General features: G+C 42.7%; 1 protein-coding gene and 1 long non-coding RNA gene across 2 annotated transcripts; one reads left to right on the top strand and one right to left on the bottom strand.

Annotated features, from left to right (window-relative positions):
- Window positions 1-26858: 26858 nt before the first annotated feature.
- Window positions 26859-129579, bottom strand: LOC311520384. The gene is made up of 3 exons (XR_014711572.1): window positions 129540-129579; window positions 51222-51336; window positions 26859-27122 (listed from the first exon to the last, which is right to left on the bottom strand). It is a non-coding gene; the product is annotated as an uncharacterized lncRNA (long non-coding RNA).
- Window positions 129580-139734: 10155 nt separating this feature from the next.
- Window positions 139735-141257, top strand: ACTBL2 (actin beta like 2). The gene is given in 5 exon segments (XM_084629564.1): window positions 139735-139913; window positions 139916-140114; window positions 140117-140204; window positions 140206-140358; window positions 140360-141257. Coding segments are annotated over 5 exon segments (1173 nt in total). The 5' UTR covers window positions 139735-139781; the 3' UTR covers window positions 140961-141257.
- The last annotated feature ends 2922 nt before the right edge of the window (window positions 141258-144179 follow it).

Here is a 144179-nt window from a genome sequence, read left to right as displayed (position 1 = left end):
ACGGCCCTTTTGGGCTCGGGAAACAAGCACTGAGTGGTGGGATCCCATCGTCATGCAAGTCTGGGATGACAAGCAGCGGCTGCTGAACTTTTGGATAAGAAAAAGCCACTTTCATGGGACTGTGTGAGGAACTCACCCCCACCCTGTGGTGCAAGGACACAAGATTGAGAGCTGCCCTGATGGTGGCGAAGCGGGTGGCTATTGCAATCTGGAAGCTGGCAACTCCAGAGAGTTACTGATCAGTCGCTAACCAGTGGGGAAGTCGACTGTTGGAATCGTGTTGATGCAAGTCTGCAGGGCCATTAATCGCATCCTGCTCCGAAGAACCGTGACTCCAGGTAACGTGCATGACATTATGGCTGGCTTGCACAAATGGGTTTCCCTAACTCTAGAGGGGTGATAGATGGGACGCATATTCCAATTCTGGCACCAGACCACCTAGCCTCCAAATACGTTAATCGGAAATGGTATTTCTCTATGGTTCTCCAGGTGTTTGTGGATCACTGACATTAATGCAGGCTGGCCCGGAAAGGTGCATGATGCACTCATGTTTTGGAACACTGGCCTGTTCAGGAAGCTGCAAGCCGGGACTTTTTTCCCAGACCAGAAGATCACCGTAGGGGAAGTCGAAATGCCCATTGTGATCCTTGGAGACCCCGCTTACCCTTTAATGCCATGGCTCCTGAAACCCTACATTGGGAGCCTTGAGAGTAGCAAGGAGTGGTTCAACAACAGGCTTAGCCAGTGTAGAATGACTGTGGAGTGTGCTTTTGGCCATTTAAAGGGCCTCTGGTGCTCTCTGTATGGGAAGTTGGACCTGGCTGATGACAGCATCCCCGCGGTTATATCCGCATGCTGTACCCTCTGTTAGGATATAGATATTCAGGCCTGTCTGTAAAGGCCTATACGCTAAGAATTTAGGTGTATTCTTATCACTTAGCTAGTTATAGAGGTATAAAAGAAAGAATCTAAATCACTGTCTGCCAGTGTAAGGGCCTTCTCTTACTGTGACAGTCTGAGGCCCTGTTCTTAGGCTAAGGCCTTTGGCTAAACAGTAGAGACAGCCATAAGCTGGGAAGCAAATGCTAGTCACATTGAAATAAGGTGCTATTGGGGTGTTAGGGATACAATCCTGTCCTGATAATGCCTGTCATCTCCAGAGAAAGGGAAGTGCCTAGAAAATGTAAAAGGAAACTTAGTTTGATAGCATCCTGTCTGGCGAACTCACTTATCAATAGCTGGAATGTGAAATCCTCATTTCTGTGTTTGTTCTATCATTGTAGTCCCCATTTCCCTATTGTTTGTCTGTATAATCTCTGTCTGGTTCTGTGATTGTTTCTATCTGCTGTATAATTAATTTTGCTGGGTGTAAACTAATTAAGGTGGTGGGATATAATTGGTTAAATAATCAAGTTATAGCATGATTAGGATTGGTTGGTTAAATTTCAGGAAAATGATTGGTTAAGGTATAGCTGAGCAGAACTCAAGTTTTACTATATAGTCTGCAGGCAATCAGGAAGTAGGGTGGGGGGAATGGGAACAGGGAATGGGGGTGGGGAAATTGGAATCATGTTTTGCTAAGTTGGGGGGAATGGAAATAGGGACACAGGTAAGGCTCTGTGGTGTCAGAGCTGGGAAGGGGGACACTTAGGAAGGAAACTGGAATCATGCTTGCTGGAAGTTCACCCCAATAAACATCGAATTGTTTGCACCTCTGAACTTCGGGTATTGTTGCTCTCTGTTCATGCGAGAAGGACCAGGGAAGTAGGCGGGTGAAGGAATAAGTCCCCTAACACCCTCCACAACGTTTGTGAAGGGAAGGGTGAAAGATTCACTCAGGCATGGAACTCAGAGGTTCAACACCTGGAGGCTGAATTTGAACAGCCAGAGAGCAGGGCTATTAGAGGGGCCCAGCGCAGGGCTGCAAGGATTAGGGATGCCTTGAGAGAGCAATTTGAGGCTGAAAGCCACCTGTAATGTCTGGTGCCCCGCATGGGAGTGAAGTGCGGTAGTTCCAATGTTAGTAGGAATCTGTGTTTGTTACGTATGATACACTGATTTGCAGTGCCTGTTGCTTTCCTGGGCTAAGGTATCTTTTATGTTATGCAATAATAAAGAATGTTTTCAAAGCAAAAAAAATCCATTTAATGAAAATAAAATGCATTTATTGAAAAGAAACACAACTGCTTGGGAAACAGAAAGGGCAAGGGGGTGGGGTGGGGAACGGTACAATCACAGGTTTGCATATGTCCTGTTATCATGCTCAGCATTCCTGTTTGGAGTGCTGTGCAATGAGTGCTGCACTTCAGGATGGCTATGCTGCATGGTGATTGGGGTTGAGTGCAGTGGGTAAGGGTCGTAGTTTTCAGGGCTGGGTGGTGAAGCTACAGGTGTTGGAGGCAGCTGGTGACGATAAGAACCTGGATGTTGGGGAAAGTGAGTTGGAGGTGACATGGGGGCACAAGGGAAAGAGTTTTGGGACAAGGGCTGCAACGGGGGCGGTAGTACTCCGCCTGCATGGTTACAAGCGCCTGGATGGAGTCCACTTGGCACTCCATGATGCTTATCAGCCGCTCTGTGCTTGGGTGCCGGCGATCCACATTCTGCTGGTGGACCCTCCTTTCACACTCCCACCACTCCTGAACTTTTTGATTTTCATTAAGGGAGCGCTGTGTGACTTCATGCATCATGTCCGCTTTACTTCTACGTGGCCTCTTCCTGATTCTTTGCAGCCTCTCGGCTGGTGATAACATTAACGGCTGAGATCTCAAGGTTGCATCTGTAAAGGCAAAATGCAACACTTAACAGAGGCAGCATTGTTCACACCAGACAGAGCAATGATTCTCCATACTTAAGGAGGGCAAGCACAGTCTACACAGTAGTATAATTTGCCCGTCTCAAAGCGAGCACACAACGCCCAGGAGCCCCAAAATGGAGAGTAAGCACAGGATCAAGGGTGACTGATTCTTTCATGGCTGTACGGTCCTTTCATGGCTGTACTGTCCTCTGTGCCTTGGGGAGAGCCAACAGCTGCAGGGGGCCCCTATACTGAACACTCTCCCCACATTTTCCACAGGAGTTTTTCCTGGAAGATATCTCACTGCTGTGGGTGACCTGGGAAGCAAGGGAGGGTCTTCTACTACAATGGCTTCTGCCTTGGCCCATACGCAGCTTGCCTATGTGCAGCAATTGTCCCCCTACCCCTCGTGGCACAGTGACGCGGACATGTTAGCCTGACTGGAACAAGGACCACAGTGGCTCTCCCACAAAACCTGAGCAAGTGCATTGCTCAACTTCTGGACGAGACCTTTGAAGAGATCACTGAGGCCGCCATTACCACGGTGTGAGAGAGCACATTAACGCCCTATTCCGCATCTAGGCATGCATGCAGCCCTAACCCTCCTTGCCCCAAGAGTCTGCACCGAATAACTTCCTTTCCAAAATAAAAGCCACTTACCGGGAACCTCCTCTGGTCTTTGTCCTTCCCCAAGCACCAGCTGCCGTGACTGGCTACCTTCCTCCTGGCTTGAGAACAGCTCCTGGCTGCATGAATCTTCCTCTGCCTCAGCACCCTCGCTCCCGCTTTGCTTCTCCTCCTCTTCCTCCTGCCTTGTTGAACTGGGCTCTGAAGTGTCCATGGTGGTACTCGGAGTGGAGATGGGGTCGCCCCCAAGTATTGCGTCCAGCTCTTTGTAAAAACGGCAGGTCGCGGGGGCAGCACCGGAGTGGCTGTTTGCCTAACGGGCTTTGCGGTAGGCATTCCGCAGCTCCTTCACTTTAACCCTGCACTGCTGTGAGTCCCGGTCATGGCTCCTTTCCATCATGTCCCTTGATATCTGTCCGAAGGTATCGTAATTCCTATGGCTGGAGCGCAGCTGGGACTGGACAGCTTCCTCCCCCCAAATACTGATGAGATCCAGCACCTCATCATTGCTCCATACTGGGGATCACCTGGCATGTGGAGACATGGTCAGCTGGAAAGATTCGCTGAGAGCACTCCACACCTGGCTGAGCAAACAGGAAGGGGATTTTCAAAATTCCCAGAGAATTTAAAGGGCGGGTTTGACAGTTGGTCACCTGAGGGCAGGGCAGTAGTGTTCAAAGTGATGACCAGAGTGGCTAGAACAGGCATTGCGGGACACTTCTGGAGGCCGATCAGAGCGCCCTAACAGACCAGGACGTCCACACTGGCACTGCAGCGCTCCAGCAGGGGTGCATCAAACGTTATTCCACTCACCGAGGTGAAGTACCAGGAGCACTCTAGCCGCGGAGTCAGAGCGCTCTGCGTGCCTTGCCAGTGTGGACATGTCGTGAGTTAGAGCACACTGGGCTGCTTTAATGCGCTCTAACTCGCAAGTGTAGCCATGCCCTGAGTACCTCCCAGACCTGAAGAAGAGCTCCGTGTAGCTTGAAAGCTTGTCTTTCTCTCACCAACAGAAGTTGGCCCAGTAAAATACATTACCTCACTGTGACGGGTTCGATCACGGAAACCCCCTTGGGACTGTCACCTGATGTGCTGACACTACCTCTGAGCCCATTTTCTCTGTCAGTTTGGGCCTCCAGAACCCTGCCTATAATGTTTTGTTCAGAGTTACGAATGACCTCCATTCCCGAGGTGTTTGTAACTGAAGTTCTACTGTATATTTAAAACTGATTGTGTGCTTTATTCCTCTTCCCTACCCCGCTTAGATTATGAGCTCTCCTTCCTCATCATCTTAGATTATGAGCTCTTTGGAACAGTCTTCCTACGTGTTTGGACAGCATATTGTAAATGCTATCATAATCAAAAAAATAATTGGGATGTGAAGGCCATAAAATTGGATAACTTTCTGTAAAACTTAACATTCAAGCAGAGTTCCAAGAGCTGCCTAAATCATTGTTCATTTCACAGCACAGCAGGGAAGAGAACGAACAGGCAAACTAAATTATTGCAATTAAGCAGAAGGAAAGGAAGAGTGGAGATAGAAATAAATCAGGGAAAGGGCAGCAGTGACCAATGCTAAAACATGATCATGATTTTGCCAATTGGGATGGGAAGCAGACTGCTATCAAAATAAAAAAAAATAAATGGGAGTCTTCAGCTTTTATAGCTTGCCTCCAATCTTTCAGTTAACGTATTTGAAAATTTTAAAAGAATATACAGTTCTGCTGCATGAACTGAAACATTTAACTCTCGGCATTAGAGCCGGGCAAATAACTGATTTTTTGGTTCACTGTCAGTTCCTTTAAAAGAAATGAAAAAATTATGTTGAGTCAAAACAGAGCATTTTTGGAATTTTCAATGAATTAAAAAGTTGGAAAAATTTTGTTTTAGGTCAAATAAAATATTTTGTTTTGGGCATTTTTAACAAAAAGCAAAGGAAATGAAAGTCTAGATTCACAAAACAAGGAGGAGGAGGAGGAGATGGTGGTGCCCCTAATAATCTGTAGCCCACTGGTTAGGACACTCACCCAGGATGGAAAAGACAGGTTAAAATTCCCCCTTTGCCGGACTTTTTCAGGCTGCACAGTTCCCTGACTACACTGTGCTATGTCCAGCAACCCAGGCTGCCTAAAGAGGCCAGTGTCTGTGCTTTGCACTCTCTGAAAAGGCTATGAACAGCTGTAATTGCCAGCAGTCACAAGTCATCACACTGCTCTTTATAAGCAAGCTCATTTATTTTTAAGGTGAAAGCATTACCAAAAAAAAAGCATATAAAAACAATGGGAGTTCCTATACACATGCTAAAAACCACCAGTTTTATGAGTCTCAGTAGTCCAAAGACCTTCCAATCCTTCCCAGAAAGGATTGGAGCTCCCCTTAGATAGAAGGTCCTGTCCATTTGATGGATCAGAAGGAAGATCCTGAGTCAGTTTAAACTCAGGATATTTATCCAATGTTCTTTCTTTATCTGATGGTCTCTGGAGAATCTTGTCATGGTACTTCTCTGGAGGTGTTACAACCTGAGTGAATTTGCCTAATCAGCCCCCACTGTTCTTAGTTCCTGGAGTAGCTGTGGTCACCTTCCCTCATGAAATTTGATGCAATCCCTGGCCCACAGCGATACAGTAAGAGCTCCCAAAGATATTGCAGGAAATTGTCATATCTGTCACAAAGTGTGTTCCTCTTTCGTGTCTTGCTTAAAAACCTCAGTTTCTCAAACCTGCAAATTTACATGGCAATAATAAAACTTTATTAAAAGATGTGAATAAACTCTCAGTCTCTGAGGATGCCCAGTCCACAAATTATACAATTCACAGAGCCAGAAGACTTCTGTCCACCAGGCTCTGCAATGCTGGGACCCTCCGGTTCCAGGGCTTGGAGCAGTGGCTTCACTATCTGCATCCAAACAGCTGGCAAAGGATTTTTTAAAAAATGCATTTGTTGTAATAAAAACACAGATATTTCATTATTTTTGTCTGTTAAGCCACAGAGCCTGTGCAAAGAGGCTCTGCAGCAGTAGCAGTTCCCAGGAGAATGATGACAGACTCTGATGGAATTTTTTATTGGTGATCAGAAGAGGCACATTGCAGCAGCCATCTTTACATTGGTGCAATGCATGCACCTATGCTGGCTCAAATGGTGTGGAAGGGGTTCTGGACCAGGGAAACCCTCCCATTTTTCAGGACTCTGGCACCAGCTGTCCTAGATCCTCCCAGTCCTTGAGCCCAAGGTTGGACTTTAAAGGGTACACGGGGGAAGGCCCTATGTGTCCTCTGCCCCTGCTTGCTTAGATGCACAGGGTCAGCCATAATCTGGCTCTTTTTGTTAGCAAGTGAGCTGTGAAAACTGTGCTTGTTACCTTTCTATTTTCAGACTTGTTTTTAAATGCCTTTTTTGCCCACCTTTTGTTTGACATCACTGCTGCGCTTTCTCAATCTCTCTACTGACAACAACACCATGCTAGAGCCACCATGCAATGTACAGGTATCTTTCAAAGATTTCCCTTCTGATAAATACATGATATTGTGAAGGTAAATACATCATGTGAACCACCTCACACAGTCTTGGTGCCACAATGGTGCCATGTGGCCGGCTGGGAGCTATAGAGGTGCCACAAGCTGAGATGCATTACTTAGACTTCCATCTCTTGCCTTTTAGGTTAAAGCACCCCTAAAGCCAGTGCTTTTACACTTGGTTTCCCAACATCTCCGCTCTGTAAGACAAGTTCTGATGTCTATGGCTTTTTGTGATCTGCACTATGCTTCCTGGCTGAGAACAACAAAACAGCTACCAGGCCCCCACACTGCCTCTTTAAAGTAGAATAATCAAGATAATTGTAATACATTCCTAGTAAAAATGCAATCTCTAACTTATGCTGCTTTAAATATAAAATAACTTATTTGTGCTTTGTGGGGAGAGTGAAGGCGGGGGGAAAACATGGGCCCCAGTCTCATGCAGTCAGGTCAAACATGCAGCTTAGCTTAGAAAGAACCAAACCATCTAGTCTTAAAATGGAACTGGATACATTTACAAACAGGATTATATGATAAGGTTGCCTGCAATAGCAGGGAACTGGACTTGATGACCCAGAAGGTACCTTCCTATGGTTCTAACCACAAAGACGACTTTAGTGTAGGACATTGCACAGAGCACTATAATTTCTAAGTGCTACTTTAAAACATAAATTGGTAATCTTTGCATTTGAAGAAAAACAGGAACTTATTTCCAGTTAAACTAAATTAAAGCCTTAGAAATATCTGTTCAGTCTTTGGTCTTTATTTGGGAGGGTTAAGGGAGAGCTTTAGGGTGGGCTTTAGAATAAGCTGATGAGGAAAGGCTTAGCTCTACAGTGCATTGTTTTGTTTTGTTTTTAAAATAGTGTTCCTCATCAGCTTGCAAGTCTCCATAAGAATGAGTTCATCTCCCTAAGGACTATTTTTTTACAAACTTAGAACTGGTATGAATAGTATAAACCAGTCTTTTGTATCCAAAGTGCAAAATAGAATTTGTAAATCAACATTTTATTAAGGTTTTATTGGTGTGATTTATAATTCGTTCAAGGGGGACATACAGTAGAAAATTACCTAACAACAAATCCAAAGCAGCAAACGCAGACAGAAATGCAAAACAACCCTACATCAGTAACCAGAGCAGTATTTTATTAAGGAAGTGATGCTGTGGTGGAGTCACCGGATGACACTGTTACACATAGTATTATAAATACTTATTCAAAGACTGAACACTGCTCACATGCTAAGAAGAAATATGGTATTGTTGTCCACTTTATGATTAACTCCTTTTGGGGGGAAACAGTGGCAAGCAGCAAGAAAGTTTGTTCTCTGCCTTAATCTCTCTAACTAAAGTCAATTTTTGAGGCAGAGTTGTTTCTTGGAGACTGGGCTTTGTTTTTGGGGTTGAGATTCCTGAAATAGGGAATTACCTGCATGCCATCTGTGACCACCTCTGCTTAATGAATGGTGCGTGTAATATAAACAAGTTGCACTATGAACATACCTAACTCCAAGTAATTGATGTCTTCTCCCCCAAGAAGCCCACCTGCAAACACCCTGACATCTGCTATCAGTTTACAGAAGGGAAACAATAATATGCTTATTGTTCTGTAGTAGGTTTCAGAGTAACAGCCGCTTTAGTCTGTATTCGCAAAAAGAAAAGGAGTTCTTGCGGCACCTTAGAGACTAACCAATTTATTTGAGCATAAGCTTTCGTGAGCTACAGCTCACTTCATCGGATGCATACTGTGGACAGTGTGCATCCGATGAAGTGAGCTGTAGCTCACGAAAGCTTATGCTCAAATAAATTGGTTAGTCTCTAAGGTGCCACAAGTACTCCTTTTCTTTGTTCTGTAATATACATTGCTGAAATAATACAATATTTATTCTTCCCTAAAATTTATTAGGCAGGCCCCAATCCTGAAAATACTTATGTTAATTTTATGCTTAATTTTATGAGAGCAGGCCCATATAGCTCAATGGGACTATGCATGTGTTTCCATGGTTTGTAGTTCATATGGATACATAAACAAAATCTACCTTGTGGCACAACATAAAGCCTTGCAGTTATCCTCAAGCCCAAGCTTTGTTTCATTCAGAATAGTCCCGTCTTCATGCAATTCTTTTTTATTTAAATCACCTTCACATACATTACTAAGAAAAGACAGTCTCTTAACCTTGCTAATGCTCGAACCTTGATATATATATCGAGCACCAACTGGCTTTGATTATTGTAGTGCTCTTCACGCAAACCATTCTGCAAGTGCTTGGCCTGCAGTTTCTTGGAGTTTTACCCTTGACTCAAATAGGAGTGAAATTAGGCAAATACTGAGCTCTTTTGAAAAGATGTGTCTGCCAGGCTCTCAGTTATAGCAAAGGCCAGGTCTACATTTAAAATTTAGCTTGACATAGCTATGGCATTTAGGGTATGAAAAATCCATACCCCTGAGTGCTGTATATATGTCAACCTAACACCCAGTGTAGACAGTTAGGTCAAAGGAAAAATGCTTCCATTGCTACCATCACTCAGGAAGGTGGAGTTCCTACATTGACAAACTCCTTCCATTTTTGTAGTCTGCATCTATACCATGTGCTAACAGTGGCATAGGGTAGACATAGCCTAAATCATATAATCATGCTATTAGAATCATAGAACCATAGGTTTAAAAGGGATGGCAAGGGCCATCTAGTTTGACCCCCTGCCAAGAGGCAGGATTTGTTGTTTTTAAACCATCCAAGAGAAGATGATCCAGCCTTCTTTTGAAAACCTCCAGTGAAGGAGCTTTCATGACCTTGCGAGGCAGTCTGTTCCATAGTCCTACTGTTCTTACAGTTAGGAAGTTTTTTCTGAGATTTAATCTAAATCTGATATGCTATAGTTTGAACCCATTGCATCTTGTCCTGCCCTCTGTGGCAAGAGAGAACAACTTCTCTCCATCTTTTTTATGGCAGTCTTTCAAGTATTTGAAGACCACTATCAAGTCCCCCCTTAATCTCCTTGTTTCCAAACTAAACATACCCAATTCCTTCAACCTTTGCTCATATGACTTGCATTCCATCCCTTTAATCATCTTTGTTGCTCACTTCTGGATCATTTCCAGTTTCTCTATATCCTTTCTATACATTGGTGACCAAAACTGGATATAGTACTCCAGCTGAGGCCTAACCAGCACCGAATACGGTGATACTATCATCTCCTGTGACTTGCATGCTATGCCTCTTTGAATGCCACCTAAAATTGCATTTCCTTTTTTTGCAACAGCATCACACTGTTGATGAATGTTGAGGTTGTGATTCACCACAATTCCCAGATCCTTCTAGCAGTGCTGTTGACAAGTCAGTTATCTTCCATTCTGTACTTGTGCGTTTGTTTTTTCTTTCCTAAATATAGCACCTTATAGTTGTCTTTGTTGAATTTCATTTTGTTGTCTATAGCTCAGTTCTCCAAGTTATCAAGATCTCTTTAGATTTCAGCTCTATCCTCCAAAGGGTTTGAAACCCCTCCAGCTTTGTGTCATCTGCAGATCTGACCAATATGCTCTCTATTCCTACATCCAGGTCATCAATAAAGATGTTAAAATCACCGGACCCAGAACAGATCCCTGTGGAACCCCACTTGAGACTGCCTTCCAATCAGACATCATTCCATTAATAGCTACTCGTTGTTTGTGATTGTTTAACCAATTATGTATGTTCTTCCTGGCTTTAGTCTCTACACTGACCCCCAACTCATGAATGCATCAGTGTTGATCCTTATCAACAACAGCATGTCACAATTTTACACATTTTCTCTCTGATGTCTTCTATCCCTTTTATTCCTCTATGCAAGGCAGGCTTCCAGCTCTAGATTCTCTGTTCTAAATTCCACCTTTTGTTGTGCTAGAATTTACCTGCCAATGCATTCAGCTTGTCCTGGTTACTTCCCCCCATCACTCCCAGCACCACCAATTTTTCAAACAGTGCTAGCTCAGTACACGGTTGGAGGGTCCCAGAGCTCAGGCTCTGGCCCAAGCCCAAACATCTATACAGCAATTTTTAGCCCCACAGCCTGAGCCCTGCCCTCTGTAGACGTACCCTAAGAGTACTGTTGGATTCCTTTTTGATGCTGAGCTATCACATTACAGCATCTGTGACTAACTTTCTACCATCTCTGGTTGGCTAGGAAACATTGTACCACCCTGATGGATGAAGACCTGGCCTAAGTCATTCATGCCTTCAACACTTCTTAGCTGGATTACAGAAATGTAGTATTCCTGGGCATGAAGCCTTCAGCATTTAGGAAACTCCAACCAGTACAGAATGCTGTAGCACTTCTCAGCAACACAGGCTACCGCAAACATATCAGACCCGTCTTCTGCTCTCTACACTGGCTTCCCATGGAATTTTGAATCAAGTTCAAGGTCTTAGTCCTTATCTGCAAAGTGCTCCATGACCTGGGCTTAGGCTATCTAAAAGATTGTCTAAAGCTCAGTGACAAAGACCATGCTTGACAACTGTGGCATAATGGAATGCTCAACAATAAGAGTAATTCTTGTGTGTGTAGGAAACAGAACCTCCTCTGGTTCTGTATACCCCTACATACTACCAAAACAAAAGACACCACTGCACACACTTGCTCCTCTGGGAAGAGCATGAGAGAACAAATAATATGAGACAGATGTGTAGTCACATTGCTTAATGCACTTGTGATAAATGAAGTGGGGGGTAGCTTCCTTTTATGGACACCCAGCCAGTCAGTTAGCTATAAAATCCCTCTTGGTAGCTGTTCTCTACTTGCTTTACCTATACAGGGTTAAAAAAGCCCATACGTAAAAAGAAGGGAGTGGGCACCTGGCGAAAAGAGCCAATGGGAGGGCTAGAATTTTTTAAAATTGGGAAAAAACTTTCTCCGGAGAACAACAACAGACAAAGGGAGAGGAGACGCAGAGCAGGAACCAGGCTGAACTATGACGTAGGAAGCTTTAAGCCAGGTATGAAAAACCATCAGACCATCAGAGATTGCTTATCTGAAACCCCAGATACTAAGTAAGTCAGGGAAGATCTAGGAATACATTATTTGGGGGGGGGGGTTATTTCTTATTGGCTTGTGGACTCCTCTGTGCTAACTCCAGGTGCTTTTGTTTTGCTTGTAACCTTTAAGCTGAATCTCAAGAGAGCTATCTTGATGCTTAATTTTTGTAAAAAAAAATTTTGGTCTAGCAAAAAGCCTAAAGTTCCAGATGTATTTTCTTTGTTTTTTAATAAAATTTCCTTTTTTAAGAACAGGATTGGAATTTTGTGACCCTAAGAGGTTTGTGCACATGTTGTTTAATTAGCTGGTGGCAACAGCTGATTTTCTTTGTTTTTCTTTCTCAGCTTTTCCCTGGGGGGTGAAAGGGCTTGAGGGTACCCCACAGGAAGGAATTCCCAAGTGTGCCTTTCTGGGTTCTCAAAAGGGTTGGGTTTTTGGGGGTTGGGGGTTTTTTTTGTTTTTTTTTTTGCGCATTTGGATGGTGGCAGCATCTACCCATCCAAGGTCAGAGAGAAGCTGTAACCTTGGGAGTTTAATACAAGCCTGGAGTGGCCAGTATTAATTTTTAGAATCCTTGTGGGCCCCCCACTTCTGCACTCAAATTGCCAGAGTGGGGAATCAGCCTTGACAGCACTACTGGAAGGTGCTCAGATACTACAGTAATGAGCATGCTATAAAAACCTGAATAGTATGCTCAGCAAGTTGTAGGCGTGTGAATTTATGATGGTTGCTCTAATACCTTTATGTCAGCAGTTCCCATACTGTGGGTCGTGACCTGCCATCAACATATAGGGTTGCAGGTCCAGTGGGCCAGATTCAGCCAGCGAGATGATGCCAACTGCCCCCCAACATGTCAGGACCTGCTTCATAAATGCCCTGCCAGAAGACTGCCATTTTGATCACAAAGTGGTGGCCTCCATGTAGCATGACCTCACACAGAGGCCACCATTCTGTACGTCAAAATGGTGGCGGCCTCACAGAATGAACTTGCACATATGGTGTGTGTGAGGCCGCGTTATGCAGAGGCAGCCATTTTGTAAAATGGTGGCCTCCTGGCAAGGCATTTGGAGTAGGTCCAGACATGGCTGTGTGGAGGTGACAGTGCAGACGCCATGCCATTTGTACTATCTGGCTATGCAAGCATCCACCTGAGAGATTTGAATCCAAAAGATCCTTATCTGTGGGCAGCAGCCTTATCAACAGAGCATCCTCTCTGCTTGAGCTGGTAGGAGCCTGTGCTAGACTTTTCTGAAATGGGAATCTGCAATGGCTTGTAAGTGCCTTAAGGCAGGGCCCATATCTTTTTATGCCACCTTGAGTACCCTATTGGCAACTTGATAATCATTGTAAGTGACTGTCTTTGTGCTGCCCTCGTATCACCTAATATCCTAAGTCCTGGTTTCATTTGCTTAACAGTGAATTCTTCTGATTTGTGATAAGAGGCACAATGGACACACCTGTCATGGATGGTCTAAATAATACTTAGTCCTGCCTAGAGTGCAGGGGACTGGACTAGAAGACCTCTCAAAATCCCTTCCAGTCCTATGATTCTTACACAGAGTATCTGCTTCAACCTCCAGCAATGAGTCTAGTGATGCAGTTATGAACGAAAAACAAGAGTGCAAGAAAGGTGTTTGCATATATGACAAGGCTTTCTTTGAGTATGGCTTCACCAGTGTTTTTGTTAAAAATGAAGAAAGGCCAAAACGCTACTATGTCACACAGTGTTATCTAACGAAAGCATGAAGCCTAATAAACTTAAATAGCACTTAGAAACTCTTCATGGGGAACACATAAGAAAACCAAGGTCATTTTTCCAGCACCAGAAAGAAGACCTTTTGTGTCAATAAGTGCAATTCAAGAAAGCCAAGTCAGTCTCTGGCCACACTCAAAAGGCATCATTTCAGGTGAGTCAACACATCACACGGGCGAAGAAGCCTGCACAATTGGAGAGACGTTGATTTATCTTCACCATATCAAGTGCATCTGGCAAACATGTGGGGAAAATAAGCAAACAAACTCAAGCCATATCATCCTCCAGCAACAGAGTGAAGTAAAGGATTGAGGCAACATCAGCAGATCAGGAACACACTTTGGTGGAGCATCTGAAAAATATGGACGCTTTTGCTCTTCAAGTTCATGTGAGCACTGAGCACTGTGATGCACATTTCTTGGCTTTTGTGAAATACACATGGAGGGTGCAGTTGTCAAAGACATTCTGTTCGGTCTTCCTCCTTCTGGAAACGAGACAGCACAAGCAATGTTCAATGTGCTACATGACTACACGCAAGACAAAAATACCGTGTGTGATAGCATAGTGGGCTTTTGCACAGATGGAGCTCTGTCTATGGCAGGCCACAAAGCAGGTCTTGGTAAAGAAAATTGCTCCATCTTGTGTGTGGACTCACTGTGTGATTCACAGAGAACAACTGGCATCTAAAGTTGAGTCCAGAGCCTGGTGAAGTTTTGTGAAATACATCAAAATTCAGTCTCTTCACGCACGTCCGTTTGGAAAACCGTGTGAAGACGTGGGATCCAAGCATGATGTGTTGTTCCACACTGAAACTCATTGACTCTTGAGAGGAAAAGTACTGGGATGATTTTTTGAAGTGAGAGCTGAGCTGCATGCCTATGCAATAGACTGGAAAAAGAGTGAATCTAGTGATTTTCTATGTGACCAAAGGACGTTGTGCCTTCTTGCTTATGTCACACAGACATATTTGGAAAACTGAATGAATTGAATACAGGCCTGCAAGGAAAGAACACCCAAATCCTTCAGCTGAGGGACTAAATTACAGGATTCATGAAGAAAAAAAATTTCTGGAAGAATAATCTATTGAAGACAAACGATGAATCCTTCCTGCAGTATTGCAAGTTCCTGGCTGACAATGAAATTATTCACCCTCCCACACAGAGGATGGCTGAACATCTCAGCCAGATGGAGGAACTGTTTGCATCCTTTTCCCCTGATTTGGACATGACAAAAGTATGATGGGGTGCAAAACCCCTTTCAGTGCAAGCCTTCTGTCATGGATTTGCCAAGCAGCTGAAATTGAACAGCTTATTGAAATTTCCTGAGATCGATTCTTGTGAGGAACATGTGCCCAGTGTTCTCTCTTGTAGTTCTGATTCGCTGTCCTGAATGAATATCTTGCATTCTTAACATGTGTCTTGAAACAGATGGTGCCGTGAGCAAGCATGTATTTCTATGAAGCTGAATTCAGCACACTTGTGTCATAGAATCATAGAATATTAGGTTGGAGGAGACCTCAGGAGGTCATCTAGTTGAACCCCCTGCTCAAAGCAGGACCAACACCAACTAAATCATCCCAGCCAGGGCTTTGTCAAGCCGGGCCTTAAAAACCTCTAAGGATGGAGATTCCACCACCTCCCTAGGTAACCTATTCCAGCGTTTCACCACCCTCCTAGTTAAATAGTGTTTCCTAATATCCAACCTAGACCTCCCCCACTGCAACTTGAGACCATTACTCCTTGTTCTGTCATCTGCCGCCACTGAGAACAGCCAAGCTCCATCATCTTTGGAACCCCCCTTCAGGTAGTTGAAGGCTGCTATCAAATCCCCCCCTCACTCTTCTCTTCTGCAGACTAAATCATCCCAGTTCCCTCAGCCTCTCCTCGTAAGTAATGTGCCCCAGCCCCCTGATCATGTTCATTGCGCTGGGACTCTCTCCAATTTGTCCATATCCTTTCTGTAGTGGGGGGCCCAAAACTAGATGCAATACTCCAGATGTAGCCTCACCAGTGCTGAATAGAGGGGAATAATCACTTCCCTTGACCTGCTTTCAATGCTCCTACTAATGCAGCCCAATATGCTGTTAGCCTTCTTGGCAACAAGGGCACACTGCTGACTCATATCCAGCTTCTCATCCACTGTAATCCCCAAGTCCTTTCCTGCAGAACTGCTGCTTAGCCAGTCGGTCCCCAGCCTGTAGCGGGGCATGACTTGCCCTTGGTGAATCCATGTTGTCCATCAATTCTCCATATTGATCTGTTGCTGATGTCACATCGGAAATTAGATGTACAATTTCTACTACGACTTCAAGAAGCTGGGTTGCAACACGCAAGCCCACATGTGAGCCCATCGGAAATTAGATGTACAATTTCTACTACGACTTCAATTTCTACTACGACTTCAAGAAGCTGGGTTGCAACACACAAGCCCACATGTCACAGTAGAAGGCATTAAATAAAATACTTAATGTGTAAATTCCTTGGATTCTTTTGTCACTATGTTGCTATATAGGGTCACAGGAAACAGTAAGTCTGAAAGGGGGGTCATGCAGGCAAAAAATTGAGGAACCCCTGCTCAAGCCAACACCATCCATATCCAACAACAGCTCTCTCAGTAGCTTCTGGGAGCACTGGTACTAAACAAGTGACTTCTGCCTCATGCTAGTCTTCAATTACTTCATTGCCTGGAGGTATAGAATGAGGAGAAGCACACACCAAGGGTGGTCACCTGAAATGTAACATACTGTGCAGTCACGAGTGCCAAATAAAACTTTTCCATGAGCTCCTCCATTATTTGGAGATTTTCTTTGGCTCTATTCAAAACCACACATTTAATTGTACTTTAAAATCCATGTTCAAAAGCAGATCCTGAATGTAAGTAAGTTTTCCCAGTTCATTTTGTAAAAGGAGATAGGATTTTTGCCATATGGCTACAGCACGAACGTAGTTGCTGTTAGCAATCCACAAGACCGTGTTTGTTGTTTTCTCTTGAATTATATGCTCTGTATGTGTTTGGCAGTAATTTATTCTGAAAACCAGTTACTTGATGCCTTTAAAAGAGTAAATAATTGAACATGTTCATATGTCATAGCAAAAATAACCTAGTTATCTGAAACTGTATGCACATGGTTATGCAATGTGTTATATTTTATCGAATTCTGCATATTGTTTTATACATTTGAACAGAAAACCCAGCAGGCTCGGTGAATTTGTCCCCAGATCCCTAATCTCTCAGATTACAATCTACCCATATTAAAAAATAAATTAAAGGAAGTGATCTACTTGAAATACATTGGAATAAGAGTCATGAGAAACCCAGAATCCTTCCACTCATATGGAGCACATTAGCAAATTGAATCAACAGCTTTAAAGAAAGAGATGGGTGACTCTTGAAGAATAGTATTTTAGGTTCTGTTGTGGAATGCATAAATCAGTAAAAAAATACTTCAGCCTACCTCCGCATAGATAAACTGTGAGGAAAATAAAAAGGTCTCCAATAAAAACACTAAAAGCGAAAGTATGGTATTTTTCCTACAAATTTTAAAAAACACAAACCTGCCTTACCTCTCAAACTAAAAAGTTCCAAATTTGTAAGGATTTCGGATTTTCCCTCAAAGTTTTTCTGTGTGTTTTTCTGTGAACTGAGTCATAGAAATGGAGGGTTAAGAGGGACCTCGAGAGGTCATGTAGTCCATCCCGCACTCCCTCCCCAGCCTCCCCCCACACTGAGGCAAGATTAGGTATACCAACACTATCCCTGACAGGCATAGGTGCCAACTCCATGGGTGCTCCAGGGTTGGGGGCAGGGCATGGGGCAGAGCAGGGGGAGCCGAGCACCCCGTGGGTAGAGAGGAAGTTGGTGCCTATGCTGACAGGTGTTTCTCTCTCCCCTTTTAATCTTTCAGGACATATTTTAAAATCTACAGGTTAAAACTGCCAGATTTTAATTGAACTTCCTGTTAAAATGTATGCATAAAATATGCAACCTTCTGAAATTTTGTTTAACCATTTCCCCCAGAGAGACTATTTACTTTCAGGCTTTGATAAGATCTCATCACTGTGTTTGTTGAGCATCTTACAAACATTAATGAATTTAGCCTTAAATGCTAGGTATGGAAGCATTAATTTACAAATGGGGAAATGAGGCAGAGGGAGATAAAATTTTCACCCAGAATTCCAGTTGAAATCACTGGGACTTGAGGGTACCCATAACCTTTTAAAATTGGCCTAATGTGATTTGCCTACCATGACATAGGCAGTCTGTGGCAGAGGGTGGAAGAGAACCCATTCCAGTCTTTTCATACATCCTTCTCCACACTTTTAATCTCCTGTCCTTCTATTCATTATTTTCACGTATGCCATCTTGATTTCTATATCAGGGCTGAGAGCTATAACTGAAGGTGCCTTCTGCAATAAAGATCTGTGAGCTGGGAACAGAGTAAAGAACGGATGAATAAGGAGAAAGAAAAAGAAAGATACTGATATCTTCATGCAATCCATTGACTGCACCAGTTTAATTGAAAACAGAATTTTACTTCCTTGCTTATAACAACATAATCTTATCTTATAAGCAGTATCTTATAGTGCTGTAAGATACTAGGTGATATAGAGAGAAACAATCCACAGAATTTCAGCCTCAACTAATATTTTCACTATAATTTGTGAACATGAAGCAACAAGATTCGATATAATCAAGGAGGACTAAAATCTATAAATGGTAATGTGTTAGGGGTTAAAAGTCTTTTAAAAAAAGAAACGTCTAAACCTGATAAATACTAGTTCTGAGACAATGGGGTATTGAATCAAAGACCTTTGAAATCATCAGGAATTTTTCTATTGATTTTATAGGATCATAGAAATGTGGAGCTTGAAGAGACATCAAGAGCTTTAGTCCAGCACCTTGCACTGAGGCAGGACCAAATATCCCTAGACCATTCCTGACAGTGTTTTTCTAACCTGGTCTTAAAAACCTCCAGTGATGGGGATTCCATAACCTCCCTTGGAAGACTCATTCAGAGCTTAACTATCCTTATTGTTAGAAAGTTTTTCCTGCTATCAAACCTAAATCTCCCTTGCTCCAAATTAATCCCATTACTTCTTGCCCTACCTTCCATGGACATGGAGAACAATTGTTCTCTGTCCTCTTTATAGCAGCCTTTAACATATTTGAAGACCACTGTCTGGTCACCCCTCAGTCTTTTTTCCTCAAGATTAAACATTCCTTTTTTTTTTAAAGCTTTTCCTCACAGGCCAGGTTTTCTAAATCTTGTATCATTTTTGTTGCTCTCCTCTGGCCTCTTTCCAATTTGTCAACATCTTTCCTAAACTGTGGTGCCCAGAACTGAATACAGTACTCCAGCTGAAACCTCACCAGTGCCGAGTAGAGTGGGACAATTGCCTCCCATGACTTACATACTACACTCCTGTTAATACATCCTAGAATGATATAAACCGTTTTTGCACCTGCATCATATTGTTGACTCATATTCAATTGTGATCCACTACAACCCCCAGATCCTTTTCACCAGTATCACCACCTAGCTATTTATTCCCCATTTTATAGTTGTCTGTTTGATTTTTCCTTCCTAAGTGAAATACTCTGCACTTGTCCTTATTGAATTTAATCGTGTTGATTACAGAGCAGTTCTTCAATTTGTGAAGGTTATTTCGAATTCTAATCCTGTCCTCCAAAGTCCTAACAACTCCTTTCAATTCGGTGTCATCTGCAAATTTCATGAGCATACTCTCTGTCAAGCTGTATGGAGTGGCTCACAACCATGAGTGCCAACCTCAGGGCAAAAATGAGGAGTTCTTGTGGCACCTAAGAGACTAACAAATTTATTTGGGCATAAGCTTTCGTGGGCTATAACCCACTTCATCAGATGCTTTTGCTGATACAGATTAACGCGGCTACCCCTCTGAAACCTCAGGGCAGACTGTCATGTCAAGAAGCAGGGCACAAACCCCAAACTGGTTGTGTGTTCTATAATTAGATTTCACTAACCAAGTATCAAGAATCAACTACTCAAGCACTACAATAGCCTTAACATGGAGTCACAGACAGTCCTCTTGGGTATTCCTGTTTATCTTGACAAATTTGCCTGTGTGAGAGACCATCCCTTACACCAAAAATCACAACAATTTCAGGTTACTTCCAATCCCAAAGGAACAGTCACTTACCCCAGGTCAATGGTACTTCAGATCTCAAACCAAAGACAAAACTTGTAGTTAATCCTATCACACTAACTAACAATACATTAAGAAAAAGAAATGAGAGTTATTTACAAAGTTAAAGCAGGTGAACAGTCTTAGGTGTCAAAAGGTAATAGTAGCTGCTATAATGTGCAAGCTTTATATGTCCTTTAGGGACATATAAACCAAGCAGCTTGGTAATCCCTTGCTTATACTTAGAAATATTGCTTTCTCTCTGAATTCCGAGCAGCATAGTGATACAGTTCCTTTTGGTCAGAGATGGTGATTCCCTTCCCTTAGAGTTCAAACTAAAGGAATAAGTGTGGTACCTGTCTCCTCTTCATGGGTGTATGTGGGAGGGAGAGGTGGCAGGCAATCAACAAAGACTTTGTCCTTTGATGTTTCACAATGCCTCATTTGGTTTCAAGGGACCTTCTTGTCGCAAAACCAGCACTTTACACTAATTAATGCTTCTTTCCTGTTTGGTGAGTTACACAATTACAAAGGTTTATAATGCTAACACTCAATCTAACTTTATACCATGGGCTACAGATATAATAAGTGAGATCAATACATGCAGCATCCTACAACCATTTCATCAAATCTAAACACTAACCACATTCTTAACATCTTAACATCTATTTTAACAATGCTAAAACACAGGTGAGTTGTATTGGTTTCCACCTATGCATTTCTCAGTGTTCAGTGGGCTTTGGCATGAGCTAGCACCTGGTCCGCCAGCATCATACGCTTCACTCCATTATCCAAGTAATTAATGCAAATATTGAGTAGTACTGGACCCTTTGGGATTCCACTAGATTCACCCTCCCAGCTTGAAAGTGAAACATTGATAACTTTTTGAGGACAGTCTTTCAATCAGTTGTGCACCCACCTTACAGTAATTTAATCTAAACCACATTCCCCTAATTTGCTTCTGAGAACCTCACGTGGGACAGATTTCAACAGGCATTTGGATCAGATTTTTAAGCAGTTCTTGGCAACTCAGCAAGTAGTACTTTAGAATCATTTTCTTCATAAATTTCATGGTAACTAGCCACATAAAAGATAAAATACATTAAGGATGGTATCTGTTCTTACCCCTACTGTTTGGTACTGTACTGTATGGGGAAAGTGTCTACAGTAAGGGACAAGGAGAAGGGACTGAGATTCTGCGATGGACTCACTATGAGATTTTCCCACGCTAACATAACACAGAAAATTAAGTCTCCCAATTTGGAAAATACGGATAATGACACTGACACATATTTGTGCTGTGCTTTCAGAGCAACAGATGAAGAGAGCTATATAATCCCAAGTATTTTTCTTGTCTACATGTCCAATGTTGAACAGATATAAAAGTAGGGTTATTCTTCTCAGTGCAGCTCCAGGTACCATATTCTGCAATGAACATACTTGAATAATTAAAGTGGCCAGAAAACAGAATTGCCTTCCTGTAAAAAAATTTTGGGGGAAAAAAAAGTCCCAAATTGGGATAAAAAGTCAAAAATGTGAATTTTTTCATGGGATGGAAAGTCTCAGATAATTTCAGTTGGCAGAATGATTCAGATTCCTCCCCAGGCTGCCTGATTCCCTAGGGAAAGCCACCTGCCCAAGAGGCTGGGCAGCCTGGGAGTTGGAGAGCCAGTTGCCCAGGCAGTTGGTAACCCATGGAGCGGATTCTCAGGGGAATGGGACAACTGGCTGCCCAGGTGTCATGGATTCACAGGTTTGGTGCTCTTGAACAGCTCTGGAATGACCCTTTTAGTATGTCAACCCACTTAGGGTCACATTCTGTTGCTGGAGTAAGCCCCTTGGCTTCACCGCCTCCTGGGACTGAACTTCAGGGCCTTGATCACCCCTGCTTCAGCCAGTGAGTGCACCTGGACTGGATACCTGGGGAGACTTATTCACCCAAAGGGAGCAATGCAATCCCGACTTCCTGGCTCTGGAGTGACTCTGCCAGTGTTGTGAAAACAGAAGGATTTATTAGATGTCTGGAACACAACATAGAAAGTCCTTCTGTTAACAGAGAAAGGAAAATTACAGCAGTGTCTATCTGGGTCAGTCCCAGAGGTCTCTCTGACCCCCTCTTTAGCCCCAGTCCAGAAGTGTCTCTTGCTTCCAGCAGCCCACATTTAACAACTCCCAGGGGCCCCTCCTTAGTCCTTTGTTCTTGTTCCCAGGAAACAGTCACCTGGCCATCTTCCTTAGTCTTTTGTTCTCCAGCTGCTCTCATTTGGGACACAGCCAAATTCTGTCCATCCAGCCTACAAAATTCTAGTTCATTCAACAAGGCTGTGCATGTTATAAGAGTACAAATAGCTCCTTTTTTTACATTCTTATCAATGGTATGACAGTAGCACTAACAGTCCCCAACCTCTATATGTTTATGTAGTGAGATCCCACCCTTGTCCTATGAACTTACATTTTAAATAGACAAGATAGACAAAGGATGGGAGAAAGGAGGTATTATCTTCCCTTGCTTACAGATGGGATCTAACTCCAGCAAGATAGAGGGCATGTCTAAATTTGAGCTGAAAGGTGTGATTCCCAGATCACGCAGATGTACCCACATTAATGCCTAAAAATAGCAGCGTGTCCATGTTGGCATAGGTGGCAGGTCAGACTAGTTGTCTGAGTACGTACCCAATGGGTCGAGTGGGAATGTAATTGGGGCAGCTCGCCCAAGCTGCCATTGACACACTGCTATTTTTAGGCACTACCTTGAGTAGAGCTAGCATGGGTATGTCTACATGAGCTCAAAAAAATCACACCTCTCAGCTCAAATGTAGACGTATCCTAAATGACATGTCCAAGTTTACACAGGATACCTGGTGTAGTACCTTAACCACAAACCACCCTCCTCCTCAGTCATGGCACCCAGTGGTGCATTGCAGCTGCAAAAGAGCAGGATCTGGCCTTCCTTCTTGCTTGCACTCTTGTCAACCTTCTAAAGCAGATACTGGTGCCCATTACCTACTGCTCATCTCTGGAACTGCTGTAAGGCTACGTTTTCCTGCAGTTGTGTGGTTCAGAATGTGCAAGAAAGGGGAATGAATCTGCCACTGGGGAACATGATTCACTTAACTGCTGGCTCTGCTGTGTAAAAGAGAGCACAGAATTCTTTAAAAAGAAAAGGAGTACTTGTGGCACCTTAGAGACTAACCAATTTATTAGAGCATGAGCTACAGCTCACTTCATCAGATGCATATCGTGGAAACTGCAGCAGACTTTATATATACACAGAGAATATGAAACAATACCTCCTCCCACCCCACTGTCCTGCTGGTAATAGCTTATCTAAAGTGATCATCAGGTGGGCCATTTCCAGCACAAATCCAGGTTTTCTCACCCTCCACCCCCCCACACAAATTCACTCTCCTGCTGGTGATAGCCCATGATCCATGTGGATCCACCAATGTGATATATGCCATCATGTGCCAGCAATGCCCCTCTGCCATGTACATTGGTCAAACTGGACAGTCTCTACGTAAAAGAATAAATGGACACAAATCAGATGTCAAGAATTATAACATTCATAAACCAGTCGGAGAACACTTCAATCTCTCTGGTCACGCAATCACAGACATGAAGGTTGCTATCTTAAAACAAAAAAACTTCAAATCCAGACTCCAGCGAGAAACTGCTGAATTGGAATTCATTTGCAAATTGGATACTATTAATTTAGGCTTAAATAGAGACTGGGAGTGGCTAAGTCATTATGCAAGGTAGCCTGTTTCCTCTTGTTTTTTCCTACCCCCCCCCCCAGATGTTCTGGTTTAACTTGGATTTAAACTTGAAGAGTGGTCAGTTTGGATGAGCTATTACCAGCAGGAGAGTGAGTTTGTGTGTGTATGGGGGTGGGGGGGATGTGAGAAAACCTGGATTTGTGCAGGAAATAGCCCAACTTGATTGTCATGCACATTGTGTAAAGAGTTGTCACTTTGGATGGGCTATCACCAGCAGGAGAGTGAATTTGTGTGGGGGGGTGGAGGGTGAGAAAACCTGGATTTGTGCTGGAAATGGCCCACCTGATGATCACTTTAGATAAGCTATTACCAGCAGGACAGTGGGGTGGGAGGAGGTATTGTTTCATATTCTCTGTGTATATATAAAGTCTGCTGCAGTTTCCACGATATGCATCTGATGAAGTGAGCTGTAGCTCACAAAAGCTTATGCTCTAATAAATTGGTTAGTCTCTAAGGTGCCACAAGTACTCCTTTTCTTTTTGCGAATACAGACTAACACGGCTGTTACTATGAAACCTGTCAGAATTCTTTATGTCCCTAGAAGTGGTACTTACACATGTGAGTACCCAAGGACTTCTTCCTCTGTGGATGGTCCTTCATAGGCCCAAAAACATAATCAAGTCACAAATGCTTTTGTTTAAAAGGAGAATGGTAATTATTAGAAACATTCAGCGGAGAGGATGCTGCTACTGAAAATGTAGAGACTGTATCTTTGTATGTGTTTATTCTGTGCCTAGCCAAGGGAACCAAATTCCTGCATCAAATCACTCAGCACTACTGCCATATTGAATAAATATGATCATTCAGAACATAAGAACAAAAGGATACCAATGGTCCATCTAGCCCCAAATCCTGTCATCCAACAGTAGCCAGAGCCAGTTGCTTCAGAGGGAATGAACAGAACAGGGCAATTATTCAGTGATCCATTCCACATTGTCCAATCCCAGCTTCTGGCACTCAGAGGCTCAGGGACACCCAGAGCATCAGGTTGCATCCCTGACCATCTTGGCTAATAGCCATTGATGGACCTATCTGCCACAAACTTATCTAGTTCTTTTTTTTGAACCCTGTTATATTTTTCGCCTTCACAACATCCTCTGGCAATGAGTTCCACATGTTGACTGTGCACTGTGTGAAGAAATACTTCCTTATGTTTGTTTTAAACATGCTTCTTATTAATTTAATTGGGTGACTCCTGGCTCTCAAGTTACATGAAGGAGTAAATAACACTTCCCTATTCACTTTCTTTACACCAGTCATGATTTTATAGACCTCTCTCATATCCCCCCTTAGTTTTCTCTTTTGTAAACTGAACAGTCCCTGTCTTTTTAATCTCTCCTCATGTGGAAATTGTTCCATACCCCTAATCAATTCTGTTGCCCGTCTCTGTATCTTTTCCAACTCTAATATATTTCTTAAGGTGGGACAACCAGAACAACACACAGTGTTCCAGGTGTGGGTGTACCATGGATGTATATAGTGGCATTGTGATACTTTGTGTCTTATTTGTCCCTTTCCTAAAGGTTCCTAATATTCTGTTAGCCTTTTTTATGCCACTGCACACTAAGCGGATTTTTCAGAGAACCATCCACAATGACTCCAAGATCTCTTTCTTGCGTGGTCCCATCATTTTGTATGTTGAGTTGGGGTTATTTTTTTTCCAAATGTGCAGTACTTTGCACTTATCAGCATTGAATTTCCTGTGCTATTTTGTTGCCCAGGCAACCCAGTTTTGTGAGATCCCTTTGTAATTCTTCGTCGTCAGCTTTGGACTTAACTGTCTTGAGTAATTCAGTATTGTCTGCAACCTTTGCCACCTCACTGTTCACCCCCTTTTCCAGCTCATTTATGAATATGTTGAACACCACAGGTCCTAGTACAGATCCCTGATGGACACAGTTATTTACTTCGCTCCATTCTGAAAACTGACCATTGTTTCCTACTCTTTGTTTCCTGTCTTTTAACCAGTTACTGATCCATGAGAGGACCTTTCTTCTTATCCAATAACCGCTTACCTTACTCAAGAGCCTTTATGTGAGACCTTATTAAAGGCTTTCTGGAAGTCCAAGCATGACTGGATCACCCTTGTCCACCTGCTTGATGATACCCTCAAAGAATTCTAATAGGTTGGTGAGGCATGATTTCCCTTTACAAAAGTTGTGTTGACTCTTCTCGAAAATATCATGTTCATCTAGGAGTCTGATAATTCTGTTATTTACTATAGTTGCCACCAATTTGCCTACTACTGAAGTCAGACTTACTGGCCTGTAATTGCAAGGATCACCTCTGAGCCTGTTTTTAAAAATTGGTGTTACATTACCTATCCTCCAGCTATCTGGTACAGAGGCTGATTTAAGTGATAGGTTACATCATTGTCACATCAAACACTCATTCCCAGTGGCACTGAAAAGGCACCTCGTTGTGTTCAAGATGGTAAAAGACGGTTAGTCTCTGGCAACAGAAAAGGAGTCAGACCGGAGGCCTGTGCAAACAGGTTCCTGCTGCCAGAAGCCATGATTCAGGAAAACAGTTATCACATGCTAAGCACGTGATCAAGTACCATTGACTTCAATTGGCGCTTTCAGTTGCAAATGGGGGCCAGTGGGGAAAGAGGTATCAGTAGCCTCTTAGGAAGAGTAAGTTGACATGACCCTTTGCCCTGTAGAGCCATACCATGAGGAGGAAAGTGCTACTAATGTCTACCCTCATATTCTGAGAGAGAAGAGCCTGATGACATAAGCCAGTTTTTCACCCTGAGAAATGTTATAGAATGAAAGCCTAATGACATAAGCCAGCTGCCTAGTGGTTTTTTACCCTAAGAAATGTTATAGAATGAAAGCCTGGTGCCTGTAGCCCTGGAGTAGCTGGCAGCTGCGCTTTCATGGAGTTGTGTGCAACCCCAATGGTAGCGGCACTAGCAGGTGCAATTTTAATTAAAGTGAAATTATGCTAACATTCCTTAATAATGATTAAACAGGGCATGGTGTGACTGAGGAGGAGGAAGTCACTTTCATGTTTATACATGATTATGGTAAAAGGTTCATTTGTTGGGTTAAAAGACTAAGTTTCGTACTTTACATGTAACTAGATTCTTTATATTATATTGCCAAGTGCACTATTTACTGCTAATGAGCTTGTGAAGGATGAGAAGTTTGTTCTTGCTTTCACAGTAGTGGATTTTAAAGAAATTTCTCGTTCAAACAAAGAGGAAAATGCTCTAGGCTCCAGCACATCACTCTGATTGATCGGTCCTTCAGCCCTCATATAGATTGTGCGGAACATAACACATCTTCCAACACAACATGCCAGGACGGAAACAGTGAAATCACTTAACATTTTGGACAGATTACATCAGCACTTAAATTAAGTCACATTCAGGTCACCCAGCTCCTCTCCAGCTTGTTTCCTTTTGTTGCTGTTGCTGTTTTAGGTGTCATGGGGTATCAACACTGATTGTGATTCTTGCTTTACTTCAGCTGCTGGTGCTGTTGGAGACAAGACAAGAAGGAACAAAACATCAGAAGGATAGGATGGCTGACTGAGTAGCCATATGCAGCCTGACACAGCTACCTTTTGTTCTCAGCATGTAGACCAAATGATCGATATGTAATTTATTTTAACAAAAAGTTGAAAATCATATATTGAAGGAGGTAATCCTGGATGAATTCGAATGATTTTCCAGTCAACAAACTCATCCCTGCCAAAGTCACATGGAAAGGAAATGTTATTTAAGAGTTGTCTGTAGCAGGTGTGATGTTGCAAAGGATGTTACAGCAAGAGATAGAACACTGCACGAGGTGTTAGAGAGAAGTGAGAATCTGTAGGGGGTTAGTGAACTCATTCCAATTTCCACACAATTTCTACACAATTATATTGACATTAGGGAAGAAAACTACATAAAGAATCCAGAGACTTCACTGTATTTAAATCACAAATTTACTGAAGCATATCATCAGACTGTCTTTTACTAAGAGGTGCAATTTGGGAACATAGAGGATGTCGGTGGCAAAGATTCTGTTTTCCTCCTGAGCTAACGGATGAAGCATTGTTTATTGGAACATAATTGGAAGTTAATAACTGATAAACCTTTGCAGCCTCTTCTGGTTTGTCCTGTTATTGAAAGGTACAGCAAATGAATTTGGCATAGCAATAACTTGCACCAAGGGTGTGCCAAAAGTCTGCAAAGGTCTTCAAACCCCTACAAAGGGCACCAATATCTTAGTATTTTGGGCTATTGTTATGAGACAACAGCTCCTTGATTATAAATTTCATTTTCCCAAAATAATGTTGTTGCAGGGTGACTGGCCCCTTTAAGAGGAAGCGGGGGGTCCAGTGCAATTGTGACCAATTACCTTTTTCCGTTTTTTCTGATTATCTGCTGCCCAGTTGGACTTAAGGTAAGGCACCTGTCCCTTATAAAGACGGAGACAGCAGTGGATTGAAGCTGCAGAGTTAGAAGGGCTGCTGCAAGCTACAGAAGAATCTCAGATTTCCGGGACCAAAAGACTCCGGCCAGGCAGGGCTAGGAGTGGCCTGTGAAAAGCAAGGGAAGACTCCATGCAGGAGGGGAGAGAAGGATTATCTTCTGCGAGAAGCCCCCACACTGAGTATTGTGAATTGTATGTAAATGAATAAGATGCAGAAGGGAATTGTTTTAAGGACTCTGGACTGGTGAAGATTATTTAAAAAACCCTGAAAGGGTCAAGGGAGGGGGAGACAGATTGTGGCAGGGTGCTGCAGAGCTACCTCTGGCCAGCAGGGGGTGCTACTGGGCAGGTGTGCCCTTTTACAAGTGTCTTAAAAGCCACTTTTAGTTCTGTGAGGGGTAGAAGCGCATGCATTGTGCCTATAAGGACCAGATGCCCAAGAGTTCTGAAGGAACTCAAATGTGAAATTGCAGAACTACTAACTGATGTAACCTATAATTTAAATCAGCTTCTGTACCAAATGAGTGGAGGATAGCTAATGTGACGCCAATTTTGAATAAGGGCTCCAGAGGTGATCCTAGCAATTACAGGCTAGTAAGCTTGACTTCAGTACTGGGCAAAGTGGTTGAAACTATGGTAAAGAACAAAATTGTCAGACACATAGATGAACATAATTTGTTGGGGAAGAGTCAACATATTTTTTGTAAAGGGAAATCATGCCTCATCAATCTGCTAGAATTCTTTGGGGGGGTCAACAAGCATGTGGACAAGGGGAATCCAATGAATACAGTGTACTTAGATTGTTAATTATTAGATTTTCAGAAAGCCTTTGACAAGGTCCCTCACCAAAGGCTCTTAAGCAAAGTAAGCTGTCATGGGATAAGAGGAAAGGTCCTCTCATGGATTGGTAACTGGTTAAAGGATAGGAAACAAAGGATACAAATAAATGGTCAGTTTTCAGAATGGAGAGAGGTAAATAGTGGTGTTCCTTAGGGGACCAGTCCTATTCAACACATTCATAAATGATCTGGGAAAAGGGTTAAACAATGAGGTGGCAAAATTTTCAGATGATACAAAACTATTCAAGATAGTTAAGTCCCAGGCAGAAAACGAAGTGCTACAAAAGGATCTCTTAAAACAGGGTGACTGGGCAACAAAATGGCAGATGAAATTCAATGTTGATAAATGCAAAGTAATGCACATTGGAAAACATAATCCCAACTATACATATAAAATGATGGAGTCTAAATTAGCTGTTACCATTCAAGAAAGTCATTGTGTGGAGTCATTGTGGATAGTTCTCTGAAAACATCCATTCAATGTGCAGCGGCAGTCAAAAAGGTGAACAGAATGTTGGGAAACATTAAGAAAGGGATGGATAATAAGACAGAAAATATCATATTGCCTCTATATAAATCCATGGTACGCCCACATCTTGAATACTGCATTCCGATGTGGTCACCCCATCTCAAAAAAGATATATTGGAATTGGAAAAAGTTCAGAAAAAGGCAACAAAAATTATTAGGGGTATGGAACGACTTCCATATGAGGAGCGATTAATAAGACTGGGACTTTTCAGCTTGGAAAAGAGATGACTAAGGGGGGATATGATTGAGGTCAATAAAATCATGACTGGTATGGAGAAAGTAAATAAGGAAGTGTTATTTACTCCTCATAACACAAGAACTAGAGGTCATCAAATGAAATTAACTGGCAGCAGGATTAAAACAAACAAAAGGAAGTATTTCTTCACACAATGCACAGTCAGCCTGTGGAACTCTTTGCCAGACGATGTTGTGAAGGCCAAGACTATAACAGGGTTCAAAAAAGAACTAGATAAATTCATGGAGGATAGGTCCATCAATGGCTATTAGCCAGGATGGGCACGGATAGTGTTCCTAGCCTCTGTTTTCCAGGAGCTGGGAATGGGCAACAGGACATGCATCACTTGATGATTACCTGTTCTGTTCATTCCCTCTGGGACACCTGACATTAGCCACTGTCAGAGGACAGGATACTGGGCTAGATGGACCTTTGGTCTGACCCAGTCTGGCCGCTCTTTTGTTTTTTCCACTAGGGAAAGTGCTTTGTAATGAACTAATGGAAAGATTAAATAAAGAACAGCAACAGCTTTTCCTCATATCTAACCTACATCTCCCTTGATGGAGCTTACATACTTTCATCCAAGGAGCTCAAAGCATTGAAGAGACGTCAATGAACGGAGCATCAAAATGCTCTTGTGTGGCAAGGAATAATTACCACCCCAGTTTTAAATAAGGGGAAATAGAAACATAGGGAGGTCATACGACTTAGCCAGAGTCACACAGCAGGTCTGCGAGAGAGAAGAAAACAGAATCCCGCTCTCTTAGTCCCAGGCTTCCCACCAGGTCCCATTCAGAATTTTCATAAAACTCTTAAAGTAAGAGCACCAATCATCCGTTGCACATCACTGCCCCCAGAGATACCTAGATTGCAATGCACTTACCCCTCTGAGCACTGAGGTATCTGGTATAAAGATAGGTTGATTTATTTTTATAGGTATTTGAACAGGTGGACATCTCCCCTTAGAGGAATATTAGTCAGACAGGGGCTAGGAAGAGCCTGGCAACGGAATCATTTTTCATGAGAAAAAACATGTAACGGAGGCCCTTGGTAAGTGTTTTGGCCTCATACACACACATTCTCTCTCTCTGCCCCCAGCTGGCCATCCTTACTTTGTTATTCCAATGAAACTATAAGGAAAGCCATATGGGGAAACTATTGACAATTATATGGCACTTAATGTGACCACACAAGTGTTTCATTCTCTGCAATGAAACAATCACATTTTATTTAATGTGAATATAGTGGTGCCTTTGGGTTCATTTTTAACTGCTTCACTGCAGGCTAACTTACAGGTAAATTAAGACATGCTAAATCTCTCCTTTCGGGCTCCTAAGTGTACCAGGTACGTCCTGGTGTCTCACTAGGATTTCCAGTGAAACAGCAAATAAACATGGCAGCAGCACAGAAGCTGGAGCAGAGAGGCCACTAGAAAAGCAATGGAGTAACATACAGTAGATATGTTTAAGCAATAAATCCCTCCTTGCTATTTGCTAGACTCTGACCTTTCACAAACTTTGCACTTGCTGCCTTGCTGGGTCACTAGGTTATCTCTGCAGCAAGTTAGAGGGGAAGCAACTGTCCCAGCTGGAAATATACGGCTACATTATGGCCAAGCAGGGGTCCCAGGAGGAACAGCAGAGAATTCCTGCCTCCCTAGTACCTGCTGGGACAGGGGTGCATATTTTGTCAGCTATGAGCAGGCTGATCCTCCTCTGCAGATCACAACACTGCCCTGGCATGATATGCCCCCCCCCCTTCTCTACACCCTGTTTTGCCCACCTGGCTCCCCACAGGTCAGGAGCACTACACTCCCCTTTATGCAGGGGCTGCACTGCTGTTGTAAGCTGCCCTTTGGCACCTGAGAGGTGTGTGTAGGGGGAAGGGTTGGAGTGTAAGGGTTCTTGTGCTTCCCCCCCACCTGGTCAAACAAGATCAGTATGCACTCTGCCCTATTAGTGTGCTTGCATCTTTGCATGTTCAACTTAATGACATAATATTTCTGGACAACACCAACAACCCAGAGCCGTGACACTTGTAAACGCATCAAGCTTGGTGCGAGGTACACATCTGTGCTGATCAAACTTCCTCCTAATGTTTGTAAACTAAGCCCAGGCAGTAAGAGGTCAGCCAGGTTTCAGCCTGGTCCCATGGATCTGATTTACAGCTATCTGCACTAATGGAGACAATTGCTAGAGAAAGTCGGAATAATTTCCTAATCAGTGTATTAAGCTTGTGTCTCTGTTTCCTATTAAAGAGAGACAAATTAGTAGGTTACTACAATGCCCAGGAATAAACAACACCAGAATTAATGGAATAACATGATTAGCAGAGATCTGTAAACAGGATGCATCCCAAAATATATTCTGCCAGGGGCTTCATTAGTTAAATGTGAATTATTTCATGAGAATGGTGCATCTGCTGTGGCAGTTACATAATCACATGCACAAGGAATTATATATTCAGGGCCCAAGTGTGCAACCCTTATTCATATTCACTCCCAGGGCAGAGGGCTAGTATAAGGGCCTCTGCATCACTTAAGATCTGCATAGGGGCTGTACAGGGGGTCAGCTGCCTGAGCAGCCATGCAGCGGTCCCTCACACCATAGAGCTGGTCTCCACACCAGCCTTCATGGGACTAGTAGAAAAGGTTAGTTTGGGTGTGGGCACAAGGTGGGACAACAGCAGGTCTGGCAAGATTGCATTTGCATCTAGGCATGTTCAGTGACCCCCATGCCCACACAAGTACTGGGGGCGCTGTGGACCAGCCCTGCATCCTGACGCCACATTGTAGAGTGTGGATGTTACCTCCCCAGTCTGCCCTCCAGCTTAAATGCTCTGGCTTTATGCAGATGACATAAGTTTCACTCAAGGATGAGCACTTCCTCACACAAGTAGTCTGATTGAAGTCAAGGGAACTATTTGCATTTATGCAAAAAGGAGTGCACAATAGGGTCACGTATCTCTGTGATATTGTATGTTTGTACATCCTGGCTGTGCTACTCAACGTATACATACAAAGCAGAAGTAGCTAGAAGGTAGCCCACAGGCTAGCAGACAGAATCTGACAAGATGGCCCTGGCAGCTGCTGCATCCCTCATCTTGAATATGGAGCTGCAGCTGACAGACTAAAAGTCTTAGCTTGATATTATCCATCTTGATTCAACTGGTTTCTACTCATAGGAGGTCATGAGACCCAGAGAGCTCAGATGTGGCAGTTGCAACATACAAAGATTACACAGACATGATTTCCATAAAAGTTGAAGCTGGCCAGGACAATTAGTCCGGGTGGCTTCAGGCCAAGACTCAGTCAGCTTGACCAGGATCCCTGTGAAGTATGAGTGCTTCTGTACATCACCAAAATTCCATAATTAACCACCTTATGCTGGGATTCACACACTCAAAAGAAACTGTCTTTGGACTGGGATACATCAAGCACCAGATGTCCAGTGCCAAGAGAACTACTCACCACAACCCAGGTCTTCCCTAGACTGACTGAGTGCTGTGGACTGGTAAGATCAGGGGACTGGGTATAAGGAACCCTGGCTTCTATTCCCACTTTGCTCCTGTGACCAAGGCAAGTTACATTTCTGTTCCCCAACCCCACTATCTGTAAAAGAGGTATAATCATTAATGATGTTAGTAATATCTCCATCACCATAGACCACTCCACCCGCCTGCCTCTCCACAGTTCCTTGTACTGCAGGGTCATCATTTCTTCTGTCCACACATCCAACCTGTTGCTAAATATTTTACAATAGCTATAAACCCATCCTTTCCCCTCTAGACCCACCACTAAGGCCCTTGTCAATGCCCCAGTCCTCTCACTTTGATTACTGCAGCCTTCTACCCTCTGGCCTTCCCCCGTTCCCTCTCCTACCACTCTATGTGATTCTCCCACTTTGACTCCCTGTGCTGGAATTCTTTCACCTTTGCTTATAGGCTTGAATAGTGTTCACAGCCTCTCCATGCCAGCTGCACAGAAAAATAGGACCTGTAGATCCACGTACACGTGGATCTGTGGCCCCACCCCCAGTGCACCACAGACCCTTCCAGGCCTGCCCCCAAAGTGGCCTTCCATGCCAGACTACACCAGGCCATGCAGAGACTACTTCCATGGTGATCAGGGGGAATGGGGAGGGGTCAGGCATTCCAATGCAGCCACCCATTTGCTCCTATGCGGGCCTTCATTGGAGCAAAGGGCTTGGCAAGGAAGAGACAGAGAATATGTGGGCAACTGGGCTCTTCCAAGCACTTTGGAGTAACGTAGTCATCAAGGAAGGGAACAGAATTTTCCAAAGGAGAAAAAACAAGCAAAACATATTACAACCAAATGAAAACAAAAGTACAACTTTGTGTCTTTTAAAATAATTAGTAGTTTGATACCTTGGAGCATCCATCCTCATTAGCATTTCCTTGCTCATATATATTACGTTCATCAATGACATGAGATGTATATCCTATGGAAGAGTGCTAAATAGCTTAACTGGGATAAAGGTTGTATACAAATGTATTATGATTCTGTACAAGTTACTCTAAAACCTTGAAGGAACAAATAGAGAGAATGACTTTTGTATGTTTTGAACCATCCTATAGAATTCTGTGACAGGGAATACAGTTCTTTATGACATTTTACAGAATAATTTTAAACATTTCTATGCCATTTTCTCTAAGGGCAGGATGTGCTACGGGTTGTCCTTTTAAATAATATCTTTATACTAAATACATTTTTGGGGTGGAAGTGGATCATTGTCTGAGAATTCTGGTTCTGTTGGGCGTATTCAGACATGCAAGGCCACATTGTCTAATGCCAGTGCTTACATTGCACCTGCAACAAATGCACATGTATCCATTACACAAGCAAAACCTATGTTTAGGCACACAAATAGTTATCTATGTATTTTGGGGGTAGTTGTATACACTATTATCCTATACGCATGTGTAAGTGTGAGGCTTTCACACACATTGGTAGCCACCATTTAGAAACTGTAGCATTTGAAAATTTGGTCGACATTGTCTATGAAATATTAAAGTGAAGAGCACAGCTCAGTGGGGATTAGAAAGCACAGTTATCTGCATTCCATTTGTGCACTGGGCAGACATTTCTCTTTCATCTAACAATACGCTGCTTGATTCCACAGAGTGCCAAAATATCCACAGCACAGTTAAAGAGCAGATCCTGACAGCACAATGCAGACTTTTTCCACACACTATATAGGTCAAATTACCTTCTTACCTTCAGGTATTTTGGTGCTACCCACAAGTGTGTCACGTAATCCCGGCCCAGAATTTTTAGCAGATACAAAGGCAACACTCTCTGTCAGCGTATTGAATAAAAGTCTGTAAAAACAGGCAAGTAATGAGGTGCATGCTCATTCTTGCTGTGAAAAAAAAAATTAGATTCTTGCCTTGAGTTCTAAAGAATGATTTAAAAGTAGTGCGCATTGTACAGTCCATCAATGGCAAGTCTGACTAATAGCTGGCCAAGTATTAGGACTCTGCCCACAGATGGGGAAAGGATGCTAGCAGACAGAGTCATGTGACGTAATGTGATGACAATGTTACCCCAGAATGTGACATTCTTGTATGTACCCCAGATAGATTTTCATAGAATATCAGGGTTGGAAGGGACCTCAGGTCATCTTGTCCAACCCCCTGCTCAAAGCAGGACCAATCCCCAATTTTTGCCCTAGACCCCTAAATGGCCCCCTCACGGTTTGAACTCACAACGCTGGGTTTAACAGGCCAATGCTCAAACCACTAAGATAGACAGGGTGACCATATTTCCCAAAGGGAAAATGGGACACCATGTGGGGCTCACCCAAACTCCCCCACACCCCTGCGGATGACCTGAGGCGCTTACACACACATGCAGGACTGACCTAAGGCCCCTTCCTCTCCCCCATGCACATGCAGGGCTGACCCAAGCGCTCACCTGAGTCCCACCCCTACCCCCCCCCACACACGCCCGCGCTCCCTCCCCCATCTGGAGCTGGCCAGAGCCACTCACCTGAGCCCCCTCCCGTGCACGGGGCTGGCCTTAGGAAGCCCCCCATCCAGTGTGCGGGGCTGGTCCAAGCCCCCTCACATCACTGACACTGCTACTTACTCCTCCACAAACATTCCTCCGCACCCCATTTAGGGAGCATGCCCCACTTTTTGGCAAAACTGGGCATTTATCCTATTTGCTCTCGCCAACTGATGGTTAGTCAGCAACAACAAACAGCACAAATGCCCAGTTTTTCCAAAAAATCATCAGGACGCCCAGGACAGGGCTTAAAAGAGGGACTGTCCGGGCCAAAATGGGACGTATGATTAATCACACCAGAATCTGGCAGTACTGCAGTCAGCAATTTTGTATGTTCAACCACTGCCTGCTGAAAACCAAACATCACATAGCTAGGACAATTTTAGGCCTTGAGAGGCAAGGCCAAATAACTGCATGTTTGCAGTTTTGCTGTCAGAATGGGAGGATGGGATAAGAAGGGAATGTATTGTGAGAACAGAAGAAATGTTTGGACGGCTGATCTTGGTCTTGAATGCCTCTGACACCTCTGATATGAGAGTTTTACTGTTGTTATGACTAGAAATATTGTGATAAGATATGAGTAGTTTTGCTGAAATTAGGAGAATTGGTGACCCATTAGGGGTTACAATGATGACCCACTAGGAATCACTACAAGTTATGTGCTTTGTTTGAAGTTAGCCATATAAGATTAGGCAAAAGAATTTGCTTTGGAGCAATCTGAGGGAGCTTTCTTTGGGCAAGGATCTGATAACTAAGTTCCCCAGCGGTTAGATAGAAAGTGGGGGCCCCTGAAGCCTGGCCGCTGAACCTTAAGACCATTCTTAACTTTAGGTAAATATAAATGTTTTTAAATGCTTTAAACCTACTGCGACAGCATGTGTGCGTGTGTGTGCACGCTGAAGATCCAATTAAAAAGTAGTGAGGTGAAAGCATTCTGGTTTGTATCAATCAATTATATATCAGACAGATGAACTGTGCCTCCATTGACTTATTCCTGATACTGCCTGGAGAGAAACAGCTAAGTTACCACAGCTTTGGGTTCTGAAAACCCTGGGTAACATCAAAACCAGGAAGTTAGGGAATTTATTTTGCTTTGTCTTTATGGATCAAATTTCTAGAAACTGTTTTTAACTAGTACAGATCATTGTGCATACAAATAATCTGAATGTGGAACATTACACCCACAATTCGTATCTGAAAAAGATAAAGAGGAAAATTCAGCCCTGCCGCAAGTGGATGTAACTATAGAATTATGGCGGTTTATATCAGATATGAATTTGGCCCCCACTACATGCTTAATTCTCAGTAGCATTATGAAGAATTCCATGTGTGCATCAAAGCAGGGGCAGCCTTCAAACACAAGCAATGCAAGTGACTACTTGGGGCCAGCCCCTTGCAGATGTCTATGCTTATGGGTCAGCCACATTACTTATCACTTCAGAACTGGGACTGCAGGAGCAGACAGTTCATCGCCTAATTAGAGCTGACAGACCAAACTGAAAAGCTATCTGGTTCAATTCATACTGAAACCATTGTTTCACCTCCAAAATTTCTTCTCAAATGGAAAAAAAAATCATTTCAAATTGACCTATTCAAAAGAAGTTTTTTGTTTTGTTTTTAAATGTTTCAGTCAACTCAAAAATATATTGTTTGGTTGGTTTTCATTTTGATTTGGCTGATTTGGGGTGTTTAGCACCCTTTTATGTGTTTGGCCAAAATTTGAATTCAACGTGCAGAAATCAAAACAAAATATTTTGAAACAAAATAGTTGAAATGAAACATTTCATAACAAAATATTTGCACTTTCTTTAAGTCCCCCCACCACAGATTTTTCTACTACTTTTTTTCCTAAAACTATTAATCAAATTTGACGCAAATTCACAAATAGTTTCAGAGTCCCAAAAATGCATTTTTGATTAAAAAATCTGGTGAAAAAATTTCTTCATCAAGTTCTACATTTGATCTCCCACTCTGGAAGACAGACCAAAGTCAGAGACAAACTTTGCCCACCATCAGGCTGGGTCCCAATTCTTGCTCACATAGGCACCGACTCCGTGGATGCTCCGGGGCTGGGAAAAAACACCTCATGGATCAGCTCCTTCCCCTAACTCCCAGTGCCTCCCACCCGCTGTGATCAGCTGTTCAGCGGCATTCAGGAGGCGCTGGGGGAGAGGAGGAGGAGTGAGGACAGGAAGAGGCAGGGAAGGGGGAAGGAAGGAGCAGGGCAGGGGTGGAGTGGGAGGCGGGGCCTGGGGCAGAGCAGGGGCGTTGAGCATCTGGGGCAGAGCGGGGGCGTTGAGCATCTCCCGGGAACTGGGGAAGTCAGTGCCTATGCTTGCTCGGCACCCCACAAATTCTCAAGGCGCTCCTGCACTGAAGGAAGATGAGACAACCATGGATTGCTTTGCGCACAGTGCTTCCCTCTTACTAAGGGCAACATGGAAGTCTTTCTTTTTAGCAAATACCATTCTGTTCCTGTTCCAAGCTGTGCTATGCAAGCTAAACAAAGGTACAAAGGTCTGGCTTGGCCTGCCAAAAGAGGATTTTCACAAAGGATAATACACAGATGGCAATTAAACATCACGGCAGGTTCTGCACCTGGCAAAATTACAGCACTGAAAGTGACTGAATGTGTTGCTTTGTAGCCTGTGCTTTCCCTATTCCATGTTAGTCAGCATAGTCTAGTTGAACTTTAACTAGGGCAGATCACTTGTTCCTAAATATACACAAACCTTCAGTAAAGAAATATACCACTGCTCTGGAAACCTGACAATGTTTTCAAGATAGAAACATTAGTCTGTGGAAGCTTTTTAGCTTCATGGTTTTGGGTATTAAGAGAAGAGCTGCCAAAGGAGATAAAACACTAGTTCAGCAGTTAAGATATTTTAGTTGTAGGCATCTGTTTGGCATAAAATCTGCTGTGAAATATGATTCCATGGCAAGAAGTTGTCTATAATAGATTGCCTGGCTGGAATAACACGGTAGCCTAATGGAGAACATTTAATTCTCTTTCATTAAAGAGGATTCAGAAATGAAAATAGAAAAATATTATACAGGGAAATCAGCCATGAAAAAGAATGTACATTAGCTTTTGAAAATACCATCTGGAAGATGAAGAAAAAAATTTCAACATAGGATTTGTAAGAATGAAATTAACAATAAATGATTACACTAGAACTGTTTTTAATGAGCACTTCACATAGTGTAAAAATCTTGTCTGCATGTTAAACAAACATGGGCCCCAATTCTGCAGATAGATTAATTCAAGCAGACTCCTGCATCCACACAGATCCCTGTTAAACTTAACGGGGATGAGGCTGCAGACTTCTCTTTGCAGGATCAGGGACATGGTTTTCTCTAGCTTTTCAATGCCATGGGCCAGATCCTGATCTCAGTTATAACAGTGTAAATGTGGTGTCAATTCAGTGCAGCTGAGGCCCACTTACACGTGTAAGCAACTTTATGCAGGCGAATAGTCTCACTGAATATAATGAGACTATTTATGAGGGTAGAGTTACCACTGTGCATAAGTATTTGCAGGATCAGTCTGGCTCTTAGAGTGTCCAGCAATTAACCCCATCAATGTATCATCTTCCATCTCATGGACCAGCTTTCACACAATGCATCTTAGAACATAAAGATCATCTGAGTTCTGAGAGAGGAAGCAAAGCAAATGTAAGTTGCTGGTCTGATTCAGGTTGCCTACATACAAAGCAATTCAAAACTGTGGGGGAGAAAATATTCTCCATCCTCTTTAAAGGAGACTCTGAAATGCTACATAAAATAAAATAAAAGTTATCCAGCTGTCACAGGCTTCTTTAAAAATATTTTAAGAAAAACATTTTTTCACCTATGCAGCAGCGGTAAACACTTTAAACATTAAAAACAATTCTATTCATAAAGCATTCGTTATTTCCCTCTCCAACCCAAAAGCAAGATTTCATTGATGCCGGCCAACTCTTATTTTAATCAGCTCGTTCATATTCAAGGAGGAGGCACAGACAGCCAAGATCAGTGTTCTTAGCGTAATGGTAGCAACGCCATTTCGGTCTATCGCTCAGCTTGTTTATGCAACAAAAATAATTACTCTACAATCCTGCCAGTGGTTTGGCAGCTATAGTGTTGGTTTATGGTAATGTGCAGCACGAAAGGCTGAAAAGGAGGGAGTTTAATGCAGAACTGAGTCAGACCAGCATTAGACACGTTAAGGTGGAATTGATTTTCCTCATATTTGAGTTATTAGATTTTATATAGGAATAAGGCAATCTGCTGTGAGCACTGAACTGGAGACACACAAAGTTGAACAAGAAAGACCTTCACACAGCCATAAGTACTCTGAGAAACAAGCAGGATTCCTGCCCTCCAACCCTTTGTCACCTCACAATGCAAATAGATTAAGGCAAAAAATCAACATCTACCTACATGCACATGCCCACTAGTGATTGTTGGGTTCCTAGGCCTTAGGAGAATACAAACCATAAAATAATAATAAATAATAGATCAGGCAGACATCTTAGTTTAGAGAGGTGACAATAAATAATAGGTGATCTATGACAGAGAGGCATATGCTACTATAAAGTAAGATAGAAACGGTCAGTGAGGTGCTCCCATTTACTGTCTCTCCTAGTATAAGAACAAGGTTACACGTGATGACATTAGATAGCAATACTTCTAAAACTAATAAAAAATACTTTAAACAAAGCATAACTGAACTAGAGAGATTCATTACAACACATTATAGAATCACAGAATCATAGGACTGGAAGGGACCTTGAGAGGTCATCTAGTCCAGTCTCCTGCACTCATGGCAGGACTAAGTACTATCGAGACCATCTCTGACAGGTGTTTGTCTAACCTGCTCTTAAAATCTCCAATGATGGAGATTCCACAACCTCCCTAGGCAATTTATTCCAGTGCTTAACCACTCTGACAGTTAGGAAGTTTCTCCTAATGTCCAATCTAAACCTCCCTTGCTGCAGTTTAAGCCCATTGCTTCTTCTCCTATCCTCAGAGGTTAAGAAGAACAATTCTTCTCACTCCTGCTTGTAACAACCTTTTATGTACTCGAAAACTGTTATCATGTCCCCTCTCAGTCTTCTCTTTTCCAGACTAAAGATACCCAATTTTTTCAATTTTCCCTCATAGAACATGTTTTCTAGACCTTTAATCATTTTTTTTGCTCTTCTTTGAGCTTTCTCTAATTTGTCCACATCTTTCCTGAAATGTGGTGCCCAGAACTAGACACAATACTCTAGTTGAGGCCTAATCAGTGGAAAAGAGCGAAGCGGGATTTTAAAAAGGAGTTATTTAGGTGAACAACAATATAATTTACAGATACAATAGCTAAGAGAAACATTTATAAAGGATATCAATCCATGATCTTCAGGACACAACCTGCATAGGGCTAGGAAGAAATTTAGGCCATTCATTTGTTATTATACAGCAAGCATGGACTTTTAAGACTGCCTCTGAAAAATCCAGTCCTGGCCACTGTTGGAGGCAGACAACCTAACTAGATTGGCCATTGGTTTGCTCTTGTATGGCAATTCCTATGCTCCTCATTCTCATTTTTTCCCTGGATAAGATATTAAGAAAGTCCTTTTTTCCCCTTTTTGTAGCTATACACGATTAGCCATGTACGCTCTTCCTGAAGGCTATATTAGAGAGCAACTGTCTGAACAGAGCCAGGGAGTAATTTTAGCAGTGCAATTGCCACAGAAGAAAATCATCCCTTTCTTCTACTATTCGGGATTGGGAGGTGATTACAAGGAGACTGAGGTAGGAAGCAAGAGTTCATTTAAAGCCAGAAGGCAGATGCATCAGTTAGTCAGTAGCCCCAGGATTTTTAAGAGCTGGTCAGCAAGGCAGCAAACAATTAAGTTTCATTTGTCCAGGCCAATATTTTGCAGTCCTGAGCTGCCAGACAAATAAGATTTTGCCTCAGTTGGCAAGAAAATGTATTCTTGCACACATAACGGAAATGCTCACCTAACTGAAAAGACACAACAGGTGGGTAGCCAGTTTACCAGCTGCCATCTGACATTAGTGCTTTCTTTTGAAGCTAGCTACATATCATCCCCCCTCCCCAAACCACCGATAGATAGGAAAAATCTGCCCAGGAAAAGAGAAATAGCAAGTATGTAAGAAGGGATGAATTAGGCCACTATAAAGAGAACGGTGTAACTTTCCTGAACACTGCAGAAAAGGAAAAAACACAGCAAGGACAAGTAGCTTCCTTTGCAATTTTCAATTATATTTAAGCTGGATTTACAGCTGGAGATTTGTTCTAGCCTGGAACAATAATTTCTACAGTAATACTTAATGTGAGCTACTGGTTTGTCTTCAGTGAAAAAAAAAGGTGGATTTTTTACAGTGAGATAACTAATGGGTGATAGGTTCTACTGTAAAATCTTCAATGGAGACAAGACATCCATAGTTTTTACCATGATCAACTAAGTGGGGTCAGCAGCACTAATCCTCCTGCCTGTGGTTGGCCTTTTCTTAGTTAATCTCATGGTAAAACTACAGTGCCTCGTCTCTACTACATTTTTATAGTGTGATAGCTAACGTGCATTAGTTATCCCCCACAGTTTAAAAAAAAAAACAAAAAACCCCACCTTTAATCGGTGAAAACAAAAAGGTATGTCTACGCTACAGCAACACAGCTGCAGCTACACCACTGTAGCACCATGACATAGATGTTCCCTACATCAATGGAAGGATTTTTTCAGTTGATGTAGTTAACCCCTCTCTCCGAGAAGTCAATGGAAAACTCCTTCATCAACCTAGCCACATCTCCACCAGGGGTTAGGGCAACCTAACTACAGTGCTCAGGGCACAGAACTTTTCACAGGCCTGAATGATGCAGCTAGGTCAATCTCAGTTTTAGGTGTAGAGCATGCCAAAGCCTTAGGGTGAGATGGGGTGGGAAAGACAGGTCTAAGGAACTGAGAAACCAGATAAACAACATAGGCTCACATCAAAAGATGAATCTGTCATTTATTCATTATGTAAATGACACTGTCTGAAAGAGAAAAAATGTCAAGATCAAAGCAAAATGTGCAAGGGAAAATGAATGCTTGCACTGTACATGATTAATTATAAATCCTCCTGAAGTCTGGTGATGTGACCCATGTGCTGACCCAAGTAATTAAATCAAGTTTTTTCCTGACTAGAAGGGAAACTGAGAATAAAACTTACTGTTTCAACCACAAAAATATGTTGCTACATCACAGGGAGAGTTGGATTAAAACCCTGAGCTTCTACCTTCAACTAGGATGAAATTCACCCGAGTGCAGAGGGTTTCTCCACCAGTAAGATGCCACTCAAGCCTAATCTTAAGGACACGTGTGGGGCTGATGGCTTAGCATAGGCCTGCAAAAGTAGGATGAATTTCAGCCCCACAGTGAGACATCAAGGAGTGACAAAAGGAGGTTGTATTTTTCACTCCTTTCCTACCCAGCTTGAATGAAGAAACACTGTCCTGAGAGAAGGAGTGTGCTGATGACAGGGTGTACTTGACTAACTTTATCATTCAGATTTTGGTTTCTCAACTATCTAAGAATAGTCATTCTTTAAAGACGAGGGAAACACACACATGTATGCAATCAAACCTGTTTGTTTTTACCGGTTTTCAGGTGTATGGTATTTAGAATATACACACATGAGAAAAAGCAGGGCACACAACTGACTGAGCAGTCATGAGACAAATCTGCACATTTTCTTCTCAGAAGTCAATACCTAGGCCTATAGCAACATTAACAAATCAGAGCGTATGTGCAACGAACTTCAGCTGAGTGCAAGATCCTCACCCTTCCAGCTCTGCACATTGTCCCAACCTGCATTGCTGCTCACTTCCTCATGCCTGATGCTCTATTTAGTCATAAATTCCACTTTTATATCCGTCACTCACTCTCAAGTGAATTCATCATTCTCCTCAGGTGAGCCTTCTCCAAGGCCCCCAAAGTTTGGGGCCATGTTCCCTATTCTAGGAGCCAAGTGACCACTCTTCTCTCTTTCTCCAGCTGCCACCAATTCCCCCACCTCCATTACCACTGTTATCCTCAATCCACCTCTATCTTGGGGAACATACAAAGTTTAAAACAATCACATACAGTAAATTGGCTAAATAGTCTAACCAATAAACAGGACGACTTCCCACCGTGTACCTACTCCTCCATCACCTACCACCGAGTAACCTCCACTGTTACTAAAGTGCCAGGCTGAACAGCTGCATCTTGCATCATGTACTAAAGATCATCAAAATCCAGCTGTGGTGAATCATCAGAGGGAATGAATTCTTTCTCCCCCATTACAAAAAAAAAAAAAAAAAATTACTCCTGCTCACTAAAAAAAAAAAATCACACCGCCCTGCACAGTGGCAGGCCAGTGAACTTCAGCAAGCCAGCGAGAGGATTCCTAAGGCACTCCAACATTAAACTATGAAAAACAGGTGGTGAGGGATCTTCATATTACGCCCAGGTGTCTGCTGCTGATGTGGAGCCCAGCTGCTAGTGCTGGACACCATGCATAGTCACCAATATTTAGAAAACTTTGACAAGATGTCCCCAAATAAACTGGAATCTGGGGAACCACCAGAAAACTGTATGTGCTGAATGTTAAAACTCCTGTTCTATAGCAGAATTTATAAGCATGAAGCAAGTCTCACAACCCCTGTTGTGAGGTCAGTATTATTTCAGATATGGAGCCTAAAATTCAGAGATTAAAGAGCTTTTCTAAAGCCACAGAGAGTCAGTGTCAGAGGTGGAATCAGAACAAGTCCCATGAGCTCACTCTTGTATTTAGCCCACCAGACGAGGCTGCCACAGGGGTGAAGGAATGCCCGTGCACATTTTGTGTAGTATTTGGTGGTAATTTATAGTTGGAGCAGGGCAAAGTTAGAGAAAAGGCACCAGCTGAATAGAGACGGGAAAAGTAAACATGGCTGAGCAAAAGTACACATCGTGAGAAAGCTTTACATTGTAATGACTCCAGAACAGACAGGGAAAGAAAGACCCAGTCCTTAGACTTCACTGCCCAAAAATCTATGTTAGTGGCTATGAATTTCAATGCATAGAGGGAATCAAAGCTGTGGCTCCCTGCACAAATGAAGGATGAGAAGTCATGAAGTCCTCTTTTGTTATTGTGCATGTGCTGTTATATTTCACACAGTTTCCACATATCTTGGCTTAAATGTGCAATCTGGCTGAGTTATGTTTGCTCCTCCATCACTTTGCATTTGTGTCATTCCCCCTCCCCACCAGTGTTCTCAGTTAAGCCAGAAAACGAAGCTATCAGGTCAAACCATCAGTGAATGTTCATACTTTAAAAAACTATACGGAGTCAAATGCCTCACTAGTGAAATCAATAGAGTAACACCAGGGACATAATGTGGCCCGATTTGTGCATTTAGGTCTTTGTATTCCAGTCCATGTGCTCCTGAAACATTTGGCCTATAAAGTTAAGGCACTGAAAGGTTGGCTCAGAACTGCAGGGACATAGTTGACTTAAGTCAGGAGAAGAAGGCTCCCCTCTCTGTGTCTGTCTGCCCTCCTTTTCTTCCCTTCTTCTCACCCAAAGTCACTCCAGGTCTGTGATCTGGATTTCTTTCCTGTATTAGCTCCTGGTCCTCATCATGCCTTTGGAGTGTTTGATCTCTTAACCTTAACACGGCATTTAATTTCCGCGGTGAAATTTAAGGAGCGCAGTGGGGGATCTGGAGGTAATCAGCTTGTGCAGCTGGTACTCAGCATACAGACCCAGCAAGTAGAGGGTCATGGAAATTTCAGGGTGTCTGGGAAACCTCTTCAATAGGACAGGATGCATTTCAGTGAAATATGAATAAACACTTTATAACAGGGAAAGAGAGGCAGGTCCCTTGTGTTTTCCCAAAACAGTCAGAGGAGACAATTCAGGAGATGAGGGAGGTTATGAAACAGAAGCAGAAATTGATGGTCTGCAGAATAGCAGGAGAGTGAACTCTAGCAGTGGGAGGCTGGCAGTGCAGGTGGCAGAAAAAAATCTTTCAGTTCTTGCAGCCCTACGTGCAATACAACTCCGTAGAAAGATAAGGTGAAACATGAGACAGGTGTCAAAGCCTGAAGGTCACCCCATCCTCAAATAACTCACTGCTCAAATTAGGAGCAAGTTCAAAACTGCTAGTTTATTTAAAAAATCACTCCCTGGACTTGGTTAATCCTACCGCTACTTCCCACCCCCTGATGTTGAAATAGGCACAGCCCCATCCCTCCATACAATTCTGTCTGATGTCAGAGCCTTCTCTTCTGCATCGCCTGTCAACATAGCCTTCTCTTCTTGCATCTCTGTGTATCACTGCCATTCTGTCCCCTTTCACATCTTGGCTGAAAATGTACCTTTTCTCCTTCACCTACACTTCCTAATTTTCATCCTTTCTGCTATAAAAGTTTAGCTGTACAAAACTCCTTGCTTAATGTTGTAGTTATGTTCCTAAAAAAATGTGACTTTAAGTGAAACGATGTTAAGCGAATCCAATTTCACCATAAGAATTAAATGTAAATGGGGGACGTTAGGTTCCAGGGAAATTTTTTTCACCAGACAAAATATATTATATATATACACACACATATATATACACACACACACACACACATACAGTATATGCAACGTTTTAAACAAACAATTTAATACTGTACAAGCAATGATGATTGTGAAGCTTGGCTGAGGTGGTGAAGTCAAAGGGTGGGATATTTCCCAGGGAATGCCTTACTGCTAAATGATGAACTAGCAATTGGCTGAGCCCTCAAGGGTTAACTCGTTGTTAATGTAGCCTCACACTCTACAAGGCAGCACAAATGGAGGGAGGGGAGACAGCATGGTAGACAGAGACAAAGACACACACCGTGTGTGTATGAGAGAGATATGTCCATTGCTCCTTTAAGTACTCTGACCCCACTCTAAGTACACTGCCTTTTTAAGTAGATCAGCAAGCTGAGATGGCAGCTGCTTCCAGGAAGCTCCCTCCGTCCTGAGCCCTGTCGTGTGTCCCCCTGCTCTATGAAGATGGGAGTAAGCAGGGTGCAAGGGAACGGGGAGGGGAACACCGTGCCATTAGTCCCCCTTTTCCCCACCCCCACCCCACACAGCAAGCAGGAGGCTCTGGGGAGCAGCTCCAAGAGGGCAGGAGCAGCACATGGCAGTGGGGGGAGGGACAGCTGAACTGCCAGCGGGCAATTGATAGCCTGCTGGGCAGCTGCCACACAGGAAACTTAGGGGAATGGGGAGCTGATAGAGGGACTGCCGGTCCACCCTGGTTCCAAGCTCCCACCAGCTAGCTGCAACGGGCTGCTCTTCCTGCAAACAGTGGACAAAGCAGGCGGCTGCCAAATGATGTTATAAGGGAGCATTGCGCAACTTTAAAACGAGCATGTTCTCTAATTGATTAGCAACGTAACAACGAAACGTTAACCAGGATGACTTTAAGTGAGGGGTTACTGTATTATTGTTGAGATATAGTTTGTATGAAACTGCACACAAAAAATATTACATCTTATTCTTGTCCAAAAAAAGGGTTGGGCTCATGCTAGATGTTAAATCGACACATCTGCTCTCAGTTATGCAGTATTATTTGCAACTGACACTAGTGTAATCTAGTCCCATTTCAACTCCTGACAATGCCAGTGCTAGAGGGAGATGCACCTCTTTGGAACAGGATGACACTAGCTAGTCAATTCCACTGAAAGAGCAGGTTAATACAAATGGATAAGTTCAGCAGGGAAATTGACCAATCATTTCTAATGAACAGTTATTAGTTCTGCTTAAAGAAGTCCCCTCCTCCCTGAACTTAATACCCAGGGCCTCAACAGGTTCCCTCAATAGTATCACTAAAGTGCACCCCTTGTTGTGTGTCCAAATGGCAACCCATGGTTTATGGCTTGGTCCTCTCCCTCCTTGGTTATTGCAACCTCCTCCCTGACCTCATCAGCTCCCACTGCTTTCCTCCTTTCCCCTAACTCTACTCAAATGTAAAATATGCCTTAACCACAGCTCCCAACATCTCTCTCTCATACACATACTCCTCTGTATCCTTAAATCCCATCAGTCTCTCTCTCACTTTCCACAGAACATTCAAGCTCCTTGCTCTTGCCTTCAAAACTGTGCACAGCTCTGCTCCAGTCTACATCTCCATCCTTGTTTCCATATACTCACAGTTCTAGGGCTCTGAGCTCTGTCAAGTCTCCTTTTCCCTGAGATTCTTTGTCACCTATCCCACCTACCTCTTCAGTTTTATTCATGCTGCTGGCTACATTTGTAGCAGCTTCCATCTGTCTTTGTACCAAACTTCCTCCCTCTCCTCCAAATTGGTCCTTAAAACCACTTCTCGTTTCACCCTCCATCACTGATTTGCTATGTTCATCTCTCCGTCCCATTCTTTGGGCTGTATGTATTGCACCTAGTCAATTTAGACAAAGATCATTAGGGTGCAGGCCTATCTAAGCTGTCTCTCTCTCTCTCTCTCTGGGTTTGGTTTTAATAGGAGAGAGGGGAATTGTAGAATTTATTTTGAAAGATGATTTTTATGCTTACAAAATATTTCACCATAATTTGACATAAAAATCAACTTGTTTAAAATGACTAATACCAGACAGGGCCAAGCACAGCATCACCAAATACAGAAGCCATGCATAGGGTAATGTGGAATATTTATGACAATATAGTCAAGAGAGATGGATATGGGATATCTTTGCCAGTATTATAATCCATGTGCTTTTGGAAGGTGCTTATCAACCTTTGTCAATATATACAAGACACATTCAGGAACAGAATTACAGGTGGGATGGTGCATTTCCAAAATTGCCTGCTTGTATATCTGTGCAATGAACTATGTCCATAATTATCTTCACTCTGAACAATGCACCAGGATTAAGATTTTTTAAAAATGAGCCCAACTTTAGGCTTCTGTCCATTCCTCCAATTGGCTGTCCAACCTCTTGACAGATGCAAGGAGACACAACAAAGTCAGTCCATCAGTGGTGCTTAGCAATGGTATGGGAAAAGAGCCTGATGTGAAAGTAGCAAGCTTTCCCACAGTGGCCACAGGTCCGCTCACCAGATAGAGGCTGAAGCACACACTGCTTCCTGGCTCACCTACGGGCCTCAGTCTGGGCTCTCTGATGTCTCTCCATGGTGACTGCACTGGTCTTAACCCAGCTTCTCCAAATTGAGCGACTGTGGGCAGGATTTTCCCAGTTGTCAGTGGGAACGATGAATTTCTTGACACTTTGCTTGACCTTTTCGCTGTACTGGAGCTTTGGCCTTCCTCCGCGTCATGGGCAGTTCTTGAGTTGGCCACAGAGAATCATAGAATCATAGAATATCAGGGTTGGAAGGGACCCCAGAAGGTCATCTAGTCCAACCCCCTGCTCAAAGCAGGACCAATTCCCAGTTAAATCATCCCAGCCAGGGCTTTGTCAAGCCTGACCTTAAAAACCTCTAAGGAAGGAGATTCTACCACCTCCCTAGGTAACGCATTCCAGTGTTTCACCACCCTCTTAGTGAAAAAGTTTTTCCTAATATCCAATCTAAACCTCCCCCACTGCAACTTGAGACCATTACTCCTCGTTCTGTCATCTGCTACCATTGAGAACAGTCTAGAGCCATCCTCTTTGGAACCCCCTTTCAGGTAGTTGAAAGCAGCTATCAAATCCCCCCTCATTCTTCTCTTCTGCAGGCTAAACAATCCCAGCTCCCTCAGCCTCTCCTCATAACTCATGTCTTCCAGTCCCCTAATCATTTTTGTTGCCCTTCGCTGGACTCTCTCCAATTTATCCACATCCTTCTTGAAGTGTGGGGCCCAAAACTGGACACAGTACTCCAGATGAGGCCTCACCAATGTCGAATAGAGGGGAACGATCACGTCCCTCGATCTGCTCGCTATGCCCCTACTTATACATCCCAAAATGCCATTGGCCTTCTTGGCAACAAGGGCACACTGCTGACTCATATCCAGCTTCTCGTCCACAGTCACCCCTAGGTCCTTTTCCGCAGAACTGCTGCCTAGCCATTCGGTCCCTAGTCTGTAGCTGTGCATTGGGTTCTTCCGTCCTAAGTGCAGGACCCTGCACTTATCCTTATTGAACCTCATCAGATTCCTTTTGGCCCAATCTTCCAATTGGTCTAGGTCCTTCTGTATCCTATCCCTCCCCTCCAGCGTATCTACCACTCCTCCCAGTTTAGTATCATCCGCAAATTTGCTGAGAGTGCAATCCACACCATCCTCCAGATCATTTATGAAGATATTGAATAAAACCGGCCCCAGGACCGACCCTTGGGGCACTCCACTTGATACCGGCTGCCAACTAGACATGGAGCCATTGATCACTACCCGTTGAGCCCGACAATTTAGCCAGCTTTCTACCCACCTTATAGTGCATTCATCCAGCCCATACTTCCTTAACTTGCTGACAAGAATACTATGGGAGACCGTGTCAAAAGCTTTGCTAAAGTCAAGAAACAATACATCCACTGCTTTCCCTTCATCCACAGAACCAGTAATCTCATCATAAAAGGCGATTAGATTAGTCAGGCATGACCTTCCCTTGGTGAATCCATGCTGGCTGTTCCTGATCACTTTCCTCTCATGCAAGTGCTTCAGGATTGATTCTTTGAGGACCTGCTCCATGATTTTTCCAGGGACTGAGGTGAGGCTGACTGGCCTGTAGTTCCCAGGATCTTCCTTCTTCCCTTTTTTAAAGATTGGCACTACATTAGCCTTTTTCCAGTCATCCGGGACTTCCCCGGTTCGCCACGAGTTTTCATCCAGAGCACAGCCTTCAGCAGACGATCATGAGACATGTGCTCCACATGTCCCAACCAGCGAAGCCTACGAACATCCAGCTTAGTCTGCATAGATTGTAAGCCAGTTCTCTGACTGATCTCGTTACTGGTGATGTGTTGTGTGATGGGTTCTCTCCGGGGTGCCACCTGGAACTGGGGTACCACTGAACCCCCAACCCACCAGCCCGGGCTCTCTTTCACAATGTACTGCTGTGACAAGCTACAAAGCCCTCCAGCCTGCACTTTCACCAGCATATTTACAGGTAGGGGCACACCCAGCTGCAGTTACAAGCAGGCTCTCTGACCAGCGCCCCCATGGGAAGGCTACTTTCAGCCCCTCAGACACGAACCCCCACTGGAGTATAAACCCAAAATTATATTGTCTTGCGCTGCACAGGGAACTGTACAGCATTTGCCCCCTCCCTCAATGTGGAGAGGAATATGCAACAGCCTTTTGCCCAAGTTATGATTCCCGCACACTTAGCTCCAATTTACTGGTTTAGGTAAAGCAAAAACAGGTTTATTAACTATAAAGATAGACTTTAAGTGATTGTAAGTGATAGCAAACAGATCAAAGCAGGTTACCTAGCAAATAAACAAAAAACACAAACTAAACCTAATATACTAAATAGATTGGATATGAATAGCAGATTCTCACCTTAAGAGATGACACAAGCAGGCTACAGATCCTTAAAGGGCAAGCTGTACTTACTTTACAGCTTGGAATCCCCAGTTGTTTCATTCAAAGGCTAAAGATCCCTTTAGCCTGTGTCCAGCTCTTCCCCCAGTTCAGTCTTTGTTCCTCAGATGTTTCCAGGAGTCTTCTTCTGTGGGGAGTGAAGAATACCAGATGATGTCACTCCCTGCCTTATATAGCTTTTGCATATGGCACAAACCCTTTGTTCCCAAAGCTTGGTTCCCAGACTGGTCTGTGGAAAAATACTGACATCCCAAGATGGAGTCTAGAGATATGTGGTCTCATCACATGTCCCTGTAGAATCATTGCAGCCATCATTCACAGGCTGTTTAGAGTGTTCACAGGAAGGCTCCTCAGGTGGGAGATAAGCTTCTCCCTAGGCCTATTGTTTTTTCCTAATGGCCCACTGCCCTGGATAGGACCTTTCCTACCTACTATCTAGACTGAAAGCATCTTGTCTAGTGGCATTACCCAGGTGTAACGCATTTGAAATACAGATACATAGTCAATATTCATAACTTCAGATACAAAAATGATACATGCATACAGTTAGGATAATTATATTAATCAAATCATAACTTTTCCAATGATACCTCACATGACTTACCTTGCATAAAATACATTTTAATTATGTCATAATCATATCATAATATCATCACTGTGAAGAATATGAGGTGCAGTGTCACATGTTGGTCTCAAGTATCTCCAAGAGATTTTTCTAAGACAGTGGAAGTGGAAACTGAGTTATGTTCTCCACTCCTGCTTGGAGCACATAACCCAGCTTTCACAACCATAAAGGAGGGCAGTAAGGACACAAGACTGATAGACAGTGACCTCTGTGTTCACGTTTAGCAACTTGTTGTTCCAAACACGTGAGGTAAATTTCTCAAAAGTGACAGAAGCTTTGCCGATTCTAGCATCCTGGGATTCGCCACTGGATGTGTAGATGGTGTAGCCAGTGATGCAACAGTGAGTGACAGGGGCTGGTAAATAAACCTGTCTCCCCTTGAGACACTCCAATGGCTTCAGGTGGAAGACCACCTAAGCATAGGTGCTGGAACTAGGGGTGCTGAGAGTGTGGAAGCACTCCCTGACTTGAAGTGGTTTCCATCATATTCAGGGTTTACCATTTTGTTCAATGGCTCTCAGCACCCCCTACTATAAAAATTGTTCCAGCATCCTATGCACCCAAGGGTGGGGTAGTGGAACCCCCTGGGTGAAGGAAATGTCCTCAGAAAAATGGATGAGCGAGAATTTTGTTGGCCAGTGGTACCCACACTATTAGGACCATCCCCATCCAGAAAAGGTGAGTTGCAGACACAATGTCCATTCCTAGTCACTAAGTAACTGCCTTACTTTTCAAAAGTGCTGATCACCTAATAATTCCAATTAACTTTAAATGTAAACTTGAGAAGCCTAATTTTAGGTTGCTATTTTTTTTAAACATTGGAACATATGTTGCAAGTGAATAGCGTCTCTATTGCATAAATACAGTTTGATTTTTTTAAAGACAAAAATAGGCAGATAATTGTGTGAGCAAACAACAAACAATTACAGAGATTCCATGCGCAAATTAGATAACAGTGTGCACAAGTGGGTAGCTAGAATTAGGTGTATACAATCATCGTAATTATGCACCTAATATTTTTCCCATAACCTATCAAGACCAAAACTGCTTTTTGAAAGACATTTAAGATTTAAAATGTAAAAGTGTTTATTAGATATACAATAGATGGCAAATTCTTCACTCCATTGTACTGGTTTAAGTCTGGAGTAACTCCATTGATTTCAGTGGAATTACTCCAGGCTCACATGTATTTTAGAGCAGCGTTTAGCCCTATGTTTATTTTTTTTAATTTAATAATTTTCTGGTGGAGCACTGTATGTATCATTCCAATGTTTAAATAAAACTGTCAAAACACATTTTTCCACATTTCCAAATATAGCACAGCACAGCAGTGTGATTTGCCTTAAGTTAGGTCAGTATTTCCATTATTAAAACCAGTTTTTAATGGGGTTAGATTAGAACCTTGGCTAAAAAAATGGTCTCGGATCTGAAACTTGACAGAAGAGGATATAAGAAGCAATCTACTTTTAACTAAATTTGAAAATATATTACACACACACACACACACACACCAATTGTAAAATTACAGGAGTGCAGTGAAAAGTTGTTATTTTCACATGTGGCTTTAGTTATCCAATGGAAATTTTGCAGGCTGCTAGGCCACAACATGAAGGAGACATGAGGCCCCATAAGGTCTAAGAGCAACTACAGCAAAATTTAGACTTTTTAAAAAGATGCTGGAAAGATCAGCAGACCCAAAGTTTGACCAACATTTTCTCTATATTCCTGCTTGTGGAGTCCATGCAATTCTTCAAGTATTAAATACATCCCAGCACTCCCTGCACAAAGGCTAAATTCACAACCTTCACATGAGGAATTATGCTGGGGTTGAGGGTGTAAAGGCTTGGCAAGAGGCACATTTATCAATCCTATACTGCTGCTAGCCCTGCCCTGGGGGTGGTAAAGAGATCATGAACCATGCATACAGCCTACATTAAATCCCTCTGCACACTCCCTCCAGGACTACCAATTGCCCATGCAGCAGACCAGCAGTGGGTCTCCTATATTGGGCAGCGTGCAGCCCCTGTCATCATCCTGTCCATGTTAGAAATAGAACTAATGCTTCGATGCACTGCTCTATAACGAGTAAAGAAAAATCAGTGCCGTCAAGCACTCAGGCATTGAGGTGATGAGAACCATCAGTCTGGTTTAATGCTTACTGAAGTCAATGGAAAGGCTCCCATTGACTTCAACAGACACTGGACCAGGCCCCATACAAGCACCAAGCTATAGATAGGACGGGCTGTCACTCATAGGCAGTTCTGCAACAATGGTTTATTCAGGCCACATGTGTAAAAAGGCAATTTGATACATTTCAGATTCAAAAGGGTGATCAGAAATAAAAATACTTTAAATTATTATTTTTCAAAACTCTCAACATACCAGCTAAGTGTCTTATTAATTTCACATAGCTTGACAGAACTGGCTTCCCTACCTGAAACTCCCCTCTTTCTAAATACAAACACACACACACACCAGCCTGTAGAAACATTTCAAAATCAGCAGCTAAAGAAGAACAATCCCCACCCCCATTAAAAATCTCTGCAAAGCACAAGAGTTCACATTATCTATTGATAACCGTTTGCTTAGGAGAAAGCACTCAGGATCTCAGAGGTAGTTCATGTGTCATGCAATAGAGTTCAGGTTTTTATTAACAGGACAGTAAGTAGTTATGCAAGGCCTACGTAACTACTTAGTGTAGTTTAAAGATCCCTGGCATATCTAACAGGTCTCTTCTCCTCCACCAATCAACATTTACTATTTTCCTTTGGGAACACCTTCACACTTAGAAAATGATTATGCAGCCATATCGAGGCCAAAATGGAGATAGTCTTTCTCCGGTGTGCAAAACCTGGAAGACCATACATACATCGCAGTGGCATAGCAGAGTGACCTATTCAGGGTACAAGATGTCTCACTGAGAAAGAGGAGCCTCCTCACTTCCCAAGCACTACAGACATGGCTCTTGTCAGAAAACTTCATAGTGATTTGTCTGAAGAAAGGCCCAACACTTAACCCCAGCCAAAGCAATGGAGAAAGTGCCATGTGTGAGGGAAATTTCTTAAAAAAGAGTGCTGTGCATAACAGACTGCTTATTATCTAGCCTGAAATCCTACTCCTGTTGTGACTTTTTTTATTTTAACATACCAAAATTAGTACATATTGAATGGGATGCTGCTAGTCAGTCACTCTTTTGATAGCATCTCTTTGCCAAATAAAAACAGTGCAGTAACCACTAATTATTAATAAATTGTTCCTATGGTGTCATAGGTGTCTTGATGCATACAAGCAAGTTACTGTAAAGGTGATTAATGGGAATGCCAAAATTATAATTTGAACAGTCCCTATGAAGTGGCTATCGGCTGTAAATGGCTGGTGGATGATGGCGTGGCCAAGATTTCCTATGTGGTGGTGAGGGGGAATTACACGTTTCTGTATTATACACTACACACACAAGTCCACAGTATCAAACAATATGGCTGAATATTTCAGTCACACTAAGCTGTAAAGTTGTATTCTAGTGTCACTCAAAGCACTTCACAACACTCCAGGTGGCTACAGATGTGATTCAAATTAATGCATGCCTTGATGTACAGAGTGGATTTCAGCCCCGACATTACAGCAGTGTAAGCCTAATGCAGCATTTTTTACAATACTTTATTTGAGAGCAAAATCTAACCCATGATTTCTGATTTCAAAAATCACTATGGGGCCAATTATCTCGCCCCACAGTGGATACACCAGCGTGGTGGGAAGAGACTGTGCAAAAGGGCCTGCTTCTCACCCTTCCCCCACAGCCACATGAATGCCGGTAAAATGGCCAACTATAGGTATAAAGTACAGGCCCTGCTCCTTGCTAACACATCATGGCTGCTAGTTACTTGAAAAAAGCCATGGCTACACTACAGAGACTATACCATAGCTATGCCAATATAGTCCCCTAGCGCAGACTCAGCCTACACAGACAAGAATGTTTCCATCAGGATAGGATCACATCCACCCACGCCTTCTGAACGGTGCTAGCTAAGTCAACAGAAGTCCTCTTCCATCAACATAGCTGCTGCTACACTGGGGGTTTTGTCAACTTAGCTATGCTGATCGGGGCATGGTCTTTTCATACCCCCGGCCAACGTAGTTATGCCGACATAACTTTTCAGTATAGACCAAGCCAAAGAATAGGGTAGGGGTGGTTCCTGGTCCACCCCCTGCCTTAGGGGCGGTTTACACTTAAGTTTTTCTGGTGTATCTATTTTAAGGATGTGATTTCTAACCACTACCTGCAGAAGTTCTATATGGAAGCAGTAATACCACTAAAAAAGGGTCTTATACCAATATAGTTAGCCCAGGTCTACACTACAAACTTTTGCCGACAAAGCTATGTCGGTCAGTGGTGTGATGAGGTGCAGTTTGTGATTGATATAGCTGCGTTGGCAGAAGCCCCTAGCATAGATGAAGTTATTCTGGCAAAACAGCTTTTGCCAGTATAGCTAGCTTATTTTGCACAGAGGTTGAAGGTGAATGGCACTGGAAAAAGCCACATTGGCAAAAGCACATCCCCACTAGGACTGCTTTGGTGGTATAGTACACTGGCATAGCTATGCCAGCAAAGCCTTCCAAGTGTACACTGGAACTTATGAGAAGAGCTAAACCAGTGTAAAGCACCTATATACTGATATAAGTGCATCTATATTAGGGGAGTTGTACCACTTTTAGCATAAAAGCAGTACAACTGCCTAGTGCAGGCAAGGCCAGAGATGACCAAACATGGGAGGTGGTACCTGCACATGCGTTTTCTTTCCTGTTATAAGTGTTTGCACTGAAGAGCATTTTTAGCACATTAATGGGCAGTTGTTAGCAAGCCAGAACAAATACCTGTGAAGTAATTAAGCACCTCCCTGAATTCCTTTCATAGCCACTACACCATCCTGGTCTAACATACAGAGTAAAAAAGAAACTTCAAATGCAACAGGCATGGGAAAAAATGTCAAACATTTCACGGGAGCTGATGAAGCAGGATGAGAACATTTTTATCAAAGCCTGCAAATGAGATATGTGCATGAGATATGCTGCATGCCAGTCACTTTCTGAGTACTCATTCTGAACTCTCGGAATGCACCCTGACTCTCACATTTTGCACAACTTATTAATGCCAGGCTGAAGAAGAACTATTGACGTTCCAGAATAGGATCTGACTGCAGCCAAAGCTCCACTTGGGAAACCATGCCTCGCATGTAAACTCTCTGAGCTTGAATGCTATCTTGAGTTCAGAGGAGAACATTCATGTAATTAAAAGAAAATTAGAGCAACAAGAATTGATTAAACAATTAATTATAAGTCTTCAGTTTTTCCCTGGAGAAATCAAAAGGGACTGCTGCCACCTGTCACTAACGTGTGGGTTGGGCTATGTCTAGTCGAAGGATTATCACCTAGGAGCTAGAATGGGAAAAGACCAGAAGCACATGATCGCCCTTGCACATTCATGGTTTATGAAAAAACAGGCCGTCAACTGTAAGAGCACAAATTGGAGTGACTAAAATCAAATCAATGTAAGCAAGGGCCTCATCTTCCAAGGTGCCACTTGCCCTCAACTATTAGATGTGGATTTGTATAAAGGAGAGAGGCAGCTTGAAGATGGAGAGGGAGGAGAAGGATCTGGAGAAGTCACTTACCACGGAAAAGTGGGAGGTGTATGGCCATGTAGAGCTGGAAAGCAGGGCAAAAATCAAGTCAAAGGATTACAGCATGGTCTCTTTGGAAAGCAGCTCCAGGAGCCCACTGAGGTATCATGCTGGGATTTAGGGGTTGGCATCTCATCTGAATGACAGAACTTCCAAGAGGACAGTATTCTACTACTGGTGCACTGCCATTTTAATATTCAGTCTGAACCCAAGTCTTGCTGTAGGACTTGACATCACAATGTCTACCCCTAAGGCAAGAGTGCTGCCAGGTGATTCATGCCTCAATGATTAGGCTTTAGCATAAGCACTTACTATTCAGCATGTAGGGCTGCACACTGTCATTCAATACAATTACATGACTTCATTCTATCTCAGTAAGTCAGTACGTTTGAGAGATAAGCATACACTTGCCTTAAATATCTGGCATTTAAGCAAATGAACCCTGGTGATTTGTTTATTACTTGAAAAAAAACTAACTGCATTTTTAATTAGGGCATGACAAATGTTCCCACAGATTTCTGCCCCATAGCAAACTATTTAACCAAGGGAAAAATATTTAAAATATCTTTGACTAAAATCCTAATGAGAGATTTTAAAATTCTCAAGATATTTCCTTAAATAAAACAAACAAGTAGATAGTAGCACTCTAAAAAACAAACCTACCCCAAAAAAATCCCTAACCCCCAAATTATGTACTGTGGGCCAAGGTCAGCCTTCAGTTACACCCTCAAAAATCACTGGGTTGCAAGAGACGTAACTGAGGACAGAATCTGGCCTAGTCTTAAAATCACACATAGCTGTAACTTCTGGGATTTTATAGGCTTATTATTTTATGTTTTTCCATTGGCTAAAGTGCTAGGATCATTACTATTATTAATTATCTGTTTTACTGTAGTGCCTAGAGCATTAGTCATGGATCAGGACCACATTGTGCTAGCTGCTGTACAAATACTGAATAAAGAGAGGGTCACTGCCCCCAAATGGTTCATAATCTAAGTATGAAACAAGAGACAATGGATGGACATCGGCAGACTGACGGGGGAGCAAGTAGAAGGAAACCATGAGACAACACTGGTCTGCATGATAGGCAGTGGTCTTAGCCCAATAGCCTTAAAGTTCATAAGGGAAGTAACCTCTCTAACCATGAATAGTTTCCCCCTTACATTCAGGGTACACCTACATGTAAACACTGCCAAAACGAGTGTGCAGAGTACATATACTACACATACCCCTAGGAGGGTAGATGGCAAGGCATGGCTTAGGCTAGTAGAATAAAGACACTATATACCTATGTGGGTATGTACCTACCTGCAGGGCTCTCTACTCCCCAAGCCATGCCTCCCCATCTACACGGCTATTGTTAGCAGTGTAATGTCCTGCTGCCTTCCTACTGCCGGAGTCTTTCCCTGTTGCAGGGAAGACATCTACAACAGGGAGCGGCTACAGCCCAAAAGCTCTGGCAGCTCCCTGTTGCAGGAGCCTTTCCCTGTGGTGAGGAAAACCTCCAGCAGTTCCCTTGTGTCAGGGAAAGACTCCAGCAGCTGAGAGCTGCCAGAGCCCTTCCACACCTCAGTGAAAGGCTCCAGCAATGGTGAAAGGCTCTGGCAGGGGGAGGCAGCAGGGAAAGACTCTGGCAGCTCCCTGCTGCCAAGCCTTTCCCTGCTGCTTCCCCCCGCCAGAGCCTTTCCCTGACACATGTAGCTACACACTGCAGTGTAGATGTAGCCTGCTTTTCACTGTGGCATGTAGCTACATGGACCCTATTTGCCACCACCAGAGGTGTGCAATGTAGAAGTAACCTTAGCAACAATTGCATATTTAGGAGCTCAGTGAATAGGGTAACTCTTTGCTGAAAAGCTGTTGTATCTGTATGCACTAGGTGTCTGAGTGCCCCATGGAACAGACTAAGCCAAAGATAGAAGCATCATGCATGCAATATGCATCCTTAATGATGACCCTTGCAATGCACCTTGAATAGCTGATCTATTAATGCACTGCATTAGCCAGGCATGATTCACTCACCTTCGTCAGTACATCACAACTTTTAGACAACTCATTATACATCTGATTGGATCCATAATATTCATTATGCACATTTATTCTGATAACCTGTCTGTAAAGGAACAGAATTAAAAAAAACTCTCCGAGACGGAAAATCTTTGAGAGATGCACCTCATTTAATTATTATTACCTGAAGGGACATTGTACTCACGACTCTTCCATTAACCCACTACATGAGGCTGGGCCAGTCACTTCTCCTCTTTGTACAGTATTTCTCTTTTCTGTCCCATCAGGTCTGTCTTCTCTACTAAGACTGTAAGCTTTTTTTTGGTGGGGGGTTAGAACTGTCTCTCACTATGGGTGAAATACTGGGCCCACTAGAGACGATGGACATTTTGTGGTCCCTATCTCAGCTAGGGAACTATACAAATAATAGTTTGAGTTATGGACAGCAAAAGAAAATGGTCCTCCCCCATTATGGGCCATGACACAGGGACAAGCATAACAGGCCATACGTTATTTTCAAAGTTCATTTGCTTTCTTCCTTCCCCTCTGGCCCTGCACCCACACGCACTGCCCAAGTATCATGTATTATTTAGTCAGATGCTCTCTCAGATGCTCTCTCATTGTTTTGTATAAAGTAAACCATCCTCTCTCTGTTTAAACAAGGCAATGTGTGTGCCACAAGTTCCCACTGAGAGAAAGCTGAAGATGACAGAACATGGAGACAAGGACTCAGCCCACAGGCATGTATAATCTGTACAAACAAATGAGATGACAATTTAGACAGTCACATTTCAGAAGGGCTCAGCCCCTGCCAATCAGGCCAGATTTTCAAGAGCTCAGCAGGCTGAGTGCTAATTCTTTTGAAAATATAGCCATAACAGCATCACACTGGGAGCTGAGCACTTTTGAAAGTCTTGCCTTTATTTAGGTGCCTAAATGGGAGCTGCGCTCTTTTAAAAACCTGGCCCCAGATGGCAGTGCTGAGCATTTTTGAAAATCTTGTCCAGTAAGCTTTGGGTTACTAGAATCTGGATTCAGCGTGCATTGCTGGCACATCAGAACTGGGGCGTGCACATGCCCACAGTGCGTCTGGAAGAGGGATTTGAAGAGGGTGGGTGACCAGTGCTGCAGACTAACTGAGCATCAGCCTTAGCTTTCCCTACCCCAGCTTCTGTAGGTTTCCATAGGTTTATGGATAGAGTAAGTACTCTGGCAAGAGCTTTACTTCTGTGTCTGCGGCAGGCATTTTAGAACCCATTGAGATCTTCACCTGTCTCTACCCATCTCACAACTATTTCATTGTCTCCTTCTCCCAGCCCCCTCAACTTCTTTCTTCTTTGTCTCTATCTGATATTTTGAAGGTGCTAGTCATGGTGTTATCTAAACCCCAATTTTCCTAACCCGAGGCTTGACCCTGATCCCCTTAAGCCTTGTCACTACAATCGAGTCTCTGAGCACTGCTTCCCATTATTAGGTGCCACCCCAGGTTTCCTTTTACTCATCAATCCCCCCCCCCCACACACACACACATTATACAAGCACTCCTCTTACTATCTACCTCTCTAGGCTTTTCTAGGCCTTCTTTGCTCAGATTCTCAATGTGTGATCATCCCAGCAGGTCTGGCAACATCTGCCAGATTCAGGCTAACAACTGTTTTTAGATTCCACCAGGTACAAATTCCCCTGTAGTTAGTCCAGTAAAATTTGCCAAGTGTGCTAGGAAACTATTCTAGAGTATTGCTAGACATCAGTGACTGCGTTGGTTGCAGCAGACCACACTGGCTCTTGGAGAAGCGTTTATGTGAACATATGTGAACTCATGGTTTACGGTTGGTTTTGTTTGAAACTATTTGGCACATCCTTGCTGTAAGTGAACAAACAGGATTCTATCCCTGGGACCCCAAAAGACATACAGTTGGCTCTAGCCTTCTGAACTTAAGAACTTAAACATTCTTAATAGACCTCTAGAATTTAGACAAGAAGCAACCCCTCCCCTTCACAGAATCATTCAAACTAAATGGAGCAAATAAGATAAAGACCACCCCCTGCCCACTTAGTATAAGCTCTTGATAGAAGGCACAGAAAACCTATATTCATGGATGACGGAGCAGAGCAATGTGGAACACAATCAGAGAAGGATACGTGACCCTGATGGTGGAAGATATTGGAGTTTAAGGATGTGATCATAAAAATCAGCTCTCTGAGCCACTGTGGTTCAGACTGAATAAGTAGACGTTACCGCACTTCAGGACCAAAGCACTGGCAAGAAAATGTTAAATTAGCTGTGATTTTGCCAAGGCTCCTTTAGGACAAACCAGTCAATAAAAAAAATTATAGTCTTCAAAACGACAAGCATACAAAAGAGAACACGAGCCACTGTGGAATTCAGATGTGAACGTCAGGACACCAATAGCAACATATAAACTGACAAAGAAAATGCCCTGTGACTGAGCAAATAGGAGAGTTAATACTTAGTCCTTATGTCAACGGTACCCTAAAGTTTGTGACAGCTGCATTCAGCTAGTCTGACAGCACAAAAAGACAAGATTAATATTTTACTGTTTTATGTGATGGCAAAAATCTAGCCTGCCTTGTACATATTTCATTGCAAAAAAAGCAACAGCCCTAGGTTAGCAATAAGGGGCCAGCAATGTGGAGCAATGGTTCCACAAAAACACCTTCTAACTGCCCAGGACTCTATGTGGGGATGCCCATCCTAACAACTATGAAGAACTATGAGAAAGGCTGCCATTTTGGGGCAAGGCGGAGGGTCATTTGGCTCTGTTCTCATCAATGATTGTTACACTGGGGTGAGGAGAAGCGGTCTTATTTTGTTTAGTTAGGAGACTATTTTTAATTCATGGCAGAGGTGACTACAGCCAGGGATAGGAATAGGGTGACTAGATAGTAAATGTAAAAAAATCAGGACGGGGGTGGGGGTGGTGGGTAATAGGTGCTTATATAAGAAAAAAACCCAAAATCAGGACTGTCCCTATAAAATCAGGACAGCTGGTCACCCTAGATAGGAACTTTTTTAAAGCTATAGGTGTGTGTATAGGGGGGATCTGATATTCACTACAACAGAAAAAGCCAAAAGCTGTCATAATAATATGAAGAAAATACACTTGAGTATTTCATATACACAGTCCGTATAGAAGTTAAATGAGGGGTATGACTGGCATCCAAGAGCAGCAGCATTCTAGCAAGTGATCAGGATGTTCACCTGACAATGGCATCACACTGCATCCCAATACTGGCTATTAAGTGAAAATACAGAGCAGTTGGCGAAGGCAAGTCAGTTTTATGAGCACTAGCAAGGGAAATTCTCCTGGGTTGCACTAAGAAAGTTAAACTAAGGCTTCCATAGCCCAACTATATTCCTTATTATACTATTCCTAATTATAGTCAGCTGATGATGAGATGCAGCTAAGGTAAGTACGAAGGGAGGATGGAATCACAATAGTCGGCAAGGTTATTGTTGATGATGCTGATTTAAAACAACGTGCTATTTCAAGCCTGACACACAGAACGTGCAATTTAAACTGAGGAGGAAAAAGGCAGCTCAAAATTATGCAGCCCCTCAAAGAAAAATGTCAAAATGAGTTCTGAGGAGTGAATAGCAGAGATAGCATACCCTCCAGAAACAGCAAAAGGTAATGCAACCAAGAGACATTTGATTTAGACTGAGAGCTGCACAAAGATTTGTCTTTCCATGGTGGTTGGAAAGGTAAAATAAGTAAATTAATGTTCAGTACAAGTGAACATTAGTTTGTATAAATGCTCTCATCCTAACCTGTCCTTTGGACCATCTCACATCAGCCTCTTCAAATTCTTCCACTAGTACCCTTTTTCCCCACTGCAACTAGTTCTAGATTCTTGCCTTGACCGAGCATTTTCCAGCTCTTAATACCAGGCTGTGATGTTAGTGATAAATAGGAAGATAACTTTGAGCACAATGCTTCAACCAACAGTCAGGGATGAAAGTGGGCTGGTACGGGGTACCGGTAAGAAGGTGGTATGGGCCCATACGCAGCAATGTTAAAGTGCTTAAATGCAGCGCTTTAAGGAGGGTCCTTTGCCATGGCAGCACTTTAAGGACCCTCCTCAAAAAACGTTGCTGCCCCTTTTGCCCACTCCCACCCCTTGTCGGCGGCCCTGCCAGTAGGGTCCCTACTGGCACGGGCCAGGTAGCGCGGGCCAGGTAGCGCAAATGGGCTGCCTGGGGGAGGCTGACCCTCAGCCCCACCCCTTCCGAGGCCCTGCTCCGGGCCCCTGTACTGGTAAAAATTTTATATTACTTTCACCCCTGCCAACAACCTTCAGTTTGACAGAAGGCTGTAGTACATAGCCAGGACGCCCCTATGCCAAGCTGCTATACTGATCCTTTGGGGCCAGAGGCAGCCTACACAAGTTACAGCAGCCTTCAAACTGTTCTAATTTGTTCCTGGGATCCAGCCCAAATAAAATACTTTTTATCATGAGTTTTTAAAAAACTGAGAAAACTGGGAAATAGTCTGCTATACATCCCTTAGCAAAACTGAAAAAGCAAGTGGTATAATTCTCTAACTATAGAAAGATTTGATCATTCTAATGCTGGTAAACTTCAGGGTCCTATCACATTTTGTTAATAAGATATTGCCTGCTTTAAAAAGTCAGCAATAAACTATCACACACACAAGTCCATAACAAAAATAACCAAGACTTCAATCTCCAAAATCTTATTTTAAAGAAACATGGTTCTAATCAAGGTATGTTTTCATAGGCCCCCACTAATCCATAACGCTGACATTCCTGGAATAGAGGGAACGGATCAAAAATAAATCTTTACAAAGTACTTATTTTGGTTTCCATTTCCAAGGAAGGCAGTGCCAATGGGACAAGGGCTATGTTATTAAACAAACTGAACTACTAAAGTGATTCCAAGTATTATTGACATTTGCTGAGCCTTGTGGGTGTGGTTTCCTTTCATGTATGTTCAAGCTCTGGATTTTCTGAAAGTTTTGTGGGAGGGTTTTTAAACTATACAAAGCAAGGGTGCCCTCTTATTGTCCAGTTTGCATGGATTAGATCCAACTGAACATCATTCACTCTCTTCAAAACACACTTCACTGTCTTCCCTCCTAATCCTGATCCTCTACTTCCCTCATCTATCATCGCTGACAGCTCCACCGTCCTTCCTGTCATCTCCTGAGTATGCAACCTCAGTGTCATCTTTAACTCTTCACTCCCCAATACCCAGAATGCACAGGTTCACAAACTCTTGAGCTGAAGAAGAATGCTGTTTATTCACTGCTTCAGAGAGTGATCAGTCCACCGAAACAGGGCACAGCATAGGGTTAAATGCAAGCACACACCCACATTCAGGTACTTGCCTTAAATACATCGTTACAAAGTTATTCATTATATATTGTATAAACACTTTTCTGCCTAACACTAAGAATAGTTTGCTAACTTAATTGTTTACCTGATTGGACTGCAGACCAAGTTGTTTACTTGATCAGGTTACTGATCAAGATGTTCACTTGATTGAACTGCTGACCCAGTTGTTCATCTGATTCAGTGGTGCCCAACCTTATTACACAGGAAGGCCACATAAACCTAAGCACAACCTTGTGTGGGCCAAACAGATTCTACATATTTTAGTATGATTTAAAGTCACCTGTATTGATTTATATTTTAAGATCAGCTTGTTAGATAGAAACAACCTATGTACAGTATTATCTATTTACACACTTGTGTAAACTAAAATGATGCAAAGATGAGAACAAAACACTAATGAAACGGCCATTGGTGTATTGCATTGAAGCAACCTGCGGGCCTTATGAAATGCTCTGGTGGGCTGTGTATGGCCCACGAGTGATTGGCTGGGCACCCCCTGATTGAACTGCTGACCTAGTTATTTACCTGATCAGGTTGCTAGCTCAGCTTTTCACCTAGCTGTTCTCCCTTCCTGACAGACAAGCAGACAGACATCTTCTCACATGTCCCAGCACCTAAAATATACATTCTACATATCACATCCTACACTCCCCTATCCCAAGTCCTTGATCAAGTTATGATACTTTTTCCTCTTTAGTGTCACTTGTAATCAGCCCCTTCCATCTGCAAGCACTCACTCTTCTTCACTCCTTGGCTATTGCTTGCTTTGAACACTTTAAACCTTCTCCTCTCCATCTTCCCTGCTTTTCACTGCTCCTGCCTCTCCATCCTACTCACTTCTTCTAAAGTCATCTTACTCCCCCCACAGCTTGGCCCCGATTGCACCTGTCCAGTGGATTCCTGTCACTTACTGCATATTTCTTGTCATCACTTCCAAGATGTCTCTGCCTTGATTTCCTCCTACTACGTTTTGCTGAGAGCGGGGAAGGAGACAGACAGACCAGGAAGAAGAGAGAAATAGGAAGAGCACAGGCAGCTTCCCCTTTCATTCATACTGCAGTCTTCCACTTGGAACTCCCATTTCTCTCTCCTTTCAAATCTCACCTTAAAACTTACTGCCTACTATCACTGCCTCCATGACCTGCTCTAGGCTTTGACAGGTTTCTCTGCCTAGGGCCCAGTCCTTCAAGATAAAGCAGGAATTGATGTTGTTCAGCATCTTGTAGGACCAGACCCTCAGTAAATTCTACATATGTCTTTATTACTTTTATGAAAAGCCTTTTATTATTTATATTTTATAGTGCCTAAAATGTGTGAGGTATTTCACAGAAGATATGGGAAGAAACAGTCTCTGACCTAAAGCACCTGAAGTCTAAACTTCATAGGTGGCATGATGAGTGGGGGAGTGAAGGTTACAGCCTGATCATGCAATTATTTAGTTAAAGGTATGGTGGGTCTAGATATTTTTGGTTAAGCATATCTAACATAAGGCAGATGGACAAAGAGGTGACTTTTCAGGAGGAATAAAGCCCTGATTCAGCATGGTACTTACAACACATGCACAGTTCCACTGAAGTAATTGAAATCTATGGGACTGCACATGTGCTTAAGTACCTTGCTGAATTGGGGCCTAATTGAAGAGAAAGGGCATTGGTGTTACAGACAAGAATAGAGAGGACCGTCTATGTTTTGAAGTGAGAGGTGGCATGGAAAAAGATACAGAGATGCTTGTGGAAGGAACAGACAAATGAGACATCAATGATGGCATTACTGGTGAAGCTGATGGGATAAGAGTCTAGGTCAGAAAAGTCAGGAGGAACAGAGTTATGGTGCCTAAAATGTGCATAAATCTTGGCTCTTCAGTTTTGGAAACCTTAGTTCAAACGTAGGTTAGGTTAGAAATGAACACAAATGTGGTGATCTCAACATAGGCTTACATCATAAATTAAATATTTGTACAGTGCTATGATAACAAATTCCTATGTAATTATATATTAGGCTCAGAAAGACCTATACATGCGTTTATCAAGATTAGTAGCATCTGCATGGAACAGCAGAGATATTGCCGCTGCTTGGCATATTGGCAGAACTTTGTAGGAAGTCTGCACCGTTCCCACTCCACTGCAATTAAAAGATCTGCAGTGTCATGCAGAGCCACTTTTGTAAGCACTAAAATTCAATGCAATAAAAGAAAAATATAAAATGTAAATAACTGAGTAAGCAACTTTAATTGTGTCCTTCTACATATTCATTTGATTGAAAGTACTTAAAGAAAGAACAGCTAGAGATTTTAAGTGGTGACATTAGCTCCCTGTTGATAGGGATATCTACAGTATATGGAGCAGATGGCAAAAAAGCAACAACAGTCTGTTTTCCCTCATGTCTCCATTAAGATAGCTTGGAATTTTGTGGCTTTGTACAGACTGAGGCTTCTACGGCTACCCTATATGGAAACCCCACCTGCTGTGTAATTGAGTCACAAAATTTTCCTTAAAATGTCTGAGCAAAGCAGCAAGCTGAAGAGAGAACATACATCAGAAGTCATATTACAGTAAGAAGAAGAAGGACAGTACTTTCACTTCTACTGACACAATTTTATTTTGACTTGTGTCTAGAGCTGTCAGAATTTATTCTAAAGGCTCAGCCCTTTTCTGTTCACAAATTATCTACAGACTGGTGACATTCCCAGGTTTCTTTGCTGTTCACGTTCGTACTACAAATATTTTGTGCAAATAAACTTCAGTCTGTGGACTGTTCAAGAATTGATCACCACAGCTATCTCTCTGAATATTTCATATTCATGGTTCAATATGTCAGCAAAGGTGACTGATCACCTAAGTCTCATGGTATTATTTATATTCCACGCTGGGATGGCCTAACTTTTATCAATAGGAGGAAGGCCTGATTCACTCACTGACACTTTGATTCTCTTGCAGGGTGATTACTGGTCCTAAGTCCTGCAACCCCTATCCCATAAGAAACTACTAAGGAGCATTTGAATGGATTGTAAGTATGTTTTCAAATAATTATCCAGAGGATCATATATATTATAACACAAATATATGGGTTTGTAGCTTTGTGTGTCTAGGTCCCTTAAAACAAGTTGTCCTATATTTTTCACAATGTTGCTGTAAGTCTCAAATTGTGTGAGCTAATGCAAATTCATTGGCAGACAGAAAGACACAAAGAAATAATAATTTAAGGATGTTCTTTATGAGATTAAGGCTTTTAAATGACTCCTTTCTGAAGTTGAACAGGACTTTCAGAAACTGGAATTAAGAAGCGGATCAAAATCACCCACATATTAGGATTGGGGCTGCAACCTCAACTATGGAGAGGCTATCCCCATTCCAAAATAAAACAACACAGTTACAGGACTGAAATTGGAACCTGGTTTCTGAGTTGCAAAACTACAAGTCTCTACCACTTGAGCTATAGTAAGATCTCACTAAACTATGAGCTATAGAAATGCTCTTATGTTCTCACATGCCAACATTTCAGATGAGGGTGTTTTGTTTTGTTTTTTGTTAAAAAATCTGTATCTCAAGAGCTTGGATAGATTTTGCCTTCACAATGTGGCAATGTTCGTGCAAATCACTGCTACAAAGGGAGTAAGCCAAAACACAAGCATGTGCCAATGTCTCACTTCAATGGGACTTAACCATGTGCTTTGCTGAATAGAGATGGGCTTAAACATGTGTTTAAAGTGCTTAAGCACTTTGCTGAATCAGGGCCTAAAAAGAATGTTTACAATGGAAGATGATTGTATCCTTAGCTATGGAACGATATATAGCCTGTCTAGAATACATACACACTGTATACAGAATTCTGCATGTATTCCTCCTGACAGTCGAAACAACAGACTTGACTTCTACATAGAGTGCTTCCGCCAACATGCATGGGCTGAAATTGTGGAAAAACAGCATCACTTGCCCCATAACCTCAGCCGTGCAGAACACAAAGCCATCCACAGCCTCAGAAACAACTCTGACATTATAATCAAAAAGGCTGACAAAGGAGGTGCTGTAGTCATCATAAATAAGTCGGAGCATGAAAGAGAGGCTGCTAGGCAACTCTCTGACAACACATTCTACAGGCCATTACCCTCTGATCTCACTGAGGGATACCAAAAGAAACTGTGCCATCTGCTCAAGAAACTACCTGAAGAAGCACAGGAACAAATCTACACAGACACACCCCTACACCCCTGACCAGGGGTATTTTATCTTCTACCCAAGATCCATAAACCTGGGAATCCTGGATGCCCCAACAGCTCAGGCATTGGCACCCTGACAACAGGATTGTCTGGCTATGTGGACTCTCTCCTCAGGCCCTATGCTACCAGCACTCCCAGCTATCTTTGAGACACCACTGACTTCCTGAGGAAACTACAATCCATTGGTGATCTTCCCGAAAACACCATCCTAGCCACTATGGATGTAGAAGCCCTCTACACCAACATTCCACACAAAGATGGACTACAAGCTGTCAGGAACAGTATCCCCGATAATGTCACAGCAAACCTGGTGGCTGAGCGTTGTGACTTTGTCCTCACCCACAACTATTTCAGATCTGGGAACGATATATACCTTCAAGTCAGCGGCACTGCTATGGGTACCCACATGGCTCCACAGTATGCCAACATTTTTATGGCGGACTTAGAACAACGCTTCCTCAGCTCTCGTCCCCTAGCACCCCTACTCTACTTGCACTACATTGATGACATCTTCATCATCTGGACCCATGGGAAGGAGGCCCTTGAGGAATTCCACCAGGATTTCAACAATTTCCACTCCACCATCATCCTCAGCTTGGACCAGTCCACACAAGAGATCCACTTCCTGGACACTACAGTGCAAATAAGCGATGGTTACATAAACACCACCTAAACACATACAGAATCTGTATCAAGCATTCTTAAAACTACAGTACCCACCTGGGAAAGTGAGGAAACAGATTGACAGAGCCAGAAGGGTACCGAGAAGTCACCTACTACAGGACAGGCCCAACAAAGAAAGTAACAGAATGCCATCAGCCATCACCAACAGCCCCCAACTAAAACCTCTCCAGAGCCCACTGCCAACTCTGTCCGCATATCTATTCAAGGGACACTGTCATAGGACCTAACCATATCAGCCACACCATGAAGGGCTCGTTCACCTGCACATCTACTAATGTGATATATGCCATCATGTGCCAGCAATGCCCCTCTGCCATGTACATTGGCCAAACCAGACAGTCTCTATGAAAAAGAATAAATGGACACAAATCAGACACCAAGAATTGTAACATTAAAAAACCAGTAAGAGAGCACTTCAATCTCCCTGGACACTCAACAACAGATTTAAAAGTCTCCATTCTTCAACAAAAAAAACCTTCAAAAACAGATTTCAATGAGAAACTGCAGAACTGGAATTAATTTGCAAACTTGACACCATCAAATTAGGCCTGAATAAAGACTGGGAGTGGCTGAGTCACTACAAAAAATAATTTTCCCTCTTTTCATACTCACACCTTCTTGTCAACTGTCAGGAATGGGCCACATCCACCATGATTTAATTGGCCTCATCAGCACTGACCACCGACTTGGCAGGGTAACTCCCATCTTTTCACGTGCTGTATATTTATACCTGCCTACTGAATTTTTCACTCCATGCTGATGAAGTGGGTTATAGCCCATGAAAGCTTTTGCCCAAATAAATTTGTTAGTGTCTAAAGGTGCCACAAGGATTCCTCATTGTTTTTACTGTATACAGGGAATTTAGTGAACATATGGGACTCTCGTTTACCCATGTATTTTGTAAATTAGTCCAACACCATATTATGTTTCTGACTATTATACACTGGTACATGGGAAGGTGGTGGTTTCCAGAGCCATTTCCCCATCTAACACATACAGCAGGAGGCATAATTTAGCTCTAAACAAGCAAGTGATGCTCATCCTTTTGAAAACATTCCTTTCAATATTTGTTTTTATTCCATTAGTCCATAGGCTGTATATATCAAAGCTAACACAGAATAGGTTTCTTCATGCAGTACACTCAGGACACAAAGAATATACTTCTCTCGGATGTGGAGAATTCTGTGCCTTACACTCTGTTTATAATGGGAAAATAACGGTCCATAATTCATCCTGTTAGGTAGCAAAGCAATACATGCACTAGTAGAGTGACACTTGTTTTATTCCTAGTTAGAGAATCTCAAATAATTTCTCTCTCCTCTTTTTTAAAAAAAATTAAATTCAACCCAACCTGATAGATGCTATGGGTCTGGCTAGTCACCTGTTTAGGGGGTCAGGAAGAAATGTTTTCTCCCATGGGCTAATAGGCAGAGGACCAGGGAGTTTGTTTTCCTTCCTTACAGCACCTGCAAGCCACAAGGGGTTGAGCAGGACTGCGTTTAGTACCTTACTCAGTTACTGGTGGTGTTTATTCATCATAACTTGCAGAGAGTTTCCAGTGCACTTAAGAAAACAAAATGAACAGTTCCCAAAGGTGAAAGACCTGGGATTTTGCTGTTGGGCCTTTGAGCTCATGTGATAAGGTGAGACATTGTGGCCTTCATGGGCTGAGGTCCCTGCTGCACCCTCTGCCTTCCTCACCAGAGGAAGGGTGCTAGGACAGATAGAGACCTGAGTCCTGGTGGGATAAGCTGTTATCAGGTTTCAGAGTAACAGCCGTGTTAGTCTGTATTCGCAAAAAGAAAAGGAGTACTTGTGGATGCATCCGATGAAGTGAGCTGTAGCTCACGAAAGCTTATGCTCAAATAAATTGGTTAGTCTCTAAGGTGCCACAAGTACTCCTTTTCTTTCTCCTGTTATCAGTTATATGCTAAGGAACCCTGTATCTCTGGAACCAGTTACAGGTTATATGGTAAGCAGCCCTGTGAAACCAATTACATTCCTCATTTAGGAGAGTATGGGTGATAGGCAGCTAGCACCTCTCCCCTGTGTTAAAGTTTAATAAAAGTTGTGGCCTGTTGCTTAATTTTCTGCATGTGTCTGTCCTCATTTTGCTGCTGTGTCCTCATCAAAAGGTGGTTTCACCATGATAGTAGTGAGTGAAGAACTGGAAATGTGGTTTCAGACAAAAAGCTTATTATATTACTTTTGTGGTCAAACACAGATCAATTACTATTGCTAAATAGTATATGCTAAACAAAAAAACCCACTATCCCATTTCATTGCTGTGCATTTTATTAATCTGAAAATAAATAAATTAAAATATTGATTAGATAATTCAAAGGAAAAACATCCTGTCTCAGGGAACACTGAAAGAAAAAGGAAAAGATAAAAATCTCTTGCTAGCACTTCATAGCTCAAACTCTCCATTTTTCAAGTGCAACCGATAAACTAAATAGTCCAGATAAGTTTTAGCCCATGTCTCAACCATGTTGTTTGATTTATTAATCCAAGCATTTCTCAGCATATTTTTCAAGTTTCCAGTCAGATGCTTTGTACTCCTAGAGGAATGGTCCTTCCAAGTGATTTATCTTTGTCCCGAGTACATTTCTGATCTATTTTGCTTATCTACTTCAGCGTTCTCTCAAGACTAATCAGCTACTTCATTTCAGTGTCTCAAGGGCCCAGTTTTCCTCTTGTTTTCAGAATGGTCTAATTTGGGTGGACAAACCACAAAAGCATGCAAGACAGATAAGATTGGAAGTTTGTGAAAACATTTTAAAAAAATGTTTAAGCCTGCTAATCACCACATTACTGCCCATAAGGAATGGAGGAAACTATTTTGATAACTAGGTAGTAATTGTCCCAGGAAATCCAAGAATTTGAGAAATGGAAGATCTGTATCCTTTATTGATAGGTGTACTTAGTAATTAAGGCACATAACACTTCCTCAGGAATCTTCAATAGGACTGACTACAGGACTGACCGATTGGGGTGGAATTTTACATCCTACATACCCTGCATAAATATTAACTCCAAGTCTCAGGGGGAAGTAAGCACAAATGGACACATTCTACAGATTGGGCAACTGAATCACAGAAAGGTTAAGTCAAAGTCACACAGCAAGTCAATATCAGATCCAGGATTGTAGTTTAGGAGCGCTATTTCTTTTTCGAGCACTTAGTTCAATAGTCCACATATTGAGCACTTCTTGGAAAATCAAAATGCGGGCAGCAAGGTCTTGGGCAGCTGCATGTGTTTATGAAGCTATCAGAGATCAGTGTAGCCTGTCTTTTTGTAGCAAAGGACTAAGCTTAGAGCTGTATAATAATTTAGTAGAGAAGTAATCAGGAGCGCAAACAGGGCGGTACCCTCCAGTACACAGTACCGGCAAGAGATTTTTAGCGGGTAGGGGGTACCGGAAAGATTTGGGGCTAGCCCCCCCCCCGAGGGGGGGGCCTGCACTCTGCTTCTTAACGGAGCAGAACACAGCTAGGGAGGGCATTCATTCTTTATATGGCTTTAACAGCACAATACATATGCTAACAAACTTAAACAAAAAGAAAAGGAGTACTTGTGGCACCTTAGAGACTAACCAATTTATTTGAGCATGAGCTTTCGTGAGCTACAGCTCACTTCATCGGATGCATACTGTGGAAACTGCAGAAGACATTATATACACAGAGACCATGAAACAATACCTCCTCCCACCCCACTCTCCTGCTGGTAATAGCTTATCTAAAGTGATCATCAAGTTGGGCCATTTCCAGCACAAATCCAGGTTTTCTCACCCTCCGCCCCCCCACACACAAACTCACTCTACAGACTAACACAGGCTGTTACTCTGAAACTTAAACAAAGGCTTTGTTTAATTTGTTAGCATATGTATTGTGCTGTTGTTGGTCAGGAGTCCTCAAGAGGGGAGCGGTGGGGGGGACGAACGGTGTTTAAACAGTGGTTTTTATTCTGTTTCTCCCCATTGGTCTGAATTATCCATGACATTCATACTGCGTCACATCAAGTCCAAATCATTAGCAGAATGCCTCTGCTTGCACTGACCAGGTGCTGTTTGGATTCTGATGTCTGCCCAGTTCGGCAGCCTGACAGGAATCAGGTGTTGTCCCCAGTGTACATAGAATTCTTCTTTGCAGCCAAGCTAGTCTAACATGCATTTTGCTAACTGGAACTGGAATAGCAAAACAAATACCCACAAACCTGGAAAATGAGGCAAGAGAACTATAAGTGAAGATTATAATGCCGGACTCTGAGGGCCTTAAACCAGCTGCTCAGGAATCTGTCAAGAACGTTTCTGAAAATATGTTCCTCATCTTAGCAATGGTCCGAAGACTTATCACACATCTGCCCACCTTTATTCAAATGACACTCCTTCTGATCTGACAGCTCAGGCATGGTCAGTTTCATCCAGAACAGTTTACAAACTTGGAACCTAATCCTGTAAACCCTTAATCATTTGATAAATCCAACTGAAGACAATGGGAGTATCCCCATGACTATGGATCACTTTTGTGGACTGGTAAGAGTTTCAGGAGTTTGTTCCTATAAAGGAAGTTGAATCACCCATTAAAATGCAATGTTTGGGTACAATACTATAAAGCAGTTTAGGATACAATTCTATTTAAAATTTGTCTTTTAATAAGTCATACATATACTGAAATGGCTCCTCATCCAACTCCCATATTCCATATAAACAGACTGAAAATTATATATTTGGGGGGGAGGGGAAAATGAGTAGTTAAGCATATTGGTGTTTGTATATACAAAGGGGGTGTTGGAGGGGACGGGGAGAGCATAGGGGCCCCAGGCTGGGGGCAGAGTGGGGAGGAGTCACAAGGAGGGCCACGTGGGGAAGTCACGTGACCTCCTTATGTCCCTCCCATGAGTGCAGTACCAGCAAGAAATGATTTCTACTTGCACCACTGGAAGTAATGGTTTCATCCAACAGAAGTTACAATTAGCCTAGCACTTATTATGTTGGTGATGATCCATATATCTGTCATCATTAACTGTACTGTGAAAAAAATCTCAATTTGAATTTACATGTCTAAGAATGTGATCTCCTAATGATCTGGGTTTCTTAATGTGCACAAGCAACAGACACTAGCTTACTTTGGCCACCGAGAGAATGGGGGTGGGAGACTACAGAGGAATTAACACAGGACTAGTTGCCACTGAGCTAGCATTGCTTCAGTGTTAGCCCTGACTAGCAGGAGCCCAATGCTGTCAGCATTATGTACATGGAGCTTCCATTAATTTCTGAGTGTTCTGTGCTCGGAGGGTTTCCAGGATCAGGCCCCAGAATGTTGGGACCCTGCCATTTTGGAAACTGCACAAGTCTAATAGGCAGATCAATGTTTTCTGGAAGATCATATTAGAGAGGTAGATCCTCAGCGTGGCCCTATTAACTTCAAATGGAGCTGTACCATTTTACACCACCTGAGGATTCTGGCCTTAAATCTTCCAGTTTTTTCCTTCAAAAGACAGGACAATAAATATATCAAGTATAGTGTCATCTGCAGCTAAGAGACTAAATGTGCTTAAGAAATACCTAGTTATTTTCCTAAAGGAAGAAAGGAGTTGAGGTGTCTAATACAGCAAGCCAAGCCTCTGTTTCACAGGAAATGCAGACATTTCTAATTTTGTTTCATTTTTATATTCCCATTTCCCACAAAATGGAAATTCTGGGAAAACATTGTGTTGGAAAAAACAATTTTTTTACATTATTTCATGACATTCGTAGCAGCAAGACATAATATGACATGTTATATTATGTCAGGTCATAACAGTCAAAATATTCTTTTAACTTTATTTTTAAAAGAACGCATTAAGGGCAGCTTCTGTTTAGTGTACATTGAAATATCATATCTTGCAAAAATCAAATAGTTTGACCTGAAAACACAAACACGAGACAGTTTTGATTTAGAAAGCAAGATAAAATGTTTCATCTGCACTAAACAAAAACTGCCCTTAATGCTTTCTTAAAAAAATAATAGAATATTTTGCTTCCTATATTATGTCATGTCATAATAGGACACATGTCAAGACATATTATAATGGCATGTCATATGCACAATTACTGACATGTCATGAAATAATTTCAAAATATAAAACTGAAAACATTTCAGAATGAAAATTTTGAAATAATTTTTTCTTCAAAATGTAATTTCCCACAATGAAACACTGTTTTAAAAATAAAATATATGCAGGAAGTTTCATCCAAATCCCTATTGATTTCACTTTCATTGAAACAGCATTTTCCAGTACAAACCTTTCCATGAAAATATTCTGACCAGCTCTAGTGTGTAGAGAAATGCCAAGACTCCAATACATTTTTAAAGTATAGTCACATTGGATAAGATGTAGAATGGCCTTTAAGTGCTACCATAACACAAATAATAAGACAACAAATGGCCTTTTCCTGTTCCTAATTTCCTCTATAACATTCTTAAGCTTTAACTAAAGCAAAAAACTTATTGTACATTTGATAGACCTGAACTTTCATAGAAAGAACTACACATTTTTAAAACACCCGAATTATTTATTTGTACCTTGGACATGGTAATCAGATGAGTAATACATGTAAAATTATTATGATAGCTGTAACAAGATATGAAGATTCACAGTTTGAATACAGCTCAATTCATGAGTGAGTGAATGCAGAATAGAGGGTTAAATTAATTATTGAGGAAAACGGGTAATTTAATGAGGTAAATATGTACCCCCTGGACCAGAAGTGGGAGTTTTGCCATTGGCTTCAGTTTGGGTTCTGTGTGTATTGTTTTACACATTGTACTTTGTTAAAACTATGTGTGAGATTTTTCAAAAATGCCTAAAGTCTTTAGGAGCACAAATCCCAATGTGTGTAAGCGGCGGGGGGGCGGTAGGGAAATCAGTAGGAAACATGCTTCTAAGTCACTTAAGAATTTGGGAAGGGAGGGAAGAAAAAAAGTCTCTTCAAATTCTTTATGATCGTTTTTTAAATTGGCTTTTCCTCTTTATGTTCCTTTTTACTTAAAAAATCATGAAAAGAGATGTTCTATAAAATTCTGTACTGATGATTAGTTCAATTTTAACTTATCTGCAGGTCTTTTGTACTTTTGACTGTTGCGCTCTTTCCCCCATGAACTCAGATTTGCTTTCGAAGGCTTCTGTCAATGGGAGAGTCTTAAATCTGAAGAATCATGATTGCACTCTGGCCCTTTAAGCTCAGATTTCTGGCATACAAAACAAGTAACTGTTTGCCTTACCACTGTGCACTGCAGCAGTTCTTGCTGTGACAGACCCAGTATTGAACTGTTTTGACTCAAACTGGCTGGGTGGGCCTCTGTTCATACTTAAGTCTGTGTCTGTATTAAATCACAAAGAGGAGAGTTAACAGCCAAGAAGGCTTACAGTGATCATAAAAGGCATGTTTAAAGGGGGTTTCTCTTATGTTCTTCTCCTTTTCACGCCACCTTAAATATGTAAACATCCACTGACTAACACGGCTGTTACTCTGAAACCTGTCCACTGAAAGAGTAACTTTCAACCTCTGCAAGCTCTTAGCAATGCTTTATTGCCAACTGAAAAGTATGGATGACCATGCAATTAAGCTGTAACTAATAATTAAAAAGACACTCCTGTTCTGATGCTGGGAAACAGCAGCTGTCCCAAAACTCATCCCAAACCTGAAACTTTTATGAAACCCCGAGAAACTTTGGTTATAAAACCCTCAAACCACACATAGGACTCAATCCTGGAAGCTGTGGGTAGTCTGGCCCCGATACAGCAAAGGACATACATAATGTTGAGCAAGTGAGTAGATCCCTGGACTTCAAGGTGTTAACACATAGGCCTGGAGCTCTAAATTATGCAAAAGAATTGTTAATCAAGACTCCCATGAAGCTTTGCAAAGTTAAGCTAAGAGATAATAAAAAATGTTAGCAAGTATATTGTACATCACTTATAGAATGAAAAAAAAATCTATCTAAAGGTCACGCAGACTTATTTTTGCAGCTGCTTAAACATATATACTTGTAATCAGTTCTAACTACTTGAACAATAAGTTATGAGATCATAGTCAAAACCACAAGAATGGACTAAGTCTTGCAAATGCATAAAATGTTCCAAAGGGAAAAATAAGCAATTAAGTATTACTGTCTCCATTGGCCAAAACTATTGTGACCTTTTGTATGCTGGCAATTTGGAATGTATTAATAATAACAGTCCACATAATTAACCGCACACTAGACATTTGATAGTAATTGACAGTAATATGTCATGCAGTTAGCTGCAAACTGCAGTATGGAATAAATGGGGGGAGAGGGGCTTGTAGATTGTGAATTACTTCAGCCCAGTGTGACTCCAATGTCTGATAAGTGATGGCCTCTCCAACAGTCAGGGCAGCCTGACTAAAAAACTTGACTGAACTTACTATTTGGTGTCTCACTAATCAATAAGTTCAAGGAAGCCATTATTTACAAAGTGAAACTATTACTAAATACCTTTCTAATTTTAAGCATAAAGTGCTTCACTGGACTGGGACCCGAGTGCTGGGCAGCTAGCAGGATCCAGCCCAAAGTGCACACTTCTCTTGTTACAAATGCGAAGCTCTGACGTTTTATCAAAAGGATGAAAGAACTTTCCAGCAAAGCAAAGACAGCTCACGGTTTGGGGAAAAACTTGACTGTTTTGCCCAATTTTTCCTTTGAGTGAAGTGACTGGAGCAAACCCAAGAACTCAAAGTAAAAACTCAGGAAGTACAAACGCACAGAGAATGAAGCCAATGGAGTCCTCGTGAAAAAGTGAAAAGTTACACTCAGAGCTACTAATTACCCCTACAAGAGACATTAAACTTGGAATTAGAGTTAGTCAGATTCATTGATTTTGAATGTTTGCATTAATAGCCAAAGAAGCCACCAATTAAAGCACCTTTATCTCGCAGACTAAACATAATTTACATCCCTTCCCACCAAAACATCAAAATACCCTGACATACACAAACTCCTCAGCTCCACAACAAATGCTTTTTATCATATCCAACATTAACCAACCACAATACATGTGTCTAATTCTTCATGCTCCCCCTCCAGCACTAACAGAGTATCCTACCATCAAAATGCACCTCATCAAGGGAGCTTTGGAAGAGTACGGGATGGGGCCGGGGAGCCATGGCATATATGGGTTGGAGAGCAGGGTGCCAAGGTGTATATGGGTTGGAAAGCAGGGCATCCAACATCCCAGTCTGCCTCTTTGCTTCCCCAGAGTCATGACTGGCTGGAGGTGTATGGTGAGGAACAAAGCTGGGGAGCCAAGGTGGCAGGCTAGGCTGCATGGCCAGGAAGGCAGTGTAGGAGAATGGAAGCAGTCTGCAGAAAATGTAGGTTTTGTTTGGCCTCTACTGTGAAGCATAATGTTATAAAGGAAGAAATGTAATGGCCAAGATTTTCAGAAATGTTTAGTGATTATAGGTGCCCAGCTTGAGGGGCCTGGTTTTCAGAGCACTTTGTAATTGCATCAATGAAACTAGAAATTTGAGTATCTGTTACCTGTGTTAACTGTATTTGAATCTCTGTTATCTGTGTCCTGACATATGCTGACCATCAGCAGCTACAACTTATGTTTCATTTCAGCACAACATGACAACATTTAGGACCTTACCTTGCAAGATGCTCCGCAATCCCAGGTCCCCCTAGAGTTGATGGGAGGGGAGGGTGCTCCTCACCTGAGAGTAGGTTCTCAGCACACTGCAGGATCAGAACCTTAAGGCTTGGGGAGGGTTGTTAAGTGCATTTCCTCATGCACATTATATTCCATTTCAATTGCAATAAGTCCTCAGATTATAACAAGGGGAAAACCTTGTCAAACACAAAGTGTCTGATACCAGACCTTGAATGTACTGTTATCTGGAAATGAGTGTGAAGCAGAGTGCTGCTTTGTTTGCAGTATGCTTTTTCTGGTGTAGATGAACTCCTGAATCACTTTTATGAATTTAGTATAATAGTTTGAAATCCTAATATAGCCCCTCTTGGAAGGTGTAGTCATTGTATACAGCCCACTCAGAATATTTCAAAAGAACTCACTGAGCGGTGTGTCATTTTATACTGTTGCATTATTAATTTTGGTTTGATCTCTCCAGTCTTTATTTTCATTACTAGAGCAAATTTCCTGTTCCTAGTGATAACTAGCGTACCATGGAGAGTTATGGATTACGTACCTCACATTGTTGTATGCAGTGTAATTGTAGCGGTGTTTTGCCCAAGATATTAGTGAGACAAGGTGGATGAGGTAATATATTTTATTGGACCCTCTTTCTCACCAACAGAAGTTGGTCCAATAAAAGATATTCCCGCATCCACCTTGTCTTGTGGTATTTTTCTCTCTCTCTCACACACAATATTTTACTTGTACAGAAAATTGTCCTGTCCGAAAGATAAAAGGAAATATGGTGAAGAATATGTGGACGCAATATATCTTCAGCTGGGAATTAGATACAGGTTTTATTGTTACTGCAACACTTTACAACATTCAATTAATGCTGATTTAGACTTTGTGATAATCATGGGAAAACCTTTATTGTCACCAGTTCATGTGGGATGAATTTGGAAGTGCCAGTTTTTCACTGAAATACCATTATTTTATATCCACTTACCATGATAAAAGGAGTTAGCATCTGTGCTCTTAGTGGCTCTCAATGTTTCCAGATTATTGTACTCCTTTCAGGAGTCTGGTTTGTCTTGCGTACCGCCCAGGTTTCATCTCACTTAAAAACTACTTGCTTACAAAATCAGACATAAAAATGTCACAGCACACTATTACTGAAAAGTTGCTGACTTTCTCATTTTTACCATATAATTATAAAATAAATCAACTAGCATATAAATATTGTACTTACATTTCAGTGCATAGTGTATAGAGCAGTATAAACAAGTCATTGTCTGTATGAAATTTTAGTTTGTACTGATTTTGCTAGTGCTTTTTACGTAGCCTGTTGTAAAACTAGGCAAATATCTAGATGAGTCAATGTACCCCCAAGAAGACCTCTACGTATCCCTAGTTGAGAACTAAAGCTCTTGCATACTACCAGTCTATTCTACTGATTTATAATGGATTATATTTGGAGAGGCCTCGTATGTGAATGCTGCTGAAGAGAGAGCCCTGATTCAGCAAAGAACTTTAAAAGGTTCTTAAAGTTAAGCATGTGCTTAAATCACACTGACTTCAGTGAGAAAGGAGCACAGCCTGATGTTAAGCACATGTCTGAGAGAAGATTAGGTGTTTAACCGTAACTGCTAAGAATTTGCTATTTCAGAATGGATGGCTGAAACGTGCTCTGTAACAGCTGTGTATTGCTATTGATCACATCAACCTGCAAACCTCGCCTGGTACCCCAGGACACAAAGAAAATAAAGACAGGTTTCAGAGTAACAGCCGTGTTAGTCTGTATTCACAAAAAGAAAAGGAGTACTTGTGGCACCTTAGAGACTAACCAATTTATTTGAGCATAAGCTTTCGTGAGCTACAGCTCACTTCATCGGATGCATCTGATGAAGTGAGCTGTAGCTCACGAAAGCTTATGCTCAAATAAATTGGTTAGTCTCTAAGGTGCCACAAGTACTCCTTTTCTTTTAAAGAAAATAAAGGTGTTGCTCACCAGCTGAGTTGATTCTTCTCTTTCAAGATACAAGCCGCAGAGAACTGTAGCAGAGGGAGAGCAGCAATCATCAGAAAGCAGCCACATACGGTGCATATATGTGTGAAAATGACTGAGTCACTGCGCTGTATTTAAAAACAAAAGGTCCCGTTTCTTATTTTTGCAAAATTGCTTCCAAACAGACAATGCTTCTTACAAGACAAAAACTGAGTGCCTCATGACAAGTGCTAAAAATAGTTACTAACACGACACGGCTCCAGAGTCCCTGAAAATGGAAGCGGTTTCTCTGAAGGGAAATAAAGAGCTAGAGGTTCAGTCGTTTCCCCTAGGCTGCAGAGCGAATATGGAGTATGAGACAAACGTTCCCTGCCACACGTTGCTGCAAGCGCTAGTGTACACACTGATCGTTGGTCCTCCACCCAAAGTGGTTATCAGGCCAACTCCAGTGCCACCTACATTACTGGAGTGAAGTGATGAAGGAAGCAACCCAATTTCAATTACAGCATTTTCCAGGGCACTACATGTTTCAATTACAAAGGAGCAGCTGGGGCCTGAAGCACTCAAGACAGCTCCCTTGTTACCATCCAAAATAGGTTTAATTAAGAACAGTCTGAAAAGCACCACTGATTCTGCCATGGATATGTATTCTAGATTATCCAGTGTAATTTGTCGCATGGAAATCACAAAGAAGTAAGGCTGCAAAGAAGAAGGGGGACAGAACCCTTAGATAAATACACCTCCAATGTGATTAAAACATGACTTAACATAATTACAAATAGATTTAAAAACGAAAGATCTAAAACATTGTTTTATTACTTAAAAACAAAAAGCCTTGCAGAGCATGTTTAGTAGCAGTTAGTGCAATACTTTTCAAGGACACGGTCTTGGCTATCATTTTCAGTTTACATTTGTCAAAATTGCTTGAGTTGAGGGTTGTAATGACTGCTTTGAAATCCCTTTAAAGCATTCAGCATGAACAGCACTGTAACATTTATCACTTTCCAGTGGCAGGACACCCACCCTACTGCTGTCAGGGAAACAATTTTTCACATTTAAGTTTTGAATTGCAACACCATTCAGGTGCAGATGCATGATCCATAACAGAGTGAATCAAATCAGCCGGTCTCTTTGTGATTTAGTAGCCAAGAAAAACTATAGTTGCTAAAAACACCAGTAATCAGTGCGATTTTAACACATAGTCCGCAGAAATCTCACTTGGGAAAAAAAACAAAAAACAATCAAACCTATTATGTTACTGCTGGGGGGAAAAGGCCATCAGCATCAAACAACTTTATTTAAATACTCTACTGGAACTTTGGCATAGGGCTTAACTGGTGTCACTTCATATATTTGTATATTCAGCAAACTTTGGTCCAAATCTAAACCTAATCACCACCGCTCTGAACTTACATACATAAGGTCCCCATTTTTGAATCCTATGTGCAGAAGTAACCATGTTTAGGATGTAAGAGATTGTTTTTAGAACCTTTTTCAGGGCTTCTCCTGTAGGAAAATGTGGGTTTAATCTCAATGCAGACATCCTGTATTATACACAGGCCAACTCAGAACCATACATTTTTCTGAAAATGATTAATGACCTAAAGGATACTGAAAACTATTTTTCTAAACTGTGATCTTGGTTCAAGTTTGATTGGCAAAGGTAATTGATTATAAAATATATGAATTTATGAGATAATTATTGTTTTGCTGGATGATATTGGAAATGGATATCTTCTAGCAATCTGTCTTTTATCTATGGGCAATTACCAACCTTGATGAAGATGATGGGCATGTTAGCCACCTTCCACCTGGCTAAAATGGAACATGCAATTAAGATCCCTAGACAGTTGAAACAATAGAAGCCACCACCTCAATCACAGGTAACATGGAAGGTCTGAGCAAGAACTCAGTCAGGGAGAATAACAGTTGTTCCTCTGAGAACTGATTCCGAAAGCAGGCCTGGAATATTAATTGGATTGAAGCTGTTTGTGTCTGTGTGTGCACGAGCAAGGCCAGCAGAAAGCCAGGGAAGCACAGGTAGCATGGGCCTGAGAAGAAGCCAATAGAGAGATTTTGGGGCTGAGTTCTGCTTGGAAAGGCAGGTTTGGAACTGTGAGCCAGGAAACAGCCACCTGTTTATTTTGACTATGTTCAGAGAACAGGACTTGGTGTATATTCTTTATAAATAAACAAACAGGATGGCATCAAAGAAATACTCGAATCGTCCCAATTTCTCCTCCTAATGGAAGAACCCAGCAAGCCCCCAAGAACTTGCTAGCTACTAGGGGCAAAGAGGGACAAGATTATATTATATCTTATCATTTCTAAGATAACTGAATTATATATGTAACAATTAAATCAGTGCTTGTGAAGTGTGTCAGCCAGCGCTAGAAATTCAAGTCAACAATCTACAGAACAAGTACAGCCCAGCCAGCAACAATGCAAGCTTCTCACATACTGCTCCATCCGCTTGCCTGACCCCTTAACTGGAGGGACTATTTACTTCTAGAGGCAAACAGATAGTTCACTCTCCTGGCCCTCTTGACCAAGACAATTTACAGTGGTGTCCATTAGTGGTATCCGTGATGGCAGTTTTGTGATCCTTAGGAAGAGGATCACCAATTTCCATTGCACAGGCCACAGAGAAGGCAAACTGGACTATGTCCACTAAGAGTTCTTCAATCTAAAAACTGCACATCTAGCATACGAACTTTCAGGTATTTCGTGATTTCTTTTACCACATTTCTTCACTCTCCAGCAAAATGTTACCAGAAAAGTAATTTCTCTCTCCTAACTCTCCTACTACTACTACCACCCATTCTTGCAGTGAAATCTTAATTAGGGAAGGGCAAGAAAGTCAGAACAACTAAGCTATTCCAAGTCTAAAAAGTCCAACTAAAAGTCCAAACAAGAGATTCTGCCACTGCTCTTGGGTTAGTCTTCAGCCTGCTTTCTGGGCCACCTTAAGTCTTTCCTTCTTCACTTAAAGAGTTTCAGAGTGGTAGCCATGTTAGTCTCTATCAGCAAAAACAACGAGGAGTCCTTGTGGCACCTGTGAGACCTACAAATTTATTTGGGCATAAGCTTTCGTGGGCTAAAACCCACTTCATCAGATGTATGGAGTGAAAATATAGGAGCAAGTATAAATACATAAAAGGATGGGGGCTGCTTTACCAAGTGTGAGGTCAGTCTAATGAGATAAATCAATTAACAGCAGGATAGCAAGGGAGGAAAAATCACTTTTGAATCACTGGTGATCTTCCAGAAAACACCATTCTAGCCACTATGGATGTAGAAGCCCTCTACACCAACATTCCACACAAAAATGGACTACAAGCCATCAGGAATAGCATCCCTGATACCATCACAGCAAACCTGGTGGTTGAACTTTGTGACTTTGTCCTCACCCACAACTATTTCACATTTGGGGACAATTTATACCTTCAAGTCAGCAGGACTGCTATGGGTACCCACATGGCCCCTCAGTATGCCAACATTTTTATGGCTGACTTAGAACAATGCTTCCTCAACTCTCGTCCCCTTAAACTCTCATAAATATAAAGGGAAGGGTAACCACCTTTGTGTATACAGTGCTATAAAATCCCTCCTGGCCAGAGGCAAACCCCTTTCACCTGTAAAGGGTTAAGAAGCTAAGGTAACCTCGCTGGCACCTGACCCAAAATGACCAATGAGGGGACAAGATACCTTCAAATCTGAAGGGGGGGGAGGGTGGGTAGAGGATTCTGTCTGTCTGTGTGATGCTTTTGCCGGGAACAGATCAGAAATGCAAGCCTTCCGACTCTGTTAAGGTAGTAAGTAATCTAGCTAGAAAATGAGTTAGGTTTTCTTTTGTTTAATGGCTGGTAAAATAAGCTGTGCTGGAGGGAATGTATATTCCTATTTTGTGTCTTTTTATAACTTAAGGTTTTGCCTAGAGGGAGTCTCTATGTTTTGAATCCGATTACCCTGTAAGGTATTTACCATCCTGATTTTACAGAGGTGATTCTTTTATCTTTTCTTTAATTAAAATTCTTCTTTTAAGAACCTGATTGATTTTTCATTGTTCTTAAGATCCAAGGGTTTGGGTCTGTGTTCACCTGTACCAATTGGTGAGGATTCTTATCAAGCCTTCCCCAGGAAAGGGGGTGCAGGGCTTGGGGGCTATTCTGGGGGGAGACGTCTCCAAGTGGTCTCTTTCCCTGTTCTTTGTTTAAAACGCTTGGTGGTGGCAGCATATGGTTCAAGGACAAGGCAAAGCTTGTACCTTGGGGAAGTTTTTAACCTAAGCTGGTAAAAATAAGCTTAGGGGGTCTTTCATGCAGGTCCCCACATCTGTACCCTAGAGTTCAGAGTGGGGAAGGAACCTTGACACACTCCTACTCTACATGCACTACATTGATGACATCTTCAACATCTGGACCCATGGGAAGGAGGCCCTTGAGAAATTCCACCAAGATTTCAACAATTTCCACCCTACCATCAACCTCAGCCTGGACCAGTCCACACAAGAGGTCTACTTCCCAGACACTACAGTGCTAATAAGTGATGGTTACATACCACCACCCTATACCGGCAACCTACTGACGCTATACTTACCTACATGCCTCCAGCTTCCATCCAGGACATATCACATGATCCATTGTCTACAGCCAAGCTCTAACATACAACCACATTTGCTCTGATCCCTCAGTCAGAGACGAACACCTACAGAATCTCTATCAAGCATTCTTAAAAATATAATACCCACCTGGTAAAGTGAAGAAACAGACTGACAGAGCCAGAAGGGTACCGAGAAGTCACCTATTACAAGACAAGCCCAACAAAGAAAAGTAACAGAATGCCATCAGCCATCACCTACAGCCCCCAACTAAAACCTCTCCAGTGCATCATCAAGGATCTACAACCTATCCTGAAGGATGATCCCTCACTATCACAGACCTTGGGAGACAGGCCAGTCCTCGCTTACAGACAGCCCCACAACGTGAAGCAAATACTCACCAGCAACTACACACCACACAACAAAACACACCAACCCGGGAACCAAACCCTGCTACAAACCCCGGTGCCAACTCTGTCCACATATTTATTCAAGGGACACCATCATAGGACCTAACCACATCAGCCACACCATGAAGGACTCGTTCACCTGCACATCTACCAATGTGATATATGCCATCATGTGCCAGCAATGCCCCTCTGCCATGTACATTGACCAAACAGGACAGTCTCTACGCAAAAGAACAAATGGACACAAATCTGACATCAGGAATCGTAACATTCAAGAACTAGTAGGAGAACACTTCAGTCTCTCTGGTCACTCAATAACAGACCTAAAAAGTAGCAATTCTACAACAAAAAAAAAACTTCAAAAACAGACTCCAACATGAAGATGCAGAACTGGAATTAATTTGCAAACTGGATACCATCAGATTAGGCCTGAATAGAGACTGGGAGTGGTTGGGTCATTACAAAACCTAAACTTAATTTCCCCAATACTAATTTCTCCCTACTGTTACTCACACCTTCGTGTCAACTGTCTGTAATGGGCCACTCTCTTACCACTTCAAAAGTTATTTTTCCTCCCTTGCCATCCTGCTGCTAATTGATTTATCTTGTTAGACTGACCTCACACTTGGTAAAGCAACCCCCATCTGTTCATGTATTTATACCTGCTCCTGTATTTTCACTCCATATATCTGATGAAGTGGATTGTAGCCCACAAAAGCTTATGCCCAAATAAATGTGTTGGTCTCAAAAGGTGCCACAAGGACTCCTTGTTGTTTTCACTTAAAGAGTGTAATGGAATGTTAAAATGTAATATACATTCAGCCACTAGGTGGCACTGTGTGTAAAACGGCTTATTTAAAACAAACCTCAGCTATAGCTGGCAGAGTACTAAAGGATCTTATGATGAACACATCTGGTGTGTATAAGCAAGCTCTGTGAGCAGTCCATATCTGGCATAGAAGAACATCACATGGTGTCAGGAGTAAACTCAGAACAGAAATAGAAGGAAAACAGCATCAAAGGCTGCAGGATCTTAAACACCCCCCAAAGAACTTCAGCTTTGACAAACTTTCAGAATGGACTGGGAATATAATTTTTTGGGGTGCAAAATATTATCAAAGCAGTCAGGGAGTTCACTCATACTACAGACAATCAAGAGCCATTGTTCTGGGATCTATCACTTTTGATGACACAGAACCTGCCTCAAGAGTGAAACCAAATATTCATGGCAAGACTATTGACTTTAAAATTGACTCAGGAGCTGATATCACAGCCATCTCAGAAGGGACTTACAATCATTATCAACCCCTCCCTGAGCTGTAGTCACCTGACACAGCTCTGACTAGCCCTGGAGATTTTCTGAATTGCATGGGATAGTTCACCACAGAAACAACTTACAAAGACAGAGTTTGTGTGATCAAAGGATCAAAGACCATCAACCTTCTCCAGTACAGTTTGACAGTCATGATGGGCCTATTGAGAAAGAAGGAAGAACTCAACGGAAGGTTTGAGTATATTGGACTTTTGAAAGGAGATCCAGTACAAATCAATTTAGGAAACATAAGAACTGCCATACTGGGTCAGAACAAAGGTCCATCTAGCCCAGGGGTGGCCAACCTGTGGCTCCAGAGCCACATGCAGCTCTTCAGAAGTAAATATGCGGCTCCTTGTACAGGCACCATCTCCGGGGCTGGAGTTACAGGTGCCAGCTTTCCAATGGGCCAGGGGGTGCTCACTGCTCAACTCTTGCCTCTGCTACGGGACCCTGCCCCCACTCCACCTCTTTCAGCCTCCTCCCCTGAGCCTGCAGTGCCCTCGCTCCTCCTCCGCCCGCCCCAGAGCTTCCTGCATGCCACAAAACAGCTGATCAGAAGGTGTGGGGAGGGAGGGGGAGTCACTGATCTGCGGGGCTGCCAGTGGGCCGGAGGCGCTGGGAGCAGGGGTAGGCAGCTGATGGGGGGCTGCTGACTTATTACCGTGGCTCTTTGGCAATGTACATTGGTAAATTCTGGCTCCTTCTCAGGCTCAGGTTGGCCACCCCTATCTAGCCCATCATCCTGTCTTCCGACAGTGGCCAATGCCAGGTTCCCCAGAGGGAATGAACAGAACAGTAATCATCAAGTGATCCATCCCCTAGCCCATTCCCAGATTCTGGCAAATAGAGGCTAGGGACACCATCCCTGCACATCCTGGCTAATAGCCACTGATGGACCTATCCTCCATGAATTTATCTAGTTCTTTTTTGAACCATATTATAGTCTTGGCCTTCACAACATCTTCTGGCAAAGAGTTCCACAGGCTGACTGTGTGTTGTGTGAATACTTCTTTTTGTTTGTTTTAAACCTGCTGCCAGTTAATTTCATTTGATGACCCCTAGTTCTTGTGTTATGAGAAGGAGTAAATAACACTTCCTTATTTACTTTCTCCACTCCAGTCATGATTTTATAGACCTCAATCATATCCCCCCTTAGTCGTCTCTTTTCCAAGTTGAAAAGTCCTAGTCTTATTAATCTCTCCACATACAGAAGCCATTCCATACCCCTAATCATTTTTGTTGCCCTTTTCTGATTTCAATATATCTTTTTGAGACAGGGCGACCACACCTGCACACTGTATTCAAGATGTGGGTGTACCATGGATTTATATAGAGAATATATGATATTTTCTGTCTTATTATCTATCCCTTTCCCAACACTCTGTTCACTTTTTTGACAATGTACAAACACCTCTACCAGAGAGACCTTAGAAGAAACTAGCTTCATATTTATACACATTCAAAGGACATCATCATTACCTGGTCATCATGGACTATTTTTCCAGCTATAACTTTCAATGTTATTGAGAAACCAAAGTGCACTTTTGCTCATTTTGATGTTCCAGAACAACTAGTGACAGAGAACAAACCACAATTCACTGCAGCAGAAGTTAAGTCATTCCAAATGAAATATGATTTTGATCATATTACCAGCAGCCCACATTACTCACAAGTAAAAGGACAGGCTGACAGAGCTATACATGCAGCCAAGAAAATCCTACAGGAGGAAGACTCATTTCTTGCTCTTCTGAGTTACAGATCAACACCAAAAGCAGTATGGATATTGTCCAGCACAACTCCTGATGGGAAGACAACTCAAAACCAAGATTCTCTTCCAAATTCAGAACAGATCTCCAAAGTGGCCAGTCGTGAAAACAGTAGCAAAAATTGAATAAAAAGGAAAAAGAGCTTATGGACACTTGTACAACAGAAAATGCTGAGAGAATGGTCATGTCTAGAACCTGGTGACCATGCTCATGTCAAATTGGCTGGAGAAAGAGGATGGACAACTCCAGCTGTCATAAAGAATTCAGCACTTAGATCATATGTGGTCAAGACCGACAGTGGAAAGTTCAACAGAAACCATTTACATCTACAGTTTGCTCCTCAGAAAGAACAATCAACAGATCAAACGCTAAAGCTGGCAGATGCAGAACAAGATGCTGATGACTAAGATTCCAAACCAACCACAGCCAGTCATTCCAATTAATGGACAGCCAGATGACCAAGTTGTTACGTGTTTGTGTAATTAGAAAATGAGTGTGATTCAGAGACACTTAACTGACAGATCAGAACTTCAAAGACAGTGTGACAGTATAAATATTGTAAATGGCAGGAATGTAGAACTTAAAGGGGGAGGTGTAATGGAATGCTAAACTGTATTATACTCACAGGCGCCAGCTTCCTCCTTGCCCCAAGGGTGCTCAGCCCCAGGCTCCACCCCCACTCCACCCCTTCCCCCAGACTACCACCCTGCAGCTTCCACCCCACTCCACCCCTTCCCCTACCTCCTCCCCCGAGCATGCCCCCCTGTTCCTCTGCTTCCCCCCCCCCCCAGCAGCGCCTCCTGCCCACCACAGATCAGCTGATCATGGCAGGAGGGAAGCGCTGGGAGGGAGGGGGAGAAGTTGATTGGCGGGGCCACCGGCAGGCAGAGGCGTGGGGGGGAGGGAGGGAGCTGGCTGCCGGTGAGTGCTGGGCACTTGCTATTTTTTTTTCCATGAGTGTTCCAGCCCTGGAACACCCACGGAGTTGGTGCCTATAATTACACTAAAAAGAAAAGGAGTACTTGTGGCACCTTAGAGACTAACCAATTTATTTGAGCATAAATTACACTGTTCAGCCACTAAGTGGCACTGCATATAACAGACCTTATTTAAAATGAGCATCAGCCATACCTGGGAGAGCATTAAAGGGTTTTATGATGAACACATCTGGTGTGTATAAGCAAGCACTGTGACCCGTCCATATCTGGACAGAAGAACTTGACAAAGAGAGCTGATCCTTCCAGGCAGCTTCCTCTGGAGTCCCTCACACTGGAGTTCCCTGCTCTTGGCCCCCTATTACTGGACCCTGCAGAGCTTTGCCTTGCTCTTTTAGCTGAGCACTGCCTCGCAGGGCTTTCTCCCTGGAGACCCTTTTCCCTAGCAGCTTCTCCCTGCCTCCCCCCTCCCACAGGACCCAGGCAGCATCTCCCTAGGAACTCCCTGCTTCCTATTGACCCTACCCCCAGGGTCTCCCACAGGAGCCTAACCTGTTTCCTGTAGCTCCTCCCATGAGGTTTGTGTTGGTGGTGGTTTTTTAATGAGGCCCAGTTGTTCATCAGGCTGACCCGGTTAGTCCTGCTTCCTCAGGCTGGGAGGCAGCTAATTATGACACAGGTAGGGTTGGCCCCATTTACCCATACGGGGTCCAGTCATCGCTTGACAGTTTCATTTCAAAAATGTCAAAATGAAATATTTTGATTTTATTTTAGGGGTATTTTTGACCGAAAAAATTCAGTGAAACTGACATGAGATCACAAAATGCTTTGGTGATGCCAAATCTGCATTTTTTGCCAAAACCAAAAAAGTTTCAGTGAAAATCTTTGCCCAGCTCTAGTTGTGAGCTTTGGAGTATTTGCTGTTCAATACTCACAGAGCGTGAATTCACAGTCAGTTAAAGCAAATGATAGTGATTCTGCTCACTAGATAGCTGGCAAATCTGTTAAAACTAAAGACTAAAGCGAAAACTCATTTGCCTGCAAAAATGAATATTTCTAGGAGAGAAAGTCCAGTCCCCACACGTTCTTGTGATCAAAAAACCCCACCTTCTTGTGTGAAGTATTTAGTGAACAATCAAAGGCCACAACGATGAGCCAATTCCATAGCTATTTGGAGTTTGTCCACAATAATTGGTGTTTGCACTGCTCTGCCTGCTCTGATTGAATGCAAATGCTCTCAATAGCAGCAGAAGGGGCACGATTTTTTTGCAATAATAATTGCTTCTTTAAAACGGTATCTTTCCTCCTTCTTTCACCCCAAAACACCGAGCAACACAAAAATGCCATGGTGCAAATGCCAGTCTTTCCAACAGACCATCATAGTAAGGAACATTAATTCTAATTTCAATACAAATCGCTGAAAGCGCTTTCACCTTATTGCACTAAGGCTCATTTCCACCATTATATCAATGTCAGAGAAGGTGAAATGAACGCATTCCATCTTGGGAGTCCTTAAACACTTAAAAGCTGACAAGAACGGACGTTCAGGATTAATAAACACAAAGAGGTTGTGTGTGTTCTGATAAGAGCATGAAATATGCAGTACTCTGCATCACTATCCATCCTGCAAGCATCAGGGGAAGTTTGACCTCTCAATGAACTATACATCAAAGAATCCCATAAAGAACTCAGGATACCTGCATGAAATATTTTAGCTACACACATACATGAAAGCCTGCCTCCGCAGTCCTTACTCAGGAAAGGCTCCCACTGACTGCACTGTGAGTGTAGCTTTCTTTCCCTCATTCTGTTTCTTTATTCCCTTACCTCCTACCTTTTGTCTACGCCACTTTCTCCTCATTTCTCTCTATTGTTCTCCTCCGCCATCTCCTTTTACTCTGGAAGGCAACAGATGTTGTGGTATCATTCTTTATGATCCTTCCTGTTCTTTTCTTCCCCATGCACCACTCTCCAAACTCATTTTTCTCACCTTCTTCTCTTCCCAATCTTCCCCTCTTTCCTCCTCGTGGCCATTAAAAATTCCTTATTCTTCCTCCCAACCATATTTCAGCTCTTTCCCTCTCTCCCCCTGCCTCAGTCCTAACTGATCTTCCATTCCAGCTAATCACATGAATAATAACCTAACTGCAGGTTTCTCTGAAACCTTTATATGGATGGACCAGCTACTTCCCCTCTCCTTATGCAGTGTGTCACTCAGCCCTTTTCCCCACTAGCCATGCTCCATAATGAGGCTCTGAAGAGGGGAGCTGCTCTTTCTGGACTGGCCACAGGCCCCTCCCACTCCACACACTGTTAGGATATAGATATTCAGGCCTGTCTGTAAAGGCCTATACTCTAAGAATGTAGGTATATGTTTATCATTTAGCTAGTAACAGAGGTATACAAGAAAGAATCTGTGTAAGGGCCTTCTCTTACTGTGACAGTTTGAGGCCCTGTTCTTAGGCCAATGCTTTGGCTAAGCAGCAGAGGCAGCCATAAGCTGGGAAGCGAACGGTCACAGCCTCACATTCCAAACTAGTCAATATGGGGCTGTTAGGAAGGTGATCCGATCTATCACCTCCAGAGAAAGGGAAGAGCCTAGAAGATGTAAAAGGAAATTTAGGTTGATAGTTTTCTGTCTGGTAAGAACTCACTTATCAATAGACACAGCTGGGAAACCCTTATGTCTTTATAGATGTAGTTGTGAAATCCTCACTTCTGTATTGTTTTGTCATTATAGTTCCCACTTTGCTATTGTTTATTGGCATGGTCTCTGTCTGGTTCTGTGATTGTCTCTGTCTGCTGTATAATTAATTTTGCTGGGTGTAAACTAATTAAGGTGGTGGGATATAATTGGTTAGCTAATCATGTTACAATATGTTAGGATTGGTTAGGTAAATTTCAGTAGAATGATTGGTTAAGGTATAGCTAAGAATATTACTGTATAAATTAGGGGCAAACAGGAAGTAAGTTGGAATTCGAAAATAAGGAAAAAGGAACTTGGATTTAAGCTTGCTGGAAGTTCACCCTAATAAACACTGAATTGTTTGCACCTTCGGACTTCGGGTATTGTTGCTCTCTGTTCATGCGAGAAGGACCAGGGAAGTGGGAGAGTGAAGGAATAAACTCTCTAACACACACTTGTTTTGATTTCACTGGTTGCCTCCCCTTTGCTGCCTAGGGCCACCTGCCAAAAACATCCCTCTTAGCAAGTGTGCTCAACAAATGGATATAAACTGGCCATGAACAAATTCTGGCTGGAAATTAGAAGGTTTCTAAGCACCAGAGGGGTGAGGTTCTGGAACAGCCTCACAATAGGAGTTGTGGGGGAAACCACTTAATTAGTTTTAAGAGAGAGTTTGACAAATGTATGAGTGCAATTGTATGATGGGAAAGGAGTACTTGTGGCACCTTAGAGACTAACCAATTTATTTGACCATGAGCTTTCGTGAGCTACAGCTCACTTCGTCGGATGCATACTGTGGAAACTGCAGAAGACATTATATACACAGAAACAACAATGGTTTCATGGTCTCTGTGTATATAATGTCTTCTGCAGTTTCCACAGTATGCATCCGATGAAGTGAGCTGTAGCTCATGAAAGCTCATGCTCAAATAAATTGGTTAGTCTCTAAGGTGCCACAAGTACTCCTTTTCTTTTTGCGAATACAGACTAACACGGCTGTTAATCTGAAATCTGTCATTGTATGATGGGGTGGCTTGTCATGGTAGGGGGCTGGGCTCAACAGCCCTGGAGTTCACTTCTGGTTTATGTCTTATGTTCCTAAAGCTCATCCTTCAGGGTTTCAGCTAGCTTTCTTCAGGGATCACGAAGGGATTTTCCCCTAAGAAAGGTATTCTAGAAGGTGGTGTTATTTTTTAAATGTCCTCTGAAACAGCAAAGATGGCTATAGCTGGAGATGGGATGCAGCAGGCAGGGTGGGCCAGGACTCTGAGGTGACACTGAGAATGCTCTCTTTCAGGTATTTGGCTGGCTGGTTCTTGCTCACATGCTCAGGGTCTAATTGATGTCCATATGTGGGGTCAGGAAGGAATTTTCCCCCAGGTCAGGGGGTCACCTTCCTCTTCAACATGTGAGTGCAGGTCACTTGCCAGGATTATCTAGGTATATCTCATTTAATCATTTCCTTCCCATTGCAGGGCCCTCGAGCACTGGTGCATCTTGGTCCCTCCTATTCTCTGCCTGTGGCATATGGCAGTCTGGTCTCTTGTGGGTCATAATACCTTGGTCTAATTTCAGTTTTTGAGTTTAGTGTGCAGGTGCTGGGTGTTGTTGGTGGCCTGTGATTTACAGGAGGGCAGACTAGATGCTCTGGTTGTCCCTTCTGGCTTTAAATTCTATGAACCATCATGTACAGTAGCTGAAAGAGCTTGGCTAAATAGCTTTAGGGCAATTAAATGGCTGCAGCAGGTGAGGAGAAAAAAGCCATTTATTTTTCTCCTCTCTCCATTTTGTAACCCATTTCATTTGACAAACTTCTTTATATAGTGTCATAAATGTGCATGGAGCTACTCCATGGGTGAACTCCGCTGAACAAATACCAGATACCGCTCACAAAGATCTTACAATACCACAGGTACAAGGGGATAAAATACAGAATATGGAACAGTTTATGGCCTCCATAGCCCAAATCCTGAAGTCAATGGGATTCTGCGGGGACATAAAGGTCTGCAATAGTAGATCCCACAGCACAGTAAGTGTCTACAGGTATAACCAAAACCATGGTATACATGCCACAAAGTCACCAGAGCTTTTTCTACAGTAGGGTTCCCACCAGTGCAATCATCAAAGCAATTGAATTTAATTCCCTAAAGCAAATATGGCCAAAAAGTTTGTTTTGTTTTTATTGAAAATGTAATGCTCATGAAAAGTATCCAGTTGACAGCTCTGGAGCCTTCCCCAGACAAACCTGACAGAGACCAGTAGTGAAATCAATAACAAAACTCCCACTGTCTTCAATTGGATCAGGACGTCAGCCAATGTCTTCACTTCAGAAGAGGGACAACAGCAGCAGTCCCAAGTGACTATTGGATACAATGTCCACGGCACAAAAAACCACCATTGTAACTATCACTTTTGCTGACACTCTTTGAAGACAAGGCAAGGACTGAAACAGCATGCAAAGAGAACTACCTTCTCACTCCTAAAGTTGGTCTCTCCCAATCATGATTGAGGCAGCTTGCTGTTACTACCCACATTGTACTTAATGCAGACTGTGGCTTCCATGTCACAGAAGCTATCGACTTCACAAGCCCTGGGTTTATATGTTTTAAGTCCATATGAACACGGAAGAATCCTAACAATATAAATGGGAAAGTTACAAAAGGATTCCATAGGTGCTCAGAGTCAAAAGAGAGAAAGCTCCTGTGGTTAAAGCAAAGATCAAAGGGAACAGCTTGGATCACACTACCTTAACTCCCTAATTCTGTATGGGAAATAATAGACAAGCGAATATTTTCTCAAAGACAGTTCATTATTCCAGCATTATTAAATCGTAACTCATCATACAGACTTCCCATCACCACCACCTAAGCCCTTTCATACATTAATCATATCTTTAAATAGTTAAATTCAAGAAGACAAATCTGACACTCTGGTGTATACGTGCGTGTCTTATTACAACATTTTATTGTGTCTCACAGCTCCTAAAGTGCAATATTTTCTTATTACAGCACATTCCTGATCACATCTATCCATCATATATGAATCTCTAGAGTATAATATTGTTTCCCATACAACAATGAAATTCTTGTCTGAGGCATCTCCTTTAACCATGGACAACTGTAAAAAATTACCTTTGTATAAAAGCACATTGTTTTGTCTTGTCAAGATTAAAAAGCTGAGTTCTGATAACAGCTGAAGTGACCTAGAAGCAGCTGAAGTGACCTAGAAGCAACCTCATCTCTGCAAAGAAATTAGATTTTGACTGAATTAGTCTTGTGCGTCCATTGTAGAGAGAACACTAGTTGATTACACCACAGACATTTGATATGCAAGTACAAGATGCTTTGTATATTAAATAAAAGTCTGTAGTTTCATATTCTCCATGAGGAAGGAACAGCCTTCTCTGTGGAGAGTTGATCATCTCCCTAGACTCAGCCACACAAAAGGATAAGAGATATCTAAAAGTTTGGCACCATTTTTCCTTTCCTACATATTTAACGAGCATTGGCTGCTCTACACATGAGATTCTGTACAGATATATCAACATTGTATTATTCCAACTGAAAATTAATAGATGCAGACAACTTGATATTTCATCTGCAGCCCCAAATTGCTGTTGTAGAATAATGGCATCATACTGAAAATTATAAGGCTGAGCAAAGGTGGCTATTTGTACACCACTTGTCTGGTAGCAAATTAGCAATAATACTTTTAGTCTCCATTTTATGGTGGCTGCATAGAGATACCATTACATCCACATTTTTTCTTATTTTATACATTGCCAGATGTTTAATGGAATAAATTTCCATTTCTGGACACTGGAATAACCATAGCTTGCATCCAAAAACATATTTCCAACTTTTAAATACTTTTCAAAATCCCATCAGACAAGCACTGATGTACAATAGTAAGAAAATAATTATATATCTCGTATTACATTGTGCTTGGAATTCCACATTTATTGTGCATAAACTTGCTTGAAACAGAAGGAAGTACTAAAAGAAAATTGTCTCTGGAAGGTTGAGTCTTGACTGCAGTTTTAGCCGATTATTATTTTATCAGCAAAGTGTGTCCCTGATTAGAAATGAGCAAACCACATTTTGCAAACTAAAAATTATATAGAAGAAAAGCTAAATCTTTTCTCCCTCTCTCCTGTCCTATTTTCCAACCTCTACCCCACGTTAATGATACCCATGTTGATTTCAAGGGAGAGTCAATTTTGAAAGTTTTTCCTCTACCAAGGGAACATTGTGCTATAGAAACAATGGAAGTGACTCTGCATTCCTGGTTTTGACTCTATACAGGCAAAAATATCAATAAACCAAGACACGTGACATAGAGATGGATTATTGTAGTGCTGGATTTCACTAGAAGTCATTGTCGCACACAGAATTATTGAAAAGCCTACAAAAAAAGTAAGGGGGAGGAAGGAAATGACCCACCCACTCTCTACTAGACAAGAATTCTAGGAATAGGGCATTAATTTATTGCAAATACCAGACGAGACCATTCTGACTTCTTTTGAAACATAGGCCATAGATTTTTCCCCATTAATTCCTCCAGCAGAGCTCGTAACTTCTTTGTTTGAGTTATCGCCTCTTTTTAGAGAGATATCTTGGCTTTATTTACAGGCTTCATGTAATGGAGGATCTGCCACATTACTAAGTTGTTTCAATGGTTAATTACACACACTATGAAAAATGTGTGTGCTTTATTTCTACTCAGAATTTAGTTATTTATGTTCAGCTTCCAGCCATTGGATCATGGTATGCCTTTGTTTGCTACATTATCGCGAGCCCTCTATTATGAGAAATCTCCCAGTAGGTAGTTTAAACCATTATCAAGTCACCTCTTAACCTTCTCTTGGATAAACTAAGTGGACTGAGCTTCTTAAGTCGGACACTATAATACAGATCTTAAAACTATTATTGTAGTTTTTTCCAAATAACATCCTTTGTGAAGTCTCAACACTAGAACTGGGCATAGTATTCCAAATCATCCTGGCACATGATATTAGAATAATGGCAGGAAAATTTCTGCTTTAGATCCTATCTGGTTTTGCATGGAAAAATACTATGGTACTAGTAACAGAAAACTGACTGATTTATTGATCTGTAGTTGATATTTTTCATGTTTTATCATTTAGCAAATCGAATCTGTTTTAAGACACGTAATATCAACCTGCTGTGCACAACTGTTTGAGACACACTAGTGTAACATGGAAGCAATGCAGAAGCAGATACGAACCATGAGTTACCCAGCAAAGCAATAAAAATCCATGGCAGAGGTGAAGTTAGGAGGAATGCTTTCCCCAGAGGGACATGGTCTGCAGAACCAACTTGCACTCAGGAAAGTCACAAACAGTAAAAAGAAAAGGAGGACTTGTGGCACCTTAGAGACTAACCAATTTATTAGAGCATGAGCTTTCGTGAGCTACAGCTCACTTCCTCAGATGCATATCGTGGAAACTGCAGCAGGCTTTATATATACACAGAGAATATGAAACAATACCTATTCCCACCCCACTGTCCTGCTGGTAATAGCTTATCTAAAGTGATTTCCAGCACAAATCCAGGTTTTCTCACCCTCCACCCCCCCCACACAAATTCACTCTCCTGCTGGTGATAGCCCATCCAAAGTGACAACTCTTTACACAATGTGCATGACAATCAAGCTGGGCTATTTCCTGCATAAATCCAGGTTCTCACATCCCCCCCACCCCCATACACACACAAACTCACTCTCCTGCTGGTAATAGCTCATCCAAACTGACCACTCTTCAAGTTAAAATCCAAGTTAAACCAGAACATCGGGGGGCCCCCGATGTTCTGGTTTAACTTGGATTTTAACTTGAAGAGTGGTCAGTTTGGATGAGCTATTACCAGCAGGAGAGTGAGTTTGTGTGTGTATGGGGGTGGGGGGGATGTGAGAACCTGGATTTATGCAGGAAATAGCCCAGCTTGATTGTCATGCACATTGTGTAAAGAGTTGTCACTTTGGATGGGCTATCACCAGCAGGAGAGTGAATTTGTGTGGGGGGGGTGGAGGGTGAGAAAACCTGAATTTGTGCTGGAAATCACTTTAGATAAGCTATTACCAGCAGGACAGTGGGGTGGGAATAGGTATTGTTTCATATTCTCTGTGTATATATAAAGCCTGCTGCAGTTTCCACGATATGCATCTGAGGAAGTGAGCTGTAGCTCACGAAAGCTCATGCTCTAATAAATTGGTTAGTCTCTAAGGTGCCACAAGTCCTCCTTTTCTTTTTGCGAATACAGACTAACACGGCTGTTACTCTGAAACCTCACAAACAGTAGTGGCCCTATATCAATAGTATAAATGTATCAATTAGACTCACTGAGGCTGCACAGCACCAGCTGGAAGGCTGTGTTGAGGCATAGGGCCGGTCTGTCAAAAAGCAGGAAGTGAGCAGCAGTACACAGTAGTGAACCCCGAGCCATGGGGCTTTTAGTCAGTGGAAGAAATGTTAGTGTTCAGTATTAATTTATTCAACAGGTTTTTACCACCACCTATGCTCAGTAAGGTGCTTTAACATATGGCAGGCACAGTAATGATACTGTAGGACTTAATATTAGTTGTGCAACATGGCATTGCTATGATTATTGTGGTGGAGTCTTGGCCTCAGCTATCTTGTACTCCCTGTTTGTTGTATCCACCCATTGTGTTTTGTCTTATGTTCACATGGTAAGCTGCTCAGGACAGGGACCAACATTTTGTTTTGAGGCCCTAATCCATGACTGGATCACCACCTAGGGGCTGCCACAATACAAGTAGCAACTGTAATAATAAAGCAGACATGTCAGTGCATATCCTATTTGTCTAGAGAGCTAACCTCCTCCAGCCATGGTGCATCAGCGGAGGTAATCAGAACCACTGGCACAGACACCTGCAGTACACGGATTTTCCCCACTGTTTTTCGTAGGCATATGCTATATACAGTTGTGTAGTGCACTCTTTGTTAGACAAGGTTGGGGGCTAACAAAAAGATGACACTCTCACACGCTTTGCTCCTAGGAGGAGTGTACTGCTCCAAGTCATCATTCCTGCCTCCCTTTCCCTACCTGCCTGTTTCCCCTCCATTCTCCTGTTCCCCCAGCACAGGATATAGGCCAGATATGCTGCAGCAATGCTATCTATACAGGCTGGAAACCTCATGACAGACAAGCTCTCACTTAAATTTAAGTTTAAATTTAAACTTAAATTTTCAGTCTGTGAGAAAGAGGACTTGCCTTTTGGTACTTTGGTAACACACATTCTCGACCCAGTAGTAAAAACACATGGCTTCAAGTTACCCCAAAAACTCGAGTTCACAATTAGGTGAAATAGCTAATCCCCCACCCCATGTCCTCACTCCTTATCCTGATCTCATCATTAGTGACCTGAACAATCTTGTCCCCCATTCTGAGTAATGTCATGGTTTTAACATTAGCGATAATACTTATTATCAGCACTTTAAAAATAAATAAATAAATAAAAAGCACCCACACTCAGAATACTGATTGGAAAAGCTCTTCTAAGTGCCAATCTTTTCCTTAGCTTGCCAGTTCTGCAAAGGTCATCATTTTACCAGAGAGCATTATAGCTGTAGCTTGGAGATAGCAAGTCTCCTTGGCACTGTAGCCTGTTCTACCAACTTCAGCACAACTGAAAGTCAATAAATCAACCTCCGAGTAACTTAGCAGAGAGTCGGGAAGAACATAATTTATGGGAAGAAAGCTAATGCACAAAGAAAACGAGGTGTTTGGGAAAATCCTTCTGAGGATCTGCCCTGCGTCTAGAAGGCTGATGCGTTTCAGAATCTGACATTCTCCTCTACCTACCCACTAATGTCAGTGGAGGAGGAGAAGGCAGCTTCTCCTTTTCTCTCTCTCGAATCATTTCTGACATGAAGCTGGCAATGCTCACTATAAGACTATGTCCTCAATGTGAGGAGTTGACCTCACCCCATGGGTGGGGAGGAGGGGAAAGACACCTCGCCTTTTCATCTGCAATCTAAAAATGTGGCAAGGAATCCAGAGTCTTCTCTGTGAATAGCTAACAAGTTGAACACCAAATGCAATTCCACAGCAGTTGTTTCAAAGGGCTTTTGCATGCACCACACAGTTTTGCTTTAGCACAGGATTGAGAGAGATGAGCAGACTATGCAATTAGCACAATCACAACTAGCCATGAATGCAGTCATTTCGTGAGCTATCATAATTCTGCACTCCACTTGTAAACTAACATATATATCAGTTATAGGCTCTAGTCTCACCAGAAGTTATGGTCTGGATGCAAGAGTTGTTGAGTAAGATTCTAGGGCCTATGACTTGCAGGTGGTCAGACTAAAGGATCAGAATGCTCTTTTCCTGCCTCAAAAATCAATGAGGCTATAACATTAGAATATGTCCATTCTATCAAGAAACCATTAGTGTTTTCACACAGACAGTAAAACTGATGGGAATTTCTACCTGGTACTCGGCAACTCCTCTGGGAGCTGGTGCCAGTTTGCACTTATGCTTTTTGCAAGGGTAATGAGTGTCATAATGGCCATTAGCAATTTTGCGAATTCATTTTACATCTAGACTCCATGGAATCCAAGATGATTTCCTTTAGATTGTGTCACCTTCCTAAAAATGTTGCTTTGAGAGAGATTCTACTATCAGACTGACAAGCAGCCAGCAGAGCACCATAGTTCAGAGCTCACAAACTAAGCAGGGTTGAATTTCCCTCCAAGTCAGTGCTGTAGAAGTCTGCTAGATGGAAACTTGACAATAAGATCTTAACCATTTGAAAAAAAAGAAAGGGAATACTTGTGGCACCTTAGAGACTAACAAATTTATTTGAGCATAAGCTTTCGGGAGCTACAGCTCACTTCATCGGATGCATTCAGTGGAAAATACAGTGGGGAGATTTATATACACAGAGAACATGAAACAATGGGTATTACCATACACAGTGTAAAGATGAGCTATTACCAGCAGGAGAGCGGGGGAGGGGGGAACAGACTCCAACCAGAGACTGCTGAATTGGAATTAATTTGCAAACTGGATACAATTAATTTAGGCTTGAATAGAGACTGGGAGTGGATGGGTCATTACACAAAGTAAAACTATTTCCCCATCTTTAGTCCCCCTCCCCCACCCCCCACTGTTCCTCAGATGTTCTTGTCAACTGCTGGAAATGGTCCACCTTGGTTATCACTACAAAAGGTTTCCCCCCTTTCCCCCGCCCTGCTCTCCTGCTGGTAATAGCTCACCTTAAGTGATCACTCTCCTGTAACACCCATTGTTTCATGTTCTCTATGTATATAAATCTCCCCACTGTATTTTCCACTGAATGCATCCAATGAAGTGAGCTGTAGCTCACGAAAGCTTATGCTCAGATAAATTGGTTAGTCTCTAAGGTGCCACAAGTACTCCTTTTCTTTTTGCGAGTACAGACTAACACGGCTGCTACTCCTTAACCATTTGAATATCCCATTATGGCACTATTTGCAAGAGGAAATGGAGTAATCCTATTCCAGCAAAATTCTAACTCAAGCATTCATGCACTGGTTTGCATGCTGTACCTCTCCCCTGTAATCTCAGTTTAATAAATATACCTCCACTCCTCTCTAATGCCCCTGGATGTTTAGATTTCAGTCTTTTCAACTCCATATTAAAGGGTGTTCATCCAAGTCTCTGGGCACCCTCAGCACACATTTCCAAATACAATACACAAAGAGTTTACAAGTGTAACCCTTCTGCCAGGTGGAGCCAGCAGCAACAAGGGCTGGGTTCAATATCTAGGGGTTCCTTTTCAGTAATACAACACAGAACAGGCTCAAACCCCAACCGGTGACCTGGGACAATTACTCACCACCCCCTGGGCACCTCTGAGAGACAATACTTCCCCTCTCGCAAGCACAGAGTGAGAGTGTAGCAAAACTTTTATTAAAAGGAGGGAAATAACGCAGCATTAATTTGGGAAAACACTGCAACTAGGGTTCATAAACATAAACCAGGAGCAAAAGACCCACCCCCAAGTAAGTTGGGCAGTTTCCTTTTCCCCTCAGGTTCTTAAGTCCAGCAACCCCAGAAGTCCTTTAATGTGCCCATCCCTTCTCTGCACCCCACTCACAGTTGCTGTCCTTGACCAGTGCAGCCCCAGAGTTCAGAAGTTCATCCACAGAGTTCACCTCCCACCCTGGGTGAAAGGGAGGGGGTAAAGGAGGCACCTTACACTCTCACTGCTCGGGCACCTGCTCATCACCCGATTGCCACGCCTCTATGCGAGGCTCTGCGCTGGCCCTCTCTACGAGTCACCCAACTGGCCACATCTCTCTGCCAGCCACCTACTCACCGAGATGTCTTTAGAGCTCACCACTTAACACAGTACTCAGTGATCTCTGCTCTTAGTGGGGGTGGGGGGGGTCCTCACTGCTGGTGCACACTGGGCAGTCTCTTGCACCAGAGACACTGTCCCAAAGTAAGTCTAATACTTAGACCTAAGTATCAGTGATTTCAGCTCTGCAGCATGTAACAAGACTCTCAACTGAGTTTAAATTAGTTCTTTTATTATACCATGGAAAGAGGAAGGGTCAAATGTTGTCTGGGACTCTTAAATAGGGCCCAGACCACCAAGTACAAGTACCTGTCCCCAGCCTCTCTCAACTCATTGGGCTTTGGAACCCATGTCCCCTGCCTAGCGAGTGCCATTCAGTTGAGGGTGAGTCCCTCCATCAGGGTACAGTTCTGCTGCCCTCGATTCACATAACAAGGATAAAAACGCTTTATTACTCCTGCCCCATAACAAGAAGACTGGGGATCTAGCCCCAGCCACACGTGATTATTTGGGCAAGCAATCCCATCATACTGAGTACCTAGGGTGTGTCCATGAAAATGAGAAATGGTCTATAAGGGACTGCTGCAGGCAGCAGGCAGAGAGAGAATCTGAGCAAAATTATTTGACTATTGGGTAATGTAATCAAAATCACTAAAGGATGGAAGAGGTTTCTTTTGGAACTTAACTTGGCTGCCCCTAGTTGTGTCTAGTTGTACAAGATGGAAGTGTAATCGGGGTACAGTTGTGTAAAAAAGAGTAATCACAGTGCAAGGGATGTTGGGCAAAACAGAATTTTGTGTGTGTGTGTGCACAGGTAAAAGAAAAGGAAAAGGGGAGGAATGATGGGAACACTGAGCCTTGGGATGGCTCTGGGGGATTAGATTGTTGCTTTGGTGGGTGTGCATGAAAACTCTGTAGGCATGGGGGAGGCAGTTATACCTTGTGTAAAATTAATTTGGCTAATATGATGTTATGGAGGTTAAACTATATGGAAGGAATGTGCATTTTCCCAGGACGTGTGCAGTGTATATTGGAGAAGGGGTAAAAGAAATGCAAATAAACATGGTACTTCATTAAAATCCTAATAGGGCTCCAAAAGGAGCCACAATAGGTTGTGCTTTCTTTTTCAGATCGCTGTGTTTTGGAGCAGGAGATGAAAGTGGAAAGTAATCAGAACTCTGGTGGAAGTAAAATGCTTCCCTTTTAAGACAGTGTCTGAGCTGCTAACAGCTTTGGATCCAGAAGCAAGCTAGTAAGCCTCTGTGTAAATGCAAATTACCTAGCTAATGGGCACAAAGGAGCTGCAAATAATACATCTGGTCAGCAAACAAGCTACTAGAAGACTCAGATTATGGCCCTTCAGGAAAGGGAGGTGAAAAAAACAAGTCAAGCCTGAAAATAAGGGGGACAGGTTAACCTTAAGGGGTGTGTGTGTGTGTGTGTGTGTGTACAGTGCTAAAATCTGAAGCTGTGTCTCAGCTATTACCTGAGAATAAACTTAAAGCTTGGTACAGCAGAGAAACTATTGCAAACTTGGTCTGTTGTACAAGAGGGGAAACTGAGGTACACCATCTCATGAATTTCATAAATGACCAGTGAGTGGGGTAATCCACTAGCCTGACTATAGAACAAAATAAGGACAGTCTGGAGGTAATTCTTCTGTTTTTCCTGCAAGTAGCAAGGACATTTGTAAAAGAAAGTGGTATTATTATTAAGCAATAATCTGTCCCCACCAGGGGGGTGGAAATTGTTTCTTTTGTTTTTCAGACACTCTACAAGCAAGCTGGCGCCAGCGGGAAAAATAACCCAGAATACCATGGATCTATGTTTTGTGGTGTTTGTCTTGTTGCTAGCATTGTTGTGTTTTAATGAACAGAAAACCTCATGATATGGGTGGGGGTGGCTTCAAAAGGCTGGCCTTGGGGGGGAGATGTGTATGGGAATGCAAAATGCTCAACTAGGCGGCCTGCATCTGTGCAATAGCTACCGTGGTACCTGGAAATGGAATGGCAACTAAGGTGGCCCCCACAAGCCCTATGGAAATAATGAGCAGGGGAGGAGCTCACTGGGAATCAATGGAGGGGTGTGTGTAAAATAGTGTAAATTAATAGAAGATGTTTGGATGTGCCCCTCTCCTATGACTATAGAGGAGCGGGATCAATGGCCTATGCAAGGGGTGGACAATTGGGTGTACTGTGTATAAGGTGTTTTGCTGGGAATGTACATATTACTGGGGGCACAATTACACCAGCCCATAACCAAACTACACCCATCTACATGCTGCTATATGGACTTTGGTGCACAAATGGATCTGTGAATCTTATTGCTGTGAATAAGCCAGGGCTTACTGCCTGATTCCATACCAAGTGGTCAAGCTGGTTTGGACAATATCCCATTTCTCTGTGAACATTCAATGGACTTGTGATATGGACAAAAGCATACAAAACTTGAAGGAGCAGCTTGTTGCAACTGCCAGCAACTGGACACAAGATCGTGACCCCATCGAAGGAGGAGAGGCAGTATTTTGGGGGTGTCTCGGATGTTGGACCATACTGCAGTGGTCAGGACTCGGTGTTGCTGTGGATTTTGTATTGTTAACTGTACTTGTGTTACGTTGCATAGGGAGATAACCTATTAGGAATGTAATAAGCCCTCCAAACCCTGCAGTGTACTAGACAACCCGGACCCAACCTTCTCAGGCCCACTCTAATGGGAAGTCTGGAACACTAATTGGAATAGGTGTGGTATGCCCGTACGAGAGAAGGTGCAGGGCACTATACTACACAAGGGGCAGTGGGACAAATGGAATATCGACACCTTCCACCTTGATGCCTGGCCCTATCAGGAAATGTGTCGCCATATGTCCTATGCTTTTCCAGGGATACCTGGGCAGGAGGATCCCAAAAGAAAAAGAAAAAAAAAGGGGTGGAGTGTTAGGATATAGATATTCAGGCCTGTCTGTAAAGGCCTATACTCTAAGAATTTAGGTGTATTCTTATCACTTGGCTAATGATAGAGGTATAAAAGAAAGAATCAAAACCACTGTCTGCCAGTGTAAGGGCCTTCTCTTACTGTGACAGTTTGTGGCCCTGTGCTTAGGCTCAGGCCTTTGGCTAAGCAGCAGAGGCAGCCATAAGCTGGGAAGCGACCGGTCACATCCTCACATTCCAAACTAGTCACATTGAAATAAGGTGCTATTGGGCTGTTAGGCACTATCAGGACAGGATTGTATTCCTATCACCTCTAGAGAAAGGGAAGTGCCTAGAAAATGTAAAAGGAAACTTAGTTTGATAGCATCCTGTCTGGCAAGAACTCACTTATCAATAGCTGGGATGTGAAATCCTCACTTCTGTATTGTTTTGTCATTATAGTTCCCACTTTGCTGTTGTTTGTCTGTATAATCTCTGTCTGGTTCTGTGATTGTTCCTGTCTGCTGTATAATTAATTTTGCTGGGTGTAAACTAATTGAGGTGGTGGGACATAATTGGTTACATAATCATGTTACAATATGTTAGGATTGGTTAGTTAAATTTCAGGAAAATTATTGGTTAAGGTATAGCTAAGCAGAACTCAAGTTTTACTATATAATCTGTAGTCAATGAGGAAGTGATGGGGGGGTGGGCATGTGGGTGTGTGAGATGGGAACAGGGAATGGGGGTAAGAAAATTGGAATCATGTTTTGCTAAAGGGGGAGATGGGAACAGGGAATGGGGGTAAGGAAGTTGGAATCATGTTTTGCTAAGGGTAGGAATGGGAACAGGGACACAGGTGTAAGGCTCTGTGGTGTCAGAGCTGGGAAGGAGGATACTAAGGAAGGAAACTGGAATCATGCTTGCTGGAAGTTCACCCCAATAAACATCGAATTGTTTGCACCTTTGGACTTCGGGTATTGTTGCTCTCTGTTCATGCGAGAAGGACCAGGGAAGTAAGTGGGTGAAGGAATAAGCCCCCTAACAGTAACCCTCACTTGGAATTTTCCAGCTTGCTGATATCTGGCCTGGAAACCGCTTGGAATGTTGGCTGGTTCTCGGTAGCCAGTGCTTGGTTGAATCATCTCTCTCCCTGGATGCTGGTCACTGCACTGTTTGAGCCACCTGATCTCTGCAGCCAGAACCTCAGGGCTCATCTACATGAACACTTAGTTTGCAGCAAGCTGGCATGTGAATCTACCCCCCACTAGCCTACTGTGCTCTAACTGTCCATATGGACCCTGCTGATGTGCACTAATAGTTTGTTAATGTGCTTTCATCTAGTCCTCTTGAAAACAGGCCATTCACTGCAGCTAGCAACTAAGTGAGCCAGTCTGAGAAAAGTACCTTGCTCCCCAGCTGTGGGGGATTTGTCAGTCCATGGAAGTTAGGTGAAGCTGTGTATTGTCCTCTAGCACTTGGTGTAGCTATGACTAGGAAGCAATAATAGGGGCAATTATCCCTAATCAGTTCCCTTGGAATTCCTCACTTTCCTCTCCATCTCCCCATTGTAGTATTGTCTAAATAGCTGGCTGAATGCCACCACATCATTTCCATGGCACTTCAAATGATTTAATTTTAGATGGCATGAAATGTTAAGTGAATGTAGTAATCAAGGGGACCTGGAATTTAGTAATGGTGTCTGGAGCTCACAACCTCTAAGGCAGCAGTGTGACTCCAGATGAGGTGGATAAGAATAATTCCAGAGTATTTACTGTCTGACAGCTGTTCAGTGCCTTAAGTGAACAGCGTGTCCCTTGATTGTAATCTCCAGCACAAACTGCAATGAGCAGAGAGTATGAACTATCAGGGTACTGAAGGTGCTCAGCACCTCTGGAGTGGTTGAGACATATTGGTCAAACAGCATGTGGGAAACTTATGTTCTGCTGTACCCATTGTGTGGTTAAATAAAGCACTTCAGTCTTTTGGTTAAGTGATCAGACTTTTCAGAAGCGTTCATGAGTTTAGTATTCACAAAAGGTGCTAGACTGACAGTGGAGAGAAATGAAACCATCTATCCATAGCATAGATACAGAATAGATACTAGCTGTGCATGTCCCCTCCCCTCCCCCCACCGCCTTACCAGTGCTTACCCCTATTTTAGATAGACCATCTGTAGGGGAAGATAATTCAGTGCTCTACTGAGAGAACCCTTGGGGCCAGATGTTCAAAGGCAATTAGGGGACAAAAGATGCCAATAAGCACCTACTGGAATTTTCAAAAGGGCCTAAGCAGGTCAGGCACCAAATGCCCATTAAAATTATTGGGTGTCTGGCACCTAAGAAAAATAGGCACTTTTGACAATCCCACTAGACACCTTGCTGCATCTTTAAGCATCTAAATACCTTTGAAGTCTGGTCCTTGCTCCCCCAAAACAGTACAAGTAACTCATTTCACATAGGCCACCAGTCATCACATAACACCCTCCTAAACTGGGTTCAAACAAGCACATTGAGTTGAGCTAATCCCATCCCATATATTTCCCCCACCCCACCCCACGAGTGGCTCCTAAGAACCCATTTTCACAAGTATGTACCTTCTTTCCCTCTGCACAACCCCCTCAGATTCTTTCTTGATTAAAAGGAGGAATACGTTTGTACGGAATCCTATGCTTATCATTCATATTGGTGCTCTTTTCAGGCTACTTGGCAGTTATCCAATGGGCCATGCATCTCCCATGTCTTTCTCACCACCTGTGGCAAATATATTTCTCACCTTTTGTTGAAATGCATTTTTACTCCCTTGTTTAATACGTTACTATTCAATGCTCAGTAACTACTCAGCCCCCTTACCTTCCTTATCAGGGTGAAAATTCTTTGGGTAATACATCAGACCAATGTCACTTATGTTCCATTGAGATGTTTACTCTCAAGGGTCAAAGTAGTTAAGGTGGGCCTTGAAGCAGAGCTCTCAGACACTGAGGGCATGACAATTTAAAGGGGTTCAGACCTGTCATTCTAAACTGCTGATGGAGGTAAGTGATAACAATGTATCAGATGCATTTCCTTAATTTATAGTGTAGGTTACTTAAATGTGGGCTTTTCTAAATCCATGACAAAAATAGGAAGGGAACCCCAAAGGCCAGCAGCATTCAGACTTGCCCAGCTGTTGGTGACATCATTATCAGAGTCACAGAGCTACAGAAGACTAAAGATTGAGGCAGTATTTTCCAGAGGCTAGGGTACTAGACCAAGATTGAGCCTATCTGGGTCCTACTTCCAGCTCTGCCACTAACCTGCTATGTGATGTGATCTTGGACAAGTCACTTTAGCAATCTGGGCCCATTTCCCCTCCCACACTCTGCCTGTCTATTTAGATTGTAAGCTCTTTAGAGCAGGGACTTCTTCTTACTATGTATTGCACCTAGCCAATCTTGGGGCCTCTAGGCTATACTGGGTATAGCCTTAACTGTGTGTCACTGAACAACAGAGATGACAATTGCTTTGGGGGTTGTTAAAAGAAAAAAGGAGTACTTGTGGCACCTTAGAGACTAACCAATTTATTTGAGCATAAGCTTTTGTGGGCTACAGCTCACTTCATCAGATGCATGCAGTGGAAAATACAGTAGGGGGATTTTATATACACAGAGAACATGAAACAATGGGTGTTACCATACACACTGTAACGAGAGTGATCAGGTAAGGTGACCTATTACCAGCAGGAGAGGAGCAGGTGTTGTGATGATTGCATTGGGATATTGCATCACTGTTGCTCATAGAAGCAATGCAAATATTAGAGGACATCATGCAGTTCTTATTACGAGTCACTCTTCAACTCCATTTGACACAATGGGCCTGATCCCCCACCAAGTTACACCAATTTGCAGTGATTACTTGTGCCTATAATATCCTCTTCTGCCCGCATACTCCTGCATCCTGGCTACTGGGAGATGGAGACAACAAATTAGCCAGGAGTTTGCAATGCAATACTGGTACATGCAACATCCCAATTTTGGGTTGCATAAGTAGAACTATCACATCACTCAGCAGATCATTGTCCCTCTCTACAGTAACCCATAGAACAACATGTTCAAGAGACTACAACAGTAAAAAGATATTGACAAACAGGAAGAAGTTAAATAAAGAGCAACAAAAATAAGGAAAGGAACAGAGGGATGAACTTAGGAGGAAAGATTTAAAGAGCTAAACACGCATGTCTACACAACTATGGCCTGCAAATATTTTAAGTTTCCATGCACCTTGCCACTACCAAAATTACCATGCATCACAGATGGTGCACCATGACCTCAACCCCACCTCGCTGCAGCTGCCAGCCTTCTGTCATCCCCTTTACCAGACTACCTTCTCCCACACACTGAACTACTGCACTAAATACACACAATGAAAAGCCTTCGGGGGGGGGGGGGCGCTAGTTTGGTAAAGGGTTGTGTGCGGAAGTGCAAGACAAAGGGACGGAGTTACAGTCATAGTCTGTGATTTGTGGCTTGCAGTAACAGTCAGGTGCATGCCTGCAAGTGGAGGAGACAAGGGTACATACTGTTAGGGGGCTTTTCATTTCCCTGCTTTTGCAGGTTTGCATCAGGCATGTTGCAACCCTAACTGCTGCACAAGAAAGATTTTGTGTATTCATTCTATTAGTGGTGGGCCTGAGCTCAGTGCTTCTCTAAGTTATGGGGGTGTCTGAACTGGGATTTGACCGGGCCCCGTTGTAGTGAGCAAGATCCCCTGATGGAGAGTTGGTTCCACATACCACCCAAATTTAGGTGTGTTCAGACTCATCTATAACACACACGTACGTGAGAGGAAGTGCCTCTTGTTTCTCCCTGGCTGACCCAAGGATCTGCATTGACAGGCATTTGATGAAAGCCAGTCCACTTTCCTCAGCTACAGCAGGGCAGGGCGTCACTCAAGAATGGAATTTGTTTGTGCAGAGAAGCTGGTGGGGTGGGGGGGGAGGAAATCTATAAAGCAAACACCTGGTGTAAGTCAGGATTATTCAGAGCCTTTCCCTCGATCATGCTGAAGCGCTGCTAAAAATCAGACACCTGCACTGTTTCCATTGAACTCCTTTAGTGAAGGGAGAGTACTTTTTTGGAGTCAGCCTTTAAAACTGAAGAGGGCCAGCTGTTCACAGATTACTAATATGGGGTTTCTCATTTCCTTTGTGCCATTCTGGAAAGAGACATGGGTTTGAATCCAACCCAAAAGATGCTGATCAAGGGCTTTCCTCCCTCCCTTCCCCACTCACTCCAGCACTAATTCAGACCATATGCTCCCTTATAATCTCCAAAGCACTAGACATAGATACTTTCAAAATGTTGTGGCTAGCACAGGAGGAAAAAGAGTTTAGAATTTTCCATATGGTTCCTATTTTTCCTCTTGCTTGCAATACAACAGAGGCGAAACCATTTCAAAAGACGAAGGGGTAAACCTGATAGGGGAAATGATGGAAAGTACCTTTGAGCTTGCAATCTAGGGCCTGTCTAGTGGGAAAGAAATATGACTGACATGGACTGATGACTGCCCAAGGTTAGACAGGCAGCTTTTGCTTCAGCTGGTAAAAAATGAGATTTAAAAAAAAAAAAACACCTTAAAAATCAATACAAGCAATAAAAAGCAAACAGTAGTTTTTACAAGGCTTTATATGGGTCAAAAATAATAGGGTTAGTTGCACATGAATGACCGCAGACAGCAGAGGCTAAAAAACCATAGGCTTTGACCCATATGTGATGCTGATCAACACAGAACTCAATATGCCCTCATAGATCAACACAGAGCTCAATGTATTGTTCATTGACCTTGCCAACAACAGTAATAATTAGTTGTATTACACAGCAAAAGAGAGTCTTGCTGTCGGCATCAACACTTCCATGATTTATCAGATAGCAAAATAAATGCACTCTTCAGAGCCCTGGGTTCCAACAGGTGCTGGGCTCCAAAGAGACACATCCGGAACAGAGAGGGCTCTCCACTGAGCAGATCTAGCAGTCAGTCACCTCAGAGGAAAGGCAACAATACAAAAAGCAGCATAAGATGTAGGCAGAAAGAAAGGACGGAAAAATACAGATACTCCAAACCTCCTCTCCCACACCCATTTGGGGACTAAAAGATAGACATTCATGTACTGTATTTCATAAGCATTGGAAAACCTGTCATTCCTCTGCTTCCTGTGGATTCTATTGCAGCACCATTGCTAACATTAACATATGGGGGAAAGAAAAAGGAAATCTGCTTTTTCTCTCTCCACTACATTGTACTAACAATACTATCAGTGACCATATACTGTAGTTTGCCCAGCCCTGGTTTAATCCTCCCACATCTGCCTCCCACATCTGTAGAGGAATTTCATAGAATTTAGGTTTGAAAAGGAGAGGTCTCCATTTGCAGTTTCTGTGTGTTCTCTTCAAAAGATGTGCATTTAGCAATATGGATTTTCCCAATCCACTCTATACTTTTTTTTAATAGATATGAAGGCATCTGTGTGGGTGCAGGTGTTATTAAAGTGGAATCTGATGGCTGATTGTCTAGATTCTACTTTAATAAAACTTGTATATTACATTTAGATCAGTACAGGAACTTATGTGAGGTAGATGAGAGAAAACACACAGAGTGGCAGAATCTCTTTACGTTTATGGTTACTTTATTTTAAAAGCTCCACTGAAAGATTTATAAAAACTGTTATAATTTATTAAATGGTTAATTATATAGTCCAGATTAATTATGATTTAGAACCACCTGTAAACACCTTTGTTCAGGCTAATTAGTAAGGTTCTGCTCTATATAGCCAGCAGATTTTCTATCTATTCAGAAATGTCATGGAAAATACAGAAGATGTGCTTGCTATTATCCATGGTAGAGCTGATAAAGTTTTGAGAACTTTTTTCTAATATTTCCTGGATTCTATTCTTCCCACTTATTTTAGGCAGGCAGTTGGGGGAGATAGGGAGAACTTCAAAATTTTGCCAAAATTTAAGAAGTGTCAGCCAGTGCTAACATATGGTCAGTATGAAGCTACGACAAATTGGACATAAGGACATGCAATGCATCACTAGGAGAAGACCCCCTTTAAAAAAATTGTATGTTTTAAACTGAAGTGGCTTTAAACATACATAAATATCTGAATCTATACAGGTCGAATAAATATATGAAAATGTGGATTCTGGATCTCACATGTCCCAGTCAGGACTGCTGGCTTATAGCTTCCCTCCCCGCCCCCTTCTCACCCATATGAGTGACAGTCAGAAGCACCAATTATATTGTGGTGTTGATTTTGGTGCCTATGTATCTGTTTTCTACCCACTCACATGATTTGCCAGATTAAGCGTCCATGGAATTTATAAAACTATCCATATGAAAGACGATACTATGGGTACAAAGTAAGCACTCGAAAAATCAAGAAATACTATTGTTATGGACTTAACTCTGCCCCCTTGTGCAGATGCTTATTATTTAAAGACAGATTTTACAGGATGCCAAGGCCTCTTGGGGTATGCATACACTGCAGTTAAACACAGCCAATAATGTTTTTTTCCCAAAAATGCCCAAGGGTTTGGATCAAAGCTGGCATGATAATCAAGCCCTGATGATCGATCACAGCAAATAAGACCCACTCCATATTGTCTCCCCTCCTTAGAACCTTTAATTCCACTAATGTCTCCAAGCATTTGCAAAGAACAAAAGGTTTGTATACAATCCTAATTGTATTTTAAACCACGTAATACAAAATTAAAGCCAGGAAATTCAAAGTTAAGGCAAAAGAGTTGGGAAATTCCATTTGCATGTTTTGGACCAGATCCTGCAGTCCTTAATCAAATTCCCACTGAAATCACTGGTAATTTTGCCAAACTAAAACTGATAGATCTGGCCCTTTGTAATGGAGGTTGGCTGTTTGAGAGAAAAGTATTTAGTACTTGCAAAGATAGTGGCCAATATTCCTGGAAAATGAAGCCCTCTGCTTGTTCACAGAGCAGGCAGAATTAGTGCTTGCTTCCCCACTCTGGAAATATAATCTCTAGTTGTGTGCAGTAGTTCACCCTCCGTACACTCTCAATCCTTAGCCATCCTTCAGAGACTTCCAATATGGATGTTAAATCAGTACCAATTTTGGTGATTGTTTTTCTGACAGTGGCACTGATAAGAGGAATTAGATGAGATGAAAAACAAACTCATTGCACATGGATTACTGACCAACCATCAGATAGTTATTTAGATATCTGTTAGCCTTGGCTAGATTTCAACCAGCAACCTAAAGGTGAAAGGCTTTGCATCCAATTACCACTACTTTCCTCTTCAGGATTCAGTTTTGATTCTCTCTCTCTCTACCAGGGGACAAATCTTGGAGTGGTACAGTTTCCAAGAGCACTAAATTCAAGCAAAATCCCTGATCTCAGGAGAGAAATAGGGTTGCAAATGCAATTTTGATCTGTCTCCACTTGCTGCTTGGAAGAATTAGGCCACTTGCCCCAGAGAGGTTCAGGGACCAAACAGAGCATGCAGTAATATTTTCTTTTATTTCTTCATAATATAAATGACCTTTCATTTCATAGCAGTACCTTATTCTTATATTTTGACAAATGGTGAAAGGGAGATTCAGTAGCTCTTACTGTGCCTTTCAGAGTGTTCAGTACATCAGTTAAGTCCCTTCCTACTCTTTTCCTTTCCAGATTAATACTTCTGTGGTATCATGTGGCCAGACTTCAAAATATCTTTACAGTCCTTTTTTCAATCTAGACTTTAGCTTTTTAAAAAGATACAGAGGGAGATTTTCTCAATAACAAGAGGTACCTTAGGTACTCAACTTCCACTGAAAGCCAATGGATCTTATTTTCCTGATTCATTTGTGCCTGAGGGCATGTCTACCCAGCAAGTAGATACTACAGCTAGCCCATGCCAGTTGACTCAGGCTAAAGGGCTGTTTAATTGCAGTGTAGATGTTCACACTAGAACTGAAGCTGGAGCTCGGGGACACTCCCAGCTTGCAGCGCAAGCCCGAACACCTACACTGCATTTAAACAGCCCTTTAGCCCAAGTCCTGCAAGCCCGAGTCAGCTGATAAAGGCCAGATGTAGGTATCTAATTGCAGTGTACACATACCCTTAGACAATCTCCCCCATGATGACCAGTTTCCATTCCTAAGCTGTGCAGCTGAGCAGCCTGCTGTCAGCTATGATATACTGAGAAGTGCCTGCTATTCAGAGGAGCTTCCTTAACCAGGTGCCATCTTACTTTCTCAGGGCTTGGGGGGGGGAGGGGGCTTTCCCCTCCTCATGTTCCTCCTAGGAGGAGGAAAGAGATGGGGAAGGGGGCAGAACAAGGGGTTCTAAGGCTCTCCCTCATCCTGATAGCGATGTAAGAGCAATGTAAATAGAGGACTTCTCTCACACAGAATGAGAGCTGAAGAGTTGGATGGGGCAAGTCAAAGAAGTGAGGGAGATGGGATGAAAAGGTCCCAAGGAGTGACAGTGATGTGGGGGTAGAGGATGAAGAGAAGGGAGAATGAGACAATGGAGAATTAGATGAAATAAGGGAGAGGCACTCCCATATATAGGCTTTAAACCTGAGCTCTGGCAGTCATTTGTTCTGCAGAGGAAAAAGTATTAGAGGAAACCATGGGAGGTGGCCAAAACTGGGCACATTAGTCCAGATGAATGCAAAACTCAGTCAACATAATACCATAAAACAGTCTGCATTCTCAGGTACATTGAATACATATAGTGTGCTTTTTAACTCAGAGGCTGTTTAGCCTAGGCTATGGAGACGAGGTCTGGGAGCTGAGATTCCTGGGTTCTAGCCCCAGCTCTGCCACTGACTCACTATGGCATCTTGGGAAAACCACAAGATTTCTATGCCTATGATCAAATCATCAGGACATTTCTTTACCTTACCTGGGTGTTTCAAGGATTAACTCAGGATTTGTAGAGAGCAGCCAGCTATTCAGATGAAAGGTACTATACATTCTAAGTGACATATTTTACCAATACTGCTGCACACTATCGGCAGCAACACCTAAGTCTTGTATTCAGAGGATTTTCCAGGTCTCTCACTCATCATTATTAAACCAGAGGGCCAATTGCTTTTACATACAAGCATCATGCTTCCAATAGAAAGACCCCTAATTTTAGCCAAAATGCAAAAGATTTAAAGCAGGTTCTTAGTTTTACCATAGGATTTTTTTCCTAGGGGTAATGGAATAAGATTGATGGGCTCTGCTTATATCCAGGAATGGTTCTACGGGACGAGAGAAAATAAAATCCTGGCTAGCATTTGATTAATCAACACCTAAACCAAAGACTTCCTGGTAGTGAAGTAAGTGTAATGTGGATGGAGGACATCTGTGATGAAAGACTTATTCTCGAAACAGAAGCGACATTCATTTTGGCTCCTTAAAAGAATGGAAGACACCAGCCATATTTTGCTATTTAGAAAGGTATGACTGAGAGATCTCTTGTCGGGGAAAACTGTAAGTCAAGGTATTTCCTTTCACATACCCGCTCTCTACATAGCAGGGCTACAACATATTTGCTGTTTACTAACTCCAGACCAGACTTGCCTACATATGCTAAACACCTTGCAGCATGGCTATATGGAGAGGGGTTTTTTTTTGTTTTTTTTTTAAAAAAAAGTCAAACCCACACATTTTAGTAATGAGATGGGACTTAAGAGGGGCCTGAAGTTTCCTGAAAGCAATTCAAAGGAAAAATCCCTCCTCCATGAAGATTAAAAGCAGAAGTGGCAGAGGTTAAGCTTTAGAGAGGAAAAAAAATTAAAGCCCTTCTTCAAGTGCTCTGAAGAGGGGGATCATTTACACATGGTCTAGGAATAAGCTTTGCCAGCTGGTAACACTCATCATTTGTTGTCAAACAGTCCACAGGTAGTCACAGTATTAGCCTGCCTTCAATCTAAGAAACTATAATAAAGCCAACCAGGAAGATATCCACAAAGGATCTAAAAACAGTTTGCAAGTCAGACTACAAAGGAAAAGAGGACTGGATCCAAGCAATATTTTCTTGTCATGTTTTATGAATTGTTGCTATTAAAACACCTGGGATTCCCCCCAGGGAGAAAGCTGTATCAGGGAAAGTTATGATATTAAGTCCCTCTCTAGATCTAAAGACTTCCAGTGCTGGTAAGAACAAAATTAGGGGTAAAAATCTACTTATGTTTGCTTGAAACGCTTCTTGTTCTGAGGTGAGCTATGATAGGCATCTCCTTGGAGTGCTGGGGTTTCAATTAAGGCTCAGATATCTGATGTGTTTTCCGCACAGAGGACAAAGTTTTATGATTTCCTAGTAGATTACAGAAGTTCCATCAAACAAAGAAATTGCGTTACACACAGTATACCTCTAAAATAACATTGGAAAGCCTTCCCCTTGCCACTGACAGTCACCTATGCTTGCTTTGGCCTTTGTCATCTTTATCAGTCTTCCAACAAAATCAATGGACCAGGGAGCTAAAAATTGACTTACACCAGACATCCCATCCCATTTTCCCCTTATTTTGCAACAGTACATAATATTGCCTTATCAACAATAGGGAACCATGCAAAATGCAGTCACAGGCAGTTTCCTTATCCCAGTCACTCAGAGCTGCTGAGCACCCACAATTCCAAATGACTTCAGCAAGAGCGGTAGGTGCTCAACACCTCTGAAAGAAAGCTCTGCTCCGCCAAACTGAACAAGTAAGCAGAGAACATTTGCTTGCAATGGAAGCTTTTTCCACAGGTCATGCCAAAGATGAGGATATACATACCCACCTGTATTTGCTTCCCATTAAATAAGGCAGATCATCTTTCTCCAAATGGAGGATTTTTTTTCCCTGGAAAGCCAGGATCTTTCCAAATCCCTCTGACTTTATGATGAGTCCTGCTGATAAGCCTCAGGAGGCTGCAAGTGCACCTGCATCAATCACATCATAGTACTGTTATGCAGTAGACCCCACAGCTGCTGATGGATGGGTGCTTCTGGCACTCATTAATCTGCTGGGGGGGGGAACAGAAACATAACAGGATCTATGGGGAAAATGTAGCAAGATAGTTTTAAATATTTAAGAAAAAAATAGCAAGCATTTTAAGTTGGTATTTATGCTCATGAGATAGAAAGGTTGCCTGGAATATTTTGAGGGGGGGAAAAAAAATCACAAAATGGGAGAAATGAAGTTATTACTACAAAGGTCTGGCTAATGGAGAGTTTAGATACACGTCTTTGTACTAGTATTTATATTATAATCTCAACCCTCAAAGTACATGCAGTCACTAATTAACCACCTGGTTTGCATCTGAAAATGAATAATTCCAATAGTGTTCACTAGTCTATTGTCAGAGAAGGCTGATCTAGTGGTTAGTGGATGGCCCAGTGTATACGGTGCCAGGCTGGGATTCAGGAGACTCAAGTTCATATTCAGAAGCACTCAGCCTCTCAGGGCCTGGTTCTCCTCCTATTTATACCTGTTTTACACCAGAACAACTATTGACTTAATGGAGTTACTCCTGGTTAATGTTAATGTAAATGAAAGCACCTTCAGATCCCTGGCATCTTCTTAATCAAGTCTGCTCTGTAACAGGGGAGTTTACACCATCGTAACTAGATCAATTTGAAATCTATTTACACCAGTGCAAGTTTTCTAACATGGACTTTCCCTGACCAAACATTCACCATTTTCAATCTCTGTACTGCTAGATAGCTGCACTCCTCTGGGAGAATGCAAATTATAAAGTCCTGGACAAAGCACTGAGAGCTGGAGATAAAGCATTCTTAGTCAAAGGACTCTGGCTATGGAATGAATTGCTGGAGAAGATCAGACAAATAATGCTGCAAAACCTCCCTCTTCAAAAAAAAAAAAAAAAAAAAGTCAAACCAAAAACAAAAAAAAAAAAACCCAACACCTTTCCACCCTAAGAAAGGCATTTACAGCACCTCCCTTCAAAAATAAATAAAAATCTGTAACAAACAAGTCAACCAACCATACCTTCAACCAGAGAGGTTTTATCCCAAAAAGGGGGAGAAGCCAGAGAATCCATGAAGTCCACTTGAGACTTCACTATTGATTTTATGTGGCAGGCAGGCAGACACTATAGGGACGGGAAGCAGTATAGACAAACAGATCTTCCCTTTAACTTAGGCCCTTCAAACAAAAAAACCAAAGGTCTATCATCAAACATGACACTCAGCCTCTATCTTCTAAATAGAATTATCCTAGTTCTAAAAGGATTCTCACTAGACATTTTCTGTGCGGCTCCCTAACTTACCCACTCACTGCCTTCCCCCCAGACCTTCCGGGTAATTCCTCTGCATTCAATGCCTTTGTTTTGTAATCAAGCTTATTGAAAGTGAAATTCAATTATTGGAAATGTGTTGCAGTTTACAAACAAAGAATGCCCTGTACTGTTAACTTTATTGCTATTGATTGACACACCGCAAACAGTGTTGGGAGATCTGAATCAGCAATGGACTGGGCGAGTCCTGAGGTTTTCTGAAAGAACAAGTCACATCTGGCAACCATGGGTCTAAGTGAACATCTTAGTATCATGTAAACAGACAGACAATAACTTATAGGATCAGGGTCTGAAAGATACACAAGACAGTTCATATAAATGGCAAGCCAATAACAATCAAAACCAAAGAACATCTACAGCAGATGTATAAAGGCAAATCTGGCCCCTCCCTTCCCCCAACTGAGTGAGTCTTCATAGACAATAAAAGAAAAAGGAGTACTTGTGGCACCTTAGAGACTAACCAATTTATCTGAGCATAAGCTTTCGTGAGCTACAGCTCATTTCATCAGATGCATACTGTGGAAAGTGTAGAAGATCTTTTTATACATACAAAGCATGAAAAAATACCTCCCCTCACCCCACTCTCCTACTGGTAATAGCTTATCTAAAGTGATCACTCTCCTTACAATGTGTATGATAATCAAGGTGGGCCATTTCCAGCACAAATCCAGGGTTTAACAAGACCGTCGGGGCGGGGATTAGGAAAAAACAAGGGGAAATAGGTTACCTTGCATAATGACTTAGCCACTCCCAGTCTCTATTCAAGCCTAAGTTAATTGTATCCAATTTGCAAATGAATTCCAATTCAACAGTTTCTCGCTGGAGTCTGGATTTGAAGTTTTTTTGTTGTAATATCGCAACTTTCATGTCTGTTATCACGTGACCATAGAGATTGAAGTGTTCTCCGACTGGTTTATGAATGTTATAATTCTTGACATCTGATTTGTGTCCATTTATTCTTTTACATAGAGACTGTCCAGTTTGACCAATGTACATGGCAGAGGGGCATTGCTGGCACATGATGGCATATATCACATTGGTGGATATGCAGGTGAACGAGCCTCTGATAGTGTGGCTGATGTTATTAGGCCCTGTGATGGTGTCCCCTGAATAGATATGTGGGCACAGTTGGCAACGGGCTTTGTTGCAAGAATAGGTTCCTGGGTTAGTGGTTCTGTTGCATGATATGTGGTTGCTGGTGAGTATTTGCTTCAGGTTGGGGGGCTGTCTGTAGGCAAGGACTGGCCTGTCTCCCAAGATTTCTGAGAGTGTTGGGTCATCCTTCAGGATAGGTTGTAGATCCTTAATAATGCGTTGGAGGGGTTTTAGTTGGGGGCTGAAGGTGACGGCTAGTGGCGTTCTGTTATTTTCTTTGTTAGGCCTGTCCTGTAGTAGGTGACTTCTGGGAACTCCTCTGGTCTATCAATCTGTTTCTTCACTTCCGCAGGTGGGTATTGTAGTTGTAAGAATGCTTGATAGAGATCTTGTAGGTGTTTGTCTTTGTCTGAGGCGTTGGAGCAAATGCGGTTGTATCACAGAGCTTGGCTGTAGACGATGGATCGTGTGGTGTGGTCAGGCTGAAAGCTGGAGGCATGTAGGTAGACAATAGAAATGGTACATTTCTGCTAAACAGGGAGGAGCAAGATGCAGGAAGCCCACATAGGACAAATTACTGCAGGGGGGAGGGGCCTGTATGTATCCATATGCAGTAGTATGCAGGGTTACTTTGAGGATGGGAGTTGGGGGGGCAGAGAGAAGAGGGTCACTAGCAGATCTGAAGCTACGTGGGTCCCTCAAACTGCCAGACCTATGGGGGGGGGGGAGGAAATGTGTGCATTGCCTGCAGAGTCTACTGCTCCCCGTGGCTAGAAACAGCCACAATGCATTCCCTTTGCAGTTCCAGGACCTGGAGGCAGGATTCTGTTCCTTCCTGTTCCCACCCTGAACTCCCCAGCCCACTTGTGAGGCTGCAGGCAAGAACCAGAACTTTGCTCTGAAAATAAACATCAAGCTGTTAAAGTCTCTTAGGGTTTAGCTTAATTATTTCTAGACAAAGAAAAGATAGCAGAGAGACCATTAAATGTGCCTTCCCAATCCGGACACAGTTCATCAGAACATTTGACAAATATGAACATTTGACAAATAACACAGCCTGAGGACTGCAGCTTATTTACAGGTACCAGTCACAGAATGACTAATATCTGTCTGAGTTGCGCCTTATCAATATTAACCTTCTTATTTCTGAAGCACCTGCTAATCTTGGCTAGATTCCAGGACCACCAGCAGCCTGAGCTAAAATCAAATCGGAACCTAAAGGTGTTATCTGGCAATAGAACATCTGAGAGTTTGAACAAAAGAAGAAAGTCCCAACAGTGTCAATAACCCTAAAGGTCCTTGGCGGGAGGAACAGTTTTACTAGCATGCGTCCCTTCTACTTATTGGGTCTGTAAAAAATGAAGTTCATTTTGGGCTTAAAGACATTCATATCTCCAGCCCTGATCCTGTAACACTTACGCACATTAGCAAAACTTCACATAAATAAGTAATGTCCTTGAGGGACTCTCGTACATACAGTTTTTTGTTTTTTTTTTTTAAAAGGAGTTTACAAGCTGAAGGCTGACGGGCTAGGGTACCTAAACATCGTAAAAAAAAAATAATAATAATAAATTGAGCAACAATCCTTTCACCTGCATCTATCTGTAATATGGGATTAAGGAATCAAGAAAGATTTTTACTAATATGTAGTCTGTGTCTCATCTGTGTTTTTAATAATTCACTTCCAGGAATTTGTGCTGATACTTAAATGCTGGGACTATTGGCAATAAAAAATAAAAAAAAAACCACATACACACACACTTACTGGTATCTACTGAAAAGATGAAAGGCTGGAGATTTTTTTTTTAAATACATAAAAATGTATATTCCTCTCAGGGATCAATTGGGAACATTAAAAAGGCAACAGACCTAGGTCTTCATCAATTCTAATCTAGAGAAAACTGTAAGATTGCAATAAGACTCACTGTTTATTAAGTGCACACAATCAGAGCCTGCCTACTTCAATGAGGTACTGATATTTGTAATGAAGAGCAATTGTCCAAGAGGCAGGACACAGAAAATTGCAATAATTAATCACATATCTTAAAGGGATGGAGATGACCTGAAGAGATTGAAAGTAACAACTGAGATCTAGGAACAAAGAAAGTACAAGACTTGACTCAGATCATTCTAGAGGGGCAGTGAGCAAACTGATAAAATAAAGATGATGCCACCCAAAGAGGACTGAATGTTTATCTGATAAGTGTTGACAACCCTTGAGAGTAAAGAGCATGGCTATGTTCATCGTGATCTCCACCAGAGAACGTTAAAGAGTCGGTTAACGGGTTAAAAGTGATAGGTTGTAGATCCTTGATGATGTGTTGGAGACGTTTTAGTTGGGGACCGAAGGTGATGGCTAGTGGCGTTCTCTTGTTTTCTTTGTTGGGCCTGTCCTGTAATAGGATCTACAACCTATCCTGAAGGACGACCCATCACTCTCACAGATCTTGGGAGACAAGCCAGACCTCGCTTACAGACAGCCCCCCAACCTGAACCAAATACTCACCAGCAACCACTCACCACACAACAGAACCACTAACCCAGGAACCTATCCTTGCAACAAAGCCCGTTGCCAACTGTGTCCACATATCTATTCCGGGACACCATCATAGGGCCTAATCACATCAGCCAGACTATCAGAGGCTCGTTCACCTGCACATCTACCAATGTGATATGTGCCAGCAATGCCCCTCTGCCATGTACATTGGTCAAACTGGACAGTCTCTACATAAAAGAATAAATGGACACAAATCAGATGTCAAGAATTATAACATTCAAAAACCAGTCAGAGAACACTTCAATCTCTTTGGTCACTCGATTACAGACCTAAAAGTGGCAATTCTTCAACAAAAAAAATTCAAAAACAGACTCCAACGAGAGACTGCTGAATTGGAATTAATTTGCAAACTGGATACAATTAACTTAGGCTTGAATAGAGATGGGGAGTGGATGGGTCATTATACAAAGTAAAACTATTTCCCCATCTTTATTCCCCCTCCCCCCCCCCCACCCCCCACCACTGTTCCTCAGATGTTCTTGTCAACTGCTGGAAATGGCCCACCTTGATCATCACTACAAAAGCCTCCCCCCCACCCCCAACTCTCCTGCTGGTAATAGCTCACCTTAAGTGATCACTCTGGTTACAGTGTGTATGGTAACACCCATTGTTTCATGTTCTCTATGTACCTAAATCTCCCCACTGTATTTTCCACTGAATGCATCCAATGAAGTGAGCTGTAGCTCACGAAAGCTTAGGCTCAAATAAATTTGTTAGTCTCTCAGGTGCCACCAGTCCTCTACCTACAGTGGAAGGAGCAGATCTGAATGAGCAGCATAGTGGGCAGTGTCACTGTTGCATGGCTCAACAGCAAGAGGTAACAACATTTTTTTCTGTATTACGCTGGAACCATATCTGCAGAATTGCCCAGCATGGTTCAGAATTGACCTCTCACATAAAACCAGGGACCAGATGGCAGTAGACTGTGATGGCAAAGAAATGCACATTATGAAAATAACTAACTAGAACTAACATGCCAAAAGAACGATTTTTAAGTGCCCATAATTTTATTAGCTATGTAATTAGTGGCGTCATGTGTTCTCCATTATGAGAACTGCCTTAGGCTCTTACAGAACTTCCATTTCTTGTGCTGAATTCTACCTTCCAACTTATTTACTGATCCTGGACTAGTAAAGTGAAGCCGTGCTGCCAATGGTGCTGTAATATTTTACAGACTGTGCCATCAATCTGCTTTATTCATTAGATCTTATTTCCATATTCATCTGTTCCAAATGCAAATCTGGATTCCATTCTCAGCTAACTAACCTCTGGAGTGCTATGCCCATGACTCCATTCCTGGCGCCACCACTCCCTCTCCACGTCATGTGGCAAGAGCAGAGGGATCTGGAGGTGATCTCTCAAGAACATTCTATAGCACATACATCCAAGGAAAACACAGGCATTTGGGGGTATTTTTAACATACAGGAAATTGATCTAACCACATTTTTGCAGGCTAGACAATCTTATCTGGAGAGTAATGTGGTTGTTTTGCTAATCTACTTGGCTCCCAAATGTAGAAGTGAAGCATATACCTTTTGGCCCAGAAATGCTGGAATAGCCAGGTTCTTTGATACAAACAATCACATTTTACGCTGAATTCTCCTCCTTTCCACATATGGCACACTTGGCATGGATCAATTGTCTTATAAATAACATTTTAAAGTTACAAAACAGCTTCAACCATAGAGATGGGGGAGGAGCAGCTTCTAGAGAATATGGGATATTAGTGTTTATTGTTTTGTTCATTGTGCTTCACTTTCAAGGGATGAAAATGAAGGAGTAGGATAAACAGAGGGGCTCCCATTTTTGAACAGTACAATATTATGTAGTGCATAGCCTGTGGACCAAGGCAGGAGTCCACCACAGCAAGTATCTCAGCTTTGTTTACAAGGATGATGTGTATGCAGTAGGAATGGAGTTATCCAGTTTACTGAGCGCTATGTTAGAACTGAGAACTCAGATTCTGTATACAAAGGAAGTGATTTTTTTCCAAAACCAATACAGAGTGTAATTTACCTGCAGTATTCAGAACACCTTCCACATTCAATACCAAACCCTAGATGGTAGCAGGGTGAATGTGTTGCTCATCCATGAGCTGATGATTGAGCAAATCCCAGCAACAGCTAGTTGAAGCTGAACTCAAGAGAGACAGGAGGTGTTGGTGAGCAGAAGAAAGTATTTTGAAGAGTATTTTGCAGCCATGGTACAGTTTCCTCTAGTTGAAGGCACATGCACGCATGCCCATAATTAGTCAATTCAGTCCACAGCCTAGGAGTACTCTTGGATTCCTCACAAATGCTAAACTCTCACATAACAGCATCTATAACATTTTCTACTATCTCTGGTTGGCTAGGAGATTTTGTCCCATCCTAGAAGATGACAGCATGAATAAGTGAGGCCAGGTCATCATCACCTCTCAGCTGGAATACTCCACTGTAATATACTTAGACATGAAGCCTTCACTGATTAGGAAACTCCAACTAGTACAGAACACTGCAGTGCATCTCCTCAGCAACACATTCTACCATGGATACATCAAACCTGTCCTCCACTCTCTACTTTGGCTTCCCATAAATACTAAGTCAAATTCAAGGTCTAGCTCTGTATCTTCAAGGTGCTCCAGAGCCAGAGCCCAGCATATCTAAAAGACTGCGTAAAGTGCTAGGACAAAGACTGCGGGCAACAACTGGGCTCCTCTAGCACAATGGAACTCTTAGCAAGAAGGATAAAGCTTGTCTGTGCAAGAGACAGAATGGTCTGACACTGTGAAATGAACCGTCCCAGGAACTAAGGACCTTCACAAACCTCACCCCCTTCTGCTGCCAGTGCAAGGCACATTGCTTTGACCTATGTATTCTCCAGCATAAATATATAGCAACATGTACATTTAAAACAAAAAAAAATCCTGCCAAAGCGAGACACTCCACTGCACACACTTCTCCCCCTGTGGTGAGGATGAGAGAACGACAGATGTTAGGCATGTTGCTTAATGCACTTCTGGAAGGCCCTCAGATACTACAGTGATGAGCATGGTATAAGAACCTCTATAGAATAGTTCAGCTATAGACCACATAAGGAAGTTAGGGTAAACCACCCATTAGTGATCCAGCTCCCAAAACCAGAAGACTGTTCTGAATCAAACACTACACTCAGCAAAGGAAACCAAGAGCCCTGAAATTCTTTGTGGTTCTTGTGCGGATAAGCTGGTGGGTTTCTGAATGTGATGGTTTCTCTCCTCTGTAATGAAGGCACCTATTGCTAATCACAGTTGTGGCGTCGTAGGGCAGGTCTCCCCCATGCCTTGCTATAAAGCCGAAGGCGGCTCTGGTGAGAAGAGGTAGGGTGTGACACTACACCCGAGGGGAGTGCCCTGTGACCCCCATATTCATCATTTGTATATAATTGTGATATTGCACATGAAGCCCTGCCATGCTGCATCCATCTTGATGGAGAGAAAACATCATCAGACCAAGCTGCTAGAGATGGTAGAGTCATTGTCATTTTAATTCCTCTATACGAATCCCTATTGATACAGCCTGCCTTATTTTATTTGTCTCATCTTGTTACTTGGGGAATCCTTGCCACCCCATGAATAAGACTTGTGGTACCTTTATCATGCCTTGTAAGGTAACATGGGAAAGGTTATGATCTGCTGAAACCCACCGTTCCATCAAAATATATATAGATCATTAATGCATATGAAGTTATGAGAATTGTGTTATATGGTTGTCACTAAAATATGCTGTCGGTTTGAGAAGCACCCAGATACTAGCTCCTCAAAGACAATAACCAGGGGGATAACCAGTGCCTGGGGGGGTGTTGAATCACCATCAACAGCCATTGTCCAGCAAGAAAGCTGCAATGCAATGACTCACTGACACAAGGTCACACCAGGTGAATTGCTCAACCTTTCCTGGTTACTCAGCAATGCTCACCAAACATGCCTGGATTTGGGTTCTCCAAGTACATAGACTAATGGTATAAAACAGAACACAGGAGCTCCATGCTTGGCCTTTTCTCCTCCCCGCACCTATTCTGCAAGCAACAAGAGCACTCAGAAGACTAACAGAGGAGACTGGCCCAGATTTCAAGAATGAAACCTGCATACTATGAACTGCAATATTCAGGTGGGTGAGAAAAACTGCTTAATCTAGATGTTGCCCAGTCTAATAGAGCTGAGTGTTTAGACTGTGTGGTTATATATTTTATTTTGGTAACCACTTTGACTTTTTGCCTATATTTTGTAGTTCATAAACTTGTTTTACTATTTATCTTTACCATTGAGTGTGCCTGAAGTGTTTGGTAAATCTGCCCAGATTTACAAAGGCTGGTGTATATCCACTTTCCGTTCATGAAGTGGTGAACCACTTAATAAACTTGCATTGCTTATCTTGAGCAGTGCAAGATGGTATATTCCTGAGGTACAAGGCTGGGAGCTGGGGGGATTCGGCTGGTGCCTTTCTCTGTGAGATTCATGAGTGGCTCGGGGAGCATTGATGCAATCCAGCTGAGTGTGGGGCTCCACATGCGGTTGTGCTGAGTAATAACAGCTGGAGGGGTTTACTGCTTGTCACTGGCAAAGCCTTGTGAGAGGCTGGAGAGTTAAGGGGGCACAGCGGTCCCAGTCTGCACCCCAGGAATCCCATTACATAGGGCTCCACTACACAGAAGCTGTAGGGAGCTGGCACACAATGGAGCACAGCTCTGTAATGGCTGTCTTTGTCCCAGAGTTTAGGGGTAGGCTAGGGCCAATGGATCATTAACTACAGCTGCTCAGTCCAATCTACTCCACCTAGGCAGGAATAGCAGCTGCAGGGCCTGTTCATAGAACCATAGAATATCAGGGTTGGAAGGGACCTCAGGAAGTCATCTAGTCCAACCCCCTGCTCAAATCAGGACCAATCCCCAACTAAATCATCCCAGCCAGGACTTTGTCAAAGCCTGACTGCAAAAACCTCAAAGGAAGGAGATTCCACCACCTCTCTAGTAACGCATCACCACCCTCCTAGTGAAAAAGTTTTTCCTAATATCCAACCTAGATCTTCCCCACTGCAACTGGAGACCAATACTCCTCATTCTGTCATCTGCTACCACTGAGAACAGTCTAGAGCCATCCTCTTTGGAAACCCCTTTCAGGTAGTTGAAAGCACCTATCAGATCCCCCTTCATTCTTCTCTTCTGCAGAATAAATAATCCCAGTTCCCTCAGCCTCTCCTCATAAGTCATGTGCTCCAGCCCCCTAATCATTTTTGTTGCCCTCCTCTGGACACTTTCCAATTTTTCCACATCCTTCTTGTCATATGGGGCCCGAAACTGGACACAGTACTCCAGATGAGGCCTCACCAATGCCAAATAGAGGGGAACGATCACGTCCCTCGATCTGCTGGCAATGCTCCTACTTATACAGCCCAAAATGCTGTTAGCCTTTTTGGCAACAAGGGCACACTGTTGACTTATATCCAGCTTCTCATTCACTGTAACCCCTAAGTCCTTTTCTGCAGAACTGTTGCCTAGCCACTTGGTCCCTAATCTGTAGCAGTGCATGGGATTCTTCTGTCCTAAGTGCAGGACTCTGCACTTGTCCTTGTTGAACCTCACCAGATTTCTTTTGGCCCAATCCTCTAATTAGTCTAGGTCCCTCTGTATCCTATCCCTACCCTCCAGTGTACCTACCACTCTTCCCAGTTTAGTGGTATCTGCAAACTTGCTGAGGGTGCAATCCATGCCATCCTCCAGATCATTAATGAAAATATTAAACAAAATCTGCCCCAGGACCAACCCTTGGGGTGTAGAGGTAAAAATCCTAAGGCCATCTTGGATCCGCTAAAGGACAACTAGACATCCATTTTGTAAACCCTTCTTGTCCCCTCCTCACTCCAAGTTTGGCGCCTTTTTATGTTTAGGCGGGAAAAGGTAGTTACTGTCAATCAACTAATCTGCCTACCAACCCAATGTCTATATAAGGCAGTGCTCAGATTAGATTGGGGCTGCCCACCTGAGTGGCAGAGTCTTGTTGCTGTCTGTTTGAGACAAAGTACGTGACTGAGGGTAGGCCATTCACCCCACCAGGGGATATACTCACCTACATGCACCTATTTCATTTTCTTATAGTGATCACTTGCTCCACGCACGACAACACAGGTGAAGAGAGGGGGAGGGATTCAATTACCTGAATACTCTCGTTTTACCTAAGAAGACGCTCACCTGTTCCTGCCCTGAGGTCCTATTTCCATCTGAGGGATCCAGTTGCCCTGCCATGCTGCATCCATCTTGAAGAAGAGAAAACATCATCAGACCAAGCTGCTAGAGATGGTAGAGTCGTTGTCATTTTAATTCCTGTATACAAATCCCTATTGATACAGCCTGCCTTATTTTATTTGTCTCATCTTGTTACTTGGGGAATCCTTGCCACCCCATGAATAAGATTTGTTGTACCTTTATCCTGTCTAAGTCATATCTGGGAACATAAACCCCCGGTGATAGATATGGGAAGAGAGGCGAACCTGAGAACAAGACTCCTGGCCGTTGTCAATTCTTTCTCCTGTTTCGGTCAACAGGGCTTAATACTGGCTGCCAACTAGACATGGAGCCATTGATCACTACTCGTTGAGCCTGATGATCTAGCCAGCTTTCTATCCACTTTATAGTCCATTCATCCAGCCCATACTTCTTTAACTTGCTGGCAAGAATACTGTGGGAGACCGTATCAAAAGCTTTGCTAAAGTCAACGAATAACACGTCCACTGCTTTCCCCTCATCCACAGAGCCACTTATCTCATCATAGAAGGCAATTAGGTGAGTCAGGCATGAACTGTTCCTGATTACTTTCCTCTTCTCTAAGTGCTTCAGAATTGATTCCTTGAGGACCTGCACCATGATTTTTCCAGGGACTGAGGTGAGGCTGACTGGCTTGTAGTTCCCCAGATCCTCCTCCTTCCCTTTTTTAAAGATGGTCACTACATTAGCCTTTTTCCAGTCATCCAGGACCTCCCCCAATCACCATAAGTTTTCAAAGATAGTGGCCAATGGTCCTGAGTCTGCAGTTATGGCTACAGAATGACCTGAAGATGGGAAAAGACTGTTTTCCCCTCCACCTTCTGCCACACACACGGGATTTGCTCTTTTGGATCCAGGATTTGGACCTGCAAAGACAACCCTTCCTTCAGAATGTGAAATCTACACAGAGAGAAAGCACACACAACTGCATTTTGTGGCCCACACAAACCACTCCACAGAAGACCACCAGCACTTCACAGGCTTCGGTTTCCTAGTCAGAGAATTTCTACTCTACTTCCAACCAAATAAAGGCAGTCATCAAAAACAAGAGAACTGACACAAACATACATTAACTTTTTCTTCATATAGATGATACTTACCAAGGTTGCTAAAGGGAGTTCACTATTCTGCAGGGCCAGCATTAGTCTGGCTCACCTACAAGTCACTGGAAAATAGAAGACACTGACTCTTCCACAGCACAGAAGAGCACAGGTTACCTGCCAGTTTGGGAAACATTTATTAGGATGCAAACTTGCTGTGATGCCTTGAGCAAATCACTTAACCACTCTGTGCCTGTTTACCATCTGTAAAATGGAGATAATTAAACTTATCTATCTCATAGGGATGTGTTGAAGATTCATTAGTTAATGTCTGGACAGCACTTGGAAGATTAAAATCTTTAGATAGGTGCTTATTGACTCAAATATTATGAGTAAGAATATCTAGCAGTATTACTGTAATATATGTATAAAAAAAGCTTGTCTGCATTTTGTGGTTTTTTTTAAAAAAAAGCATTTCTTTCTAAAGCCAGAGACCAGCTATGTGCAGAAGGTCGTGCTAGTATGTTTTATATATTTATTTTTGCTCATTGCAAGGAGATACCTAAACGGGGATATGAAGGTGTTACCTGTCAGCTCTGTGTTCTTAGGGAATCAGGGCGCAGTACCCAGCCTATCTGACTCACGAAAGACCTTCCAACCCGCCCCAGCCTCTGCTTGAGCCAAAACTGATCAGAAGAAAGTCTTACAAAAAGCAATGAAAAAGACAATGGGAGACACACCTAAACCCCTGGGATAAGGGTGACAGGATTAAGGAAACTCCGCTAGCCTCATTTGCATTGAAGATGGGACAGGGAGGCATCTCTATGAGCATGCAGAATGGAGAACAGAGATTCTAGGCAAGAACCGCATGGAATTCCGGAACCAGAAAAGCAGGGAAGCACTGCATCATGGGGAATCTCTGCTCCAGATGTTAATGAACCCACCCCTGTACACACCCAGCTCAGTAGTTATTAAACCAATTCTAGTAATAAATCCTTTATTGGTATCCAAAATAGTGAAGCTCCCTAATTGTGAGCTCCCTCCAAGGACCACCACCCATAACCAGGAATGATCAGTTCCTATTGTCTAGCCTGAACAAAACAACTTTGGTATACTTCCTTGAGTCATCAATTTGTTCTCCCTTGTACGATTGTTCTTTCCCTACAAAAACCCCTACCCATGCTCAAGTAAGTGTTCTCATGCCCGGATCTAAAATCTGCATCAGTTCCACTGGGACTTCATTTTCTCCTGACTGATCGTGCTGGGGCTCTGCCTGTCTCCAGCACTCTGAACCCTCAGCTACCACCACCACCTGGGAACCCCGATCGATTCAAGCTTCACGGAGTGGTGAGAACCCAGCTCTCTCTCCAGGTATAGACTTCTGACCCTGACTTGTGTGATAGGTTTAGAAACTATACCTAACTTTTTATAATCAAATTTAAGTTAGATTTAATATTATAACAGTTTTGTTTGTTTGGCTCCCATATAGGTATTACCTGGCAATAAATAACATTCATGATTAAGCTGGTTGCCTCTCTTCCCCCCTCCCCCCCACATGTGTGTTTTTTGGCTTCCTCATTTGCTTTGCAGCAACACTCCTCGTACCTAAGCTAAAGATCCCTGCAGCACCCAAAAATCCTGTGGTGTTTGCTCAACAAGTGGGTTACGACCAGAACAAGTGTAACAAGAAAGTGGGGATAGGGACATGAAACCTGGGACATGGGAGGGTGGCAGATTGAAAGCGCTACTCGACTCAGCCTGCTCAGGCAGTGGTGTGGTGCCCAGGGCATATGAGGGTGACAACTTGGAAACGCTGCTTGACCCAGCCTGCTGAGTCCAGGGACAAATAAGGGGTCAGCTTGGGAGTGCGGTTTAACCTGGTCCTCTCAGACACACTCTGTTAACGTGTGTGTGTTTGTCTGATTCTGGGGCTGGAAGAAACCAGCCCTGGGGAACCGAGGTCCTGCAGGATAGCTCCATTGGGAGGGAATTTGCAGCAGGGAGAAGTAGAGCTTGGTACGAGGACACAAGTGACAAGCAATACATTGATAGAATTACAGAGTAACCCTAATAGATGAGCATACCCCAAAGTAATGGGCAAAGCTGGTAACAAAGTGGGGGCAGGGGAGGGGAGTATGGATGTATTTGGATTAATCAGCAACAAAAGGCTGCTCTAAGTTGCATCTGGGAGAACAGCTGGGGAAAACACACTGGTGGCATAAAGCCATCTACATTTCCCACCACCAGTACAGTTCTGAGCAGTTTGGCCAGGCTACTGATAGATGTTCTTATGTCTTGTAATAATTTTATGTTCATTTTTATGAATCCCTTAGTGCCAGGTAGTGGTTAGTTTAGGGGAGAGGAGTTCTGACCTGCATTCCCTACTCGGCCATTGAGCTTCTGTGGCCTCTATGCCTCAGTTCACTCACACTTAAAGTGACTTACCTAGTTCTTTCTACCACTGTTAGGAAAATGAATTAATGTGCATCTGTAAAGGCCTTCAGATGCAAGGTGCCATCAGTGCAGGAATTATGAATGACACAGAAGAAACTAAAGGTATTAAACCAGTCACATAAAAAAAAATATTGTAAACCAGACATAGCAAGTCTGTGTACAAGTACTAGACAGTAACTTTTGATCATGTACTCACTGTACTGGCTTTTTTCCTACCAGCTACTACCAAAGGGGGAGTGCTTGTGCCATCTGGTGGATACTAGCAATCACATGGACTATGACCTCTACTTTTACTGGGGCTGAAAACAACGGCTTGTGTTACAGATAAATTATTCTTTAACATTCCACGTGTTACACATACGCTACATCTCTTAGTGTTTATATTTGCATTAGTCAGCCTTTTGGAGCTGTACAGTCACATGGTCCGTTCGAGGAACTGTATACAAACAAAGTCAGAGTGATGTTCTGACATTATAGTGCAAATTTGCATCAACATAAATTTGCCTAGTTGCAACACAACACAACTGCTGCACCCCCAGCCCCTTCCCACACATCCTCTCCTGCCCCCATCTCCCTCTCAGAGCCTGCACCCCTCACCCCCACCCCTTGTCCCAGCCCAGAGCCTACACCCAAACTCCATCCCAGAGCCTGCACCCCTCACCCCCTCCCCCACACAAACTCCCTCCCAGAGCCCAACCTCTCACCTCTTCTGCACCCAAACTCCCCCCGCCCAGAGTCTGCTCCCCAATCCCCTGCCCCAGCCCAGGGCCTGCACCCCAGACCTCCTCACCCCACCCAAACTCCCTCCCAGAGCCTTGGGCAGGTGGGGCATGGAGTTGTGGGGCTGGAGGGAGGCAGGTTCTGGGCACCACCAAAATTTCTACAAACCTGCCACCCCAGCTTGCAGGGATATAAGGAAATTACAGTAGATCTGTGGGTTTGCACTGCACTGAATCATTAGAGATTACTCTTCTGATCAGCCCTCTGCCTAAGAGCAGGCAGTGTGAGTGAAAATGTGAAATGCTGATCAAATTGCTGGAGTGCAAGAGAGCTGCATGTGGATCACAGATTAAACACCACTGGTGCAGATGTTGAAAATGTTGTCCATATATATTTTACACACAATGTATGAAAGAGCTGTGACTCCAGATTATGCCCCTTTCTAATGTGCTATAAAATGCATAACCCCCACCTTTTTCTGACCTAAAATGCCTCATGCTTACAGCCATAGTTTGCTGTCACATACAACGGAATCAAACAGGAGTAACTCTACTGAGACTGGGGCTCAGAGCCAGAGGAACAAAACTTTTTAGAAGTGTGTAAAAGGACACAGAGTGAGCACAAAGGTTGGGACTATTTAATTTAGACAAGAGACAAATTAGAGAGAGAGCATGATAGAGAGATACAAAATAGCAAATGGAGTAGAGCAGGTAAATCCTACCCAGCCTCCTGTAATACACTGATTTCAGTAGGGCTTCACATGGGCACAGGATTCCTACCCCTGGGGCAGCCTGCAGGATTGGGGCCACAGAGGGCTTCTAGGACTCATATGGTGCTTAAGGCTCATTCTGGCCCTCTACACATGGGTAAATTCCACTGTTAGTGAGGGAGTGGAGAGGATCATGGCTCTCACCCAGCAAGTCACTGCCAAACTGACTTGTGTCCAAGACTACTCCCCATCTCATAAACTGCCTTGACATAAATGTCATGGCTCTTGCGTGAATATAATAGTTTCTAAGCTATTTTAGTCAAACTTTCACGGTGAGTGTATCACACAGCACTTGGTATCAGAAGAAGTCACTGGTGAAGAAGAGCCTGAAGTATGAACACCATAAGCCAGATTCTGAAAGTTCACCAATGTTCAAATGTTGAATCAACCCCCTCTACATTGTGTGGGCCGCATCACTGCTCTCAACAACCATCTAGCTCTTAATCTATCGAGCCCCAGCTATGGGGTCCTAATCAAAAAGTTAGATGATGTGAAGTAATGGTCCCTATAATCCTAATGTTATTCTTGGAGGCACTGTGAGCATTCGTTAACACTGAAAACGTTCTATGTAAATGCTAAGCATTATTACTGATACTATTGACATTGTCCTGTTTACATTTGTCCCATAATAGGTGTATGGGAGAGATGGCAAAGAACACAGGACCGAGTTCTATGCAGGAGGTGGCTAGATGACTCTAGTCCATGCAGTGCCCTAATTTAATTATAATGTGGTATAAACACCCACCAAGACTGCACTGAGATTATCCAACTCCTTCTCAATTGGTGTCTTAAGTCACATTTGAACTCTGTCCTCCCTTTTCTGGAAATCAGTGCAGTGGGTAACCTACTATCTAGCCCTAACCCACCGCCTAGCCAGAATGATCACTTTGAGAAGCAGGGATTCTATCCAGCATTATTACATGTTTCTGTTTACTAAAAACTCCGGAGAGCTTTTTAAGTCCTATTTTACTGAGCCCGATTAGGCACTTTATTTCTAGTTTACTCCAGTGAGTGTGTAAATTCTCTCACATAACTATGCGATTTTGAATGTTAACTGAACAGTTACGCTGCATTTCCTATTTCATATATACCCACTAAGCAAATAAAAGCAGCTCAGAGTGCACATAAAAAAAAAATCTATGACTGGATTGATACCAATGAATTCTCCTGCACTGTAATGAAATGGGAATGGATTGCTCAGCAAGGTATCATCTGTTGGTATCAGAGTAACAGCCGTGTTAGTCTGTATTTGCAAAAAGAAAAGGAGTACTTGTGGCACCTTAGAGACTAATTAACCAATTTATTTGAGCATAAACTTATGCTCAAATAAATTGGTTAGTCTCCAAGGTGCCACAAGTACTCCTTTTCTTTATGCATCTGTTGGTAGTTACTTGGTGGTGGGGAGGGGGATTATGCAAATGAAATTAGGGTGTTTTCAGGAGTCTGCTGCTCTGGAGGAGAGCAAGTTAAACTATTCCACCTTGATTGGCTTGTGGTTAGCAAAGCCTTAAGGGGAGGGAAAGGAATGATTCAAGCTTTTTGGCCAAGCTGTTTTTCCAACAGCCAGCACAGCTTAAAAATTTAGAAATAGGGGATGACATCAATCTTTTCTGTGGGGGAGTTTCTTCCACCTCCTGTAAGGTGTAGCATTTCAAGGTCTACATTAGGACCATGTGTCTACACGGGATGCATAAACTATATTTTTATATTTCAAAAATATATTTCTAAAAAAGGTGTGTACTGTTCTGGCATGCCCCTTTGCAGCCTGGGGTGGCACTGCGTGAGGCCCAATTTAATTTCTCTCAAATAGTATGTCCATAAGTCAACTTTAAAGGCAAGGAGATGCCAAAAACAAGCTAACAAAATATCATATTCCCAGAGACTTTATTTAAGGGAAGAAGCAATTGTAACCACAGTTCATAAGACCCTCACCTCAGGACCTTGGTTCACAGCTCCCAAACTTAAAGTCCTCAAAACAAAATCATTGATGCTAGTCTCTGGGAGCCTTAGAGAGAAACCACCACCCATAGCAGCCTGCATAGCATCTCTCTTCTACAACTCACTCTTCAGCAGTAGTCTCTCACTGACTGGACTTGGAGCATCCTTTTCAGTACCCTGCCCAATCATCTATCAGGCTTTTAATTCTCCCTAGGTGGGTCTACTAACCCCAAACATGCGTTCCCGTCTTGGCTGCATCTGACTAGTGAACAGGCTGGCTGGCCCCAGTTCCTTAAAGGGCAGGCCATCTTGTTACAATATTGCATCTATTAAGAGAATGTGCTAACAAGACATTTTAAATATTACAAAATTGGCCAATCTTCCTAATTTTAACATATATAGTATAATGCAATATATTATAGTATAGGGAAGCAAGGCCCAATAGACAGAGCACTGGACTAGGCCTCAGACATCCTGACATCTATTCCAGCTCTTATCATTTATCTACTGTATGAGCTTGGGCAAGTCACTTAGTCTCTCTGTCTCTTTGCCCGTCTCTCTATTTAGATGTAAAGCTCTTTGGGACAAAGACTCTCATTCACAAACACTAGGGCCCTAATCTTGACTGTGGCCTCTAGGCACTGCTGCAAAAACAATTACAGACCAAAAATTTTGTTTATGGTTGCCAAGTCAAGCACACAAGAAATAGGAAATGCCAGAATTTAGATTGCCTATGTAACCTTAATTCAGACCACTTGGGCATACACATTATGATACCGTCTTTAATAACATGATATTTTTTCCTCAGAACCCTATGGAGTGCGAGAATGCTCAATGCAGACAGAATCTTCAGAGATTTTTAGCAGCTAAAAATCAAAGTCTTTACTGAGCATGTGCAAACTGATTTTTCATTTACTAATAATTTGGCCAAATGTGGGCAGATTTTCAGAGGGAGGGCAAAAAGCCCCTTGCCAAATTCTGAGTCCTTGCTCCGAAGCCTGGGGGCAACTAAACCTGCTCAGAGGTTTCCAGACTGTTTTAACCTGAGCAAAACAACATTTTCTTTAACCTTGATCTTTGAAGCAACTATCCCACTGTGGCTAAAATCCCCACCTAAAGAAAAAAAAATGCAGCCCAAGGCCAACACCTGGTATGTAAAATTTCAGACCAAATGATTAAAGTCTGGCAAAGTTATAAGTAACTGAAAACAGAGTCTTACAATAGGAAGTGTCAGGCAAGCTTAATAATAGGGGCTGTCTCAGCCCTGCCTCTAGTAAGTACATGACACTATTGCAGCATTAGTGTTCTACACAAGAGAACAGAAAACAACTTTTCCTATTGCCTTGCACCATGCATAGCTGTTGAAATCTGTGCTAGTGGGTCTAGTCAGAATCAGCCACTCACACTGGTTCAGGGGTAACAGACTGCAGAAGGTGAAACACAGAATCAGAGCTGCTAGACCTAGAGCTATATATATGCACGCACACACACACACAGAGAAGAGCACTTTGCCCCCCTAAAGAGGCTTAGAGAGGGGGTTCACCATGAAAAAGGTTCTCACTCCAGCAGCAATCAGGTAGCAAGTGCTGCCAGTACATCCAGCCAAAGTGGGTTCTCTTCCTTATCCTGTCAGTAGGTATTTCTCTCGCACCTGTCAATGTTCTAATAGTCAGATCCATATTGCCCCTTTTTAAATGCATTTTCTTCCAGCAGAATTCACTTACCCACTGACATTCAAAGACCTTTGTTTTTGCTGGGCCAGCAATAAAGCAAACATTAACCACTTAAGTTCCAGCCCACTTACTGCTGTGGAATTTGAGGATGTAGGTCAATAGTTCATTGAAGGGATTTAAATATGAAAACTATACCTTATACTCATCCTGTTCTTCTTAGCACATTCTGTATATAAAATCCCAACGATCTGCATTTCAAAACTTCTTCCTTAAAGCCATACTTTGGCAAATGATAGTATTAAGTGTGGGCTAACTGTGTGGAATTCTCTATAGGGTGGAGCTCCTAATTAAAGGGACTTGTGTTTTGTGGCGTTCTGAATTTACAGAAGGCACGACATTTTCTTTATATGTCAGGGTACCTACTGTCTACATTCTCTCTGCCAGTCTGAAAGGTCTGGCAAATATATATTTCAAAGGCAAATTGTAGCTTTAGCGTTCCTCTACCTCTCATGAGCACACTTAAAAAGAAAGAAAGAGGCCTCGAAAGCTACCAGTCAATGCCTGCACAAAGCCCGTTCTTAAGTCAGAAAAGAAGCCAGCCCCAAAAGATGTCTCTAAGAAATTAGCATCCTAAACAGCTGTTGGGCATTTAAAACACAGCTTTTTGGAAAATATAAATTGTCCCTATTCAAAAGCTGAAACAACATGTTCTAATCCAAAGGCTTCAGTTATTAAGAAGACAGCTTTCTTTACAGCAGCTATAAGCTATAGCCTGAACCCACTAATCTCCTCTTACAGGTCTTTATTTGCCCAAGTCTATTGCATAAAAAAGTTCCTCTCCCTCGTCCCCCTTTTCCACACAATCAGTGTTTGCGGACGAGGTAGAAACATTTTCAGGACCAAAAGCATCCCCCCAGCCTTTAGCTCCCCAGGGAGCACAAATCTACCTACCTCCCTTAATGCTTTAACAGCCCTGCAAAGCTTTAAGCTGTAAAGTAAGAGAAGGATCCACTGTGGTGTTAAGGATTCAGCCTCCACGTTGACTTTAATGGGAACAGAATCTAGCTCCCATTAGGTTCCTTATGGTTAACCTAAGGCATGTAATTACTAAGTACTATGCTAATGCCAAGCATTCAGTTAGTGTCTAAATACCTACTCTCCCTAGCTACTGTGGATACATATCACTTACCTTCCTCTAACAGGGTAGATGGGTGTCCTTACTTCCTAAACCCTTTTGTGCAGAGAGAAGAGCAAGTGATTGCAATTCAGAGGAAGAGGCTCAATTATTTAGCTGAGGCCAATAATATTCTAGTGGCTACTGCTGATAGGGGAGAAGCTGTCTGAATAGGAGCACGAGCTGCAGCCTACACAACAGTGAACCAATGGGATGGTGTTTTAAGATAAGATCCTCTTATTGGGAGATGTGGGGGAGGTTGGTGGGCAGGCTCATGCTGAGACCCAGCTGCCTTTAAATATGACTGAGGCTCATTCCTCTCTTATTACTTCTCCAGCAGCAATGAATATGAAAACATCTTCCTAGTAGTCACTAATCTGCTCCCTCTCTCTGTTAATTGCCATGGCTGATGAAGAGATTGCTGCTCTAGTTGTGGACAATGGCTCTGGTAGGTGCAAGGCTGTGTTTGCTGGGGATGATGCCCCCCATGCTGTGTTCCCCTCCATTGTGGGGTGCCCTAGGTTCCAGGGTCATAGGGTGTGATGATGGGGATGGGCCAGAAGGACAGCTATGTTGGGGATGAAGCCCAAAGTAAGTGTGGTATCCTGATGCTGAAGTACTGTATTGAACATGGCATTGTTACTAACTGGGATGACATGGAAACGATTTGGCACCACACTTTCTACAATGAGCTGCAGGTGGCCCCGGAGGAGCACCCATTATTGCTTAGTGAGGCTCCCCTAAGGCTAACAGGGAGAAGATGACTCAGATCACGTTTGAGACCTTCAACACACCAGCTACGTATATGGCTATCCAGGCTGTGCTAGGCCTCTGGCCACACCACAGGCATTGTGATGGACTCTGGTGATGGGGTTACCCACACGGTCCCCATCTATGAGGGCTATGCCCTGCCCTATGCTAGTCTCCAGCTAGACCTGGCAGTCAGTCAGACCCTGGCCGATCTCATGAAAATCCTGACCGAGAGGCTATAGCTTCACCACCACAGCTGAGAGGGAGATTGTGCGTGATTTCAAGGAGAAGCTATGCTATGTTGCCTTGGATTTTGAGCAGGAAATGGCCACATCCGCAGTCTCCTCTTCTCTAGAGAAGAGCTATGAACAACCTGATGGGCAGGTGATCACCTTAGGCAATGAGAGGCTCTGCTGCCCTGAGGCCCTTTGCCTGCCAGGCTTCCTGGGCATGGAATCCTGCAGCATCCATGAGACTAACTTCAACTCTATCGTGAAATGTGATGTGGACATCTGCAAGGACCTGTATGCCAATATGGTGCTGTCCGGGGGCATTACTGCCCGGATGCAGAAAGAGATTGCTTCCCTGGCACCAAGTACTATGAAAATCAAAATCATCGCCCCACCTGAGTGTAAATACTCTGTCTGGATTGGTGGCTCCATCTTGGCTTCTCTCTCCACTTTCCAACAAATGTGGATCAGCAAACTGGAGTATGATGAATCTGGGCCATCCCCTGTTCACTGCAAATGGTTTTTAAAGGGACTTCCCAGCAGACAACTGCATGAGAAAAATGTATCCACCATACTGAGCTATATTAATTCTCCTCTTTAAGGCTCTCCTCTTAGAAGGGCTAGTATCCAGTGCTACAAACTCATTTCCTTTATTTCTTTATCAAAGACAACAGTTTGTTTGCTATTAATTTTTAGAGCAGTGACTAACTGATAGGAAAAGGTTATCTGGTAGAGCTCTTCTTTTGTGAAGCTTGGGTGAATTCTACTACTATCTTCTTTGCAGTTCAAAGTCCTCCAGTCATGGATCAAAGCTAACCTGTAAGGGTCAGAATAACAATTCAGTACTGAATAGTCTCTTACAGGCTGATAACCTCTGTAAACAAGCACTTTTTTGTGTCCTAAAACATCTGGGTTTTATAGCTAAATGCCTAAGTGGCAAGATAATGGGTTAATGTTGCATATTTGGAGTTGCTAAACATGGGTTTGCTGTTTTTTATACTTCTAAGCTATAGTTTAGAACACTGATGTTAGTTTTGACAACTAGAACAAATCATTCCCTTAGCAGTGAGACTATTTACTGTAGCAAAAATTTCTAGTTCCTAAACACCATTATACAAAAAAAAAAAAACCTGTAAACTGATTCTCAAATATGCATAATAATAAAAAGGCTAATCTCTAATATGGTCAAGAACACTTCTTTCAGACTAGAAAGACTAGTGCTTTCTTCATAGAATCATAGAATATCAGGGTTGGAAGGGACCCCGGAAGGTCATCTAGTCCAACCCCCTGCTCGAAGCAGGACCAATTCCCAGTTAAATCATCCCAGCCAGGGCTTTGTCAAGCCTGACCTTAAAAACCTCTAAGGAAGGAGATTCTATCACCTCCCTAGGTAACGCATTCCAGTGTTTCACCACCCTCCTAGTGAAAAAGTTTTTCCTAATATCCAATCTAAACCTCCCCCACTGCAACTTGAGACCATTACTCCTCGTTCTGTCATCTGCTACCATTGAGAACAGTCTAGAGCCATCCTCTTTGGAACCCCCTTTCAGGTAGTTGAAAGCAGCTATCAAATCCCCCCTCATTCTTCTCTTCTGCAGGCTAAACAATCCCAGCTCCCTCAGCCTCTCCTCATAACTCATGTGTTCCAGTCCCCTAATCATTTTTGTTGCCCTTCGCTGGACTCTCTCCAATTTATCCACATCCTTCTTGAAATGTGGGGCCCAAAACTGGACACAGTACTCCAGATGAGGCCTCACCAATGTCGAATAGAGGGGAATGATCACGTCCCTCGATCTGCTCGCTATGCCCCTACTTATACATCCCAAAATGCCATTGGCCTTCTTGGCAACAAGGGCACACTGCTGACTCATATCCAGCTTCTCGTCCACTGTCACCCCTAGGTCCTTTTCCGCAGAACTGCTGCCTAGCCATTCGGTCCCTAGTCTGTAGCTGTGCATTGGGTTCTTCCGTCCTAAGTGCAGGACCCTGCACTTATCCTTATTGAACCTCATCAGATTTCTTTTGGCCCAATCCTCCAATTTGTCTAGGTCCTTCTGTATCCTATCCCTCCCCTCCAGCGTATCTACCACTTCTCCCAGTTTAGTACACAAGGCCTTGTGTCTTACAGAACACAAGCAGCTATATAATGGAAGGACTTCTCAATCTTTGAGTGGAGTTTTGCAAGTCCTCCCATAAAGCAAATGCAGCTGGACGCTATTAAATCACTTAACTAGCATATAATGCCTGCTTACTGCACTAAAGTTTAATTCTATGCTTTAAAAGAGCAGAGTTTGAAATGGCTTAGTACATTTTAAAGGACACCAGACAGTTATAAGGGTTTGACCTACTTGAGAACTAGCCCATTCTTCTGCATAGAAACTATTTAAAGAATAAGCAAAATCTTGGACCTGAAATTTCCGTTCCATTATTGCTGGACTGGTGGGTAGCATCCCTAGCCTGCTGCTCTTCTTTAGGACACACAAGAATTTGCCCTAGCTCTTCTACTGTAGGCAAAAACCTTAATTGATACCCATTCATTTCTGAATTTCTTCCAAATATTAAATATCAGATCCCTAAATTAATTCTCCTGGCTACTTCATAGAGTCTAAAACAATCTACACCTTTTGTAGGTACAGATCCTTCTCTCCTTTGCAAAGAGACAGCTGGGCTGATGTCCACTATGACTTGCCATCACACTTAAACCAAACAGTTATGGCCACAGAGTGCTGGTAGGTGAGACAGGAGGGTTTCTGCCATGACTTACTAATGTCACTTTAATGTAAAAAAAAAAAAAAAAAGTACAGACTAAAACTAGCTGCGTGCATGACTCCCCCCTGCTGAGTGGAAACCATTTAGGCAAGAGATAGCTTATTACATGTGTGTAATTGGAAGAATAAATTGTTCCCTCTGACTGCTCTACTGCAAAACAAATGAATGGGTATTGAAAGAAAATCAAGCAGAAAGATCATGTTCCAGCTTCCCCCCACCCCCTTAATATTGCTCATATGGTTAAGGGAAGGGTGTTCATTTAGTCCCAGTTATGCAACTATTTCTACAAGATGGACACCTATGCCTGCATGGAGCGCTATTGAAGTCTATGGGGCTGCCAGAGGACTCCCCTCTTTCTCCCCCCTCCCGCCCCCATGGATTCAGTTGTAGTATTGCAATGTTAATAACAAAGCCATGCATATGTTTGTCGTCGGTATTCTAAACCAGTAGTTTGCAAAGCCGGCCTGCCACTTGTTCAGGGAAAGCCCCTGCCGGGCGGGACCAGTTTGTTTACCTGCCGCATCCGCAGGTTCGGCCAATCGTGGCTCTCACTGGCCACGGTTCGCCGCTCCAAGGGACATGCTGGCTGCCCTTCCCATAGCCCCCATTGGTTTGCAGCGGCAAACCTGTGGCGATTACCTACCGTGTCTGCAGGTTTGGCCAAACAAAGTGGTCTGGCCCGGCAGGGGCTTTCCCTGAACAAAAGGCAGACCGGTTTTGAGAACCAGTGTTCTAAACTACCAGTCCTGCTCCACTAACTTAGTTTAAATACCTTATTTCAGCTGTCCAACCTGTAGGTTATTGATAACTGCTAGGGAGAGTCACTTTAAAAAAAAAAAAAGACAACAAAGGCCTCTTTTCAAAACAAACTTCTTGTAAAAAAAGCTTTCTGGTGAAACCAAAAACAGAATCTGCCTTTCTTTTAATTTTTCTGCAATAGAACTGTTGAGTTGGTTGGTTTTTTTTGTTCGTTGCCTCCCCCCTATTTTGCCTCTATGTGACTCTTCAAAACTTCCTTGCTTCACGCAAGGCAAAATAGAACTCTGTCACT

This window comes from Lepidochelys olivacea, assembly GCF_965140295.1.
Source record: "Lepidochelys olivacea isolate rLepOli2 genome assembly, chromosome: 5".
In the NCBI taxonomy this organism is placed as follows: domain Eukaryota; kingdom Metazoa; phylum Chordata; order Testudines; family Cheloniidae; genus Lepidochelys; species Lepidochelys olivacea.
This window is presented reverse-complemented; position numbering and strand designations above follow the sequence as displayed.